Here is a 105,765-nt window from a genome sequence, read left to right as displayed (position 1 = left end):
AACAGAAAGGACACAGGCCCCCAAGCAGCATACCCACTAGGAGCTTATGGTCTAGCGGGGGAGAAAGATGAGTAAATGGTCATCAGTAATGCAGTGTGTAAGAGCTGTGTTGTTGGGGGGCTGCTCAGAGTGCTATGGGATCAGGGGAAGCTAACCTGAGACAGCAACTTCCGAGATGACGGCTGTGTAGGAGTCACCAAAGACAGGGGCACAAGAGTGAGTCAGGTATAAGCTAAGAAATAGCAGAGACTCGGAATGTTAGAACAAAACCAGAATAATTCAGAAAGGTTGGAAGATTGGGAGATCAAATGATGAGAGAGGAGGCCAGACAGGTAAGGAAACGTGTCTGCCTGGTCATGGAGAGAGAGCCTTATAAGCCATGTTTTAAATATTTTATTATCTTTCCATCACCATTTATCCTCTCTATGATTATAAGCCACTTTAAAGAGGTTCAAGTTTCTATTCCTTAGATTTCATTTCTAACACAAAACAGACACGTTCAGCTAGCACCTCAAAATTGAAAAAAAAAAGAGAGAGAGAGTCACTTGTATGAGGGTCTCTATCAGATAAATGAGAGAATCAGTTCTCTCGTCTTAGGTCAGGAAGGAAGAGAATGTGGAGTTCCCATTCTCATGCTCATGTTTTTGTCTTCCAAAGACCAATCGGTAGCTGCCTACCCATTACCTGCTCAACCCTGACCTCTCTATGCCCCGCAGATTAGAGAGAGAGGCCACAGGATAAAGTCTGAAAGCTGGGAAAATATCAGCCTCCATTCTCAAGAGAAAATTTTCCAGCATAAAGGGTGAGAATTGCCCTAACGGGTTTGGCTCAGTGGATAGAGCGTCGGCCTGAGGACTGAAAGGTCCCAGGTTCGATTCCGGTCAAGGGCATGTACCTTGGTTGCGGGCACATCCCCTGTGGGAGGTGTGCAGGAGGCAGCTGATCGATGTTTCTCTCTCATCGATGTTTCTAACTCTCTATCCCTCCTCCTTCCTCTCTGTAAAAAAAAAAAAAAAAAATCAATAAAATATATATTTTTTAAAAGGTGAGAATTACTGTTTCTGACAAGCACAAGAATAGGTAAATATCGAGAGTTTGGAAATGGCAAAGATTTTTATTTTTTTTGAATGTAAAAAAGAGTTCTTCCTGTGGAGTCTTTTCTGGATCTCAAAAAAACAAAACATGTTTCTTACATTTCAGTATACAGCACATATTAATACACTGCCATTACTTGGAAGTGACCAATTTTGGTGTAGACAAAGTGGTTACACAGCTGTAAGTTTACTAACGAATAGAATTACCACTTCTGAACATGGCCTCGTGTGCAGAAACAGCTGGACCAATAGTCGGATGTCTCTGAGATTGAATGCTAGATATGTGGTAAACCCAGCATGGTGCTAGCGGGTGAGAAAACAGATGAATTAAATATATGTTGCAGTCCATTGAAAGTCCAGGCACAGGGCTTCAGGAGTAAACACAATTCTGTGTTCTGGAAAAACTTCACACACCCCTGAACCACCCAGGCAAAACTCGCAATAAAGAAACCCTTAACGAAAAGACAAGCATATTGTAGTTTCCTGTTGCTACTATAACAAATTACCACAAACATAGTGGCTTAAAACTATGCACATTTATTATCCTACAAGAGGCTCGGTGCATGGATTTGTGCACCGGTGGGGTCCCTCAGCCTGGTCTGCACCCTCTCACAATCTGGGACCCCTCGGGGGATGTCAGATAGCCGGTTTCGGCCTGATCCCCACAGGCCCAATCAAGACAGGAGGGAGCCCAGTCCTATGCATTGAGCACCTGTCCCCTGGTGGTCAGTGCGTGTCATAGCAATTGGTCGACCAGTCGTGTGGTTGTCCGGTGGTTCAGTCACTTAGGCTTTAATATATGTAGATAGTTCTAGAGATCATAAGTCCAAAATGAGTCTCCCCAGCTAAAGTCAAGGTGTCGAGAAGACTGCATTCCTTCCAGGGGAGAATCCATTCATGGCTTTTTCCAGCTTCCAGGGGTGGGGAACAGCCAGCCCAGGGGCCATCTAAGACCTGAGAAATCATTTGGTCTGGCCCTTCCAAGGCATTAGGGATGGTTAATTAAATGTTTGACCAAATATAGCAGGCTAATTTTTAAGTGGATAATTTTGTATGGTCCTCAAATATCTTATAAATATCCAATGGCCCTTGGTAGTAAAAAGGTTCCCCAGCCCTGTGAATCTAGAGGCTATCCACATTCCTTGGCTCATACCCCACTTCCTATCACTCTGCTGTGTTATCTCATCTCCTTTTTTGACTCTTCTGCCTCCCTCTTGCCCTTGTAATTGTATTGGGCCCACCCTGATAATCCAGGATAAAGAGATAGAGAGGTCATAGAGAGGTCAGGGTTGAGCAGGTAATGGGTAGGCAGCTACCGATTGGTCTTTGGAAGACAAAAACATGAGCATGAGAATGGGAACTCCATAGTCTCTTCCTTCCTGACCTAAGACCAGAGAACTGATTCTCTCATTTATCTGATAGAGATCCTCATACAAGTGAATCTCTCTCTCTTTTTTTTTTTTTTCAAAATCCTTAAACTTAGTCCCATCTCAAAGAATCATTCTGCCATGTAAGGTAATAGTCACAGGTTCCAGGGATTATAACATGGATATCTTGCGGCGGGGGGGGGGGGGGGGGGGGTGCACATTATTCGGCCCAACAAGAAGAGAACAGGCTGAAGGCAAGGCTCTGTCTGGTTTGTTCAACACCATCCCCAGCATAGTCCCTGGCTCGTCTTCAGTACTCAGTCAACGTCTGTTGAATAACTGAGTAGATGAATAAGCAAATATAAAAGGTGGCTACTTCCTGCGATCAGTCCTCAGCAATTAGCAGTCTTCTGAAAATGAAGGATTGAATGGGTACCACGTTTCAGTTTGGGAAGATGAAGAGTTCGGGAGATGGATGGTGGTGATGGTTGTACAACAATATGACAATGAATTGTGCATTTAAAAAATGGTAAATGTTACGTATAATTTTACCACAATAAACAAATATGAAGAACTAATTGAAAGAGTCTGTAAGTCAAGAAAAAATATATACAATGGCCTTTGACCAAAACAATAACATCTAATTTAAACAGATATCCTTCTTGTAATAATTCCCTGAAAAGAAAGGTTTGGTATATCCTTGGTCCTGGGGCTGAATGTTCTTCTCATTATTTGTTTTCCTCCTAAAGCAAAAGAATTTATCATCGGTCATGTTCATTAAGCCAAACTGTGTTCATTATGCTTTTTAAGTCACACTAATATCGGAGACGATCAATCAAGCAAGTAGATTTCTTTTGGGGCCTTTGGTTGGCTTGTTTTTCTAAGTGCCTATTCTCATTTGTCTGCATCATGGTTTTAAATTCACACACACACACACTCTCTTTCTAACACACATACAAACAAATTTATACACACACATATTCACAAAGGCACACGCCTGGACACGAAGTCACTATCTACATGGGTGTCAAAACACTCTATGAGTTCATAGATGAAAACCAGCCAGATTGCTTGAACCGGCTTTCCACAGACTCAACAATCAGGTTGTAGAGTGAATTTTTCACTAATTTATCAGTTCACTTGGGAAAACTGTACGCGTAGCTTTAAAGAGACCATTCTCAGAATAGATGGTCCACTTGTATCCCAAAAGTAACAGCTAGGAACCAATTAGGGCCATTCTCTTCAATTGGGCTTATTACTGGTGCTAATCTGTGAAGAGAAGAGTCCAATTGTGAGGAAGGTTAGCAACCCTGAATAACACACCCTGAAGGTTTATTAGGCTTCTGCCAACACCTCCAGGCTGCTTTAATTGCTTCTTCAGGGCTCGTTTCACACAGAGAATGGAGTCATTTCCAGTGCTCCGGTCTTGTTCTCTCAGCATCAGGTGTGGAAGGAGTGGAAGAGCACAGAAAACCGGAGTCACTCTACTGAATCTGTCAGGGAGCTATTGTGAAGTGACTTACACAGCGCTACACAGCGAAAATCAACAGAATAGAGCCTGGAGCCCAAATCCATCTTACAGCCTACCACATTTCTGCCACACCACACACTGAGTCTTCAGCAAATATTGTGCCGATCTTCCTATACCCTGGCCCCTTTCCAAGCAGCCGTCTCTCAGTGGAGTCTAGTCCCCGCCACACACACCTAGGAAGGAAGAAAGCATTACATGGAACAAATGTTCATGCCAGCTATACTGCTAGGATTTACAGGGTGCTTGCTCTGTGGCTGGGCCTGAGTTAAATGTCTTACATGCATTATTGACGTGGAAAATCTTTTCCTTAGATAGGATCAGCAAGGCTGAGGTCCGAGAAGTCATTAGCAAAACCCGAGCCTGAATTGATGACACCAGACTGGGCTCCTGGGCTTTCTATTCCACCACATTGCCTCTGGGGCATGTCTCCACCTTCCCTACCTTGGTGAATGTCAGTAAGTGGAGTACAATATTGATTTTGTCCTGTAAACAGAGCGGGCCAGGGAGAGAGTGAAGACAGCGAAAGAACAAGGAACCCTTAGCCAAGGGAAGAAAGGACTTTGCTATAAACAAGGCTCTCTAACATGTTGCTTTCAAAGAACTTCATTATAGCAGCAAGGCCTCTATGAAATACATTTGTGTTGGAAAGCACAACAATGCATCAACATTTCTTCTGTGTTTTCTTTTTCTTAATCCTCACCCGAGGCTATTTTTCCATTGATTTTTAGAGAGAGTGGAAGAGAGGGAGAAAGACATCTCATATCGATTGGTTGTCTCCTGCACGTACCCCAACCAGGGCCCAGGCCAGGAAGGAGCCTACAACTGAGGTATGTGCCCTAGACAGTAATCGAACCCAGGACCCTTCAGTTCACAGGCCAACACTCTATCCACTGAGCCAAACCGGCTAGGGCTCTTCTGTGCTTTGTATGTCCTGGATATGTCCTTGGTAGAAACTGTTCCTTCCAGCATAAAACTAACCCTAATCCTAAGAGATATATAAGAAAAGATGGATCCAGAGTTGACAATCATAGCGTCACTCTCACTCCTTTAACCACCGTCCAAAAACATCTTAGAAAATTAGGCTAGATGTTTCTCAAGAGATTTGCTCACAAGAGGTTCATTTATGTTTTGAATGAGGCTGGAGTAAAAATCCTCCTGTGAAAACAGCCTTCCAGGCTTAATGTTATTTCCTGTTTCAAGATCTCCAGAGCAGAGTGCTGACTCAGGAGCACCCCTTTGCAGAGTCAGAGAGGGGTGTGGGGTGCAGGGAGAGAAGACTTTTTATAGAGATTCCAGTCAAGAAGCAAGAGACGATTCAAACCGGATCTTGATTTTTTTCTTTTCTTTTTCTCAGCCAGTCAAACCACCCAAGAGATTGCTGAAATCCTTCTACAGCCAAAAAACACTAAAGGTTTGAAAGGAAAGATTCTTCATTTTTAGCTTAGTAAAAAGAAATCTTTTTCCCTGAAGTTAAGCAGAGAAGCAGGCCAATGCCAGCAAACAGTGGTAAACAACGTTGAAAGAAACCAGTGGGGCAATGAGTGTGGAAGAATCTTTGTTCTCCTTTGAAAGCGACAGAAAATCCCGCAGTTGTCAGTACGTCTTGAGCCTGCAGCCCAGAACAATGGAGAAGACAGCTCATGGGTGAAATTAATACACAGAATATCCCTCGGTGGACAGTGTGTACTTTCCAGGGAAGCTGAGGCTGAGCTTGAGAAGAACCAGAGGCAAATGTGACTAAGCTGGGTCAACCACATGGATTCCGTGCTGAAGGCCTGAGCTTGTAAAATGTAAAGAGTTGAGTCCTGGCTGGTTTTGCCCAGTGGTTAGAGTTGCAACCCTTCAATCCGAGGGTTTGATTCCTGACTCCAGTCGGGGCGCATGAAGGAGGCAACCAATTGATGTGTCTCTCTCATGTCGATGTTTCTCTCCCCCGCCCCAATTCCCTCCCTTCCACTCTGTCTGAAAATCAATGGGAAAAATATCCTCAGATGAGGATTTTAAACAAGTGAAGAGTTGAAGAGAAGGGTTAAATCTTCCTGAAGAGCCTGTTTCTGTTCTCTTGATGGTTACAGCACTTGAACACCCTTCTCTCCCTCTCTTCCCCCTTCTCCCAAATTCATAAAAAATAAAATAAATACAGAGTGAGCAAGAGTCCAACTCCACCACCTACTACCGATTACCTTGAGAAATGTACTCAATCTCTCCAGACCTATTTCTCCTTCGGTGCTCAGAAGCAGTACACAGGAAGTGCCCCGCACCATGCCTGGCAGGTAGCTCCCAGTCATATGACTTGTGCACTGTGCCAGCTAGTTGAGGATATTTCTGACAAAAGAAATACTCAGGGAGACATAGCAAGAACCACAGACATAGCAAGGACCATGCCTAATTTGACTTAGTGTCACCACGCCTTGCACAGTGTCAGACCCATAAGAGGTGTTCAATAAGCTAAGTGAGCCATGAATGAACGTTATCAATAAGAGGGTAGTTACCTGGCATTAATACTCCTAAGCATGAAGCCAGCCTCAACCTCCCTTGTAAGTTTTCCTTGCCCTGTCCCTCTGGAAGCTGACCACATCTCTCCTTTATTAGCTGAAATTATATGATGTACTCAACTGGGAGACCAGAGTTCAAAGTCTGGTTCTCTAGCTAGCCGTGTGTCTTTGGACCAAGACATTGGCAACAACGTTACCATTATTCTATTAGACTATCAGAATAGTCTCCAATGAGGGAGGGGTAGAGAGCTTGTCATTATTCCCCTTGTTCAGATGAGGAAACTGAGGCCCAGAGAAGTAAAATGATTTGTCCAAATTCCCTCTTCCAAGCAGGGGCAGTCAGGTGAAGGACCTCAGCAGCCCTTCTGGCTCGAAGGGTCTCAGACTGCAACGCCTCCCTCTGACCGCTGCCAGTTTGCAAATAGGTTCCCCTTAGTACTGTCCTTTACATGCTACATCCTGCAGAGTTCCCTTCCTGGAAGCACGCGGTGCCAGGCTGCGCTGGGGATTTCTGACGGCAGAGGGGGCTGCTGAGCCAAACCAGGCTTTCTCCATATAAGGAAGAGAAGGGTGCCCGCCTGCTGAGATGCAGCTGGAGTTCCTCATTCCATCCTGAGTTCCGCGAAGACGCTTAGGTCGCAGTGATACAAAGTGCTCTGAGGACAGTACCAAATAGAATCCGGGAGGAACCTGTGCTCTGGCCCTAGCTCTGCCAGTAACAGCTTGTCACCCCAGGGAAGTCCCGTCACCGAAATGTGAAAAGTCTTATTTGGCTCAGGGTTCTCAAACCTGCAGACCATCAGAATCTCTCCGGCTGCTTGTAAAATACACAATCGGGGGCCCCATCCCAAACCTACTGAATCAGTGTCTCCGGGGGTGGGACCTGGAAATCTGTAAGTCCCAGGGCTTCCGAATGCACAGACATGTTTGGGAGCCATTGAACTAGATAAAATGGAAGGTCCTTCTTTTTCATTGCAAGATTGACAACCCACAATGTGTGGACCTCTCCGGCTTTTATTTCTGGTTTGATCATTGACTGCCTAGAGAATTGTCTTGAGGACGATTTGAAGGCAGCGCTGTAGAGTGAAAATAGAACGTAAGCCACAAATGTGAGGCCCATAAAGATTTTTACATTTTCTAAAAAAAAAAAAGATTTTTACATTTTCTAGCAGCCACTTAAAAAAAGCTAAAAGAAGCAGGTAAAATTGAATTTTAATAGCATATTTAATTTAACCCAATATATGCAAAGTATAATCATTTCAACTTGTAATCAATACCAACAAAAAATAAAAAGAGAGAGAGAGATTTTACATTTTTTTTCTTCTGTGAGGTTCCTGCTAGCCACATTTCAGATGCTCGGTGGCCACATGTGACCAGTGGTTACCCAGGTTCGGCAGAGGTGTTAAGCCAATGGGTAGGAGAAAGTGCAATCATCAGTTAGCAGTGTCCACAATGAGCAGGGCATTGGAGGGGAGGCACATGTGCTCTGTAGTTGTCATCAATGGGGAGTGGATGCCAAATGGACTAAGTTCTAGTTCTCTGGAGATCAGACAAAAGGACAAAACACAGTGGTGGAGACAGGAAATCCACACTGGTTAGTGGTTAGAAGCCCTGCAACCAAGTGGAACAAACGTTAAAATGAGTAAGAAAAAGACTTAACCAGAAGTGGGTAGGACAGGCCAAGCACCAACACTTGAGGATACATTTTGTATTCATTCTATGAAAATAATCTTCTTGACTCAGGGCCAACATAATGGGCCTATTGAAGGACTATTGATTCGTTTATAAGCGTGTGACTGAATCTCCACGGTGAGAGACAGCCAGCTGATACACAGCAAAGAAGTGGGGTAAACAGGAGGACTGAGAAGTACAGATGGGTAGTTACACAACAGTCACAGAGATGGAGAGGACAGAACAAGAAATATAGCCAATAATTTGTAATAACTACTTATGGTACCAGGTGGGTATTGGATATATCAGGGGGAACACTTGGTAAAGTATATGATTGTCTAACCCACTATGCTGTACACCTGAAACTAACACAAAATAATACTGAATATAAACTGTAATTGAAAACTTAAATTTAAAACAATCTTAAAGGAGTGGGGAAGGGGGTACCTAGGCCATGAAAATAATAACGTAAGCAGTAACAATAATAGACCATTTTTAAAAATGTATGATTTTAAAAAGCACTTTACTATCCATTTTTATTTATTCCTTATGACATATGGGACAGGCAGGTGGGATGCGAATACCCATTTTAGACTGGGGAACTGAGGTTCAGAGAGGTGTGTGTTTGCCTAAGTCTCAGAGCCAGGGAGGGAATAAGCATCGCTTCTCCACAGGAAGCACTCTGGTCCATAAGGGAATTCAACCTTGGCCTCATTATCTGCCAGCTACTTACCTGATGCAGCTATAAATATCATTAATTCACTTTTCAAAGGCCTTTCCTCTTCTAATAGATTAAGTTTCAGTTAGCTGCCTATCCACCTCCTCCTCCCTGTCTGTGTCTGCACCTCCCCTGCTGTCTCTAATCATGTGTCTCCCTGGAAGGTGTAAATGCCTTTGCCTCCGGCAAGGATGCCTTTTCCACAGCCCCACATGGAGCCGCCAGCTTGTAACAGGAGCAGCCCTTTCCTCTGCTTTCTGAGTCCAGATAACAACTCGCAAAGTCACTCAGGGAAGCAGGGACCGGTTTCAAGCAGGATGAGATGGGGCGGTGTGTAACACAGGTGAACAGTTGAAGTAGAAAGAGGGAGAACTGAAAAGAAAAAGAGGGAAAGGTAATAATAATAATAATAATAATAATAATAATAATAATAATAATAATATTGGCTTTTCTTGTCATTCAGCTCTTAGCTTGTATCACTTGCTCAGGGAGGCCCTTTCTGTCCACCTAACGTAGCCATCCCATTACTCTCTATCAGGTCATCATCCTTTAATTTCTGTACTGCATCCATCACTCTCAGATGTTTTTGTTCGTTATTACCTGTCCCTCCCCCAGGATGACTATAAGGTCTGTGAAAGCACTAAACCTATCTGTCTTATTCACTGTTCTGTGCACAGAATTACAACCACACCTGGCCCGAAATAAACAGTAGCTAAATATTAATTTAATGAATAGAAGAGGGGCTGGGTTAAGGACTTAGCCACTGTTTACAGGTTATATCATTGAATCCTCACATTGATCCAAGGAATTACTTTTTATCATCTGCATTTTATAGGTTCCTATAATCTAAGTGTGAGGTGATAAGAGTTTGTAATCTGAATACTATGAAGTCACCAGTGATTTCCAAATCTCCAGTCCAAAACCCTTTTCTCAACAAAACCTTTTCTCATTCATTCCAGCTGTGCTGCAACATTTGAGACTGTTGACCCTGCATTTCTCCTAGAAAATCTCTTTCAGGTTCCACTCATTGCAGCATTCTTTACAAAAGCCAAGATATGGAAGCAACCTAAATGTCCACTGACAGAAACATGGATAGCAGTACATATGTACAATGCAATATTCTTCGGCCATATAAAGGAATGAAATCTTACCATTTGCAACAATACGGGTGGACCTAGTGGGTGTTTTGCTAAGTGATGTGGAATCTAAAAACAAAACAAAATAAACAAAGCAGAAACAAACTCACACAGAGAACAAACCGATGGCTGCCAGAAGGGAAGGAGATTGTGAGGCTGGGTGGGAAAGATGAGGGGATAAAAAAGTACAAATTGCCAGTTATAAACATAGTCACTCAAATGTAAAGTACAGCATAGGGAAAATAGTCAATGATATGGTAATAACTATGTAGAGTGCCAGCTGGGTACTGGACTTTATGGGGGGATCACTTCATATAAGTCACATAAATGTCTAATCACTAAGTTGTAAACTAATATAATATTAAATGTCCACTGTAATTGAAAAAAATTTTTAACTTATTTTCATTATATTTTACTAAGAGAGTACAGGTAACATACATTTTCCTTTGCCCTATTTGTATTTCCAGAATTGTGATATGTATTACTTTTGAAGTATTTTTATTTTTTCTCAAATATAACTTTATATTTGCTCATTAGAACAAAGTTAAATAATAAAGACATTTAAAAGGCAAAAATCTGCCTGGCCAGAGTGGCTCAGTAAATGTACCAGTATTTTTTTAAAATAAATTCTTACAAGTAAAATTGCTTGGTCAAAGGATATACGCATTTCAAGTGTTTATAGAGGATACAAATTGTCCTCCAATGGTTGTGCCAATTGACACCCTTTTCTGTCTGGTTTCCTTATTAACACTGAACATCACTTACCAATATGATAAAGGGAAATAGTATCCTGCTTTAGTTTGCCATCTTTGCTATTTAAATGATTGGATCTTTTCCATCTTTTATACATGTGAGGGGTTTACAGTTCTTCTTTGAGTTGACTGTTTACAGATTCTTTGTCCTTTTTCTGCAGAGCTGTTTGTCTTTTTCTTGTTGATTTTAGTAGCTCTTTGTCTTTTAAGTAAATATTTGCAAATATTTTCACTCAGCCTATAGTTTACCTTTAAATTAGGTTTGTAGTGTTTGGCTTTTGCTCTATTTTGTTTTGGTTAGGGTCATGTCAACTTATTTTATAAGAAAATAGTTTTAGCCCTCGCTCGTTGCTCAGTGGTTACAGCATCAGCCCATGGACTGAAGGGTCCCAGGTTTGATTCCAGTCAAGGGCATGTACCTCAGTTGCAGGCTCCATCCCTGACTCTGGTCGGGGCACATGCGGGAGGCAACCCATTGATGTGTCTCTCTCACATCGATGTTTCTCTCACTCTGTCTCTCCCCTTCCCTTTCACTCTCTCTAAAAATCAATGGAAAAATATCCTCAAGTGAGGATTAACACACAAAAAAAGTTCAATGTGTGCTGGTGGACCTAGCAACAGTATGACTATCAGTATAATAATTCCCCACTTCTAGAGAAACCACAGATGTGTAGATCCTATTGATGGCAGGTCAGAAGCAAAGCTGTCCTAAATGACACAAAGAATTATAGCTATTCTGCTCTAAAAAACCCAACTCTCATTGCATTGGAAAATACACAGAATCCTAATTCTGAATACACAAATTCTCTTTGAATGTTTAACCAATATTCACATTGTCTCAGAACTCTGAATTTCTTAGCACCTATTCAACCAAGGGATACAAAAAACGGGGCACATACACTATTATCACCATCAATGTCCCCTTTTCACCCATGGCAGACATTACTAATTGATCACTCTTTCCTCCAGAGCCCCGATGTGGTCTAAAAAGCTATCTCTATACCACATTCCAGTGAACTGCTACCAATCAATCAGAATTTGTGTATAAGATAAAACCCGTTTTGCAGAGTGCTTCTCATTCAAACTTCCATTTCTAAAGAAAGGTATGAGGGCTCAGGGTGGGAGTGCGACTTACACAAGAACATGCAGCAAGTTAGTTGCAAAATCAGAGCTCAGAACTAGCCTCCTGCATCCCAATCCAATGTTCCTCCCACGGCACCACTGTGTCCTGCCGCCTTTCCCCACCACCAGGGAAAGCCGCTCCTGGAGCATTTGGTGAAGACCCTTTCATAGAGTGAAATATAAGATTTGAACCCAACATCTGTGTCTATAATATCTTAAGGCTTAGAGCTGGGTTCAGAAGCTGACTAGCTGGGCAACCAAGATCTATAAGGTGCACTGAAACACTATAACAAAAGTAGGAAAGTGGAGAACTTATCTCAGCAAGAGCTTCTATGGAATAGGTTGAAATATCAAATACATTGTGTGTGGCGGGAGTGGGGAACGAGGGTGCCCACAAGAAGCAGGCTCAGTACCAACAGGGGGACTCTAAACTGGTGGTCTGATTAAGCTTTGTTTGTTCTGCAGGGTTGAGCAATCGCAAATCCTTGGAGACAATAAAGGAAAGACTAAAGGCTAACAAAAGCTAGGTTCCTTCTGTCCTTCCCCCACGCATGCTCCTCCAAACTAATACTGTACAAGTGGTTGCACACTGACCTATGAACCAGGAGGTCCTGGTTGATTCCCGGTCAGGGCACATACCCAGGCTGCTGGCTCCATGCCCAGAAGGGGGCATGCAGGAGGCAGCCAATTAATGATTCTCTCTCTCATCATTGATGTTTCTAACTCTCTCTCCTTTCCTCTCTGAAGTCAATAAAAACGTATTTTAGGAAAGAATCATCGATGTAAAGGATCACCGTATTATTGTCTGCTTGGAGCACCAAATCATTGATCCTCAGGATGCAATCATGTCTCCAAGTAGCTTTGTTTATCCCCACCCAGAGCTCTACCCATCCTCCATTGTACCTTCTCTACAAAGGCTTCTGTGATTCCTACCTGCCCACAGTTAGCTGTTTCTCCTCTTGCTCATTATCTTCTGCATCTTGCTTGGGCCCTGGCAATATGCCAGCTGTTATCAGCAAGTATCTCTCTATGGAAGGACAACCTGCTTCTTCTCCACCAAGCACAACTGGTGCCTTTTCCTTATTTGCGTGCCATGCAGCGCCTGGCTGACACTATCATTGCTCAATAAATAAATAAATAAATAATCCGTTGATTAAATATCAAAAAGAAAAAGTCACCGTAACTTCTGGGATTGGCTTTCAGAGGGTCTGTGGAGATGTGGGAAGTACGGAGTTTCTTTTCTTTAAAGGCTATCTGATGGGTACTGTGCCATCTGTGGGAGGATTCCGCTTGGAGAGGCGTGATTGTGAATTGCCTACACTGTTTTTGTTTTTTGACTGACTCTCATTTTATCATAGTAGCAATTTGTTTCTATTAGCTCTCATGGCTAAGGCTAGCAACAACCTGTGGTGATGCCCACAATGTAGTTTATCTTATCCTCTAACATGAAGGCTGGAATTAGGGGAAGGAAAGAAAAGTGGGGCAGGAGTAAGAGAAGGTGGTTGATGTGGTGGATAATGTGAATTCACTGATAAAAGCAAATTTCTATCTAAAAGAGTGGTTGTTAACTAGAGGGGGATCCCGTCCCCCAACTAGGTTGCCACATTAAATATAGCACTCAGTTAAATTTACACATTCTAAAATTTATTCATCGTCTCTCTGAAATTCTAACTTAAATAGACATCCAGTATTTTTATCTGCTACATGTGGCAGTACTATACCAGGGGACATGTGGCAATGTGTGGAGGCATTTAAAAAAAAGTCTCAATTGATTTTTAGAGAGAGAGGAGGGGAGAGGGAGAGAGAGAGGAACATCAGTGTGAGAGACAAACATCGATCAGCTGCTTCCCATACACACCCCAACAGGAATTGAGCCCATAACCCAGGTATGTGCCCTGACTGGGAATCAAACTAGCAACCTTTCAGTGCACAGGACGACACTCAACAAACTGAGCCACACCGGCCAGGGCTGGAGGCATCTTTGATTGTCACAACTTGGGGGTTATGTAAAGGTAAACTGAGGCATGTTAAAAAATTTTAAGAGGTTATTTGAGCAAAAAACGATTCAAATTGGGCAGCGCCAAATAGGAAGTGTTTAGGGGCACTCCTTCCACCAGAGCTAGGGGCAAGACCTTAACAGAAAAGATGCAGAAGCAATGCAAGGAAATCATTTGATTGTCTAGAGCGCAAGCGGTTGCCTTATTTGGAAAAGCCTGATTGGTTGTTTGTACTTGGTGTCCTTTGGTTTTAATTTCTTAACCTTGAGGCACCTACAGGCTTAGGTTTTGGTTTACTTGTGTCCGTTGCTAAGGCATTGGAACCACCTTAGTCTACTGGCCCCCATCTTGAATTAATTTAACAGGGTGCTGCTGGCATCTAGTAGGTAGAGGCCAGGGTTGCTGCTAATTCTACAGGGCTCAGGACCGTCCTCCCACAGCAAAGAATGACCTGGCCCGAATGTTAACCATTCCACTGCTGAGAAGCCCTGATGTAGAAGATTAACTTTTATCTCTAAAGAATACCTAGTATGGCTAAAATCGCACAGAACCAAAATAGTGCACATGTCTATGTGTAATCCCTGTAGATTTCCCCCCAGAAAACCGGTTTGCAAAGTTTCTTTCCTTTACATCTACGTTTTTATAATGGTAATTTCTCCCTGGGGAGATATGACAAAATTCAAATCACATTTGGGGGGAAAATACTCAGAAGTATTAAGTGATTTTTTTTCTGCAATCTCACAGAGCCCCAAGGAAAATAGAATTAAAACTCACAACTGCCAAACACATTGCTTATTCCAATAAAGCCAGCCTGTCTGCATCACTCCTGCTCGGAGCTCACCAGGCTCAGAGAGGGTGAGTGCAGCCGGTTTTAGTTTTCAAGAGGAGATCAAAAGTTTTTGCAACTGATTAGCACCCAGAAAGCAACAACCTCCTTTAACCTTGAGATGCAAATAGCCAGAGACTGTCAAGAGATCTGAAGGGCTGGAGGATTTGATGGAAAATCAAATTCCCCACACTTCCAGGGCAATTAGCTTCCCACGCAAAGTCACTGGAAGGTCCTGCCCGCTCTCCACAGCAGTAAAGCTGTAATAAGACTCCGAGCTTCATAAACTTGGACTAATTGGCCTGCACCCACCCGGCAGAGTTCATTATTGTTCCCCCCATTTCACAGAACACAGAAGGTGGGTAGAAACCTTTTTACTCCACCAACTGGAGGCACGGGCCTCTTTAATATTTCCCACGTTGGATCACTATACAGAAAGTCCAGTACGAAGGTTGGGATTGCTCTGCTAATTATTCATCCTAGCAGGAAGGAAAGATCTGGAACTAAGTCAAATCTCTACGCAGGTGCCTCTTAAAATTCCCCTTGGAGGTGAGTCCTGGCCTCAAAAAGGTTTAAAACGGTTCAACGCTTTCATCTGATAGTTAAGGAAACCAGGGAGGAAGTTGCTGTCAATTACAGCAAGGACTTCGGAGCCTGAGCTGAATTGATTTTGAAAGATCTGATGGCGGAACAGCTGCCCTCGCCTGCGCGGCCAGGGCTGGAGCCAAGGCTGCCCCCTCCGGACGCGCTGTGGAGGTCGCTGTCCAACCGGGTGGCCGCCTCCATTGGGTGATTCCAATGCACCCTGTTGTCACGATGGATTTTCTGCTCACAAATGTACAGTTGGTCTGCATGTCTTTTGTAGTTGCCTGGACTCTGAGGGCAGCACAGAGACTTCCTCCAGGGCTGCGTAATGGTTGGGGAGTCTTCCTCTGGGAGGCCCTGCCTGGCTGACGAGGTATATGACAACCCCAACCCCTCCTGGGCTTTTCCCTTGATGTTTCCCTTCCTCTGGCCCCGATGCGGGCTTTGTGTTATGCAAGCTGGCAGCCTGCTTTCTCACATCAGCCGAAGGACACTGGTCTCAGAGACTTGCTCAGGGAGCGTGTGGCCAGCCGAAGATGCTGGTGGAGGAATCCTTGCTGGCAGGACAGACTCCCAGCTGAACAGCTCAGCTCTGGCTTCCTGGCCGTGTGGCTTTCCACTAATTGTTCATGGAAAGGGCAGGGCTCATAACAGGAGGCCCAGGCCCTGCAAAGGTTTCTGCCCCTTCCCCCCTTTACCTCTCTGGGGTGCTGGTAACTGTAAGTGTGGTGGTGAAGAACAGGGCTCAAGTCTGTGCCATTTTACTCGGTTTGTAACTTTACACAAGTTATTTTTTAACTGCAGTTTCCTCACCTGTAAACATGAGATAATGATACTGAGACCACAAACCATTGGCACAAGGTAAGGGCTCCATTAGTATGACCTTGTATGATAGTGGTGGGGATAGTATGGGCTTCCCCTGTCAATCAAGGTCATGGGCAGATTCAAACCTTCAGGCCCACTCTGTACCATCCACAAAAGTGAAGAAAGGAAAAAAAGAAACATCATGAAAAAAATACAAACTCCAGGTTGCCTCTTTCTCTTGTTTGCCCTCTGTTGCATTCTAAAACCTCCCTCATCCTACCCTGCATTTGCCAGAAACCTACACTACCCCACTGGCCTTTACTCAGACAGCACTCCCACACGTACCCTGGCACACATTAAAATCCTGCTGCCCATGACATCAAAACGCCCGCTGTCTCTGCCGTTCCAGTCTCCTTGGCCCTCACAGTGTACACCATGGACCAGCCCTGGGCATTAGCAGGTCACACAGCTACCTTCAAAGGTGGTCAGAGGAGTGGCAGGAAGCCAGGCTTGTCCAAGGACCTCCCGCAGAGCCTTCCTTTTATCCTCATGGCCTCAGACGTGCAGTGTGAAATTTCCAGTTAGGCAACATCGTCCCCACTTGGGCGACTACAGACAGGTTCCTTTATTACACGAGAGGTGAAGGAACACCATTTCCCTTATTAGGTGCCCAGTAAGCCTTTAGTTCACAAAGTTGATTAGATTGGTGCATTGAAAAGGGTGCCAACCGAGAGAGCTGGGCAGGCGGACGGGGAGGTTTTGATGGAATCGGAAGGAGAAAACATTTTACTGAATGAAAAGCAGGCAGTTCTTCGTAAACAAAATTATTGGGGGAAGAAGAAGGGCTTGATATCCCGAATTTAGAAGGTAAGATGCCCAAGACTGTATGTAGGGCAGGGATATATAGGAAAGTCAACTTCTCCACATCCCTTCTTGTAGCCCAAGTGCTGCCTCCCCAAACTGGAAGGCAGCAGCTGTCTGGCTGGACATGCATATTCACGCACCCACACTGCAGCAGAGAGAGCCACGTGAGTGTTTTAAATCTAAGTTTTCTGCTTCTGTCATGAGCTTGGAAACTTTTGCAACCAAATTATGGAAGGCATAACATTTGAGGGGAGAAATCATTACCTTCCTAGGCAATAGCGCAATAAACCTTCGTTTGCAAGGTCTGTTGGGTAACTGATATTTTAAAAAGGGGGGCAGGGAAGGATGATCCATGTGGGGCTTCTAACAGGCCCCTGTCAGTTAGTGTGGGAAAAGAACCTAAGGATAGGAAGAGCAATATTAAATGCAAACCAGGACAGCACAGACTTCCAAAGTACCTAAATGTATAGTCATTACTTTAGGTTACCTGAAGCACTTGAAGGATCAAATATAATTTTTATTGACTTCCATAGATGCCATTAACATTTGGCATCAAACTCACCCATACCTGCACACCTAGGAATAAAAAGAAAGAGTAGAAAGGATAGGCAGACAGATCAAGATAACAACCCTCTCCCACCAAATCTCAGTGATTTGAGAGATAAAGTTTTATTTTTCACTAGAGGCCCGGTGCACAAATTCGTACACCAGTGGGGTCCCTCGGCCTGGCATGCGGGATCGGGCCGAAACCAGCTCTGACATCTTCTGAGGAGTCCTGGGTTGCGAGACGGGGCAGGCCAGGCCCAGGGATCGAGGAGGGGTTGGGAGGTTGACCATCCAGGGAGGGACCGCAGGAAGGCTCCAGGGTGTGTCCGGCCCATCTTGCTCAGTCCCGATCAGCCAGACCCCAGCAGCAAGCTAACCTACCGGTCAGATCGTCTGCCCCCTGGTGGTCAGTGCATGTCATAGCAAGCAGTTGAGTGGCCTTAGCATATCATTAGCATATTACATTTTGAGTGGTTGAATAGCGGACCGGATAACTGGACACTTAGCACATTAGGCTTTTATTATATAGGATTCCCATCACAGTCCAATGTGGGACATAGTCACTCAGGTATCGATGTCCCTCCAGTGGATTCTCTCTTTGGTCAAGATGGGAGAAGGAGGGAGCACAAAGAAGGCTTTCCTGGGCTTAATCAGCTCAGCCCAGAAATGACTCATCTCACGTCAAGTCACAATCCATTGGTGAGAATTAGTCACGTGGCCCAGACAATGCCAGGAGCCAGAGTAACATAGTGGGTGCAAAAGAGAAAATGGATTGGTGAGCATCTAGTTTTTACCATAGCAAGTGACATTACTTTTAGCATGTAGTCAGTTACACATTTGGTTTTTCCCTTCGTTCAAATGGAAAATAATACAAAATAAATAATATTACAGGAATAAACCTGTGTTCCACATACTCTCAACTGTAAGCCTACTTTTGCCCACCTGTATATAACGCAGGTATGGCTGTGAGCTGAGCTCCAATTCACATCGTCTTTCCCTGGATAGCACTTCCTTGGCAGGTTTGCTGTCACTTGTTATTTCTTGACCATGGCAGACATAGCTAATTAATAATCATGACATTCTTCCTTATAACTCCAACCACAGCCTCACAACCCTTCCCAGTACAGAACTATAGGCAGTTAGGACCAATGGATCAGAGTCAACATACAAAACCAAACCTATTTTCATCCCTGATTTTTCCCCACTCCTTACATCTTAGAGACAAGGAAACTGAAAGTTAGGGAAGTAGAATAACTTCATGCATTCATTGACAAAGTTATATTTTTCCCCCTACTGTATTCTAGACATCATGTTAAGCTCAGACAAGTCTACTTCAAACAAGATTCTGCCTTCAGGAACTTAATGGAGAGTGGGAAGTCAGATGAGAAGGCAGGCGGTTATGATACAGTGTGACAAGTGCTAAGAAAGAGGCAGGGGCAGGATGCTATGGAAGAACATGGCATAGACAGCTAACCTAGTCTTGATAAGGGTTAGGCAAATCTTGTTGGAGGAAGAGCCATCTATGCTAGTCATGAAAAATGAATAAACTTTAGCAAAGCAGAGAGGGAGGCTGGAAGATAAGAACATTTCAGGCAGAGGAACCAGCCTGTGCAAAGACCAAAAGGTGAAAATGAGGATGACATACAGAAAACGGTAAGAAAATTAGTCTGGCTGGAGCCCACAGTGCAGAAAGACAGAACTAAGGGTGTATCAATTAGCTATTGCTGTGTAACAAACCACTCCAAAACTCAGTGGCTTACAACAATAACAGACTCATCATTGCTCATGAGTCTATGGGTCAGCTGAGCAGTTCTAGTCTCTGCTAGGCTCACTCACGTTTCGACAGTGAGCTGAGAGCTGGGAAGGTAGCTCTTGCTCGCATGTCTGGGCATTAGCTAGCTGTAGACTGGTTTAGGATGCCCTGGCTGTGACAGCTGGGCTTTCCTCCAAATAGCCTCTCATCCTCCAGCAGGCTCGCCTGGCCTTGTCCACATGGCAGTGGCAGTGTTCCAACCGAGAGAGCAGAAGCACTCCAGGCCTCAGAACTGGCACAGTACCACTTCCAGTGCATCCAGTCAGCCAGAGCAAGTCACAAGGACAGCCCAGAGTCAAGAAGTGAGGAAACAGACTCCTCCTCGTGATGGGAGAAGCTACACAATCCTTCTGCGAAGCATGTGGATACAGGAAAGAAGAATTTAGACTTTTTTTTTTTTTTTTTTAATTAACCTGCCACCAAAGGAGAGCAGTGGCAAGAAGTAAACCTACAAAGATGGAAAGGTCCAGGTTCCAAAACATAAAGTCTAGTTTTCCAAACAAGTGTTTGGAGAGGCAATGGAGAGCTAAGGAAGAGTGACACAGTCAGACATGAACTCTAAAAGATGTTGCTTTAACCCAAAAGATTTCATAAAGGCTCCGATCAGGGCACGAGAGAGAGACTGGGCAAGAGATAACTGCAGGTATTACCTACTGTGGTGAAAAAGAGGGAAGCATCTAAGGTTGCATCGCTGTTGAGTAGCAGAGCTAAGATTAAGGCCAGGTCTTCGACACCCCAATTTGATGTTGTCACCATTCCTCCCCGCCGGGGTACAGTATTTTAAGGTCAGGATTTTTCACCCCTCCCCTACTAAGTTTCAGTGTTTCCTCGGCTGCTTTCTGAATCCATCACCAGGAAACAGGGACACCAAGGCCATTCCAAGAAATAAATCTCATTGTGATATGAAGCCCTGCTTATCACAGCTAACCTTCAGTGATAGAAAGCCTTTAGAGACAAAGAATCAACGATAGACCCTAATAACTAGCAGGTCTACCTGGTGTGGCTTGGAGAATCATTAACCATTGTTAGATAAAGGAATCATGGCTATTGCTTATCCAATTACTTATGTGAGAAGCAGCTCAGTTGCAAATCAACACCTGCCATGAGCAGCATCCACCCTTTTGACTTTCAAGGTAGGACTCATATTTGAAACCAGTTTGTTTTTTCTGCCCACAGCACCTTAATCCTTTGGCAGATCTCTCCCAGCCAGCAGTCTGCAGGCCTCAGCTCTAGCGAATGACTTCTCCAGAGCTCCTCACAAGTGAATCCCATGTATGCCAAATAAATATTGCCTATATTTTGTCTGATTGTTGCAAACACTTCCTCCAAATCTGATAACATCTACCTCATTTATTTTGCAGTTCATGGTGATGAACAAAAACAACTTCTGTTTATTTATAGTGGATGCTTGCCCCTAAATTTTGTACACTGACCTTTTCTACCAAGGGGCTCAACACATTTTGTGAATGTTGCTTCATTTAATATTACACCTTTGGAGCTAAGTACAAGTCATCTGTCATTACTCCTTTTTTTTTTTTTTGGGGGGGGGGGGGTGTCCAGGGAGGTAGTCTATCTACAAATATGTCCTCCCTAATTCCACCCCTTCCTAGTATTGCACAGCCTTTTGCAGCAACTCCCAAAAAGAGGTAGCATCTGTTTCCTCACCTCGAGTCTGGTTTGGCCTCATCACTTGCTTGAACCAACAGAATTTGGCAGAAGTGACCCTAGGCAACTCAGTGGGCCTTGCAGCTTCTGGGGTGGCTCTCCTGGACCTGCTGCCATGTTAATGACTGACAGCCTGCCACACTAGCCTGCTGGATGATTAAACAAGAGTATGTGCACTGAGTCCCCAGCACACAGTAGGTGTTACAGTGGATGTTAGTTTCCTGCCTCGCTTTCTATGGTAATCAGTTTCTATCGAGGTAAGACTTGAATTAAATGGGCGATTTTTGCCCATTTCTTGTGAAGAATAGCAGAACAGTTTTCCCCCTCTTCCTCGATCAGAAATGTACTGAGAGCCTGGTGTGATGGTGGACAGTTGAAGTGTCTCAAACATGATTGTCATCTGGAGGACAGCCGCAGGGCTCTTCAGAAACCCAGTGCCCCTCACTGAGAGAAAGGGTTCGCTTTGTAATCTGTTCTCAGAGCACGCAGAGTACTTTGAGCTCCGAATACTAAGTATAGTTCAAAAATCCAACTCATTGGAGAGCGGAAAGGAAAATCACAGGTTTTACAACAAAGCCACTCTTCAGGTTCTCAGAATCACTTGAAAAGACCGATTTTACTGTCTGCCTGCCAACGCAGAGGTTTTTGTCCTACGGCTGCTAACCACGTAGGTCTTCGCGGGTCACCAGGCCTCAGAAGCAGAGAGATTGGGCTGCTGGGGCAGGAAAAACCAGTTCAGCTGGTGGAGGGCCGCGCAGCAGGTGGCAACTTGCTCCTTCCTTGGAGTCCTTTTGAAGTTTACAAGGAGAAAGAGGTGTGGCGGGTGAATGGGGGCATAGAGAGGGCGGTGTGACCTTCTCTTGCCAAGACTCTGTGTGTGACTGCAGCAGCAGCAGCAGCAGCAGCAGAGGGGACAACAGTCCAAAATCTGGATGGCCATTAATAGAAAAAGATAGGGTGCCTGCTAAAACATCCTGACCACCATCGGGAAACACGGTCAATCAGGGTCACCATCTTCCTAAGGCACCCTTCCAAGACTGAAATGTGCTCTTCTACTTCCGGAGACTGTGCCAGGATATAGGTCCTGTGGGTACTGGGGACTGAGTAGAGAAGGAAGGGAGAAGTCAGTATCCCTGCAATCCGGTGTTTTAGCTGGGGCGGTAGGGTGGGGAAGGTTATTCTTATGCCATATGAGTCAATACTTGCCAATACTTGCAATGAATTGAAGTCTGTTTGAAAATTATTTTAATGAGTAGAAACTGTGACTCAATACTCCAGATTTGGGCAGTGTCACTTGTTTTTAGGTTTCTAAACCACATAAAACCCACCTTCCAGCCCCAAGCAATGAGGTCAGTGAGAAGGTTCGCATGCATCATTTGAGTAGCTTCCTCTCTCTGCCTTGTTTTGAAGAAGGTTGTCATCACAGCAGTGGGATAAGGGAAAGAACCCAACACTCAAGGCTGTCTGCCCTTCTTTGGATATGAATGGAAAATTTACCTACTCACTCTTTAGCTCTGAGTTTACCACAATGAATACAGCAAAGCATGAGCTGAAAAACTATTAACAACAATCTTCCTGGTTCTGAACCATGGTCATTTCTCTGTCCTCCCACTTTTGGTAAATAACCTTTATTGATAGGCATAACAATGCAAAGTCGCTTACACAACTTGTTCATGCTTTCTTTGTCCCAAGATAAGCTGGTCTCTAAGACAGTGAATTCCCACGGAGTCATCACCAAATGCTTACTTTTCAATATAATTACAATATGATGCACACGAGGCAGTTATTTATGATGATCTCTTCTAACAATAATTATCATCATCATTATCCTATATTACCATTAATTGGGAGCTTATTTTGTAATAAGCACTATTTAAGAGCTGTACATGCATTACCTCATTTTATCCTCAGAACAATGCATAGAAGTAGGCATTATTGTCCCCATTTTCCAGCTGTAAAAATTAAAGCTCAGAAACATTAAATTGCACCCATCACCAGCTAATACATATAAGAACTGGAGTCAAGAACACTTTATCTGACTTGAAAGCCCTAGCTTTGAATCTCTTTCTACCATATCCTGGGTATGTCTAGCCCCTACCTACCTCACCAGACCTATGTAGTGCTATACATTACATTTCAGGTCCATCAAAGAATTTAAACACCCTGATCTTTTATAGATGAGAGAGAATCATTGATTGCTGCCTCCTACATGCCTCAACTGAGGATCGAGCCTGCAACCCGGGCATGTGCCCTGACCAGGAATAAAACCATGATCTCCTGGTTCATAGGTTGACACTCAATCACTGAGACACACCAGCCAGGCCAGAGAAGTTATTTTAATAAGTTCTTATTTAAAACATATATGTTTACATAGACATTGTGTGTGTGTGTGTGTGTGTGTGTGTATTAGAGGCCCGGTGCATGAATTCATGCATGGGTGGGGTCCGGCCAGCCTGGCCAGGGGGAGGAGACATAAGTGGTTGGCCGGCCTGCCTGATGGTCGAACTCCTGGTCAAGGGGACAATTTGCATATTAGCCTTTTATTATATAGGATATACACTGAGTGGCCAGATTATTATGTGTTCAGAGATAATATTAATCTGGCCACTCAGTGTATATTTAAAACAGAATGCTACCTACTGGGAAAAGAGGGGACAGGGTAGAGGGGATAAGGTGAGAAACCAGACATCTGAATATAATTTGATTTGTATATTTGACTTTCAACCATATAAATGTTTAAATGATTAACAAAAATAAAAACACTCCCCATGAAACAAAAAAATAACAGTGTATTGAAAGGAATTCTTTCACATGACATTAAAACATAGTACTTTGACTGTATATGCCCAGTGGAGAAAAAGAACAGCAAAAACTATCCTAAATTATTTTTATTTCTTAAAATTGTTATTTATTGATTAGAGAGAGAGAAAAAAACATTTATTTGTTGTTCCACTCATTTATTCATTCATGGGTTGCTTCTTGTATGTGCCCTGACCAGGGATTGAACCCACAACCTTGGTGTATCAGGACGGCACTCTAAAAAACTGAGCAGCTGGGCCAAGGCCATCCTAAGCTATTTTTAGTAATCATACTGTTAGTAATATTGCTATATTCTGAAACTATTACACCCAAAGCAAATAAGTATTAATGTTGTTAAGAACCAAGATTTTCAGAATAAGAGAAAAGAAATAAAAATATTAAAATCAAAGAATTAAATATGCTGTAATAACAAATTTTGAATTATTATAACAAATTTTTTTAAAAAGGCTCTCCAAGCCTGAGAAGAGGGGACAACAGTCCAAAATCTGGATGGCCATTAATAGAAAAAGATAGGGTGCCTGCTAAAACATCCTGACCACCATCAGGAAATACAGTCAATCAGGAAGTCCACTGAGAAGTCCTAGAAACAATAATAATCCCAATAGTAATAAACACGGCTCATCTTCAGATCCTGGCCTCCAAATACCATTTCCTTGGAGAAATGGATGACTCTAGGTTGAGGCTGAAAATGTAAAAGATAGCCTGGATATATTGTCATAATAAAAAGCAAGGAAGCAATTAAAGAATTCAGGTGTTGCGTCAAAAGGAGCCATAATGAGAAACCCCTCCCTGACCAAAGCTGGGATAATTTGAACATTAATAAGAATGACAACTTATTTTGAAGTTTGCATATGTTTGAAGTTTGCTGTAATTGAGTCAAACAAGTCAAATGTATTAAACTCCATGAGTTCATTACAAAGAAACAACTGCGCTGTTGTGGCTCAGCTGGTTAGAGCATCGTACTGTACACCAGAAGGTTGCAGGTTGGATTCCCGGTCAGGGCACATACTCAGTTGAATGAAGAAATTATAATAAAATTAGAACAAGGCCCTTTTTGCAAACCCCAAATGAAATAAATCTAGGCAGTGTTCATCAATGGCAGCTAATATTACCATAGAGACAACCCCACACTATGTGCCTCCTGCTGGGAATCTCCAATACCACCTGTGTTAGTTTCCTGGGGATGCCAAAACAAGCACCCAGGCTGATGGCTGAAACAACAGAATTCATTTTCTCAGAGTTCTGGAGACCTATTTATGAGATATTGAGAAATCTAAACATGGAATAATTCTGCATTTTTTTACAGTATTGAAGAATTTTGTGGTTATGCTTTTAAAGCAGTCTTGTCCTTTAGAGATGCATATTGAAATATTTACAGATGCGTGGTATGACATCAGAGATTTATTTTAAAATAATCCTGTGGGGACATAGGCAGAGAGAGTATAGATGAAACAAGGGTGGCAATGAGTTAATGATCGTATTTGGCTGATGAGTACATTGGGCTTTATTATACCACCCTCTCTACTTTTGGGATATGTTTGAAGTTTGCTGTAGTAAAAAAAAGTTATAAATATGTAAATGAATGAATGAATGGGGGGGGTTGGGGGTGTGTGCCATGCATCCCACTAGGCAAGAGCAAAACTACTGAGATGAAAATAGGGAAGACTAATGTACTAAGGGGTATAATAGGAAATCAAATTTGGCTGACAAGTAATTGTACCTACCTCCTGCAGGGCACCAGCTAGATTCCAGGACAGGCTCTAGGCAACATTATCCATCTGTATTTATAGTCACAAATTTCTACTGCTTTTCATCTTCTTAACATCCCTGGAGTAGTGGGGAAATTGAGTCATTGTACAAATAGGGAACCCAAGACTCAGAGATGCCTGACACCACAAGCTGCTAAAGACCTGAGACAAACCAGCACCTGGGACTTAGGTCTACACTTGTGTGCCCTTTCCATGAGCTCACTCTGACTCTGGAGTCAAAAGGGAAAGAAAATAAGGCCGAAACTTGAGTCAAGGAAGAGTGACCTCGATCTGGAAATAAGCCTTCAGTTTTCTTTCTTTGTTCTTTAAGGAACTTGTTTTAGGAGTTTACTTTGCTTTGTCCTCTATAATGTTCTTTATTTAAAACACACACACACACACACACACACACCACTTGAAATGGCCCTTATCCAACAGAAGTGCTTGCAGTACCATTTCTTCTGCAGGTTCATTTTTACAGTAAAGGATACCAATACTCTTCTTTATCCCCATGATGTCACAGGTTGAGGTATGACACTGACATGAAAATATGAAAGATATGGTGATGGTGCGAGAAATGTGCGTGCATTCTTTACCCTCTGCTTGAATGTCTAGGTAATCTTCCACAGTAAAATGAAACTCCTCTGTGTGATTCTCATGAACAAAGTATCTCTAATTAAAGGGCATCTGTCTTTTTCATTTGGAGCGGATGTTTGGGCCCTGTGTTTTGTTTTGTTTTTATTTTCACTACACTCTTTTTAACAATCTGGGGAAGCAGGCTCCATTTTAGAGAGATATCCATCGAGAGACAGATAAAAGTGAAAGTTTCAGCCCACAAAGCTGGAGCTGGCTGGCCTGCGATGCTATAGGTATTGCTCAAGCTACTGGAATGTCTGCTTCTCTGTCTGACCAGATTTTCGCCTCCCTCGTGACTATGAGGGAAAGAGCTGAGGTGGAGGTGGACACTAATGATTTGTCCCTCCAGAATCAACCTCTGACATTGCTCCTTCAAGCTGCTGTTCTCTGGCCATGTCCCTCTCTGCCAGGGTGGAGGGAGGAGGCTGGGGAGAGAGGACTTTATGAATCTGCCTCAGGCTCAAAGAATTCTGGGGAGAGGGGTGCAAAAGGGCCTTTGGTCTGGTCTCTCTTTCCTGAAAGGACTAAAGTTTGTCTTTAAAGTGATTTGCAAATGAATTTATGTAGAAAGATAGAAAGACAGCTGACAGGCCTGGAAGATATGGATGTCTGCCTTGCAGCTCAGGCTTGTCTCCCATCCCTGAGCTAGAGTCTGTAGTATGCAAATTGTGTGCTGTGTATTTACACCGTGAAGAGCAAACATTTATTGCTTGTGTTTTACAACAGTGTGTTGCAAAGCATCAAATTGTTATATATAAATGTTTAAAGCATACCACAATCCTTTGCAATCATATTTTGTAATTTCATTTTTTTAATATACTGGTAGCCTCAAAAAATGGAAGTGGCTCTCGCCTCTCTGGCTGTCTGAGAGGCACTGAGAAGAGGAAGAGGAGAAGGTGTGGTAATAACAGTCACAGCAACAGTAACATATACCGAGTACTTTTTAATGCTAGACACTGCCAAGTGTCCTAATTTAATTCACAATAATTAGCACATTAATTAACATATGCTAATTCACTTAATATTCACCAATGAGGTAGGTATTTTACAGGTAAGGAAATTGAGGCACAGCTGATAAGTAGCTGTGTATCAAACTTTACTCAAGGGTTGGAAGAAGCAAAAGAGAATTAGAGAATGAGAGTGTGAGGGAAATAATACAAACTATTTCACCTCTTTCGTTTCTGAGATATCAAGTTATACTACAAAGCCACTGTAATCAAATCACCCTGGTACTGGCATAAGACAGCCATATGGATTAATGAAACAGAACAGAGAACCCAGAAATCGACCCAAGGCAAAAGCATACAATGGAGAAAAGACAGTCTCTTTAATAAATGATGCTAGGGTCATTGGATAAGTTCATGCAAAAAAATGAAACTTGACCACCAACTTAACTATACACAAGAATAACTCAAAATGGATAAAAGACTTAAGTGTAAGTCATGAAACCATAAAAATCCTAGAAGAAAACGTAGGCAGCAAAATATCAGACATCTCACAGAATAGAATTTTTACTGATACACTGTATAGGTCAAGAGAAACAAAGGAAAAAATAAACAAATGGGACTACATCAAAATAAAAAGCTTTTGCACAGCAAAAAAAAAAAAACCACCATCAAAATGAAAAGGGAGCCGAAACCGGTTTGGCTCAGTGGATAGAGCGTCGGCCTGCGAACTCAAGGGTCCCAGGTTCGATTCCGGTCAAGGGCATGTACCTTGGTTGCGGGCACATCCCCAGGAGGCAGCTGATTGATGTTTCTCTCTCATTGATGTTTCTAACTCTCTATCCCTCTCTCTTCCTCTCTGTAAAAAATCAATAAAATAAAAAAAATAAAAAATGAAAAGGGAATCCACTGTATGGGAGAAGATATCTGCCAATAATACATCTGATAAGGTGTTAATTTCTAAAATATATAAAGTACTCATACAACTCAACAAAAGGAAGACAAACAATCCAATAATAAAAAAAAAATGGGCAGAAGACCTGAATGACACTTCTCCAAAGAGAACATACAAATGGCCAAGAAACATATGAAAAAATACTCAAGTCACTAATCATCAGAGAGATGCAAATTAAAATGACAATGAGGTACCACCTGACACCTGCCAGAATGGCTACCATCAATAAATCAACAACAAGTGCTGGTGTGGATGTGGATGAAAGGGAACCCGAGTGCACTGCTGGTGAGAATGCAGACTGGTGCAGCCATTATGGAAAACAGTATGGAGTTACTTCAAAAAATTAAAAATGGAACTGCCATTTGACTCAGTGAACCCACTTCTAGGAATATATCCTAAGAAGCCTGAAACACCAATCAGAAAGAATATATGCACCCCTATATTCATAGCAGCATTATTTACAACAGTTAGGATTCGGAAACAGCCCAAGTGCCCATCAGTAAATGAGTGGATAAAAACCTGTGGTGCATTTACACAATGGAATACTGTGCAGCTGTAAAAAAAATAGTGCCCTTGCCAGATTGGCTTAGTGGTTAGAGTGTTGGCCTGTGGGCTAAAGGGTTTTGGGTTCGATTCCTGGACAATGGCAGGTACCTCAGTTGTAGGTTTGATCCCCAGTCCAGTCAGGGCAAGTACGAGAGGCAACCAATTGATGTGTCTCACTCACATGGATGTATCTCTCTCTCTCTCTCTCCCCATCCCCTTCCTCCTTCCTTTTCACTCTCTCTAAGGATTGATGGAGGGAATATCGTTGGGTGAGGATTAAAAACACACACACACAAAAAAATCTATTTGAAAACTTTGTGGTGAAAGGGAAAAGCAGGTTAAAATCCCTGCTAAAAATCCCTAAAAAAAGGTTAAATCCCTCATAACCTTGATTGAAGAGCCCTGATGATGATGCCTTACAGATCCTAACCTTGTTTCTGTATCCTCATCCTATATAATAAAGCCTAGGTGGCGTCATGCCCTCACATGATGTCACCACAAGATGGCTGCCCTATGCCATCACAAGATGGCCACCCCAAGATGGCTGGCAGGGAAGGGCAGTTGTGGGCAAACAGGCCGGCAGGGGAAGGCAGTTGGGGGCAATCAGGCTGGCAGGGGAGGGCAGTTGGGGGCAACCGGGTTGGCAGGGGAGCAGTTAGGCGTCAATCAGGCCAGCAGGGGAGTGGTTAGGAGGCGGTCAGGCTGGCAGGCTGAAGCTGTTAGGGACAATCAGGCAGGCAGACGAGTGGTTAGGAGCCAGCGGTCCTGGATTGTGAGAGGGATGACAGACTGCCTGTTTAGGCCCCATCCTCCCATCCCTGTGGCAGTTGGACATCCTCCAAGGGGTCCCAGATTGGAGAGGGTGCAGGCTGGTCTGAGGGACACTCCCCCCCCCCCATGCATGAATTTCATGCACTGGGCCTCTAGTATTTTCATATGAGAATACTGCCTTCCTCTCTACTGCTCTCTGGAAAATTCCAGCCTTCTGAGGGCTGTTCTTGCTCCAGGCATACCTCTTTCCCAACCAGATCATGTGTTCACTATGGGTAAAAAAATCTCGAAGTCTGAATTAGTCTAGAAAAACTCTCAGAAATTTTTTGGGGGATGGTGGATAGTAGGGAGAGGATTTTTTGTTGTTCCAGGTGTCTGATCCTCTTTGATGTCTCTCTGACATGGTAGGTGAAAGTTAAAGATCTTTATTCTATCTCAGTCTGTCAATAACTGTTGGATCTATTTGTATCTTCCAAAGATTAACATTAACTGTCAGAGGAAGTTAGGTCTAAACCAACTCACAGGGATGTAGAGAATCATCCCTAAATACTTCATAATTTGCAAATATATCTTTCTCAACAATGGAGTTAGTACTTTGAATTACTATGGTTTATTTACTTTGTTCAGTGTCTCCCTGCTCTAAAGTTGGATTTGTTTGGGCAAACCACCATCCTCCCCATAAGTGCCTGGGGAGAATGGAAGGTGGGTGGGTGAGGGTCTGAAGGCTTAGGTCTTCTAGCTTCCAACAGTGTAAATAAGGTCGTCGGAGACAATTTTTGAAAACACACTTCCCCTACTTTCTAAGTGATCAGTAAAGGACTGTGGTTGATATTCTTTGGTCATATCTTATCCCCGCACCAAAAGTATTTATTGAGAGTCTCCTGAGGGCCCAGTTGTTATTAAACACTGTTTAACTGCTTTCTTTGAGCCAAGTACCAGGGCTTGGCCCTTACCCAGCTAAGTGATGGGAAATCTTATGTTAATGTTTTATTATGGTAAACATTGCTTGGGGCTGGCCTCGAGCAGAGGGATAGACTGGTACTATAAACAATTCAAAGGCAGTTTTTAGAATGTAAGCTCCATGAATTGCTTGTAATGCCCAGAATAACAAGTTAAGTTTTCCAAAGCACTTTTGCACTTACCACATTGTTTTAATATCACAATAACACAGAAAGGTCATTAGACTTGGCATTATTACCTACACTCAATAGACAAGGAAATTGAGAGTTTAAGTGATCGGTCAAAGTCACGCAGCTAGCTAATAAATCACAGAGTAAAGCTTTCTTTTTGACATCCTACTCCAACTCTTGCCAAAGATTCGAAGTTTGACTTCCTTATATCTGTAAAGCAGTTCAGTTGTTCCCCCTAATGTGTAGCTCTATAGTTTAATCTCGGTGACGGTTAATTTTATGTGTCAACAAGACTGGGCTAAGTGACGCCCAGATAGCTGGTAAAACACTGTTTCTGGGTGTGTCTATGAGGATGTTTCCAGAGATTATCATTTGAATTGATGAACTGGATAAAGCAGATGGCCCTCCCCAATATGGGTGGGCACCATCCAATCCATTGAGGGCCTAAATAGAACAAAATGAGCTGGGACAGCCATCTTCTGTCCTCAGATATCAGCACCCTCAGTTCTCCAGCCTTTGGACTTGGACTGGGACTTCCACCATCCCCTATGCCACTTCCCTTGGTGGGCTCAGTGTTGTGCTAAGAATACAAATTTGAGGTCCGGAATGATCTCTGAAACAAAAAGTGCTTAAATGGCAGGAGACAAAGGCTCTTCATGTAAACTGGGTGCCAGCAATAATTCTAATCATTATTAATGACATTAGGAATAACTTCTGAGAGTTATCATCAATGGAATTCAACGAGGTACCAAAACAATTAATTCACTGGGGAAAGAATAATCTTCTCAACAAATGGGCTGGGACACACAAAGAATAAAGTTGGGTCTCTATCTCACACCATATACAAAAATTAACTCAAAGTGGATCAAAGACCTGAATGTAAGAGCTGAAACTATAAAACTATTAGAAGAAAATACAGTATAGAGGTAAATCTTCGTGGCCTTGGATTAGGCCATGGGTGGGGAAACTTTTTTCTGCCAAGGACCATTTGGATATTTATAGCATCATTCACAGGCCTGCTATGTTTGTCAACTTAAAAATTAGCCTGCTATGTTTGGTCAAATATTTAATTAACTCACCCCTAAAGCCTTGGCAGGGCCAGACCAACCCCTGGATTAGGCAATAGTTTCTTAGATAAAACACCAATAGTACAAGTAACAACAAATAAATAAACTTCATCTAAATTTTTAAAAATTGTTCTTCAAAGAATACCATTATGAAACTTAAAAGACAACCCATAGAATGATAGAAAATACGTGCAAATCATATATCTGATAAAGGACTTTTATCCAGAATATATCATGAATTTTTACAACTCAACAATAAAGACATAAATAATTCAATTTAAAGGACTTGAAAAGACAATTCTTTAAAAAAACTACACACACATACACATGGCAAATAACTGTAAGCATATAAAAAGATGTTCAACATCATTATCAGGGAAATCAAAACCACAACGAGGTATCACTTCATACTTATACAGATGGCTATGATCAAGTACAAATAAAAATGTGGAGAAACTGGAAACTTGGCACGAAGGTGGAGATGTGAAATGGTGCAGCCATCTTGGAAAACACTTTGGTAGTTCCTCTCAAAGTTAACCATCGAATTACCATATGACGCATTAATCCCATTCCTAGATATATACTCAAGAGAACTGAAAACAATTGTCTACACAAAAGTATGTACACAAACTTTCATAGCAGCATTATTCAAAGTCACCAAAACATAGAAGGATTGTACATCATTCAAATGTATGTCAACTGATGCATGGTTAAACAAAATATTGTAAATCCATACAATGGAATAATACTAAGTCATAAAAGAGAAATGAATTACTGATATGTGCTACAAGAAGATAAACCTTGAAACATCATGCTTACTGTAAGAAGCCAGACACAAAAGGCCACATATTTTATGATTCCATTTATATGAAATATCCACAATAGGAAAATCCATAGAGACAGAAAGTACATTAGTGGTTGTCAGGCGATGGGAGGAGACGGGAAAAGAAAGTAACTGCGAATAAATTCAGGTTTTGTGGGAGAAGATGATAACGTCCTGGAATTGGTGGGATGTTTGCAAACCTTGTGAATATACTAACAATCATTAAATTCACACTATAAAAGAGTGAATATTATGGTATGTATTATCTCTCTTTTTTTAAAGAATAACCCCCAGCTTCTCACAGGTGCTGCATTAAGGAAAACAAATAAATCATCTACTTCAGTGCCGCTAAGCCCATCATCAGGGAGCCAAATGAGAAAAGAACAATGCTTAGAAAATCATCAGGGAGCTCAGATTGGTTGCTATGACTCTAAAGTATTCTAGTAACATTCCATGGAAGTCTCCACAGAATCTGCATTCATGCTTTATACCATGAAGAGACCCAAAGTGAAACCAGCCGTAGGACCAAACAGGTCTCGTTCTCATTAACCTCCTTCTTGCCATCTGTCAGGTGCTTCCTCTGTGGTATCAGAAAGAAAGAAAGTCAAGCTTATAACTGGTTCTCATGGAATTAAACTCAATTCAATTGAGCACCTGGGATATGCCAGGCACTTGCTAGACCCAGGGATGCAGCTGGGATCAGGGTGGACACTCCCCTCCCTAGATGAAATTTATAATCTAACATAACAAATGGATAATAAAAAATATGCTGGTTCTTCCTCCATGGCCAACCCACCCCCAATCCATGCTATGGACTTTTCTACCTGCTTTGCATTCTGGAGAGGTAGGGTTGGCCTCTGTGAACTGCATCACCCAGGCTCCCTTGTAATGGCAGGAAGTTAGGCAGCAGGAAGAGAGAGATCAGGGTATTTATTCTGCTGTTCTCTCCCTGCCTCAGCCCCACAGTTCTGGCAGTGGATTTCAAATACCACATCTCCTGTAGGCCAGACTTTCCTCCATAGCGCCAGATCTCATTGGAAATTCTTTTCTCCCACTGTCTTTTCATACTGAGGCATGTGTGGCAAATTATCTGCCAAGATGGCTACAGATGATTCATGTCAACTCTATAGTGAAGCTGGACTTGCCATGAGCCTTGCTCTGACCAGCGGGCTATAGCAATTGTGATGCTCTGTCAGTTCTGTGACAAGTCCTTAAGAGGTCCAGCAGCTTCCACTTTGGCTTTCTTGGGGTCTTTCCACCTGTGAAGTGCTCAGACTAAATTGTTAAATTATGAGAGACCACATGGAGAGAAAGAGAGAGAATCCTACCCCACCCCTTGCCATCCCAGCCACCCAAGCAGAGGCACCAGATGTGAGAGTGAACCCATTTTGCAGTCAAATGCTCTACCACTGAGCTATACCCCCAGAGAGTGAACCCATTTTGGATCTTCATCCAGCTCCTGCTGAGCTGTGACAGTCGACTCCATCAAGTACAGAGTGGAGTGGAGATAACCCATTTCTACCAAGCCCTGACCAAAGTGAAGAGTTTTGAACAAATAAATGGGAATGCTTTTCTAAGTCACTAAGTTTTGAGGTAGCTTGTTCCACAGCAATAAATAACTGAAACTGAATGGCGCCTCATCACTGCTAGTGCAGTTGCCCTATTAATATCTTTAACCCTGACCTTGCCACCATAAGTGGCCAGTTCACTTCATTCTCTTCATTTAAGCCCTTTTGAGTGCTGTTTTCTGTTTTGAGTTCTGCTTAATACAACAAGTAAATAAACAAGACAAGCGCAGATTCTTGTTGGTACCATGATGAAAATGAACAGGCTGCTATGAGAGGGAATGACAGAATAGGGAATTCTTCTTATTGGGCTGAATATTTGAAGTCAAAGGAAAACAAACAAGAGGAATAGCTCTCTCCCTGCCATGCCTGCCTTATATCTCCCAACATATTTAAAAGTGCACTTTTGAGAGGTATGAGCCATACTGATCAAGAAGAAACAGGACCGAAAGGTGGGAGAGATGTTAGAAGAGCCTGTGGTAGGAAGCATGAAAGCATAGGTTTACCTCAGAAATACTTGAAAATTAAGGAAACATAGTTTTATCAATCCAACTGGCAAAAATTACACCAATACCAAAAATAATGAGTTTGATCTATATTTATTGAACTAGAGGACTATCTGTAATATATATTAAGCAGATATTTTAAAAAGCAAGCATCATGTACAGCATAATCCTAAAGCAAAACCTACAAAAGTGCACATGTATCCTATCTAATAAAAGAGTAATATGCAAATTAACCACCACTCCGCTACACCCACAAGCTGGCAGAAGTGGTTAGGGGCAATCAGGAAGGCAGGCAGGTGAGCAGTTGGGAGCCAGCAGTCCTGGATTGTGAGAGGGCAGTCAGACATCCCTCAAGGGGCCCCAGATTAGAGAGGGTTCAGGCTGGGCTGAGGGACCCCCCCTCAACCCCCCTGTGCACAAATTTCGTGCACCAGGCCTCTAGTTTGTTTATATTTGTATGAGCATGGAGAGAGTGTGGAAAAGTACATACTGAGCTTTTAACAGGATTACCATAGTGGGGTGAAAAATAAATAAAAAAGGACTAACTTTTCTCTATTCATTTTTGAATTGTTTACTTGTAGAAATGAATATATATTACTTTTATTTTCATTTCTCCTGTTCCTATCCCCCCCCCCCCCTTCCACCTCAGGCAACAATGGTTCTAATTTATTTCACCTTAAGTTAATTTTGCCTGTTCTAGAATTTTATATAAATGGAGATAGAACTTCTGTGTCTGGCTTCTTTTGCTCACTATTATGTCTAGGGGATACAATCAGGTTGTTGCATATATTACTACTTCATTTCTTTTTATTGCTGAAACATATTTCATTCAAACAATGTACCACAATTTGACCACAACCTGTGAATAAAGATGCTATGAACATTCTTGCCTAAGAATTTTGACACAGATTTCAAATTGAATTTATGGGTCAAAGGGTAGACATGTGAAATATATGTGTACATATTTTACTTTTGTAATAAAAAACTAACAAAAACATTTCAAAGAAAAAATTTTGAAGAGAATAAATCTGTATTTAAGAAGATAATAATACTTTCTTTTTCTCCAGTCCCTCCTCTCAGTAGGTATTTGGGTCTGTCAGATCTTAGGCTTCCTAGGCCAAGCCAGCGACCCACCACTTTTCAAGGTGAATCATCAAAGATGAGGAAATTATAAAGTTATGCCTCCAAAGAGGAACTAGATTTAGATATCACCCACCAGAAGCCATAGATTCAAGTGCTAGTTCAAGAGAACTGCTAACACACAGGAAAAGTAGCTCCCACAGACAGGAACCACTTGCAAACAAAACTTACAACACTCCTTTTCGATAATAACAAGCAGTCACAGGAGTAGAAACTTAGCATTAAAGAGAAGAAGAAAAGAGTAGGTTTTGAAAGTAGTCAAATCAACATATAAAGAAAGAGAGTAGCAGAAGTAACCTCACTGCAAGGGAAGGTTTATAAATAAATTGTGAAGCAAACCTTGATAAATTCCAAATCTAAACTGAAAGTCCAAGACTCTATGAAAATCCAATCAGTATCACAAAGACCTATTCTTATGAAAAATTGGCTGGTATAAATAAAAGATTTTTATTTATTTCAGAGAGGAAGGGAGAGGGAGAGATAGAAACATCAATGATGAGAGAGAATCATTGACTGGCTGCCTCCTGTACACCCCCACATTGGGGATCAAGCCCACAACCTAGGCATGTGCCCTGACTGGGAATTGAACCGTGACCTCCTGGTTCATAGGTCGACGCTTAAACACTGAGCTATGCCAGCTGGGCTATTTTTTTATTAATCATTAATTAATTAATTTTTTAATCCTCACCCGAGGATATGTTTTTACTGATCTGATTTTGGAGGGAGAGGGAGAGAGAGAAACATTGATCAGTTGCCTCCTATATGCAATCCAACTGAGGACTGAATCCGAAACCTAGGTATGTGCCCTGACAGGGAATCAAACCCAGGACCCTTTGATGCATGGGATGACGCTCCAACCAATTGAGCCACACTGGCCAGGTGGAAATATACATACATTTTTAACTATTAAGAAAAAAAGAAATGATTAGTATGTAGAGAACAAAAAAGAAAAGAAAACAAACAAAAAGTATTGTCATTCTGTTGATGAGAAATTTTAGGGTTACCTACCATGGCCCCCACCACACTTTTTTCTTAGAATTGGCCTTGAGTCCTAACCCACAGGAGGGCAACTGTATCAGTCTTCCTTCTAGGATACAGCTGTTTGGACGAGGGATAGACTCCTGGTAAGTCAAGTCTGGGTTCTACTAGTAAGTGCCATGGGAAGCCACTGAAGTATTTATTTTAAAAATATATTTTCATTGACTTTAGAGAGAAAGGGAGAGGAAGAAATAGAAACAATCAATGATGAGAAAATTATCAATCAGTTGCCTCATGCATGCCCCCCACCGGGGATGGAGCCCACAACTTGGGCATGTGCCCTTGACCAGAATTGAACCCAGGACCCTTCAGTCCGCAGGCCGATGCTCTATCCACTGAGCCAAACCAGCCAGAGCTCACTGAAGTATTTTGTGCAAGTAGTGACATGGCCTCATTTATGATTCAGAAAGATCTTGGAAGAAGAAATTAGGAAGCATTTGCAGCACCTCGGATGAGAGATTGACAGTGAAGGAGAGAAGTAAGACCCGGCTACACCTACAATCCAGGGAGAGGAACACAGGTTTCTGAAGGAGCCTAAAATGCTAGAAGAACTGAAGGACTGGTGGGGAGCAGGGGGAGGGTTCGGGTGGGGGGTGGGGGCGGCGGCGGAGGGACAGGAAAGCTAAGAGAGCAGGGAGTTTTGAAAAGGAAGAAGTTCTCAACTGTGGCTTGAGAAGCAATGAAGAGGAGCCTGTGTGAGGAAGACCGCCTTCTGTAAGTGGAGCAGAGAAATGGGGCTCCCGGTGGAAGATGAAGCGACAAGGAAGTGACTACCGCATGTTTGGAGCTTCTTGTTGCACTTCAGATAAAACTCTAAAAGGCCATATCCTTAACTTGACATACAGTCCTTCCGTGTTGCAGGACTCCTCGTATCCGTCAGGATCCCAGCAGCAAACACTGGCACACTCAGAGTTTAGCTGAAGGGAGCAAGACGAAGGGGCAGGTTTTAGCAGTGCAGGCAGGGTGAGGAGGCTAACCACATTTGGGAACCACTTAGAGGTTACCATCGGGGTAAAGAGAGCTTGAGCTATGGAAGGAGGACCCCCTGACACCAGCAGTGGTCACAGAGGGACTCGGCTAATGCCAAACATGTTCCTGAAGCGGGGAGACAGGGGAGAGAAATATCACGACTTGTCTCTCCTCTGCCTCTGATCCCACCTCCCAACACTGACTGAGCCCACAGGAAGCTAGAGGCTATGGGAATGCAGGTAATGGAGTCCATGGAGGTCAGGAGGAGACAGAGCAAGGTTCACCTCTGATTATTCTCCCTCCAGGCTCACTGGGCCTCCTCTCAGATCCTGGAACATGCTGAGCTACATCCTATCTCAGTTCTTGGCACAAGTTGGTCTCTCTATCTGGAACGCTCTTTCCCTCTCTACCTCATTAACTCAAAATTATCTTTCCATCTTCACCTTAAATGTCACTTTCCCAGAGAGGTCCTTCCTGGCCCTTGCTCCTACTTAACCTGAACAAAACACCATTGTTATATTCTCTCACAGCATCCCGTTCTTTTCTTCCACTGCATTCATCATATTTGCAGGGATAGATTTATCAAGGTGTTATTTGTTTAAAATCCATCTCCTCCCTCAGACTGACAACTTCATGAGAACATATGTAAAACTTTCAACAATAAAGAATTCAAAAAAACTTCCTGAGAACAGGAATTGTGTCTGTTTTTCACAGTATACTATTTGACAACGGGGTAAGTGATCAAATACATATTTATTGAAAGATCTGATGCACCGGTTCTAACAGCCTCTCCCACATTGCCCATGTTCTCTGGTTATGAACAGTTTAGCAATGGAAATAGAACTTATTTAATCAGTCCTTGTTACATGTCAAGCACTGTACTAGACATTTAATGTATGTCATCTCATTCACGCCTCACAACAACCCTATGAGTCAAGGACTCTTATCAGCCTCATTTTCTCAAAAAAGGTGTAAAGGCCTGAGAGGTGAAGTAACTTAGTCAAGTCCCCACAGCTATACGGCATGAACCAAGGTCCTGATGATAACACAGCCAATGCTCTGACCTCTACCCAAGACTGCACTGGCTCCTTAAATATCTCCCTGTGGTTTCTGTCTGTCTATTTATGTCTATCTTCCATAGTAGACTGGCAAGCTTCTTGGCTAACAATAGATTTTAGTCATCTATTTCACTCCACTTCACATTGAATATTGACTCCTTCCCACCAGGAAAGCATGCCTTGTGCTGACTGACGCCCCCGCCCTCCCCTTCACCAACTCTTTAGCCACATTCATTGTATTTAGTAAAGAGCAGACTTTAATAAAGTCTGTCCATCAGACTTCTGATGCCCACTGAACCGAGCTTTCCCTCTAGAGCATAATTCTTTTAATGAACTGATAGACTTCAAAGACCAGCCGAACCTCCATGTGAACTCTGGACACCTGTGGGCTTTCCCGGGACACTTGACCTTATCCAGAAAGACCCTGCTTCAGGAACCAGCCAGCCCATGTTCTCTGACATCCACCCCATTCACTCCTGAATCTGCCTTGACAGCAGGGTCAGTTCCCACGGTCACACGCTGCCTAGTTGCTTCACTGACGGCACCTTGGCTTCCTGTGAATAGAGTTTCAGAGACCTTGACGGTAGGAGCAGCAAGTCTTCTCTGAGTTCGCCTGTGGCCACGAAACAGAAGGAGAGAGCATCCCAGGAGGCAGGGAAATGATTCCAAGAGCACTTCTGCCTCCATCTCACCTCCGGCCAGCGCCTGCACATTCTTGCAGAAGGACTGCAAATGTGTTAGCCCTTTAGAGCACCTACCAGCTTTCTGAACAGGTCCACCTGAGCCCTGCTGACAGCCCTGAAAGGAGACTGAAGTTCAGCCAAGAAGAGCCTCACTATGAGCAGAACAGAGTTAGTGAGGGCAAGCCCTTCTACCAGCTTCCCTGCTGCACAGTGCTGCAACACCACTCACCGCTTTCCTTCTTCGCTGCTTCCTTTTATTTTCTGTTACGTTTTCTCTTTTGCTCTCTCCAACCCCATTTTTGTGGAATTTGGACCTTAAAAATAAAAAGTATAATGTTACAGCAAAAAAGACCTTGGATCACCCTATCCAGAGCATGCCCAGCCCTGGCAAAATCACTGAAGAGGTTTAAAAACAAAACAAAACAGATTCCTAGCCCCCACCTTAGACCCACAGAAGTAAACAACTGCTGCTTTTGTCTACCAGGGTATGGCTTTCTTTGTAGTTTTTTCAGAGAACCCATCTTTCCCCACTCCAGGTACAGCTACCAATTCTATAACACACGCCTCCCTACTGGTGATTGGCCCGTAGGTAGGGACATGATCAAAACTGGGCCAATGAGAATCATTCTGTGTGATAGTTGACTCAGTGGATGAAAGCAAAGTATCTTTTCTCACATGGTTGCCTAATTGGAAAAATGGTACCTATTCTCCACAAGGTGGTGTTTCTATTACCTGCCAAGTAGGAGAATCCTATCAGCAATAAGGAAAAATGAGAAATAGAGAGTTCCGACATTTGCTAAGTTCCTGAGGCAAATTCTATCTCTGAACTCTCCCCATTTCCCTTTGCCAATAAACTCCCCTGCTCTGCTTAAAGTTAGTTTTTATTTCTGTCACTTATGACCAAAAGTATAAGGGATAATGCACCTATTCAATCAGGAACTCAAGGGTTAAAACAAAACCATCTGAAATTTTTAAGGGTGTCCAGGAATTTCTGATGTATGGCAGGGTTTAGGATACTCTGAAAGACTAAACCTCTCAGTTTATAAGGACAAAAGCTAAGATCCACATAAGAGAAGAAATTTGATATTAATAATGAGGTAGAGCTTAGTTAGCATTTACTATATGCAAGACCCAATGTAAAGTGAGTTATATATATTACTTCATTTGATCCTCAGCATATTGCTTTGCGTTTACCATGTTTACTATATCTATTTACTTACTATCTGTTTCCTCTATATTGTAAATTTCATCTATAAATTGTATATCCACCACCTAGTAGAGAACCTGGAACATAGTAAGAGCTTACTAAATACTTGTTGACTATTGGATAAATGTAACAGATTGATACAATTATTATTATGACTAGAAACCCGGTGCACGAATTCATGCACTAGTGGGGTCCCTCAGCCCAGCCTACACCCTCTTGCAATCTGGGACCCCTCGAGGGACTCCGCTGCGGGATAGGACCTAACCAGGCAGTCGGACATACCTCTAGCAATCTGGGACCGCTGGCTCCTAACCACTCGCCTTCCTGCCTGCCTGATCACCCCAACTGCTCTGCCTGCCTGCCTGATCGCCCCTAACCACTCTGCCTGCCTGCCTGATCACCCCTAACCACTCGCCTGCCTGCCTGATTGCCCCTAACTGCTCATATGCCTGCCTGATCGCCCCTAACCACATCTGCCTTGGCCCCTGCTGCAGCGGCTTCATCCAGAAGGACGTCTGAAATGACATCCGGTAGGTCGTTCGGCTGTCTAGTCTAATTAGCATATTATGCTTTATTATTATAGACTAGAGGCCCGATGCATGAAATTTGTGTATGGCGGGGGGTGTCCCTCAGCTCGGCCTGCACCCTCTCCAATCTGGGACCCCTTGGGGAATGTCAAACTGCCACAGGGATCAGGCCTAAACTGGCAATTGGACATCCCTCTCACAATCCGGGACTGCTGGCTCCTAACTGCTCACCTGTCTGCCTGCCTGATTGCCCCTAACCGCTTCTGCCTGATCGCCCCCAACTTCCCTCCCCTGCCAGCCCAGTTGTCCCCAACTGCCCTCCCCTGCCAACCCGATCACCACCAACTACCCTCCCCTGCAGGCCTGGTCACCCCCAACTGCCCTCCCCTGCTGGCCTGGTTGCCCCCAACTGCCCTCCTTTCTGGCCTGATCTAGCCCCCCAACTTCCCTCCCATGCTGGCCTGATAGCTCCCAACTGCCCTCCCCTGCTGGCCCGATCGCCCCCAACTTCCCTCCCTTGCAGGCCTGGTAGCTCCCAACTGCCCTCCCCTGCCGGCCCGATTGCCCTCAACTGCCCTCCCTTGCTGGCCTGATCACCCACAACTGCCCTACCCTGCCAACCATCTTGTGGCGGCCATCTTGTGGCAGCCATCTTGTGACAACGTGAGGGCGGCCATCTTATGGTGGCCATCTTGTGATGACATCACACGTGACACCACCTAGGCTTTTATTATGTAGGATTATTATTACTAGGAGGCGTAAGAGTAATAGGAGCAGCATCGCTAGCATTTACTAAGTGTTTATTTTGTGTTAGATACCATTCTAAGTTTAAGTTCTTTTTATACATTACCTTATTGAATTGTCTGAAAAGCATTTCAGGTGGGTTTCTAGTATTCCCCATTATGATGAGAAACCTGAACCCAGAGAAGTCAAATAATTTTCCCAATGTCACACAACTAGTAAGTAGCAAAATTAAAATTCAAACCCAGAATCTGCTGCAGAGTTCTAGTTCACAACCACTATGCTTTGTTGTTTTAATTAACGTATCCAGAGTGGCCAAGCTACTGAACAGCAGATGCAGAATTTGGGCCTAGGTTGGGCTGAGTCCAGGATTTGTGCTCCTTAACCACTACCTTCTACTTCCTCTTTGGGATTGATTGGCGGGCAGTTCATGGTAGTCCACATTAATGGTTCCCCTAGGGTTATGCAATATAGTATCTGCATGTATTTCATCACAATTCTCTTATTATGAGTAAAAACGAAGTGCCCTGACTTTTAGAGAATATAAACAATAATATAAATGGAGTTACTTTAAAATGGAGCCAGAGCTGCCATGCCAGAGGAACTGCCTTGCACATTTAATAACTCAAACCTTGGAATTAAAAACAGGGCAAAAATCACTTTTAGACTGGGCCTAAGCAACCTTGTTTCCCAAAGTACTATTTGCAAAGCTAACAAGAAAGCAATTATTGTGACTACTGGACTGAAAATTAAAAAACATTGTTTAGAATTAACATCACTATGTTATCTTATGTGCACCAATAGAAATGCCTTCCTTCTATTGATGTAATTGTTCCCTTTTCCCTTCTTATAAACGCCCATTGCCTTTGTCTACTAATCAGAACATTATTTGGACTTCTGCCTGAATGAATGATTCCCAGCTAGTTATTCTTTGATCTCAAATAAACACTTGCTGGCCTTTCCTTTTGAAAGTCCTTTTTATTTTTAGGTTAGCAAGAGGAGCAGTCAGGTGTAATCAAAAACAAGACTCATTGAGCCAAATACTGAAACCAAGTTACAAGTGCTTGCCTGTTGTGTCAGTTTGGGTACTGCAGGAAGCAGAAGCCAAGATGGAAGTTAGTATAAGAGATTTATTGAGGGAAACACCTATGAAGGATTAAGGGAAAAGGGAACAAGAGTAGGTGGGGAGAGCCTCAGACCACAAGGAAGTTCTGACACCTGTCAAGGGAGAGAGGGAAGGCAGGAAGCCTGGGTAGGATGAAGCTCTGAGGAAATCTGGGCCAGGTTGATGGGGAGTCCAGGACAATGCTTGCTTAATAGAGGAGTCTGGCCTTGGGCAGAAATGGTCCAGCTCCAGTACACCTTGCTTAGTCATTGCCTGGTTGTAGCCCAGTGATAACAAGGACTTGGTATAAATGCTGTGCCTGATTCCCAAGAAGTGGCTGCCAGGAGCTGTTGGCCATCCACACTCCTCACACTGATTCTCTTGAAAAGCGAGCTGGGCGGTGCTTTCCCAGGAATGCCACACCTGTGTGCTTTGAATTAAACTCCCCTGAAGGAAACACCAAGGAGCCAACCACATGAGGTCAGCAGTCAGTGTCTATAACTGCCCCTCATATCAACACAGCCCAGTACAAACCTTTCAAACCTTGCATTGGTTTGGGCTTATTAAAAGTGTCAGCTCATTGAGTTAAAGATATGTTTTCCTGAAGAGGGATGGGTGAGGCATTTTCCCATTTATTTTTCTACCATGGCCACATTTAAATTGCTATAAAGAAGTTATTGTGGAAACTGCTCCCAAACTTGCAAGATAAAAGGTAAAAATGGAATACTTTGTTGACATACAAAATTATTAATTTTGTGACCAATTTTTAACAAACTCTCACTGTCTGGTTCTTCTGAACCCATTAGGGGCTCTCTTGAATCAAAGGTGGACAGGCAAGTTTTTTGGTGTTACAGGCTAGGTAGCCCTGGACAACCGTGAGAACACCACAAGTGACAATCATGGGATAGGTCTAGGCACTTCCAAACTTGGTGTGGGAACAAGCAAAGTAGACGATGACATTGTAGTCTCTGGTTAAATCTGGTGAAGCTGATTGCAAACTGCTGTGAAGCTGCAAACAGGCCCAGGCTGGGAAGGTGGTTATTTTTATGCCCTGCCCATTCTGCTGGTGTACCCTCACCCGATTGTCTGAAGGTTAACTTGCTGAGCTCTCATTTATGCAAAGCAGTTTCCCTTATCTCCTCTTGCCACATTTTATCCTTTGAATCTTGGGCTGGATAGTCCTTTCGACAGGAAACACAAACTTCTTATTTGAAAGGCCAGTTTCTCTACCTATCTCTGTTCATCTTTACCTGCCCTTTCCACCCACCTCTCCCACTCACTTCGTCTGCCCAAGGACTCCTACTATCTTGACAAAGCTCTGAGATAGCTCTGTCCTGATTTCTGCTTTTGGTGCTTTTCTGCCTGGCGATGCTTTCAACTTGCTTCTCTCAGGCCTTAATCCCAAAGCCTTATTGAAACACTTTTCAAAGCTGCTTCCAGTAATTAAGTGGATACAACAAGAAGAGGTGACTTGACCTGAGGAACGAGAGGTCAGAAGTTTTGAGTTCCTGATTTGGGATCATTGTTACCTAGCTTTCTGACTAGCAGCATTTCACTTCTCCTTTGTGAATCAGTCTTTGTCGGTTACCTTCACCAGGAATTGTTTTATTGCAGATCTTTCTTGTATGGTCAGCTCCTTTATATCATTCAAGTTTCAGCTTAAATATAATGTCCTCAAATAGGCCTTAAGTATTTCCTAGTGTCATTTTCCTCTAACATCATTCTCTGTAGCATTATCATCTGTCTTCTTCAAGCACTTTCTATCTGCAAGTGTCTTTTTTTTAAAAAGATTTTTAGAGAGAGAAGAAGGGTGGTGGTGGTGGAGAGGGATATGAGAGGGAAACATGATCGGTTGTCTCCTGTATGCCCCCTACTGGGGATGGAGCCTGCAACCCAGGCATGTGCCCTGACCAGGAATCCAACCAGCAACCTTTCAGTACACAGGACAACACCCAACCACACTGGCCAGGACTATCTGCAATTGTCTTAATGTTTCCTTGATTATTTTGTTTCCTCCTAAGAGCTTTAAGACCTAAGAGAGCTGGGGCTTGTCTATCTTGTCCCCATCTATATTCCCCAATCCTGGCACATAGAAGGTGCTCAATAAATATGTGTAGAATGAAAAGAACTGTAAAATTTAAGCAGTTGGACCAAAAGATCTTGAAGGGTATTTACAGCTTTAAGATGAACATTGTCAAAAGTATGTAAGTGAAAAATGAAGTGACAACAACCATTGCAATAAAATACTGAATACAGTGTGTGTGTCTACTTGTGCTGCCAAGTTCTTGGGTGTGTCATAGCACTGGTTTTCTACCGTTTGCTATGGAGTGCGAAGTGAGTTTCTGAGCTCCATAAAAAAGTATCTAAGCCCTAACCGGTTTGGCTCAGTGGATCCAGCGTCAGCCTGGGAACTCCAGGGTCCCAGGTTCGATTCCTGTCAAGGGCATGTACCTTGGTTGCGGGCATATACCCAGTAGGGAGTGTGCAGGAGGCAGCTGATCGATGTTTCTAACTATCCCTCTCCCTTCCTCTCTGTAAAAAATCAATAAAATGTATTTAAAAAAAAAAAAAGTATCTAACAAATATATCAGGTATCTGTCTAAATAGTAAACCACCGTATCATAGAATTAGAGTGGAATCGTTTTTTATTACAACTTCTTCAATTTACAGGGATGGAAACTAAGGCCCAGAGAAGGAAGCATGTTTGGACACTTGGAACCAAATACAGTGCTGCTTGTCAGTGAGGAACACATTCACCACTCCCACTTCCGTATAATCATTATTAAAGCATAGCAATACTTCACGGTTGAACCAGTGGTTCTGCAACTTGAGCGTGGAGGATGTGCTAAAGCACAGATTGCTGGGTCCCACCCCCAGAGTTTCTGATTCTGTAGGGTCGGAGGGGTGCGGGAACCCGGAAAGTTTAAGATCCATTGTACCAACCTTAACACTCCCACTCTCAATTGAAAGGCTCCGCGTGGCGCGCAGAGAACTACTAATCCCGGCGTGCCCCGCGCACAGTGGGAGGAGCGTCGGGCACTTCCGCCCCACGCAGCGCCGCTGCCCCGCGTCTCGACGTGTCACCGGCAGCGCCGCGGCTGGGGCTGGAGCTGGTGCCGACTGGGGAGTTCTAGGCGGCGGCAGCGGCGCGACCGGCCTGGATCTGCCCCGGTGCGGAAGTGTCCCGGGGTCCGTGGGGAGCAGGAGAGGGCGGCGCGGCCCGGCCCGCGCGCGGCACGATGTTGAACATGTGGAAGGTGCGGGAGCTGGTGGACAAAGCGTGAGTATCGGGGGCAGTTGTGGCCAGGCCCACGCGGGGGAGGGGAAAGGTGAGGGGAGCTGGCCCTGTGCACGGCGACCCGTGTCACGCCCCCCCGCCCGACCGTCATGGCGGCGGCCCGCTCGCTCCGGGGCCCAGTCCTCGTCCCGATCGGGGAGGCTGGGAAGGGAATCTTCCTCCTGGCCCCCTCCGCCCCTGTCCAGGCCTTCTTCCCGGTTCCTACCCCCGCCCTCCCAGGCACAGACCCTTTGGTCAGGGAAGGGGGCGGGGCTGGCGGAGCGGGGTCACTGCCCCGGCGGAGGACTGCCGTGGCCGCAGGCTGTGCGCTTTGCCTCCTGGGCCGCAGGGGAGGCTTGCGGGTGGGGGACGCAGTGCACTGGCCCTGTGTCCCGCGGGGTGCGGTGCAGAGTCCTTGCGCCTGGTCGGGATAGATCCTTTACCTTGCTGGGTTGGTTTCTTTTGCTTCCTAATGAACCTGCAGTTGGAGTGGGTGATAGGTGTAACAAGTGGCCATTGTGGTCAGGCTGGAGTTAAAATCAAGAGGAGACTCATCCTTTTCTAACACCAGTGAAAGTAGATCACCACATGACTTCTTGTGATTCTTTTCCTGTTTCAACACTACAGTTTTGGAGGGCCCCTTGTTTCTTTAGGTTTAATTAACGAGTCATTAAGAGATTTCCCCTAAAAAAAGAAAACAACCCAGGTTTATATCTTGTTGATCTGCTTTAACCCTGACAGGTAAAATGACTAATACTTGGTTGATTTCCAGGAAGACTTAAATGATAACTTTAGTATCTTACTACACTAAGAAAACTTGAACACTTAGATCGATTATATCAGTTATAACAGGGCTTAAGTCAGGCCTTCTAGGCAGGAAATAAAGTTAAAGAATTTAACCAGTCTCTTCCTTTTGGGTATGCAGTAAGTGTGGTGACAGAAACAATTCATTTGTGTCACCCATCCCTCTAAAATTAGGAAGTGTAGGTGGCAAACTGTTAGGCTTTCCTGACTCCAGAAAAAATAACTCACGTTGGCTGTGATAATACATCACATAGAACTTAGAGTTTGACCAAATTTTCTATGCTACCAAGAAGGCAGTAGATCACCTAAGGAGCGTAGTTTTTAAGAGTTGGTTCAAATGCTGTAACCCCGACAAGTTAATTCACCTCAAGTGCCCCAGTGTTGTCAGGTGCAGTATGAAAATAAGGATAGATTCTTACCTCAAATGCTAGAATTAAGATCTAAGAGTTTAGATAACACAATTGTTTAGATCAGTATACTTTTGATAACTACAGCAACTGTTCTGCATTGAGAGTGAGATAAACTTCATTAAGAGATAAATAAGCCCTATGTTTGAAAAGTGATTTGCTTTAATAATTTTCATTTATCAACTATTCATTTGACCATTAAATGGCTTATTTTGCTGTTTATGTACTTGCTTTCCAAAGATAAAATACTGTTTCTTTTCCAGATCCAGGTTCATTGGTTGTTTTTTCATAATGTGGTGTAAAGACTAGGGTACTAGCTTAGACAGTTTTTAAAAGTCCAGAAGTTTCTAATAAGGAGGACAGGGGAAAAGCCCCACTAAAAAACACCTTGTTACCTTAGAGGATTAAATTTATGGTACTCAAAAATTTGAAGAGGCTGTACATTTTTCAGGAGATAGAAATCAAGACAATATTCCTGCTGCTGGTGTTCATTTCATTGTGTGTCTTTATCACCTGCCTTACTAATCCCGTCCAGTGCTTTAGGTTAAATTTGCCACGTATGCAGTTACCAAGTCATCTAATAGAAGAGCTATTGTTGAAAAATAACTTCTACCTTTGTAAGACCCAATTTAGAATGGAGACTTGAACCAAGTTATTCAAGAACTTGTAAGAATGTTGCCACCAGGGGCTTTTGAAAGCTTTTGTTGTGTGTCTGACACATGATGTTAAGATTATAACATACGGTTATTTTATTGATGAATACTGGGGATTTAATTTTCATCTTTCCCTGGCAGGAGAGAAGAAATTCTTCCCCAGAAATGTAAGCATCTTACAGAACCAATACCTGTGGCACTGTGTCCATTTAGACTGTTCACCTTAAAATGCTATTAATGGAGGTGAAATGGATCTATAGAATGGCCGCTCTAATTAGCAAGGAGATAAGGTGATCAGGAAACTTGCAAATGAGGAAACAATGAAGTGATTAAGGACTGCTCTGAGAACTCAGATTCATAGAATGAGGGCTTATCATAGAAAGGACATTGGTTTGGGGTTTGGGGCTTGGGGCACTGGGTTCAGATTCTGTCACTGGCTTTTAGATTACTTATATGTATGATTTGAGGCAGAATCACATGAATCTCCAAACCTTGTTTTCCTTATCTGAAAAATGAGGGATTGGCTTAGAGTAGGACTTTTTTCAACTTTGCTATTTGGAGACATGAATTCCACCACACGAAAAAACTGGTACTAGTATTTCATAATAGCAGATAAATTTTGGAAAGTCATTATCCTCCTGAGACAGTTTTGGCTAAAAAGACATTTTAAAAAAAGAGTGGTAATCAATAAATATTCTATGTAAATGCTCTATGCAATAAGTAAGTGCAACCTATGACTCAGGAAAACTAGGACTTTTATTTAGTGTATATCCTTACCCAATGAGGTTTACTTCAGGAAGAAAAATATGCTCTTTCAAAATGTGTTTCCTGGAGCTACTGTTTGATCCAGTATGGTGTCAGTTCTTAAGTATAATGATATATTTCAAATACTGGATTTTGAGACCTTTAAGACTTACAGAAGGTGTGGAGATATTTTCCACGATTGTGGCACCTCCTGGTGGTATTAAATAGTTCTGTTTTGCAGAACATTGTAGAACTGAGAAAAGCAGATAAAGCTATAAGTCAGCGGAGCTTGGAGTGCCAGTTTCCTCCCACTTGTACTCAAGTTGCACAAAAGGCAGCTGTGGCAGGAAAGGATAAGTGGCACCGCTCCCACCAACTAGGATTAGCTTGACCATTGCTATCCTGTGGCCTGCCTCCCTTTATTTGAGGTTATAATAAAATTGGATACTTTTATATTTTGTCATGCCATACATGATATAAATTGAAAGTTGCTGTAGTTCTGTTTTGTGTTGTTTTGTTTTTTTCCCAAATTTTGGAAACAGGGTGACATGGTATAGTGGTAGATGAAAACTGCTACTTTTTGTTCAAGCCTGGCTAATCCTTCTGTTTCATCTCAGGGGTAATATTAATTAACTAGAGGCTCGGTGCACGAATTCATGCATGGGTGGGGCCCCAGCTCATGCCCCCAGGCTCGCAGCTCCAGCTCACACCTCAGCCTCGTAGCCCCGCAGCCCAGCCTGGCACCTTGCCATGGCCTGGCACTGCCCCCTCACCTGTTCTACCATCCCGCCTGCGGGACGATCAGTTGGGGCCGGGCACCCCGCCCAGCTCCCTCAGTGCCTGGGAGCTGGGCGGCGGCCCTGCCCCCTGCCGCCACCACTGGTCACCGTCTGCAGGGCGATCAACAGTGCAATTGGGCCCCCTCTCGCACCCACCTTGGCCTGGCTCTGCCTGCTCACCTGCTCCACCATACTGCCACAGTCCAGCTCTCATCGGAGCCCATTGGGGTCAGCAGCGCCTCCACTGCCGCCCTCCATGTTCCATGCCACCGCCTGGTGGTCATAGCAAGCGGTCAAACTCCCGGTCGAACAGTTTTCATATTAGGCTTTTATTATATAGGACTAGAGGCCTGATGCACAAAATTCGTGCAAAGGGCTTGGCCCTCGCAGCTTGGTCCTTGCAGCCGTGGTGGCTTGCCTCGGCCTCGCAGCCCCAGCTTCGTCAGGAAGGTTGTCCGGCTGTCCGGTCTAATTAGCATGTTACACTTTTATTACTACAGATGGTAAATCTATTTCAACAGTGGCTCTTATTCTTATTATGATAGTGATTTCAACAGTGCTGGCAAAGGTCCTAAGGCAACTGCTACAGATAGTCCATTTTAAGTTATTCTCTTAAGCATAGTTTGCATTTTCTGCCGGTAAGTTGTTTTTTTTTTTGGTGTTATGTGCAAGTTTTCAGTTCTTAAGTGTTAAATAATGTAATAGAGCTGTAGAAACTACTGTTCTCATCAGGCTGACCCCAGAGGGAGAATCTTTTGCTTTTATAGAAAACTAGAGGCCCAGTGCATGAATTCGTGCATGGGCCGGCTGGGGGGAGGGGCCGCAGGCAGTTGGCTGGCCAGCCCCGCCCCTGATCGGGTTGGGGAGGCCAACCGGGCGGGGGGGAGGGCGGGGCCGATGGGGGAGAGTCCGCAGGCGGTTGGCCGGCTGGCCCCATCCCCGATCGGGGTCGGGGCTGGCCGGGTGGGGAAGGGTCATGGACAGTTGGCAAGCTGGCCCCATCCCCTAGACAAACTCCTGGTAGAATTTCCAGTCAAGGGGACAATTTGCATATTAGCCTTTTATTATATAGGATAGTTCATTCAATTATTTCAACAGATAGTACATTTACTATTTATTGGATTAGTACTGTATTTTGTGAACTTGCAAAGTAAAATATCTGTCTTAAAGAAACTTGCCACTACAGCCCTAACTTGTTTGCTCAATGGTTTGACAGTCGGCCCGAGGACTGAAGGGTCGAGGATTCAATTCTGGTCAAGGGCATGTATGCCCAGGTCGGGGGTCTGGGTGCATGCAGGAGGCAACCAGTTGATATGTCTCTTTCACATCAATGTTTCTCTCTTTCTCTCCCCCTCTCACTCTCTCTAAAAATCAATGGGAAAAATATCCTTCAGTGAGGATTAACAAAAGAAGCTTGACACTACAAATATGCCACACCTTGAACTTATTAATTGTTTTGCTTTTCTTTCAGTTTTCTCTCTTATTTTTCCTATCTTATCACTAAATCTCTGTTCAGTTTGCTTCTTAGAACTTGAAAGCAAAGATGATTGTCAGCTTTCTGTCTTCCCATATCAACTTTTCTTTGAACCAGTTGTAAATAATTGTTATTGCTGAAACAATAATTTAATTATCCTTCCTCTTTTCTAGTAACTGGACAGAAGTAGATAAGAATTTAATTCCAAAGGAAGATTAGTTTAATTTATCTTCTGCCAGCATTTCTTAGGGGTGATTTTCTGTAGTTTAAATTAATCTATTTAGTACTATTATGTCAAGATGCTTTTAAAAAGCACTTAACTGCCTTGTGTTTTCCTGAACCCCCTTTAGTGTTAGTTTACAAATAGTTTTTCATATGTTTACTGATAAAGCCTCTAAAAGTACTTGGCCTTCTTAAGTACTTCTTAGTAGTACTCCTAGTTTTTACAGTATAGCTTTCAGTTAAAACTTTTTCTCTGCCCTTGTCTATTTTCTTATTTCAATATTTAATTTCCTTTAAGAAGAATATAGGTAGCTTAAAAAACATTTTTTAATCTTGAAGAAATTTTGTTGTTTTATCTTTTATATTTAGATCTAGACTTCATATCCAGTTGGAATTTATATGTTTGTTAGCTTTTATTATGCAAAATTTCAAATATATCAGAAAATGGAGGGATTGTCTGTGTACACATGAATAGCTTCAACAGTTTGGGTAATTATGCTTCATCTGTACTTTTAATTAGCACCCCCACTCGATATTATTCAGAAGCAAATCCCAGACACCTATCACTTCATCTATAAATTTATCAATCTCTAAAAGGTAAGGAGCCATCTTTTTTAAAAAAATCATAACCACAATCTATGTATATAAAAGCCTAAGTCACTGAACGACTGAACAACGGTTTGACTGGTCACTGTGACTGTACTGACCACCAGGGGCCAGACGCTCAATGCAGGAGCTGCCCCCTGGTGGTCAGTGCACTCCCACAGCGGGAGCGCCGCTCAGCTGACTGACAGGTGGCAGATGCCGGAGCACAGCTGTGGCATTGTGAGCCTTTCCCGTATCTGTGGCAGCACAGGTGCAGCGGGGCCAGGATGAGCAGGAGTGGTGCAGCTCCTCGCTGGGCTTGGACCTCTCCCCAGCCGCCTGCCTCTTCGCGCACTATTACATCCCCCAAGGAGTCCCGGATTGCGAGAGGGTGCAGGCCTGGCTGAGGGACCCCACCAATGCACGAATTTGTGCACTGGGCCTCTAGTACCATTATAAAATCTTTTAAATATGATGATTACTTAATATCAAATGTTCAGTCAGTATTCATTTTTTAATTGCCTTATAATTCCTTTTGTGATGTTTCTGGCTAATGGATATATCTCTTGATTCTCTTGATCTGTAGGTTCAGCCTCTACTTTTCTTCCCTCTCGAAGTTTATTTGTTGAAGAAACATGGTTATTTGCATTGCCCTTGGTCTGCATTTTGCCAACTGGACCTCCATGGGGTTATTTAAATGTTTCTCTAACCTTGGTATTCTCTATAAATTGGTAATTGTCTCTAGTTATTTTGATCAAATTCAAGTTCCAATTTTTGGAGAACAAAACTACCTCATAGATTCAAAGTACATTTTTAGTACTTGTAATGAGTCTTATATACAAAGTTAACTCTTTTCAGCCTCAGCTGACATTACTTAACATTTGCAACAACATATTTAACTGTTTAAACTTCTTGTTTTTTACTTCATATGAGCTTTTCTTGTTTAGCCTAATCATGTGTTTGTCCATTTTTATGGTAATTTCCTAGCCATACATACTCTCCTACTATACATAGGTACCTGCAGGTGTATTTAATAGATCTGGGAAATGGTTTGTGATTCAGAGATCAGAACTGGATTGAAATTGTATCACATCCAGTAGTAGTAGGTCCACTAAGAAACAGCACTGGAACAGTATCTCTCAATGTCTTTATCTATAAAAAGGAAATATTTATTTTACAGAGTTCGTGTGAGGATTAAATGCATGTGAAACACGTGGCATACTACTACAAGAAGAACTGTGTCCTAATCCATAGATCATTATTTTCAGTGGGTACTCTTCACTTGAGTAGACATCTTAACCTACATATAGGAAAACTCATTAAATATCTCTGTTGTGTGTGCCCTGCCTGTGGTTGTGTTTACCAAATCATAAATGCTTTTATTTTAACATTGTAAAGCATATTACAGAAATTACTCCTTTGAAAGACATATTGAGGAATAAAGTCTTTGGAAAGACGTATTGCTCCATCTGTTCATTTTTGTTTAGTTTGTTTTGTATTTCCTCAAGATTTTAAAGATACTGCTAATGTAAACATCTTTAAAATGTAAAAAGATTTATTTTTTGAAGGGAAATTGAAGTTGACAATTTATCCTTAAAGAGACTGGACAATATCAAAAAAAAGAGCCCTCTAAAATATTATATCAAATTTATGATCTCTGACAATAGGTGAGCAGTATATGCAAAGAAAGCAAATTGTAGAAAGGGCTTTCCAATTATTCAACCCAATCTCTCCAACCAGCAAGAAATTCTTTTGGCTTACTAGAGCTCTTTAGCCTGAAAATTAAATACAGGTAAAAGAACATGGCATGTTGGAACCAATTTATAGCTATTTATGAGTTGTGGATAGATTTAGCTGATGAATTACTAAATATGAATGATTTTGTTACTATAGAGCAATAGATAGGCATGTTTTATACTTAAGAAAAGTCTTGTTAGCCAATTATTTTAGAATGTCTCCATTTGTATATGAATTTTGTTTAGTTTCTAAATTCTTAGAGTCTTTAATTCTAATATTTTTTTATAACTTCCAAACAAAAACATTATGTGGTAAATGTGTATGCATGCTTTTAAAATGTTTCACTCAGCCTGGCTGGTGTGGCTCAGTGGTTGAACAAAGACTGTTATTCCTTAGATTAGTTCTAATTTTAGTGGCTATTTTATCATATCTGTAAAAACTAGAATTGAGATGGATCTATGATGCAGATTAAACTTATGCTATACTCACTTTTTAATATCTTGGATATTTGATCTGCTTGTCCCTTGGATATTTAATCTGCTTGTGGAGCGAGTTTAACATAGGATGTCTCTTGACAAGAAAAACATCACACTGTCCTTTCTTTAAAAAAAAAAAAAAAAAAGGATTTACTAAAAAAAAGTAAATAACCTGTGCAAGTGGCCTTATGCAACTGTCAGCAAATAGGAAAGATGGTTTCACAATTAAACTTACATATAAAGCAATGTGAGTCTGAAGCTGCTTTAAGTACAGAGTAAGAGTGTTTTGGGTTGTTGAATAGGAATAATGTTCCCATTTTAAAAAAAAATAGACCTTGGGAGCTTAGGCTTTTAAATTTTATTAGAAATTGCATTTGAGGAACTGGTACTTGAATTGATAATGATATACAGTTGAATTTGTAATGAATGGAATTTGCAAAACAACTTTTAAAAATATATTTTTTTAATTGGTTTCAGAGAGAGGAAGGAAGGGAGAGGAAGAGAGGGATAGAAACATCAATGATGAGAGAGAATCACTGATGGGCTGCCTCCTGCACACCCGCTTCTGTGGATTGAGCCCACAAGCAGTCCTGGGCATGTTCCCTGACCAGGAATCGAACCGTGACCTCCTGGTTCATGGGTCGGCTTAACCACTGAGCCATATTAGCCAGGCGCAAAATAACTTTAAAATATTTTATGCTAAATATTAGGCTAACAGTTTTTCCAGCAAGTGGAAATTGGTGTCCTGGTTATATAGAGTAATAAATATGCTGTTACTATTATATCTAAACTAGAGGCCTGGTGCACAAAATTCGTGCACTGGGAGGGGTCCCTCAGCCCAGCCTGCGCCCTCTCGCATTCTGGGACCCCTCGGGGTATCTGCCTGCCACGGATCAGCCTAAGCCGGCAGGCAGACATCCCTCTCGCAGTCCAGGATCCCTCTCGTAGTTCGGGACCCCTCGCTCCGTACCGCTTGCCTGCTCGCTGCTCCCTAGCGCTTCCTAGAGGCAGGAGAGGCTCCTGCCACTGCTGCTATGCTCACCAGCCGTGAGCCCGGCTTCTGGCTGAACCGTGCTTCCCCTGTGGGAGTGCACTGACCACCAGGGGGGCAGCTCCTGTGTTGAACATCTGCCCTCTAGTAGTCAGTGCGCATCATAGCCGCAGGTCGTTCTGCCATTCGGTCGATTTACATATTGGGGTTTTATTATATAGGATGTAACATTTTGCTAGCTTTTATTCACTTGTCATTAAATATGGTAATATGTTACTGTGTTACATGAAAACTTTATAATAGAATAATACTAAGTTTCATTGAGGATGTTTTTGGCTTATTAGTTGACTGAAATGTTTAACTTTTATGATTTTTTTACTCATAAATACTTAGGACTGCTTGACATGTGAATATAGTTTGGGGGAGGTGGTTGTTAGTGTCCCAAAACAATTAGATTTGCATTTTTTATCCAGTAGGTCCCCGCTATCTGTGGGGTATATGTTCCAAGACCCTCAGTGGATGCCTGAAACCATGGATAGTACCCAACTTTTATATACTCTGTCCAAAATACAGTGCAAAGTACTTTTTTGCTGTACTCAGTTTTCTTTTTCTTTTGATGATACAATTCCTATGTGATGAGATGGTTGGTGTGAGCTGAATGATGTAGGTATTGTGAAGTAGGATTAGGCTACTATAAGGGTTACTTGAACACAGCAGGATAACTGAAATGGCTACTAAGTGACTAACGGATGGAAAGTGTATACACTGTGGAGATGCTGGACAAAGGAATGATTCACATTCCAGGCTGGACAGAGCCGGACAGCGCAAGATTTCATCACGCTACTCAGAACATTGTGCAGTTTAAAACTTACAAAATGTTTATTTATGGAGTTTTCCATTTAATATTTTTTGGACCCTGGTTGAACACAGGTAACTGAAAATGCAGAAAGCAAAGCTGTGAATAAGGAGGACTGCTTTATTACTAATTGTTTCTTTAACAATATCTTAAATGTAAAATAAAATGACATTAATTATAAAAATCAGGTAAGCCTAAATTTCATAATTGCTTAACTCTGATAAATGTCCTTTGCATCAAAACGTATGCATTCTGTATGTAAAAGCGTAGTGTTCACTCTGCATCTGAACTCTTCGATGCTTTAATGGAGGAATGATTGCTCTTGAGAAAACTAGTTGTTGCCTAATTTGACACTAAAATAAATGTTCTCCAAATTGTAAAATCAAGAAAATGACAGTTCAAAATGAAAACGAAATAAGCCAACCAGTCCTTTTCATGATGATTAACTTTGCTCCAAGTTATATGTATTTCTTAAACAGATTAAATTTTTTTTTTTATTCAGGTAAGAGTCATGTAACATAAAATTAATCATTTTAAAGTATTAAATTCAGTGGCATTGAGTCTATCTCACTATGCAATGAGATTTTTGAATAACTTTCTATTTGAAATTAAAGTTTTAAAAATAATAAAGAGAACACCTATATACCCTATATCTAGATTCACCAATTTTTAAGATTTTGCCATATTTGTCATTCTCTCTTTTCCTTCTCCGTTCTTTATCTGTCTACACACCCACACACACTTTTCTGATCCATTTGAAAATTGTGGTTACAAGACGCCTTTTTTTGCCTCAAACACTTATGTGCGCACTTACTAAGAACAAGGATTATTCCTTTAACATAGCACAGTATCCGATTTAGAAGATTTAAAATTGAAACAATAATTTTATCTCTGTAGTCCATATTCTGATTTTGTCACTTATTCCACTCTAGTACAGTATAGGATTTTGTCCGGGGTTATGTATTCTATTTAATTGTCATGATTATTTAGTCTCCTTTAATGAAGAGTTCCTTAATTTTTAAAAAAATCTTTCATAACATTGGTATTTTTGAGGATCAGAGGCCAGTTATTTTATAGAATATTTCTCAATTTAGGTTTAACTGATGTTTCTCAGCTTAATGTATCCTGAGCTGGAACGTTACATTAAGTAATCTTGTGTCCTTTTCTGTAGGAAAATAATGTCTATATGTCCCTTCCTCGTCATTTTAATTGTGAATACTCAGTCAAGTTATTATATGGTTCCTCTACTTTCAGTTTTTCTCATTGCAACTGATAAGCAATCTGTGGGGAGATATTCTGAGACCTCTCCTAATCAAACCCCAGAAACATCTACTGTTGTTTCTTGCTTGAGCTAATCTTCACTGTAATGGTTACAAATGGTAATTCCCCATGTCAAACAACATTTATCTAACAGGTAGTTCCTCTGTAAGGCACAGCACAGCCTTCTTATGCTTAGAAACACTGGACAGCACTTCAGCACTAGGGTTGGGGGCATATTAAACAGTGAAATCACCAAGAAAAAGCACAATGCAAAACATGGCACTAAATAGACCAGGGAAGGGACACTCATTTATAATATGAGAACAGAAAGAAGGCAGAGCATCACCTGTGGGATCCCGCCTCAGCTGGGAATGTGTATGAGGGACAACTCAAATTTTTTGCTGCTCTATACATGTTCACAGTGACCATGAAAGCATTGAATGTTAATTTGGAAGTTACAAATACATTTTAGTGAGCAAGCAAATTTGCAAATATGGAATGAAGTTTAAAAGTTTTTTAAAAGCCAGGGGAAAAAGGGTACAAAACATAAAACAGATGAGACTTAAGATAGAAAGCTAAAGATCAAAGAGATTTTTTAAAAATATCTATATATATAAAAGCCTAATATTCAAAGTGTCCCCTCAGGAGTTCGACCAACTGGGAGTTCAATCGATCGCTATGATGTGCAGGGGGTGGTGTGGAACAAAGGAAGGCCCCGGCCAGTGGCTGGCAGCCAGGGAAGGGAGGCCCTGGCCGGCAGCCAGCAGCTGCTAAGGGACCCTACCCACGAATTTTGTGCACTGGGCCTCTAGTGATAAAAATAAATGAGATGTAAAGGAAAATAAAAAGCGGAAAGCCAGCCAACAGAAAAATAAAAGATTAAAGAAAAAGCTATTAGGTAAAAAAAGAAAAAACATATAGGGGCAGGCAAAAGTAGGTTTACAGTTGTGAACACCCAAAATAGTTTATTTTTGTACTAGAGGCCCGGTGCACAAAATCCGTGCACAGGTGTGGTCCCTAGGCCTGACCAGCTATTGAAGCATGAGCATCTGGCATGGAAGGGCAGGTCCCAGCTGACCTCTGGGCCCTGGGCAGCACCTGGTCCCCCACATGTCCCCCACTGCGACTGAGTCTCCACGCAGAGATGCAGTGAGCGTGGCCAGATGCTGCGGACCGGGGCGCAGAGTGGACCTCTGGGTCGCCGAGCAGCACCGCACGGACCGGCTCCTGTGCAAACCCCACAGGAAGCCCAACCACCCCTGCGGTCCCGGCGGCTGCAACCTGGCTCATCGGGAAGAGGCCGCGCGGGTGCAGGGTGGGCTCCTCATGGGTGCCCAGCACCTGAGCGCGGGGGCTTTCCCGACACACGAGCCCTGGTGTCCCAGGGGAGGGTAGCAGGGGGCGTGAGAGTGAGCTCGGTGGACACCCAGCATTCTCACTACACCTCTGTCCCCATCATCCCCACCCCCAGGTAGCCGGTGAGAGGTGGCAGCGCATTGCTGATGCCCACCATGTTCTGCGCTGTCCCCTGGTGGTCAGCGCACATCATAGCGAGAGGTCAAACTCCCAGTTTCCCCGTCGAATGACCACCTGAGGGGACAATTTGCATATTAGGCTTTTATTATTTAGGATTGTTATTTATTAACTTTTGTATTATTTATTTGTATTTCAACTGTGGACCTACTTTTGCCCATTCCTGTACTGAATACTAAAAACCAAAATGGTGAGATGAAAGGTATAAACTACCTTTTTCGAAGTTTGAAAAACAAGGCAATTTTAAAAAATAGTATATCTATCTATCAAAATAGATTTCTGGGGACACTTACAAAATCTCCAGGGAAAAGATGTGTTGTCCCCAAAGTTTTAGAGACTCACAATGCACATTAGAATAGTAAAGTCTCTGAGAATTGTTGCAGAAATAAAGTTGCCTTTGTTTTTCTGTAACCTTTCCCAAAACTCACCATGCAATCCTTTTCTCACATGACACCTGTTAATATCTCCCAGAGTAAAGAAAATAAAAATGAAAATCTTAAAAGTTATAGAGATACATGACAGAAAATAGAAATAAATCAGCTGGAAATAGAAAACAGTTCTGGCGTGGGCTGGCATTCCTGGGGAATAGTCTTCTGTTCTGGCAGCCCTGTTCTGCTAGCCGAGGGGCAGAGACAATTGACACTACCTTCTGGCCCTCCCTCCAAAGTTGTCTTTTCAGAAAGCTTTTATCTGTGCAGACAGGGCACCGATATAACACACAGGCTGCTGATCCAGGGAGTAGAAGCTGATCCTCAGCAGAATTAAATCAGCCCAGCCATCGGATACTTCCTTAGCAAGTCCAGGGGATTTTTATACACAAGTGCTGTTTTTCTTTCCTTTTTTTTTTTTTTTTAAAAAAAAAGGAAAAATTTTTTCATTGTATAAATGTTTTTATGGTTTTTATTCCTTTTAGGCTTCGTCCATATACACATGTGTTTTTATATGGTTGATAGTGGTTAGTGTTCATACAATTTTGTGTTGTGAGAGCTCTTTTTATATGACCATGAAAGTAAAAGCATTTCCTAGTCATGGCTGCCTCTGCCTGTTCGCTTGCTGCAATGTTCCAAGCACCATTCCTGTCACATTTTGGAAGCAGCTTTTATCCTGCTTCCCTGAACCATACAGGTCTTCTCTTTGCCAAGCATACAACACTTTGTCCCCTCTCCCAATCTTATTGCCTGCCACCAAAGTGCTTCTGAAAAATAACTCCTTAGCATCATGGGACTAGCTTATGTTGGGATAGCTTCTTGTGAGCCTGTCGTCTGCTGCCCAGGTCATGATAGCAGCAGGACCTGTGCTAGAGGGGAGTGGAAGGACTTCCACATAAATCATCTTGGCTTGGACATTCAGGCATTTCCTAGTATAATGATTTGTGTTCTTGCAGATGAAACAGTACAGAAACTGGGTATCATGGCCCTTCCAAAACCTTGTTGTTCAGCTAGATACTGCCTGGAGTGAGTTAACATAGACCTTATTTTTGGCATTTTGAAAGTTCAGAATTCTGCCCCTTTGGATATTCCTAAATTGTAAATACAAAATTCATGCTAGATAATTTCCCTTCTTATTAGAATAGTTTTAGTCTTTGTTTTTGGCATAATTTGCTTTGGTATGTGCGACCCCAATGGTTGACATCAGTGAATCCAAAGAAGTTAGATACATTTTATCAGATGATCTCAGATTACCACTAAAATAGAAACTGCTACTTAATGTAAAATAAAAACCTAGCTCACAGTCTATGGTGTGCTAAGATTAAGGAATTTTAAAATACAAACTCTTTTAAGCATAAAATAGCAGTTCTGTGCTGAGGCTTGTATTAACCCTTTGCACTCGCTTGCTTTTTTCTCGATTCCTTTATTCTAATGCTAACCATGTCAAGTCACACTCGACATCTGAGTGCAAAAGGTTAATAGACTAGAGGCCCGGTGCATGAAAATTCGTGCACTGGGGGCGGGGGTCCCTCAGCCCAGCCTGCTCCCTCTCATAGTCCAAGAGCCCTCAGGGGATGTCCTACTAATGGCTTAGGCCCGCTCCCTCTGGGGAGCGGGTCTAAGCCGCAGTCTGGCCTCCCTCTGCGGGAGGCCACTGGGATGATCAGGGGAAGGCGCTGCCCCCATCACCCCGCTGCTGCTGGCCCTCGGCCCTTGCAGCTGCCAAGGTGTTTTCATCAACATAGACTCCAGTCCCTTCACCACAGAAAAATGACAACTTTCTTTAGGCATTTTCAAGATGTCTCTTTCATAGCATATGACCTCCCTCCTTCCCTCCCTCCCTGAGGATATTTTCCCATTGATTTTTAAAGAGCATGGAAGAGAGAGGGAAAGACAAAGAGAGACATCAATGTGAGAGGGACACATCAATTGGTTGCCTCCTGCATGAGCCCTGACCTGGGCCTGCGGCACAGCAGCTGCGGGGGCTGCTGATCAGGCCTTGCCTCTCGCTGGGCATCGCAGCAGCCACAGCGGCTGCTGATCAGGCCCTCCCCTGGCGCAGGTACACGGAGTCCCCTGCTGCGGCCCCAACCCCAGGCTGGGCCATGGCAGAGGCCTGCGGACTTCCGCGCACCTCAGGACCTCCGGCACAGGTGCACGGAGGCCCCCACCGCAGCCCCGCCCCCAATGCTGCAAGTCCCTGCCCACCTGCGCCTGCTGCGCGCGCAGCCTGCTGATGGGTCATTACTGTGACGGCAGCCTGGACAATTTTCATATTCCTCTATTATTAGTGTAGATGCTTTGTTCTGTCTCTTAGTGATAACTCATTGCTAGCTCTTTGGCCATTTCTTTGTCATAAAGTCATTTCTGCCTTGCTGTATATTTATGTCTTCAAAATCTTCATTTTAGTTTCAACTCTGTGGGTCAGATAGGTTGCTAGTACTGGAAAGTTCTGCAACAATGAATTAGATGTGGGTAAGTATTATGCCAGTCTAAGGGGTCATATAAAGAATATTTTCAAACTAAAAATAGTATCTACTGGCAGAAAAATAACCTTGTGTGCTAAATGCTTTACACATATAATTTCATTTCATCTCTAAATACATAGGAACTATCTTTCAGAAGAAGAAACTGAGACACAGAATGGGTGATTTGTTCAGGGATCAGAGACAATATCCAGGCCCTATTAATTTCCTCATAAATTATTGATCAGTATTAACTTGCTTTTGCATAAAATTAGCCATAAAAGATGAAGCAGATTATGAAAATACATAAATGTGCAATATTTTCCTCTGGCATGGCCTTGGATTTTAGAACTGTTCCTAGAGTCAAGGCCCATTTTAATTTCTGAAAATGGGTTATTTTACTTGGTATTGCTAACCACTTAAGTAGTAAGGAAAGGGAAGTAGTTGTACCGTTTCTTCCTCTCACAGGTCATGAACTAGTTGTGTACATCAGGATGTTTTTCTTGGCTTATTTCATTCATATCGTTTTCCTTGCACATCTGTTATATAAACTATAAAACGTATTTCCTTGAAAACTTGCCAGTTTAAATCACACTTAATAGTGATCAAGAGGTTGTTATCTTTTGGGAAACAATTAAATGACAGACTTTGAGGGGCAGAAATCCAACTACCATCCTGGTTTTAAGTATTTTTTTTGTTTTGTTTTAGATCAATTCTTACATTTTTTGAGTCATCCAAATAATTATATGTGGTTGTTAGTGTTTCCCAAAAGACTTCATGTTATTGACTATAAACATTTAGTGACATTTTATGTAAAATGAGGTATCTTAGTTACTGCTTCTATATGTTTTTATCTTTTCAGTCGTCAATTTATATATACATTCTACTATGGTACATAGCTTGCCATTTGAAACTAAATATGGGTTGTTGACTTCTTAATGATTATTCATTTTATGTAATCCTTTTTTAAAAATCTTTTTATTGATTTCAGAAAGGAAGGGAGAGAGAGAGAGAGATAGAAACATCAATAATGAGAGAGAATCATTGATTGGCTGCCTCCTGCACGCCCCCTACTAGGGATCGAGCCTGCAACCCAGGCATGTGCCCTGACTGGGAATCGAAGCATGACCTCCTGGTTCATAGGTCAGTGCTCAACCACTGAGCCACGCCTGCTGGGCTGTAATCCTTCTTGAACTTGAATTCTACATAAACCATAAAATAATGATTTTATGTGTTTTCTTGGGAAATCTATATATATCAAAGCCAAGCAACTGGAACGGTGGAATGACTGAAATGACCGATTGTTATGATGCGCACTGTGACGGCCAACTGCCCAATGGGGGCCCTGATTGCCCCCCCCCCCCAACCTCCTACGGCCCCTCTCCTGGGCCGGCTCCTCCAACCCTATTGGGGGTGGGGCCGGCCAGGCAACCTTCCACGGTCCCTCCCCTGGCTGGCCCAGCCCTGATAGGTCCCCATGGGGTGAGCCGGCCGGACCCCACCTGTGCACAAATTCGTGCACCAGGCTTCTAATAAATTCATAAGATTTATTCTGTTAGTTACATTTTAGGACAATTTTGTACTTAAGTGATGAACATATCAGTTTTTGTGACTCTCAGAAGTTTTATATGTGTCTGGTTAGTTTGGACCCGTGCAAACTGATATTGAATTAGTACTGGGAATTTTCCTAGAATGTTAGATGAACTCTTCTGTAAGCAAGGGACTGTTCTGTAAGCAAGGGACTGAGTACTTATTTCTTTAATGCACAATTTGAAATTGTGGGGATTTGTAATGTTGATTTTTAAGCTTGAAATATTTAGATAAAGATATCATTTGGAATACTGATAATCTACAATGGCTATTTTTAAAGATTAGAAGAGAAAGTATGTTATAAATAGGTTAATGTTAGTTACTGTAAAAGTTCTTAGACTAAATTATTTTATGTTACATTTCCTATGAAACGGTTCTCCTTTCTAAAATACAGTAAATTCTTGATAGATTTTTCTGTTCAAAGTTTTGACTTTTTAAAACCGATCTAGAAAATTCATAAAAGAAAATAATATATAACTTTGTTATGATCCAGATTTGACTTGCAGGTGTAGAAACAGGCCACCTAGCTAAGCTAGTCACAGGCATCTACCTCACAGCTTTGTTGTGCTCCAGTTCTGGGACTGTGGTGAGAATTGAACTTCTTTGTGAAAATCAAAGAAAGCCAACCTCCATTACTAGTAGTGAGCCTGGCAGAGCCTAAGAAAATGATGATTCACAGATAGAAAATAGAAGCTTTACATATACTTAGAGAGGAGCACCAGGTTTGGTGGTACCTTGGGTTAATGACACAGTCAAATCTATACAAAGTCAATAAAAAATTTATGAAAAGTGCTCTCCATGCAAAAGTTCTTACCTGAAGAATAAAACTTGGTGAATTTAAATATTGGTTTCCTTGTGCTGAATAAGTCTAGTTCACACAGAATACTTTAAATCTTGTTCGAATCTGGGAGATTGGAGTCTGTACAAACATTTTCATTTTCATAACTTTGAAGGTACACAAAGGTGTTTAGGTAGTCTTTCAAGAATGTTAGGGACTTATTTTTATAGTTATTTTCTACCTGCAGAGTAGTGTTGGTGTTTGCTCTCCCCCCCCCCCCCGCCCCCAAAGCCCTGAAAAATAAGTACTTTTATAGAAAAGAGTTTTATAGAATTTATCTTTCTACTTTATCTGTAACACAAGTACAGTCTAAAATTTTGAGTTAAGATTACAGGTATATGTCTGTCAACAATGTTTAGTAGAGGAAAACATCAAGAATGATTAAAATTCTGTAGTTTACTTCTCCACCCCCATGATAATACTGGATTGAATTATGACTGAAGTTGAAGCCCATCATTGGTCTGAATGGATCTAAGAATTTGGTAGTAGAATTAATGTGAGAATGGCTTTTGGCTTAGAAAAGAGTATACAATCCTTCATTTTTTTACAGCTTAAAACAATTGGTTATTTCAAAAACAGTTAACATCAGCTAGGGGTAGTTTTCTATTGTCTTATATCATTACTAGAGGCCCGGTGCACGAAATTTGTGCACGGAGGGGACCCATCAGCCCAGCCTCCCCAATCCGGGAACCCTCAGGGGATGTCTGACTGCCGGTTTAGGCCCGATCCCTGTGGGCCCTCTCACAATCCAGGACCGCTGGCTCCTAACTAACTGCTCACCTGCCTGTCTGTCTGATCACCCCTAACTGACCCCCTGATGGCCTGCTCACCCCCAACTGCCCTGCCCCCCACCAGCCTGGTCGCCCCTCACTGCCCCCCTCTGCTGCCCTGGTTGCCCCTCAGTGCTCCCCCCCCCCTCCCCCTGCCGGCCTGGTCGCCCCATGCAGCCTGCTGTTCAGTCGTTTGGTCATCCCTCACTAACCCCCTTCTGGCCTGGTTGCCCCCAACTGCCCTCCCCCCCCCACCAGCCTGGTTGCCCCTCACTGCCCCCCCTGCCGGCCTGGTCACCCCACGCAGCCTGCTGTTCGGTCGTTTGGTTGGCCTTCACTAAGCCCCCTGCTGGCCTGGTCGCCCCACGCAGCCCACTGCTCAGTCGTGTGGTCGTCCCTCAGTAACCCCCCTGCTGGCCTGGTCGCCCCACGCGCCTGTTCAGTCATCCATTCGGTTGTTTTGGTTGCGATAGTCGCCTAGGCTTTTATATATATAGATGGGAGGGAACAATTGACGTGGTGTTTTGAACATTAATACAACATCTTCTGTGGTTATAATGTCATGTAGACAGGCAGCTTAAGTTTGACTTAGGCAGTTTGTCTGTACCATGTTTTTAAAATGTTTTACGTATCTAGTCATTGTGTCTAACTTGCTCTTTGAGTATCTAGACCAGGCATCCTCAAACTACGGCCCGCGGGCCACATGCGGGTGTTTTTGCCGTTTTGTTTTTTTTACTTCAAAATAAGATATGTGCAGTGTGCATAGGAATTTGTTCATAGTTTTTTTTTTTTAAACTATAGTCCGGCCCTCCAACGGTCTGAGGGACAGTGAACTGGCCCCTGTTTGAAAAGTTTGAGGACCCCTGATCTAGACCTATTCTTGATGTTTAAAAAAGACCATGGGACTCCCCTCCTCCCTCAACAAAACCTGGCAGTAAGTAAACTGCTCTAAAGTGTTTATTTTTATTTAGTTTTGTTTTGTTTTTTGACTGATAGCTAAAGGATGAGGTATATTATTTTTGGTGTAAATTCATGTTTCAGCATTTGGAATTTCAATGTTCTCTTTTGAAAAGTGAAGAGGAAATCAGAAGGTGCATAATCCTTTATGTAAATAGGTGAAGTCATAAATAGTATGCATATGAGCTTCCCACATATAGGATATATGATTTTTAAGTAATCAGATTACTCTTTTCTGAAATCGTGTTACTGCAGGAGAATGGATAAGACAGCCTCATACTTTAGATATCTTTAATTTCAGTTTTCCCCATTTTCTTTGCCCTATTTTTTTTAAAATTTATTGTTTAAGGTATTACAAATAGTAGGACATATGTCTCTTTTTTTTTTTTTTCCCCACTGACCCCCCCCCCCCCCCCCCCCCCCCCCCCCGCCTCCCCTACACCCCGGCACTTGCTCTCGTCCCCTCCTCCTAGTGTCTTGTGTCTGCTGGTTGTGTTTACATGCATGCATACAAATCCTTCGGTTGATCTCTTGCCCTACTTTTAAGAGGAAGAGGGTACATTGGTTTCCTTCTTTTCAGTTGAATAGTTTGTATTTAATATTTACTAAAGCCAAAGAAAATATAATTTCCATGACTTAGAATGTATTTTTTTTAGGTCTTTTTAAATATTAAATCAGCATTTAGTTCTTTTAGTAGCACAGTTTGTGATGTTATCTTATATATTAATTAGTAGGCTTTTCATGTAGGTCAGCTAATATTAATAACTCTCTGATTTTAGGGCATAATGGCACAATAGAAAATGGGCTTTGGAATTAGAAAACCTAACAAAGTTTGAACATCTATTGCCACTTACCAATCATGTGATCCTGAGTGAGTTTCTTAACTTCTTTACTAAGGAGTTGTTACAAATATAATATTTTCTGCTCTCTCCTCATTTTTTTTTTAAGAGGGGGCTGAGGAAGCACTGTAGTATAACTAAGCTACTATATAATCAAATATGATAACATTTGCTTCAGTAGCATTGATTCTTCTATTGAACCACTGTTTGTGTTAAGACATTTTCCATTGTTTTGTGTTGCATTTTCAGATCAAGAAGATATCTTTTTTTTTTTTTTAATGGGTAGCAAATATCCAGCTAAGAGGGTGAATCAGCTTTTCCACCTCCCTCACACCATTTCTATACAGCCTCACATTTTCTGCTAACAATGAAAATTATGTTTGTTCAGTTTGGGAGTACTGGAGTTCTTATTGTTGACCATAAATTTGATATTCTTTACAGAACTATAATAACATGTAACTTGGTTTTAAAATATGAGTGTTGAATCTATAAAATGTTCAGCTTGCAATTAAGGATAACAAGGTGAAGACCCTTTCCTGATGAAAAATGAGTATCACAGGCCATTATCAAGCTTTTAGAGCTTATTATTCTTAAAACTATTTCCCTAATGTTTTGGCTAGAAAGATTTTTTAAAAAATAAAGTGTGTCCCCCAAAAATGCATACACACTTTAACAGCTAATAGCTCAATTTTGAAAATGAAGTGTATTTTAGTAAAAACTGCCTTTATAATTATTCAAAGTGTGTATACATTTTGGGGGGATACCCTATATAACAAATTTTCCTGGCTTGAATGATTTGTTACCTCAGAAAACTTTCTTCATTGTTCATTTTATGGATGTTTTATTATTTTTAAGTTTTTTTAAAGATTGATACTTTACAGGGAGCATAATAATTTTACCTAAATCATAAAAGTATCATCTGACTCTTTGTGGCATTGAAATTAAAAGTAACTTTTAAATAGAGGTTTTATTTTTAGGAATCATTCTTCCCTAATATATAGTTTTAAAAATCACTTTTAATTTCAGTAGTAGGTACTTAAATTATTTCCTGGAGTTTTACATACATAGAACTTGATTTGTATACATATTTTAGTACATATACATATATTTTAGTTAGTAGTTTGCTGCACTTATTAGCCTAACAAAAACAAAACATTGGAAATATAAATAATACTCAAGTGGTCTATCATGATGCTTATTTCCCTTTACATAAAGTGTAGCTACTGATACATTACTTGATTTATTTTTTAATGATATTTCATAATTTTCCTTTGATTACAATATAATGTTCATGGGGTAATTTTGGAAAATTCAGCAAAGTTGTAAGAAAAACATACTATTACTTAAAACCATTATTTTGAGTTGTCTTTGTCTTTTGCTGCCTATGTTTTCTGTTTCTCTGACCCTCTGTGTCTTAAGTGTGGATTTAAGTATGCATGCATACAATAAAATAGAAGTTTAAAGATCCAAAAGAAAATACTGCTAAATATTTTCCTGACCTTGGAGTGAATGAAGTATTTATAGTAAATTTAAAACAAGAAGAAAAAACCATATTAAAAATGTAGTCACATTTGAATCCATCTTTAAAAAATAAGTAAAATTAAAAAGGCAAGCTGGAAAAAATACTTTTTACTACATCATTCCGTTTTAATTTCCTTATTCCTTTTTTAGTAGTTAGTTCTGGATTACACTTATACTTTACTTTTCCTCTTGTGTATAGTTTTGTTTTAATAAAGCCTTTTCTTGAGTTGACAGAAAAAAATATAAATGACTATACACATGTTTCTTAACATTTTACTGATTATTCTTAATGCCGATTAGAAGCATTGAAAGTATAAGCCCATTTTAGCTTATACTTTCAACCAATTTTTGCCTCTAAAACCTGGACTCAAATTGTTGTCAAGTAAAGTAACTTGATATTTCATCATTAGTGAGTGGTGAAATAAGCAGAAAATGAGGAATAAAGAGGAAGGCTAAAGTGAACATTAATAATTTACAGATTGAGGAATCAACCCTCAACTAATTGAACTTGGTCTAAGTTCACACAGCCATGAAGCATGTTTGTAGAGCTTGAGGATGGTAAGTTTTAGCAGCTGGCATTAAAGATCCAGTGAGTGAGTGGTGCTGGGTTGTCTGGAGTTAAGTACACTCACTGGGGACTCTTAGTTTTGTCCTACCTATTTATTAGGGTTTGTGAGAAACAAAAGTAAACTGTAAAAGAACTGTGGAAGCAATTAGCAGTTTTACAAATATAAGTAATAATTTTAATTGTGGATTTTATCCTTGTAAAAAGCAATTGTTCAGTGTTGCTTAAAGGTAAAATCTTCAGGACATGATCAGCTTGTATTCTTTACTGGTAATTTATATATATATAAAAGGCTAATATGCTAAGTGTCTCTCCTACCGTCCGACCGGTTGCTATGACATACACTGACCATCAGGGGGCAGACACAACGCAGGAGCTGCCGAGCTGCAGTGACTTGGCAGCTGTGGTTCTCGGGTGACACATCCCAAAACCAGAGAGGAGGGAGCCCGATTCTTCATGGGGTCGTGTGATTACCTTCGGCCGTGGGTTGTGTTGTTGCTGGGGCACTGTTGGCCCCGTAGGGTGTGGTGCGTTCCACACCCTATACGACAGCAACTTTGCAGAGTGCCCTCTCGCACTCCGGGACCTCTCGGGGGATGTTGGAGAGCCAGTTTCTACCCAATCCCCGCAGGTCAGGCCAAGAGACACCACCTGCCGGAGGGACCCTGCTCACTCGCAGACGCTGAGGAGGGACTGCGGGAGTTTGGCTCCAGGGTGTGTTGGGCCTGTCTCACCCAGTCCCACCCCACCGGCCACCTTCTAATTAATTTCCTTTCAATGTGCACGAATCCGTGCACCAGGTCACTAGTTTCTTACAATTTTGTTTGTGGAATAGATCAAAGACCTTTGTCTGAATTTTGTTTTAAAAAATTGATGAGAGAGCCCCCTCTAGTGTCTGAAATATCCATTTTAAAACATTTGTGTCAATCATGGGAAGTTTTAGGGAATAAATTAGCTGCTTTTTCCTTTCACATCTGGACATAATTTTTTTTAACTTTTCCTTTTGGAGGGAGGGAGGGTTTTTCCTTTTTTTAAAAGGTCACCGGAATTATGGGTAGGGTGTGTATTGAGGGCAATAGAAAACTTGGGAAAGGAAAGATCAAAATGCCATTTCTACCTTTTTAGAAATAGTTATTTTTGAATGACCTGGAATAAGGCCAAACTATACAGTGTTTTTTTTTTGTTTTAGTTTACATTTGTTTCTGAATAGAGTGAGTCTTAAAAATACTTTGTTTTGAAATTCTTCATGATTAGATCTCATCTTAAGAGAATTCTTTGTAGTTTCTGAAAGTAAGTTTTAGTGGAAAATGACTTTAAAATAGAGCCTGCTTCTCTTCATGGAAGTGTTCTCATTTTGTTATTTTTTGTTATTATCGTTGCCATATCTTTCTGTGGATATACTTTATAATGATATTGTACGTCTGTTTTAATGGCAAGTTGTCATTTTACATAGTTCCCATTGTTTTTCAAACCAATGAAATAAGGATTCTTAAATTATTGGCTCTTTGCCACCTCTCCTTCTAAACACACAATATTCAAACCCACAGGCCTTCAGCTAAGAATTTTGTGAAGGGTTATGGAAACAGGACCTTTCTCATTTGACCCATGGGCTTTTGTAGCTTGAACAAGGAAAGTAGTGTTCTGAAAGCAACAGCATTTATGAAGGCTCTAGTGAAAATATTTCAAGAGTATGGACTAAGATTAACTTCTTTAATCTTGTTCTCAAACAAATTAAACAATGCAAACAAATTTCAAGTGCATTCTTGGTAATGAAATGCTTGGATGAACTATAATCCTAATTGCTATTGTTCATTCCCACAGCTGCATTTTGACACTTTTAACTGCCTAAACCACACATTCATTCTTCAGCCAGTAGGACAAACAAAAGCATTCTGAAATCAATTATTTTGTGGCATCTTAAATTGCAAATCTGTCATTGGCTGCCTTGATTTTATTTTGGTTCCATTGTTGACAAAATTAGGGAAAAAATATGATTATTCCCTTTATACATAAAATTATTGTCAATAGAATCATTAGTGGATTTTTATGTAAATTCACTCATTAATAGTATTAAATTTTCAAGGAGGCAGTGGAGATTGTGTATTTTATTTTAACCCCAGGGAAATAATTTGTATTTATTTTATCACACTAATTAATATTTTCCAAGATTTAAAAGAAAATAATAGTGTTTTGCTTTTCTTCCTTAGTAGAACAGTATTTTGAATGTAAATCTAGAAGTCGGGTTTATTCTGTGATTTGGCAAGTCATAATTATATGCATAATGGTTCCTTTAAAATTTGACCCAAAACTGTTTATAACTAGTCTATTCCTTCAAAATAAATTGAAGTGTTTTCAGTAAATCTGAAGTTTATATTTCTTTATGTTTGAGAAAGATTCGGTTGCCAATTTTAATCAAACCTTTCTTATTTTAAAAGCAAAATTGTTTGATGGCTGAAAAACTATACAGCAAAAGTTGGATCTATTTAAGTAATAAACAGAAAACCAAATTCTGATTTCTCATTATTTCTAAGACTTAATTTTAAGTGGGAGATTTGAATTACCATATTCATTGTCATCTATTGTAACAATTGTTTAGTAACAATTGGAGCTTTAGATGTCAAATTAATGGTGGTATAGTGTGTCACATTTTCAAAGTATTTTTTTACTCCTCAGCATATCTTTGAATTCTTAAGTCCATATAAGCATGTGAAATTGCTTTAAATATCAAGCAGTTTTGCCATCTAATGTTTTAAATTTAAGGTACTCTTTAAAGTTAATCATTTTTTATAAAAATATTTAATATTTTAAAATTCTAATAGGTGATTATTATCTTTAAGAATAAAAGCATAATAGCTAACATATTAAGCACTTCCTATGTGTCAGACACTGTGCTAATAATTAAGTACCATTTGATATGCTTCCCTTTGAATTAGTAATCTTAATTATCCTAATTTTGCATTTGAGTAAGCTGAGTTAGAAAGAATTAAAATAGTTTTGTCAAAGGTTATGAAGTGATTGGAATGAGATATTTCTGACTCTTAGAAGCCATGTTCTTGACCACTACTGAAGTCTAAGTGAAAGTTAAATGATTATCATACAATCTCCTGATGGAATATCCTGTAGCCATTAAAAGTGTGGGTTACAGTGACTATATAGTGAGGTTCAAAATGTATATGGTAAGTGAAAAAGATTAAGTGTTTACAGTTAAATGTTCAAAGTGGTTCTAAACATTTTTTGGAGTGTTATCTCTTATTTGTTACTGCTTTTTAAAAAATATAAATAATGTTCAGCTATTATATAATTTTGTCAATTAATTTCCAGAATTTCTGTAAGCCAGAAATTTCAGACTGCATGTAAACTAGTTCGAGTCAGGAAACTGACAACTTTAGTTTATAATAAACTCTATCATGTTCAATTTTCTTTTTAATTTGACCCAAAATCATTTTTTACTGGACATATGCCAGTTCTAATATAATCTATTATCAGTATCCGTGAAGAATAATGGAATAGTAAAATCTTCTTAAAGATAACTTAAATGTACTACATAGTGTCCTCAGGGTAGCTTGTGCATAGAAGATATTTTCTTTTCCACCTTGTAGAGGTATCTCATTAGGACACCCAGTAGTGTCATTATTAAGTTTTCATGTATTTCTCACATTTTGATGCTAATCTTTGTGCGTATGTGCGTGCATTTTTTTCCTTTGCAGCACCAATGTGGTTATGAATTATTCAGAGATCGAGTCTAAGGTTCGAGAAGCAACGAATGATGATCCTTGGGGACCTTCTGGGCAACTCATGGGAGAGATTGCCAAGTAAGTTATAATTTGACTCAGTAGTGCAGAAAGAATCCAAGTATCTTTACACAGAAATGTGAAATTTGCTTTCAGTTTTAAATCGTTTAGCTGCCAGATATAAATTTTGCATAATCATTCAAATATTAATGGAGGAAGTTTTTTTACACTGGGTCCATTTCCTTTAAAAATTAGCTCAAAAAAGTAAAGCAAGAATTTTTGTCAATGAAGTTTAAAGACTTACTGTAACTTACCATGTAAAAGTTTGACATGTGTATAAAATAACTTGAAATAAACTTATGAAAATTTAAAGACTTGTAAAATATAGCATTAGTTATTGGGGTTTATAAATGTATTAGATATACAAAATACAGGAAAAACACTTTTAAGGAAGCATATCATTAAATTTTTTTAATTAAGCTTATTAATTTTTTTTAAGGCTCTTTAGGAAAACATAACAACTTAGAACAAGCCTGCCATCTACTGTCAAAATTAACATATTGCAAGGAAAATTATTCTCTTTTCAGGGCCACATTTATGTATGAACAATTTCCAGAACTTATGAATATGCTTTGGTCACGAATGTTAAAAGACAACAAAAAAAATTGGAGAAGAGTTTATAAGGTATGGGCATTAGTCTGTTTTTATTACTTAACATGTTTAAAAAGAATGCTTGAAATTTTAAGGTGTATATTCATAAGTGACATTAAGTCCTAGAATATCCTAAAACAAGTATTTGTGTTATATTTTCTAGTTACCATAAACAACTATTCTTAAAATGTTTAAAAATAATACTAATACTACCTCTAAATGTTGACTATTTTTATTTTATAGGTTAAAATTTTTCCAACCAAAAACATTTAGGCATATCAGAAGTAATGAATCTATAATAGTATGCATATTTAGTATATGAGCAATTAAAATGAAAACTATAGTCTAATTAATATGGTTTGTCATCTCTACATAAAATTTTGCCTAATTTGTAACAGTATTATTACAGTTCTGCATCAAAAATGTTAGTTTAAAATAAAGTTAGAGAATCTGTTTTGATCTCCTAATATAATCTAGAATATTAAAACAAGATTGTCATCTCTTCTTCCTTTTCCACCATATTTTTTTGCTACTTGGAATAAGTTCTAATATGCTTTCTAAAATGGTGTGTAATATTTATATTTGAAACTTTGAAAACAACATTTCTGGCTTTCAGGATTGGAAAACAATGTTTTAGTTACATGTTTTGTATGCTGTTTGTTTCTGAAAACATTCACTGTCATTTCCTCAACTTGTACAGTAGTTGTGATAAAATAGTTAACATTTCTGTAAATTGAATTTTTTAGATTAGAGTTTAAAATAATCCTGTGCAAACTACTTTTTAGGGGGCACATCTGTAATCTTCTCAACAATATAGAAAAAATAAAAACACAAAATAATAAAAAAGTAAATCAAGAATAGTTCCTGGTGAAGGGTTTTTACCACTCAATTTTGCCAACTTAGTTAAATTTTTATAGATCTTATCTTTATGTGAGGTTTGTTCCAAGCAAAGTTAAGATCAAAATGCACAGTTCACTTCTTTTAGTGTAATTGTGCAGCATTCACCACTATTTAATACCAGAACATTTTTATCCCCTCAAAAAGAAACCTCATAAACGTTTTTTCTCTTTATTTGTTGGCAGCAAATATTTGAAACAAAAGCCACATTATTAACCCCCAAAATTAAATTTTATCTGTGGAAAATTCTGTGGGATCTTATAATTAATAAATAGTTGTTCTCTTTAAACTTATGCTCTAACAAATCACACTTCCATAATGCCCAGATGAAAAGTAAAAACTGAGCCAGCTTTCTAAAAGTTTAGTATTCATTTATATCATACATTCAAATATTTCTTAACATCCGAATTTTATTTTTCATCTTCTGACACATGGTATTCAGTAGATAGTGCTTGGTATAAGGGGAATTTCAAATTGACAATATTAAGTTTTAGACTGTATATAGTTTAATACACGTAAAGAGTTTCCACTCCCCTCATGAAGATTATTTATTGGCTAATGTTGGGATTATTTTCTTTAACCATTTACCAAAGCTCTACCAGTATTTATTTTGTTAAATTATTTGGTGCTTTTTATTTTTACAGTCATTGCTGCTCCTAGCTTACCTCATAAGGAATGGATCAGAGCGTGTTGTTACAAGTGCCAGAGAACACATTTATGATTTGCGATCCCTGGAAAATTACCACTTTGTAGGTGAGCAATAGAAAAACCTTATAAGCAAATTAAAACAGTAGTTGGAGTTGTCAGTCACCTGAACCAGCTTAGAAGCTTCTCCGCTCTAATTAGAATGTGACTGTTGCTGGTTGTGTGACGAGTGCAGAATCCAAGACGTGGGGCCCTAGAGTATTAATTAGTGAAGACAAGAACTTGCAGAAAAGACTGGCTAATAACAACAGAACCAACACAACATGAGTGTTCGGGTTTATATTAAAATATGCACTGGAGACTGGTCCCCTGTGGTGTCCATAAAGGAATAGCTTTAATCAGATGGGAAGAAAAGGTTAGAGCTCCAAAACACACACATCTGTTTGAAGCTGGGGGCTTTTTCCTCCCACCAAATAATATTTACTGTGCAAAGGCAGCAAGGCCAGAGTGTGTTTTGAATGTGAAAGAGGATACAGAATGAACCACATTTCATTTTGTAGTGTACCCCAGTTGAAAGCACTTTAAAATTCAGTTTTTCAGCTATACTAAATTCTGGTAATTAGTGTTTTCAAACTTGTATTGGGAAAACCAAGGAATTGGGGGTGGGTACTTTTCAGTCATTAATTGTGAATTTTAATGACTGAAGTGAGTGTTGCTTTTTGTTTTGTTATAATCCCATCGAAAAAGAAAATAACATTTCTGGATATAAGTCCATTTCATATGGTCATTATTAGTAATCCTCCTTAGTGGATCTTTAATTGATCTTGCATAGTGTTGTATCTGGTCCTTTATAGTTCACCTTTTCAGGCTCTTACAAACCAAAATTGCATCTCAAACCTTAGAATTTGCTGATGAGGAAATGACAAATTTTAACACATTTTGCCTCTTTTTATTAATTTTAAAATATTGAAGTTAGTTTCTTATGTTGAAATTTTCATGCCTGTTTTTTGTGTTAAAGCATTCAATACAGATTAACTGAATTCTTAAGGTTTCGTTTCTCCCTTACCATCCTCACAGATGAGCATGGCAAGGATCAAGGTATAAATATTCGCCAAAAGGTGAAAGAACTGGTTGAATTTGCCCAGGATGACGACAGGCTTCGTGAAGAGCGAAAGAAAGCAAAGAAGAACAAAGACAAATATGTTGGGGTTTCCTCAGACAGTGTTGGAGGATTCAGATACAGTGAGTATCAAAAACAGACTGGCACCTAAATATCCATTTAGCTTCTTGGGTATATTTTAAGAATCATTGAAATATGAAAGACCAAAATGTTATTTTTTTCTTTTTAGGGATACCTAGAATACTAAAATATATTTAATAGCCATTTCAGCTCCTATTACATGAATTTTAGGAATCTTCCTCTTTATTTTTTACTTTGGTGGATGCAAGAATATGATTTTAACCATTAATTGTTAATTAAATGACTGCAATAAAACTATATATCCTGCTCTCTTGGGATTATCATTCTTTAAAAAATGGATTTCTCTAAGTCACCATTTAGCACATAAAAATATGAATTTTGATCAAGAGATGATCTTCCTAATTTGAAACCAATTTAGCTGTTTGGGGCCAAAAATAGATACTAAACTTCCTATAAGTTAGTTCAGCCTCGGTCTTTTCCCTTCATTAGGCAGTGCATTAATTTGACGTAGAAAAAGGTGACTGGCAGTACCATCAATTTTCATCTAGGCCTATCATTGTATTGTTCCTAACACATTTCAGAGCAGCTAGAACATTCATCTCCTGTGTTTATTTTATTTATTATTATCATTATTATTATTATTTTTATCCTCACCCGAGGATATGTTTATTGATTTTAGAGAAAGAGGGAGGGAGGAGGAGAGGGAAAGAGAAACATCATCCTGTTGCCTCCTGTATGCACCATGACTGGGGTTTGAACCCCCAACCAGGGTATATTCCCTGACCAGGAATTGAACGCGCAACCTTTTGGTGTACGGGACAACACTCCAACCAACTGAGCTACCCAGCCAGAGCTTCCGTCTTTATTTTTAATGTAATCATATACTTTGCTTAAAATAGATCACTAGGTGCTTGAAACAGATACAGAAAATAGATCTTTCAGAGCATGTCTCTTTGGACTCGGCTCTACTGGAGCTCTGGTCACCCCTGGTCATTTTGTGGACACAGTCCTATGTATACTTAACTGCATATTGGGGCTCTCTGACTCTCCCCTCCCATATATGAATTGTTTATATTTGGATTACACTGAGAAGTCATAACTCATCATTGGAACTCTCTATTTCTTGTCTTGTGATTACCTACTAGTATAAAAGCCTATTTTCACTCCTTTGCAACTCTGCTTTCTTGCCCACAAGAAAAAATACTGTACTTAATTTGCTGTTAGAGGATGTGTCTAACAGCAGAAAAATTTCTTTATGTCTCAGCATCAAAAGGGAATTCGTGAATCGGGAAAAAATATTTATATTAAATAAATCATGTAAATATGTTTTGGAGTTTTTATTTGTTTAGGGGAATAAGAAATTTTTAAATTATTTGCCTAAGTAATTTATTTTGTTCTTTAACTTTTTCAAACTATCTATAGCAATTTAATGTGTTTTTTAGTAGAAATTGCTCTTTGCAGCTTATTTCCTCATTCTACTTGCTTATAATCCTCTTTTTTTACCAGCACAATGTAAAATTAAATTTAGAAAATTGAATAAGTTTTCATAATCAGTCACAGTGAACTAGTAAGTATAGTATTTGCAGTGGAGATAGAGTTGTACATCCTATTTGCATCACATTCTTTTATAAATTATTTTCAGAGACCTAACTAATCAACTTTAACTATTTTATATGTGTGTTGTTGTTTTTTTTCATTTTGACATCAGATAATGTTCTGCCAATATCCAGTATCTTTGGCACACATTTAGTATGACATCTACCACAATAACCAGTTTAGTTTTCATCTACTTTGATTTTTCTGGTAAAAAATTTTTTTCAGTCTGGTTTATCACATTGTCATTCAAATGTACATTATTAGAAAAACCACCATTTTAATAAAACCATCCTGGTAGCTCAGTTGGTTGGAGTGTTGTCCCGTACACCAAAAGGTTGCGCGTTCGATTCCTGGTCAGGGAATATACCCTGGTTGGGGGTTCAAATTTAATTCCATAATTAAATTTAATAAACTATTTGTTCATGTTTTGTTCAAGTTGGTCACTTTCAGATTAGTAGACATATTTTAAAATTCTCAAGCTTTTACAGAAAATTTTGACTGCAGTTTTAGCAGGCAACTCAGTAAATGGTTTTATTCAATCTCTAAAGGACATATATGCCATCAGAACTTGTTAACCAAAGTTCAAAACAAAAGCTCTCTTAGCCACATTTGAATTATTTTATTTCTCATTGCTCTTCCCCTTTTTCTCCAACCTGTCTTAATTTTCAATGTTTTCATCTCTTTAACCTCATGACTTCTCTGTACCTTCTATTCTTGCCTCTTAAGTTGAGTTTGGATATGGACAGGGAAATGGAAAAGTTCCCTTTAATGTTCATAATTCGTTTGGACCCCATGGTCAAGGACGAAAACAGATCTTGACAATTTGGTTTTTTTTTGTTCACTGCCATGATCTATTCCCTTCACTCTCAAATTCACACTCTCAAATTCCCTAGGTTTTGCCAGTCCCAGCATATGTTTGTTCTGAACTGCTTGAGCATACTTCATGATTCCAGTCTGTGTAGCTTTTGGTAGTTAGACTATATTTTTCTTGTTATTGTAATTAAAAGATGCTTTCTCATGTTGTGAAGTCCATTGAGTTATATGTCTAGTTTGATACGGAATGACATTTATGAGTCTTTTCAGCACATTGGGACATGTAGCATCCTATAGTTTGTGCTTTAGGAGACTTTGTCATTCAGTACTTTTCTAATAATTGAAAAATCCTTGAGAGACAGGAATGAAATATAATTCATTAAGTGACTTTTGTGAAAACAGAAAGATTTCCATTTCTCCTTTGCTTATATAGCCTGTGGTGATTCTTGTGTTTTCCTCTACTCCTTCCAGCAGCCTTTAAGAACTTCCTGACAGTGCTGTGCTATGCATTAAGGTCATGCAAGTTTTCATAAATAAAAGCTTTTGAATCTGCATTCCTGCCACCTAATGACTGGCAGTACATGCTGTGCTTTGCTGTAATTGTGTTGATTCAGCACTGTGGGAGCTTTCTGTTTTCCTTTGAAAACTATTTTATTATGAGGAAAAGCTTCAGAAATAAGAACTGTAGATACCTTATGAATTTAATATCCTTAGAATTGCTTCTCTTTTTAATGCTTATATAGGTGAAAGATATGATCCTGAGCCCAAATCAAAATGGGATGAGGAGTGGGATAAAAACAAAAGTGCTTTTCCATTCAGTGATAAATTAGGTGAACTGAGTGATAAAATTGGAAGCACAATTGATGACACCATCAGCAAGTTCCGGAGGAAAGATAGAGAAGACTCTCCAGAAAGATGCAGGTATTAACACTTTGTATTCTGGGTCACTTGGAGAGGGTGCTAAAGTTATGCAGCTGGTTTTTTTGTTTTGTTTTGGGTGTTATCATTATTTGAGATTCAGCTTTTTCCCCCTAATATATTTAAGTTTTAGGTACCTGGAAAAATTGTGCATAAAGTACAAAGTTGCCATATTAACACACATAAAATTTCTACTGTCATTAACATCTCATATTAATATGGTTCATTTATTAACAATTGATAACCAATATTGATATATTGTTATTAACTCTGTTGTTTGCATTAGGGTTCACTGTGTTGTACAGTTGACAAATGTATAATATCCACCATTAGAGAACCATATAGAATAGTTACCCTGCCCTAAAAATGCCCTATGCAAAAATATGGAATGATTTATGAATTTGCATGTCATCCTTGCACATGGGTCATGCTAACCTTCTCTGTATTATTCCAATACTAGTATGTTTGTTGCTGATGACTGGCTGTGCAGCTGTTTTTAAAATGCAAGGTCAAACATTATTTTAAATTAGTATTAACACACTTTGCATATTGTGTATGTCCATTTATTTCTAAAGTTATCACATTTCCTACATGTTTTTATTCAGGCTATTTATTGGAATTACTTTTTTGCCAATAAAAACTTTCAGAGGTTATTTTTCATTTGGGCATCAGATTATCCAGAGATCTAAGATATTGCTGAAGGATAACAAAGTTTATTATATTAAATTTAAAACTAGGGTTTGAAATTTGACTCCTCCTGTGACATTTCATTATGATTCTGTGCCAGTGTGTCCCAGAAAAAAAATTCCAAATGGATTTTTGGACTAAATGTTTTTGAGTATAGACCTATATTTTCACAAGCTACATTTCTAATAGTAGGGCATTTTTATTTAGATTTATATAGAGCAATACTTGGAATAGCATTAATTTTTTTTCTTCTTACCAATATAGCTATAATCTAGTTTTCCTTCTAGTTAAAAGAGCACTGTATATTGAGCACTTCACTTGCAAAGCAAGTTTTACAAAAATTTTTATCATTTGTGCCCCATAGTATTTCTGATAGGCTAAAGAGTTTTTACCTTTACTCTATAGAAGTAAAACCGGAGGTCCATTAAGGCTGTGTGGAACTTGCTTAAAATTTCAATTAGTGGTGGAAGCCTTCAAGTGACTTCTTATAACTAAGTACTATCTCTTTTTTTCCTTAAAACATATTAATAATTCAGATTTAGGGGTCATCAAAAGAGGAAATACAATTTTGAAACTAGGAATTTTTTAATATTTGTTTAGTGTTTCCATATATATTTAATCCCTGGAATTCCTGTCTTTTTCAACACTGTTTCTAGAATATCATCTTTGAAGAGCTAGAATTTATTTTCAGTGCTTTGAATATGTATATCTATTTTATAACTACATTTCTAGCTCTTGAATACTGAAATAGTTACATATGGTAATAAATACTAAACTTTGGGAAACAGTGCCTACTTCAAATATTCTATGCAATTATTCTCTCATTAATGTTCTTGTGGCCTGTGTGTTTACATTTTTATTTTGGTTTAGAAAACACAGTGGCCATATATTCTGTTGCTATTTCCTGAAGAAGCGTGGGAATTAGGTAGATAGGTTAGTTAGACATCTATGTATTCTTGTGTTACTACTTTCCTTTGCCCTTCCATTCACACATTCTCAGTTTTTCTTTCTGGGCTTTCGTCGTCTTATTCTTGTTTTTTTCTTTTTCTACCTTGATTTTTTTTTCTATGTTGACTCTAAGACAGGATCTGCTAGAGTTCCTAAATCTTTTATATAGAGTATCCAAGTTTAAGAGTGAAAATACAGTGTGTTTTATTTATCATAGTAATTAAAGGGCACACCAGGGACTTTACATCTTGGAGTATTTTTAAGGAAAAGAGTAGATTTTTGGACAAAGTTGCATGTGATCTCTCTGGCATATTACTAGAATTTCAAACTTCTTGGTTCATTATTAGATTCAGGAATTTTTGAACATAGATCAGATCTGAGGCTTCCATTTCATTGTGTGCTAGTCAGGTTTATGTTATCAACTTATAAAGAAATTACCTTGTATTGAAATAAAATTGGACCTCAGAAAGGTAAGAAATTTCTGTTTTACTTATAGGACTGATGGTGGGGATCTTTAGGTCATTTGTGCTGAGAAATTATATAGTAACTGATAAGGGCTTTTAAACACTTAATCAGAATTTATAGATTCCCTAAAATGCTTATAGATAAAAAATGCATTTAATCCCTTTGCTGTGTGTAGGAAGCCATTCTTCTCGAACCTTGATTTACACAGATTTGGAATGAAACCATTCAAATGTGTTTCTATTTAAGTAGAAATTGTGTTAGATTAGTCTGAGTTAAATTACATTAGTAATAATAGTCATAGTTTTAAAGAGAATTTTCAGTATTTTATTTCAGGGTATTTTAAAATTAATATTTATAAACCACCTACTCTAAAATTAATATAGGTAATGGAGTATACTTTAGATAATTTCTCTCTGTGTTCTATTTGCACCAAAAGAAACCACAAAAACCCCAATGCTTTATTACTGGGAAAAGGACTAGCGCTGGCATTTTTTTAATCCATGGCATATGAAAAACTCAGTTTTTATACTCATTTTGTACTTTTTCTTCTACACTGTTAAAAAATCTTTTTGTGCCTGAAAAAAACATTTCAAAACATTTTAAATATATTTGTTTTCTGTGAAGCAATGTATTTGATCTGCTGATACTATAGTAAAAAAAGAGCACAGTTGTAAAGTGTATTACCTTATATTTCTTTGCATTTATAGATTAGTGTTTAATCATTTGAATTTAAATATGATAATATTTAAAACATATCCATGGAAATTGAAATATTTTATTATATATTGCATTAGTATAGGAGATTCAATGACAGAATTATGTTATATAAATGGAACTGTAGTCCCACACAATCCATTTCAAGAAAATGGTCATCAATTGCAGATGTTGGAACTCTTAGGATCTCCTCTGTTGATTCTGATATGATAATATGTTATTTTTAATTAAGTTTTAAATCTAAAATAAATAAGTACTTGATTTATTTCAGACATTTTTTGTTTGTACACATTTATGTAAATACATTTTTATAGCAGTGTTTTAGACTTATCTAGGGAATTGGTTGGGTTCCTACTTTCCCTCCCCAACACATCCATGTCATTATTCAGATAGCTTAGATAATATTCTGTTGATCCCTGTCAAATAGTCAAAGTATGGAATTTTAGAGTTACTGTATTTGAAATTCTCTAGCTCAAATCACCAAGGACTCCACTTTAAAATAATCCCTCGTCTTATTATTTTGCTTTATTTTTAATATCTTTTAGCGACAGTGATGAGGAAAAGAAAGCAAGAAGAGGCAGATCTCCCAAAGGTGAATTCAAAGATGAAGAGGAGACTGTGACGACAAAGCATATCCATATCACACAAGCCACAGAGACCACCACAACCAGGCACAAGCGCACAGCAAATCCTTCCAAAACCATTGATCTTGGAGCGGCAGCACATTACACAGGGGACAAAACAAGTCCAGATCAGAATGCTTCAACTCATATGCCTCAGTCTTCAGTTAAGGTGGGAATGGCACGAATTGACACATTGCACAGTTTTATTCTTATAAATTACTTTTAGAATTACTGCATTAGTAGGCTTAGGCATTTCCAGGCAATGATATTAATTATAGATCATTTGGCATGTATTACTCAGAGTCATTCATTAATAATAAGAAATCTCTTGGGGGAAAGAAATCTGTCTAATTCCTGAATGAATGTCTGCACTTTCTATGAAAGTAGAAATGACACTCTTGGTTCACTTGGTAAAGGTTGTGAATCAGAATATAGTACATCTGTTTCCATCTAGTTACACCTCTGGTTACCAAGTACAACGAGATTCACTAAGGAAAACATGGGAATATTTGGAAGTTGTAAGAAAGGGCAAAAGAGGACCAAGTAGATATATAGGGGAAATGGTCTCATTTAATACAGAGATGGCTCCTTTAAATGGGAAGCTTATTTACTTGGTGGTCACTATGGATCCATAGTAGCACTGACTCTTGTACCTTCCTCATTTGTTTTTCATTCACTACAGAAATGGAAGTCCACCTACTAGATAACTGGCCACAGCTAGTCCTTTATTTTTATTTTTACTTTTACTTTTATTTTTTTGGGGGGGCCTTCTGGTAAAAACCGGAAGACCTGCTGGACAAATTAAAAAAAGAGCTGTAAGCACTCACAGCTAGTCTCTTAGACAGAAATCTGCCAAAGAGGGAGATTTATCTCAAAAAAGCTGAATTGTTGTTTTGTCACTCTCCCCCTACTAGTGTTTGCTCATCTTGTATCTTTGCATCAGAAATAGCTAAAAGCTAAGGGAAACATTTTTCTAATGCATCCTGCAAATAGTAGATGACTAAAAATAAAGCTAGTCCTAGTCAAGAACAAGTACTATGTATGCCCTAGCCGGTTTGGCTTAGTGGATGGAGCTTTGGTCTGCAGACCAAAGAGTCCCAGGTTCTGTTATGGTCAGGGGCACATACCTTGGTTGCAGGCTCCGCTCCAGGCCTGGGTCCTGGTCAGGGCTTATGCAGTAGACAACCAATCGATGTATTTCTCTCACATCAATGTTTCTCTCTGTCTTTCCTCTCTTTTTCACTCTCCCTAGAAGTCAATGGAAAAATATCCTCAGGTGAGGATTAAAAAAACAAAAAGAACAAGTACTATGTCAACGTTTGCCAAATATCTTCTAGTATATAATTTCACTCATACTTGCTCTTTTCAAGTTTTGATGAAAACCTCAAAATTACAACTCAACTTTAGTTGTAGTTAAAGAGGGGAAATGGCTGTTATTTCTTTCTGGTCTTAGATTTCCCCTGTTGTGGATATAGTTATTTTACTGATGATGATGGTACAGGATCTAGTAAATAGTTAAAACCCAAATACATGATGGTTATTATGTGAAGAATTCATTTAAGGTTGCATGAAGAAAATTATCCCAACTGCATAGTTTTTAAACAATAAATCGAGATTTTTATATTTTATAGGATTTTAAATATCAATTTGTAGTACAGTCTGAATATGTCACTCTGCCATAAATATTTTATATTTTGTTTTTACTACAAAAAAAAGTTTAGAAGGTCAAAGTTCTTAAAAAGTTTCTCAACTATTGTAGATCTCTTTCAATCTCAAAGCCTTTTTGAACCATGATACAATATTTTATTCTTCAAAGCTCAAGTTAACAAGCCTAGGAACTCACGTTGTTTCCGTATTGTCTAGCAATTCTGTTCTCATGTAGCGTATATGTATTGAATGTATAGAATATGCTTCATAGTGCTTCGCACTATGGGGAAGAGAAAAATCATATTACAACTCCAGCCTCAATATTTAGTTTGGGAACTAAATATGAAATAATTAAATGTCAAGGTATATCAAACAAAATAGAATTGTACTGATTTACATAGTATGCAAACAATAAGTGTTGCTAAAGTTCACAGAATCATAAAATTTTAGAGCTTGATAGGATGTTGGCCTCTATTCCAGTGGATCTCAGACATTCTTAAGCATTGAAATTATCAAGGGAGCTTTGTAAGACTGTACAGGCCAAGATTCCAACCTGGGCAGTTATGACTCAATATAGAGATGAGGCTGGACATAGGTACTTCTTAATGCTTCTCATGATTCTGATATGTAGCATTAAAATTTGAGTAGAAAGTATATGTTCCAGAGTGAAATATAATAAGAAAAAATGAGTTAGGGAAAAGAGGAATGTGGATGTTATAGAAACTATCTCTCCATAAGGATTTTAGAGTCACACATGTTTTTTCAAGAAAACTAAATCTACCCCTATTAAGATAATTACAGGTATTTGTGTCTAAGTTGGAAATTAGAGTACAGCAGATTTAGAAAAAATAATAGAAATTAGTTTTGTAAGCTTATTAATTGTCTGTGTATTTTCAGACTTCAATGCCTGGTAGCAAGTCATCCGGTGACCTTGTTGATCTGTTTGATGGCCCCAGCCAATCAACAGGTAAGCTTCCACAGTGGCTTTTTATTTTTTAGAAACCTTGGTTTAAGAGTAGTTTTTTAAAATGTCAAATAAAAGGTGGAATAAAAAATAAATATTTTTGTTGTAGATTTATTTTTAATATGAAATTAGTGAGCCTTGAGCATTATTTGGGGGGAATTGTCTAGTTGCCTGAAATAAGGAAGAAGGGTGCTTAAATATTTGATCAATAATTTAGTAATCTCCTTAATTTCTTTACCACTGATTATTTGGGGTCCTTTGCTTTCTTCATAAGCAAAATGTACTGCTCTGCTTGTGTTACTATCTTTTGCTGAATCTTCTGGCTCTCAGTGTCAGCCATGCCTAGAGTTCATTCATTTATTCAACAGGTATTTGTTGAACCAGACACAGGTCTGGGTGCTAGAGGAATATAATGCTTAGGAAAACAGAGTTCTTGCCTTCTTAGGAAGATCAAGTGGTGGAAATGCAGTAATTGTTAATCAAGAGTCACAAGTAGTTACTTAGTTACAACATGCTTAAAGAAAATTGAGATTTTAGGTTGCGTTCAGTGATTATAGAGTTCTAATAAACTTAATAAACTCCTGTGCAACAAGTCAAACAGCTTAAGAAATAAAATTTCTCTTTAAAGACAATTTTCCCCAACCTGTTTAAATTTCATTTCACATTAAATTGTAGATGACAAGATGGTATATAAATAATGTGCAAAAATAAGTTGATTGTTCCTAGTTGTATGTAATGATTTTCTAAAACTGGATTAAAATTTACATTAATGTCTAAGTGGAAGTCTGATGGAAATCACTTCATTAATAGTGTAGTACATACAATTAATATAAAGGCTCCTGTTATTTTTTTCTTCTCCTTGCCTACTATCATAAAATTCTTGGACTGGAAGTGAACTCATAGTGTATCTGGTTCAACCTAGTTTCTGAAATTCTTTAATTCCCATTCCCTTTTTTCTGTAACTATAAAATGTTTCTAAGATTATCCTTTAAACTCTATTGAACTGTCATGCGCAAGGTTACAAACAATTGCATAATTTTTTTTTTTAACAATTTATGTGCTTTTTGTATGTTTAAGATTTTAACGGTAGTATTAACTGGCAGCTGGCATGAAGCCCTATAATAAAGACATATTGTCATAGAATATCAACTATTTTGGACTTCATGGCATGAAATATTAAAGAACCCCTTTCATGAATTTGTGTAAAGTTTTAATGGAGCAATCAGAGAATAACTAGGAAGATCAGATGAGTGGATGTAACTTTTTCCCTCCGTGATTGCTTTGAACAGAGAGAATTATTAAATACCAACATGCTTGCTTTGCTTGACAAGAAAACTTTGTGTGGTTTTTCTTCTCCAGTGCAAATAGTAGATTGATTAATTAAATGGAAATAGCAATTAATATTAATGTAGTAATAGAGACAAATGAAACCTGGAAGGTTTATCTTAATATTCTCTTTTAAAAAAACAATTGCATGTGGGAAGTCATCTCCTATTTGAAACAGTATGTTTAACCAGTTTGTGCAGACTTCCCCAATCAGTACATAAATTTTGTTACCCAAAATATCTATTTTAGTAATATATTTGAATTGAATTCAGCAGTGAAAAATTGGACATTAAATCTTTAGCACCTACATACACATGAGGAAGTCTAAGAATCTACCATGTTAGCATTGCTATTTGGTATGCCATTGGGTGTCATTTACCAGATGTGCCTATGCTTATAATGGTACCATCATGCACATAAAATGGACACAAACTATAAACCTAAGCAGATATGGCATCTGTATTGCTTACCAGATAAATATCTCCTCTGAGAAAATGTTTAGATTTTCTCTTTTTATATGTTATATCCTTATTGTTAACAACTTCAAAAATATGTGTGTGGTAAAATCATTGTAGGATATTTACCAGGTTTAAAAATATACATGTGAAATCCATTCATCAAGATTTACTTGAGCCCGGCCAGTGTGGCTCAGTGGTTAGGTGTCAACCTATGAACCAGGAGGTCACGGTTCGATTCTCGGTCAGGGCACATGCCCGGGTTTTGGGCTCAGTCCCCAGTAGGGGGCATGCAGGGGGCGTCCGATCAGTGATTTTCTCTCATCATTAATGTTTCTATATCTCTCTCCCTCTCCTTTCCTCTCTGAAATCAATAAAAATGTTTTTAAAATTAAAAAAAAACACAACACTTACTTGAGACTATCTTTATAAATGTCCCACTGTGGTGATGTTCTTTCAAAATCCGTATTCAATTAATATTTTGGTGGTTTTTATATATAGGACATTTCTAAGTAAACATTTTAAAATGAATAATATTTTAAAGTTTTTAGAAAATAAGCCAATTAGAAATAGAATGCCCAAAACCATTCCATTTCATTTTTTAAGTATATCTCACTTGAAAAGTTCATGTTGTCTCCTTTGTCCCTTAGTAATTAAGGAATTTAGGTCATCGTTAACATACTATTAAATAAGTTATTTCTAGTACAATAAATAATGTTGAAGAGAAAATACACCATAGTTGGTAGACATTACATGACTTGCATATGTTTTTATTTCTTTTTTTTAAGTTAACTTTTTTTTTAAAGATTAAAGTATATCAAGTCCAAAATATTCATTACATTTACATTTGAACTTATTACCTGTATCTACTAATTTCTAAAGTTAGTTGAGGATATTTACATAAATATGAACCACGTTGTTACATCCTTAATACATCAATTTATATATTAGAATTTCCTGGAAGTTGTCTCTAGTTTAAGCCAAATTTACAAAAATAAAAAATTTAAATATATTATCTTTTCACTATAAAAGTAATGCTAGAAATTTGCTGGAAAACAAGTGATTCACCGTAAAGTTAACTATTAATTTTAGTGAATACTCTTTTTTAAATACATTTTTTGTATATTCAGTCAATATATCTTAGCATTTATTGTGTGGCAAATCTTTTGTCCATTTTTCAATTGGGGTGTTTATTCTTAAATGGTTTTTTAAAGAATTTCTTACATTAATTTGTCATATTTACATTTTTTTGTCATTTAAAAAAATTTTGTGTTAGAATTCTTTATGCAGAAGTTTGTTTTTCTAATGCAATCTACATTAAATTTTTTTGTTAAAGGAAATTTCATTTGTAGTTCAGCTATATTTTTCCTGTTCTCACAGTAATGCTTTGGAAAATACATGTTCCCAGCTGGTGACTGTAAATAACCTCCTTGCTACTCTGAAAAGGCAGATGGAAATGGTTCATTTATAATGACAGCTCTCATGTGGGAATCTTGAAGGATAGCTCTTGGTATGAAATTTAACAGTCTTCCACATGCAGCATTTTTTGATAGACTCTTTTATTTAAATTCCCTTAGATAGAAGTTATCTGGGGAAATGCTTAAGTATAGAAAATTTCTGTTGAATTTAAGGCATTGGTATAAATAACATCATGCATATAGGTATGTATGGTCCCTTCTAGGAGAAAGACTTTTCCTAAATGAAATAGAGATCTTTAAATTTTAAGGTAGTTTTCAGAGTTGAAGATCAGATTGTGTAAAAACACAAGTAGAACCATAATCTCTGGTACTTTAGAAGATAAAAGATAATCTTTTCAAGGAAGGGTGGCTTCTGTCTATAAAATAGTTAAGTGTGCATGTTTCCATTCTTTTTTTAAAATTTTTTATTTAATGATTTTAAGAGAGAGAAAGAAAGGAAGGGAGGGAGAAAGGAAAAAACATCAATTTGTTGTTCCACATATGTATACATTCATTGGTTGGTTTTTGTATGTGCCCTGACCAGGGAGGGATTGAACCCACAACCTTGCCGTGTTGGGACAACTCTGTAATCAGTTTAGCTACACAGCCAGGCCATTCTTTACTCCCATTGTTCTTAATTAGTCATGTTGAAATCAAATTCCTTTATAGTATGGATGGAGAGGAGTAATATTTGCTAGAGTTATGCTATAAACATAGTATAGTTTCAGTTTAGGTGTTAGAAGGTAGAACAGTAGAATAACCAAGGTAGATAATTATCTAAAATATTACATTCAGGATATGACAAAAATAAATACCTTACCCAATTTGAAGTTGTAATCTACAGTACTCAGTGCTTTTATCTGCAACATGAATTTTCTTTGTAGCCCAGACTGAATAGGATTTGAAGATTCCTCACTTGTTTGGCATAATAAATTACATATTGATGCTTATTCACTGCTTAGATGAAGCAAAATAATCCCCAATTTTCAAATCCCTTAACATAATAGTAAATGATTAACTATCCTTTTGTTACCTAACAGTAAGTATACTTTGATCAATATTTTGAACATGAAGGAACATTACAGAAGACAACTTATGAATATTAAGCAGCAACTGTTTGCAACATTCATTTCCCTGCTATTTTTTTTATTAATATATGTGCCTGTTTAGTTTAAAAATATAGGTCATTGATCTTTTGTGCCCCTTGTCACATTTTATAATGACATATATACCTATAAAGAGAAAAACAAGTCACTGTGATACTATCCTTTGGACAAAGCAAAAGTAGATGTATGAGCTGTAGAGTTGATAGGAGTAGAGAACCTTGGCCTTGGTGGGATGGGAGTTAGTTCATGCTGAGTGAGGATATATGTGAATATATGCATCTGTAATGTGGTGAAAGAATGAAGAATTAGTTATGCCTGCTGATAGCTGACTTCAATAAATGTGCATTAAAAAGAAATAATAAACACACATGTATCCGAAATTGATTTGTTCCTTTTATTACTGCTGGCCATTTATTAAGAAGGGGAGATGGTTCTAGTTTAATTAACCCAGTTGAGTGTAGCAGATGGGGCAGAATGTCTTGCAGCGATAAGACAATTCAGAAATGGCACCAGATGTTGGAAGCTGTCCCTGGTGGTGTTTGAGTGCAGCCCAGATGTTCCAGTCCCACCTGGCTAGTTTCTAAGCACTGCAGGCTAAGCAGCTGTGATGTAACCTGTATAATGTTCACATAACACTAAAAGCACCATAATTGAACTACTCTAAACTTCTAAGTTTGTGACTCTTAAGAGGTGAAATCTTTAAGGACAAACAAAAATAAGGACAACTATTTAAGGTTTTAGATCCTTTGGCTATTGCTATTTAAGTGATAATTGGAGAGAAATGGGATATTAAAATTTAATTTAATGTTACTGTTCAAATTGTAGATAAAAGTAAATATTCTTACCCAAGTAGTGTTTACAAGTATGTAGTGTCTGATTGTATGAGAATGTGATGTTATGCACAGAGATTGATTTGGATCTCACCCCTTTAAAAACACCAGTTTAGAAGTAGCAAAAAGCGGTTACTTTTTCTTGTAATAAAAATGCAAATATTTGCTTGCTCATGGACTAAACAAAGTTTTGTCCCTAACTTTTATTTTTTAAAATTTCAAACCTACATAAAATTTGCCATATTTTCTTTCTCTCCTTAGTTCTTTTGTTGTTGTTTTATTGTGTACCATGCAAGGGAAAATTGCAAACATCATGACATTTTGCCCCTAAAATATTTCAGCACATATCTTGTTACAACAAGGGAATTCTCCTTTTTAATCACAATATAATTATCATACTTGGGAAATTTAACATTAAAACAGTATTAGTGTCTAATAATATACAGACCATATTCAATTTCCCTGGTGTCTCAATAATGTCATTTCAGGATAGCACTTTTTTAAAAATGCAGAGTCCAATCAAGGATCATGTATTTCATTTACTTGTCGTATCTCTTTAGGCTCGTTTAATTTAGCACAGTCCCAGTCCTTTTTGTCTTTTATGATGTTGACATTTTCTGAAGTCTTAAGAGTTGTTTTACAGAATGTCCTCAATTTGTATTTATCTTATTCATTCCTCATCATTAGATTCAGATGTAATATTTTTACCAGGAATTTTCTACGTGCGTGATGATCGCCTTTTCAGTTCCTTACAGTAATGAGCCCATGAATACCATTTTGTCTGATTATTAAGTTTGATCACATCAGTTGTTATCCATCCAACTTCTCCACTGTAAAAGTAGCTTCACCCTGTGGTATTTACTAAATAATCTGTGGGGTGGTATTTCAAGATTATGTGACTATCATATTTCCCAGCAACATTTTACCCAGGTTTTAGCATTCATTGAAGATTCTTATAAATACCACAGTTGGCTGGATAAACCGCATGCCCACATTATGTTCATGAAATATAAGCGAGTAGGGTCAATTATCCTACTAGACACGGAACTGAGGAATGTAAGAGTCTGTGGTAGCGTAAAGAGAACATGGTAACATGAAAACCTAGATCAACAAACTAGTTTTTATGGTGGGCCTGGGCCCTCTAATAGTGGGTATGTTTTAAGTGTGGTGCTAAAATGGCTTCCTGAAATTACTATAAATTGTTCTGTGGTTCTAACAGTTTAACTTTTTCCTCATACTAAATTTCTAGGAGGATCAGCTGATTTATTTGGCGGATTTGCTGACTTTGGCTCAGCTGCTGCGTCAGGCAATTTCCCTTCCCAAGGTATGATCCGATTTGATTGGCCAGAAATCTAGGGTCTGTGAAAAGGTTATCAAAACAAAACAACTTCCTCCCTCCCACATCAGCTTCTTTTTGGCATTTCTTTCCCTGTTATATTTCTAATTTCTAGTGAATTTATTCAAAGATATATTATTGGGCCAATGTCTTAATTGTGCCAAAGGAATTAGTTTGCTTACAAACCATTCAGGTACACCTAAATAAAATTGTTCTTATTCATAAATAACTCCTTTTTAGATTTTTTATTTTGGGGGGAGGGGGCGGGTAGGAAGTGTTAATAAGAATAAATCTCATTTTAGCAGCAAGGGTTTTGTGGTTTATGTTTAGCTTATGATGTTCATGAATGAAGGGACCTTAGGTTTGGGCAGACTATCTTATTAAAATTCATTTCTTTATAATCTGGATATCTTAAGAGCAAAGAGCATTTCTATGAAAGATCATTGAACTTCATTTTGACAAATCCTTAAATAGTGAGCAATTGGATGTCAGGAAAATTTCCTTATTCCATGTTAGGTCAAAAGTAAAAAAATGCCCTAGACTTCCTGTGGTGATCATTTCATAATACATACAAATATTGAATCATTATGTTGTATACTTAAAACAAATATAATGATATATAAGCATGAGTTGCAATTTTAGAAAGTTGGAGGCTCATAGGCTTTTCCAAAGTTAAATGGTTACCACAGTATATGGCAGAGGTAGAAAGATAAAAATATTAATTAAAAAAGGGAAAAAAGGCCTTAATTAAAAGGGGAAAAAGGCCTTAATCCTTGATGTTTAAGCCTATATTCTTCTAGGGCATTGGCTTTTTTGCTTTTCTTTTTATTTTTTTGCCTTTTTAAAAAAATGAAATATAATTGACATAAAAATTTTAGCTATAATAATCTTAACCCTTAGGTGAGGCAGGGAGGAAAGATGTAATTTAACTGAATTAGTCTTATTACTCATTTCTAGTAGAGTAATTTAGTATTATTTTTTTATAATAAGTGGGTTAAAATTTGTATTTAGTAATATCTGGTTTAGGTTTGTAAGGATTTAGGAAGAAAGAGCCATAAGTTTTAATGTGGTTTGGGGTTATTTTGACAGCCTACCTGTATAAATTTCAAGTATTTCCCAGAAAGCAGAATTATGGAGTAATTAAACTGCTTCTTTTAGAAGTGTGGGTATGCCTTCTAAGGGTTCATATCTTGCTTTAGGCAAATCAAAGTGGAAGATAAACATTGCCCTAATTTTATAGACTGCCTGTGTAATTCTCAAGTTCTTATGTATATAAAGTTGCCTACTATGCAAATAATTCAAATATATTACTGTTACTAAGTGATACATCTCTTCATCTGTATGAATGTGATGAATATAACTTGATCACCATTACGCAAGGGGCTGAAATGGTTGCAACAATGATTAATCATTTCTGAACAATATATGCCCTGCTAGAAATATCTTCCTCCCATGATTAATCATCTCAGATAAAGTTTTCAGATGGGGCAACATATTTTGCCCCAGTTTCCATTCTATTTCTGTTTTATATATCAAGCAAATAGAAAATCAGCATAAAGTATACTTTATCCAAGTCTTAAGTTAGTTTTAATTGTTTAATATATAGAATTAGTAGTAAAACCTTAGTTCAGTCTCTTTTGTAAAGAACATCACAGACATGTTTTAGTAAAATCCTGATATAATGAATATTAGCCCAGTTCTTGTATTGAATTTTTGGTAGAGCTTAGGGTTTCTAAGTGAATTACTTTCTCTTTTGAGGTGCTTACATTTTAATATGGTAATCCTATATAATAAAAGTATAATATGCAAATAGACCAAACGGTAGAACAACCAATCAAAGCATAATATGCTAATGATATGCTAAGGCTGCTCAACCGCTAGCTATGATGTGCACTGACCACCAGGGGGCATGTGCGGAACATGGTGGGATGGGGGATGGTGGAGCAGGTGAGGGGGGGCGCCGGTGGCTGTTGTCAGGGCAAACCTCTAGAAAATTCTTTGCTCCCGTGTGCCACAGTTCCGCCTGGCGCTCGCACCTGCTGCCAGGGCCGGCCCCGATCGCCCCTCAGGGCTTCTCCACCTCCCCCTGCTCCTGAGGGGCCATTGGGGCAGCAGCCCCCACTCGCACCTGCTGCCGGTGCCGGCTCTAATTGCTCCATGCCGTCAGCGGGTGCGAGCGTGGCTGGCGCCATCAGCGCGTGGGAATGGCGGCAGCGGGAGCAGGGCTGCTGGCAGACAGGGGACCAGGGGCCAGTGGGAGGGGCCGGGCAGGGGCACAGAGAAGAGGCTAGGGACCCTACTCATGCATGAATTTCGTGCACTGGGCCTCTAGTACAGAATGTAATATTAAAGACTGAATGTTGTTCTCTTGATATTTAGCATAATAAGACACAGTATTGCAGTGATTGGATTACCTTTTCACCTAAACAATGTATTTCCAAGTTGTAAGTGAACATGGAGTACAAAGAGATGATGTTAATTAACTTAGAAATACAAACTATTTGCTTTCAGATGACAGTTTATATGTTGTTCTTTTTTTAAATTTGTTGTTCCATTTATTGATGCATTCATTGGTTGATTCTGGGTTTTGTTCTGTTTTTAGCTCTTTCTTCACTTTGCTTTTTCAACTTCCATGAATTCATATTTGTCCCTTTCTTAAAGAAAGGTTTATTTACTTAGACTTTTGTGTAACCCGGTTGAAAACTTTTTAAAGTATCGCTTGTCTTTATATTCATTGTGTTCAAAATAGTTAATATTATGTATGAAGAATTTATAAAGCTTGACTTACACTCTCATATAGCATACCTGAAGGAAAGTGTGTGATGTCTTGGCTCTCCCTGTCTTTTCACAATCAATTTAAATATAACAAACCTTTTATTTAATCTTCACAACTTATGGTTGTGTTTGTTTGTTTAAGCGAGGCATAGAGAGGTTTAAGTAGCTTGCTCAGGGTTTCACAGCTAGTAAGATACAAAATCCATATTTTTAAACACCAGTCTTTTAACTTACCAATTTTTATATTATTGAATGCATTAAATCTTAAACTTGTAGTTATACTTTGAACTGTAGTGACCGTTATCTTTCTTTTTTAAAATATTAGCATGAGTTCCCCTCTGAAGACTATAACTCACATTTTATTTAAATAAATAGATTGAACAGTTCTATTTGAAGCAAGCAGTGTACTGAGGTGATACACACACACACACACACACACACACACACACACACACACACACACTAGAGGCCCGGTGCACGAAATTCATGCACGGGGGTGGGGAAGGGTTCCCTCAGCCCAGCCTGCACCCTCTCCAATCCAGGACCCCTTGGAGGACATCCCTCTCACAATCCTGGACCGCTGGCTCCTAATAACTCACCTGCCTGCCTGCCTGGTCACCCCTTACTGCCCCCCCTGCCGGCCTGGTTGTAGGCAGCCATCTTGTGAGGGTGTGAGGGTCAATTTGCATATTACCTCTTTATTATATAGGATATTATGGCTACCTAGAGACTATGTATTATCAATGGAGCATAGCTAAATGGGTGAGAACTTCTTACATAAATTTACTAACCCTACTCTTAATTTTATTTTTTTCTCTCCATGCTTTTCTGCTTTTGTTTCATAAATTTAGTCTCATGAATTTGGGTTTTATTTACATGAGATGGAATAAATTGTAATTAGATTTTTCTTTGAACTTTTCTAAATAATGAATGAATGAATGAATGAAATGAGTATCTCTTTGCATAAAGATTCTGGATCTCCCAGCAAAAAGTTTAACCAGTTTACAGGTTTTTCTTGCTTTTTGGGATCTCAGGCTAGTTCATATTTGTTTAGCTGAAACCATATTTGATATTGCAAACTAAGGTTGAAGGGAAGTTCAATCTATTAGAGGCCCGGTGCACAGATACATGCTCCGGTGGGGTCCCTTGGTCTGGTCTGCGCCCTCTCGCAATCCAGGACCCCTCGGGGGATGTCGGACTGCCGTTTTCAGCCCAATCCCCGCAGGCCAGGCCAAGGGACCCGAGGGACCCCACCAGTGAACGAATCTGTACACCGGGCTAGTTTTGGCCCGATCCCCACAGACCAGGCCAAGGAACCCCATCAGTGCACAAATCCATGCACCGGGCCTCTACTATGCATTTAAGATCTTTGGTTAATCTCTTCCCACCCTTCCCTCTGAGATTCATCAGTCTGTTCCATGTTTCCATATCTGTGCATTGAACGTCTGCCCCCTGGTGGTCAGTGCACATCATAGCTAACAGTCGAACAGTCGTTTAGGCTTTTACAGTAGGTCCTCAGGTTATGTCAGAGATCTGTTCCTAAGGTGCGATGTAACGCAATTTTCGCCATAAGTTCGGAACCCACCTACATAAGCACCTACGTCACTCACATGGAGCACATGCACAGCAGTAATGAAGTGAAACAGTAAAAAAAATTTAAAAGAAAGATAATTCCTGACTTTTACTTGTGGTAAATAAATAATAAAAAACATAAAGCACATATGTACATATGTCGAAATTACGGAACTTTTTTTTTTATAAATAAATGGGAGATTGCGGCGTAACCACGAAACGATGTACATCGAGTCTGACGTAACCCGAAGACTGCCTGTATATATATAGATGTGTCACCTGCTAAGAGATGGATTTTACTTCATAGGAGTTTTCTTTTTTTCTTTGTTACCTTGTTAACACTCGTGGAATATTCATGAGAAAAAAATAATGTCCAGATGGAAGTGGTACCTGCAGATGTTAATTTGGATGGGCACAGATCATCTCTAATTTGTTTCAGTTTGTAGATTGTTATATTTGTACTGTGCGCTTCAGAAAGTTTCTTACCCTTATCGTTCTCTCTTTCTCAGTAACTACAAGTGGGAATGGAGAGTTTGGAGATTGGAGTGCCTTCAACCAAGCCCCGTCAGGCCCTGTTGCTTCCAGTGGTGAGCTCTTTGGCAGTGCCTCACAGCCAGCTGTAGAACTTGTCAGTGGCTCACAACCAGCTTTAGGTCCATCTCCAGCTGCCTCAAATTCTTCAGACCTATTTGATCTTATGGGCTCATCCCAGGGAACCATGACATCTTCTCAGAGTATGAATTTCTCTATGATGAGCACTAATACTGTAGGGCTGGGTTTGCCCATGTCAAGATCACAGGTGAGTTGTCTGCCTCCCTTGGAAATTGTGATTCATAATCTTTGAGATGCTCTAACTAATTTAATAGTAGATTAGCATAAAACAAAAATGAGCAAGTAATGTATAGATAGCTTTTGCACATTGCATTTATCTTACACACACTTTTCCCTGGTATAATCATTTGAGTTCTGGAGGGCAAGCCTTCTTAATCATCTGTAGTCCATGCAAAGCCAAGCATGGTGCCTTGCACAATGATGGCACTTGCTGAAAATTTATTGAATTAATTTTAAAAATTGTATTTATTGTTTTGAAAAATAGTTTTTAAGGAGAAGGAATAGATAACTAGCATACCTCGTAGATATTGCAGGCTTGGTTCCACATCACCACAATAAAGCGAATATCACAATAAAGCAAGTCACATGAATTTTTGGTTTTCCAGTGCACTTAAAATTTATGTTCGTGCTATATTGTAGTTCGTGCTATATTAAGTGTGTAATACCTTAATATCTAAATATATATATATATTTAGATATTAAGGTATTAATATATATATATGTATATGTGTGTGTGTGTGTGTGTGTGTGTGTATACCTTAATTTTAAAACACTTTATTGCTAAAAAATGTTAACCATTGCCTGAGCCTTCATTCAACAAGTCATAATCTTTTTGTTGACAGAAGGTATCTGCAAAGGGCAATAAAAATAGGTATACCTGTATTGGCTTCACCCATGGCCAACATTCACTCAGTAAAATCTCTGGTCGTGTTCTTCAAGTGTCACTTACTGGTTGCAAACAATCATTGCTGATAAAGATAATCATTCCCTAAAAGAATCAGTGTTGTTTCATGTTCTGGGCCTGCTCTACATTATATAATGTTTATATAGGCTCTTCTTTCAACTCTCATTTTCATTAAGGAAAATTAAAATTGGGAGCTTTTTAATTCATTAACCTAATACTAACTTAGAATTTGGGCAAGTGTAGGTTGGAATATATATGTTTTAAGTTGTACCAAGAACTTACTATTTTTGATTGAACCTATTCAGAATATTTGTGTATGATGTTAATCTTTTGTTGTTGTTGTTGTTAATGCTCACCCAAGGATATTTTTTCTGTTGGTTTTTAAAGAGAGTGGAAGGGATGGGGAGAGGTAGAGAGAGAAACATCAAAGTGAGAGGGACACATAGATAGATAGGTTGCCTTCTGCACGTACCTCCTGGGGATTGAACCTGCAACCCAGGTATTTGCCCTTGACTAGGAATCTAACCTGTGACCTGTAGGTCCGAGGGCCAACGCTCTTAACCACTGAGTAACACTGGCCAGGGCTAATTACTCATTTTAATGTGTGGATTCTCCTCTTTTGGGTGTTAGGATGAAGGAAGAGAAGAAAGAAGCAGAAGGTGACTACTCTTTATAACAGAAATTAGATCTAACATTAAGAAAATTGACATGAAAGCCACACTAATACCATTAAATTGAACTATGCACCACTGAACAAGCCCAAGCCACTTTATTTTCGAGTTTCTTTTTTATAAGCATAAAGCCAATCTTCTTATTTGCAACTTTAGTTGCAGCTGTCTTTCCATTGGTACATTTTAAATTATGCTTCCTATTGCTATTCCTTTCCCTTTTTCCTGTTCTTTTCACAGTTATCCTTAGTAACTACCAGACACCTTTGCTTCTCTCTCCTGAACTTCTTTCTCCTGAATTGGTCCACAAATATCAAGCTCCACTAGTGTTGCTCACTTTAGTCAATGGACATGGATATGGAGCAGGGAAATAGCAGTCAGGATATATGAAATATAATTTGGGGTTTGATTGTTTTGCTTTTTATAACATGAGAAATCATATCTTGAATTCCATTTTGTAAGAATAAATATTCTTCTTGTACTAGTATATTTCCTTAAAGCTATACTAACCTGGGATGATGGCTTTTAGACTTTGGGTAATGGGAAGATAATTATTAGTGTAAATATGTTGTTTGTTTCTGCCCCAAATATGATTTGGACTTCTAACTTTTGGGGAAGTTAGTGATTCAGGGTATTGAAGACTTAGTATAGAACATTTGTGGTTCTTTTTAGTTTCAAGAGTTAATTACAAAGTTTTGTATATATTTGGAGTTACTGTGATCAAATTGCCATCTGTTAATCTTTATAGAGTGGATGCTTAATTTTTAGAGCATTTTTCTATTTTCCAGCCTTTGCAAAATGTTAGCACAGTGCTGCAGAAGCCTAATCCTCTCTATAATCAGAATACAGATATGGTCCAGAAGTCAGTCAGCAAAACCCTGCCCTCTACTTGGTCTGACCCCAGTGTAAACATCAGCCTAGACAACTTGCTACCTGGTATGCAGCCTTCCAAACCCCAGCAGCCATCGCTCAATACAATGATTCAACAACAGAGTAAGTTGCCCCAAGACTTGCCATTTCTTTGTGTACATGTAATCTTTTGCCCTGATGCCAGGATTGCTTCAAGCCATGCATAAAAGTACATAACACAAACTATGTGTGCACTTGAGATTATTTTCAAATAATACTGGTTATCCCTCCTGACACATTGAATTACTTTGTATTCTACTCTTGACATGATAAAACTTATTGTATTGTGGTGAGTGTTGTGGGCCTTATCACTAAAATAAAAATAGTTGTGGTAGAAAATTTTTCAGTATAGGCAAATATGACAAGGATACAAAAATCATCTGCACTCCATAATCCATGGATAATCAACAGTAATTCATACTTTTTTCCATCTTTTCTGACTATGCAGAGGTGGGCAAAAGTAGGTTTAGAGTATGTATGGAAAAAACATGAAGGTTGTGATTATAATGATACAAGAATAAACTGTGTTTTGCATACTCATAACTGTAAACCTACTTTTGACCACCCCTGTATTTTTAATACTTGAGATCATTCTGTCTATATTTGCAGTTCTCATTCAACATAATTAACATTTTTTCTATTTTGAATATTATGAAAAAAAAATTTTAGATCTTTATAGTTATCCATCATATCAGTGTACAGTTCCTCTATTGTTGGTTATTTCTATTATTTCCAGCTTTTTGCTATTAAAAGAACTCCATAATTTTGTTTGGATAATTATTTGTGCTTATGATTTTTTTTTTCTTCCTTAATATTCTAAAAATAGAGTGAGTCACAGGATTTAAACTTTCTTAAGGCTTTGATACACAGTAGCTCCTGACAACTTGTTTGGTTGGATTCCACAATAGATTTTGTGGAAATGCTTTTAAAATGCCTTCTGTTTTCCTCCAGGCCACACTTACTGTTTCCATATCTTTGGGATACCAAAGCTAACAGCCACTGAATATTTCTCTAGAGTAAACAATGCAAGTTAATTGACTTCTCTTGTAAAATCACTAAAAGAATTTTATTGGGGCTTACAGATAATAATGGTCAGGAAGATTGCATTATTTTTCTGCTCTATGAATCTGAGAATTCAGTGTGGTAAAGTTCTTTTGTCTCTTTTCTTCTGGTAGATATGCAGCAACCTATGAATGTGATGACCCAAAGTTTTGGAGCAGTGAACCTCAGTTCTCCATCAAACATGCTTCCTGTCCGGCCCCAAACTAGCCCTTTGATGGGGGGACCCATGCCTATGAGCATGCCCAATGTGATGACTGGCACCATGGGAATGGCCCCTCTTGGAAATACTCCGATGATTAGCCCAAGCATGATGGGCATGAACATGAACATGGGGATGTCAACTGCTGGGATGGGCCTGACGGGCACAGTGGGAATGGGCATGCCCAACTTAGCTATGACTTCTGGAACTGTGCAACCCAAGCAAGATGCCTTTGCAAATTTCGCCAACTTTAGCAAATAAGAGATTGTAAAGGAGCAGATTGAATGAAGGATTTTTAGTGGTGCAGATAGGTGATGTTGGGATGGAAAATGCTAATCAACTCCCCTCTTATCAGTTAATTAAAGTAAACCTATGTAAAGAACCAAAAAGGATGTTTTATAATAGTGAAATATCTAGTATTTCAAATTGCCAGGCAAGGGCAGTTCAGATGAGGCAGTCAAACCATTTCCCCAGTGAGAACTGACCAATGGGGTAGTGAGACCATTGAAAAAAAGCCTTTATAAATTGAAGAGCCCATTTTAACATCGTAATTTGCGGGAGGACTGCAATAGGGCTGAATAAATATGTTTGAATCTCTAATTTTATACTTTTCTTTTCCTGAGGAACTTGATTTTTCTGTCCCTGAATCACCTTATCATAATTGGATCTGTTCCTTTTACTACCACTCTTGAGCCCATATATTAAATCATTAAAGTTGGATGATCAGTTTTTTATAAAAAAATATATTTTTATCCAAAAAAGGCATACATATGTGATTATGGCTAAATCAAAGGTAACTGGAATGTATATACTTTTGCTAATGTTCCAGCAACACTGCTAGTATACTATCCAAATTTTTATTGTAACAAAACCTCTTTAAGTAATTGGTGATAGCTATGGGAATTTTTCCATATCTTCTGCTATAATTATCCTGTGCAGAACTAGGAAAAATATTTTTTTCAGGACTGCTCTATTGTTTCCTTTAAAAGAAAAGAAAGAGAAAAAAAAAACACACCTCCAGTATTTTTGTTTGTTTTAGCAGTCATTATTTACAATTTGCAGTGGTTAACTTGGCAAGGCTTCCTTCCGTGTTTGTCCCTGTAGCCACCATTTAACAGTAACAGTCAAAAGAGAAAAAATATTTATTTTTATTTTTTTGGTCTCTTTTTAAAAAATTGGAAAGATAAAAATCCACTAAGTTGGAAAGATAAAAAATCCACCTTAAGTTAAATATAATTGTTAGAACTCAGCAATGTTGACTTTTAGGTTTTATACAGTATTTGTTTTGTTTTGGTTTCAAGTGTGTATAATAAGGCATTAGCAATATGTTCCAATAGAGAGAGGTTAAATATATATAATTAAAGGAGACCTGTAGCAGTCAAAGATTTTATTGATTTAATGGCAAATAAAGGAAATTAATTAAAATGTTTTTGTTTTCCTGCTGTAATTCTGCATTAAGCTCACATGAGAAATCATGATTCCAGAGTTTGGAATGCAAAATTGTTTCACCCTCAAACTTGGGAATATTTTTAAAAATAAATACTATAATATAGGTATCAAATTATTACCTCCCACTTTGTGTTGAAATTTTTTTTATTGATAAAACTTTGTTTCCATTGTATTCATAATGTTCTGTTATACATAACATTAAAATGTTCATTAAAATCAATGTTGAACTGCTTTTTCTTTCATTCTGTTAGACATTTGAGACTGGGGGAAATAATTATAATTTGGACAAAGTAATTTTTATAAATAATTTAAAATTATTTAATGACTTCTCTATTTTTCTTATCAGACTGTACTGTTAGGAATTTAAAATGAAGCAGCAAAGATACCCTGACCCGCTCCATTCTTGCTAATGTTCCATCTACAACATTTCTAATTAAGCAGAAATTCATGTACTTCTGCTAAGTGGTAATGAAAAGTGATTCATTTGCTGAATAAGAGATGAGAGAGAGTGTAATTAGGTGACTGTGGTTTTTAATCTTTCAACAATTTAGTGTGTTTAAATTAGTTTCAAAGAATAGGAGCTTTCAAGTGTTGTTACTTCAGAGCATTCAAGCCCGGCTCTGGTGGCAGTATGGAGAGTATCTTCACTGATATTTAAAACTCATAATCTTAAATGAATTTTCTATAAAATTGAGAGTTATAGCATCACCTTTATATGGTTCTTGGAGGAAATAAATACTTTGTTTCTAAACTTTTGTGTTTAAAATTCTTTTCCTAATAAAATTAAGATTTATTTCTGAAGCATTTTCTGTACTATGCCTTCTTCCTATGTTGTGTCTGTGGACAGAAGTAAGCTCCCATCTCAAGTTATTATTGCACCTCAACATAGAGTTTGATATTTTACCAGTATGTTTTGTTTTAGAGCCCACGAAAGAGAAAACATAAGACTTGCCCCTCTGAAGGTCCATCTAATTTAATGATTCATCTCTGAAGGGGTTACTAAGTGATACTTCAAAGAAAAGTTCTAATATTCCCAAATCATTTGGGTTTGGCAAAAAAATACTTTTCTTTAATAATCTCCTATTGATCTCCCTTTTGCCCATCCTATACCCCTTTTCCTTTTCAGCAGCTTCTCTGTTGTATCTATTTTTCATTCTGCCTAATATTTTATAGGGTGGAGGATGAAATAGTTCTAGCAATTTACATATAAGGAATTCCCAATGCCACTCCAGATTCATTTTTCTCTGATGTAATCTTTAGGTATTTTAAAAGTTTCTTTTATTGTTTACCATAAACTGCCTGAAGGATACCCATAATACTATTGGTTTGGGGGTAGTCACTAATAAGTTGAGACCTATAATTATATTTGGAGGGAAGGGTTAATAATTTTTTCTCAAATATATATGAAACTGTCATGATAAATAGGTTCTGAAGTAAACTGGCTTTGTGTTTCAGTTCTGGGAGACTGCACTGCACTGTGGAAAGAGTTGGGACTTGGAAGCAGTCTAATCCCCTTTCAACCACTCACTGTCTGGGTGACACCTGATCAACTTAACTTCTTTGGGAACTAATGCATTTTTTTTTCTATGAATCTGGGTGTTGTATAATTAATTTAAATGAGTGAAATCTACCAGCACTGACATACGTATGCTTTAAATGTTTCTCTGCCTATTTTTATTTATTTATTTATTTTTATTTTTCTAAATATATTTTTATTGATTTTAGAGAGGAAGGGAGAAGGAGATATTGAAACAATGATGAGAATCATTGATTGGCTACCTCCTGCACAACCCCTCCTGGGAATTGGGCCCGCACCCCAGGCATGTGCCCTTGGCCAGCATCAAACCCGAGACCCTTTAGTCCCCAGGCCAACGATCTATCCACTGAGCCAAACTGGCCAAGGCTGCCTCCCATTTTTTAATCTAAACGCACTTCCATATCAAAAACTTTCTATGTGCCAGTCACTGAACTAAAAACGTCATGTGCATGTCATTTAATCTACACAGCAAACCCCAAATTCATATTCCTGTTTTATTGCTAAAAGCAGTGTTTAATGAAGAAAGCCTAAGAGACTGTTCTGCTAAATTGATTTCTAATTGAGGATTTTCCTACATGCCTGAATTTGATTCCACTTTTTTTTTTTTTAACAGAAAAGGAAACTGTAAATGAGCTGTCTTGTGAATGTATTGACTCACTTTTACTTATCACATTGGTGCAGATGTGAGGGAGAGAACTATGAAAGTGAGCTCCTAATGTGAAATTTGCCACCCAAATAACCCTCAGAATGGTCTCAATTTTTAGAAGCAGTAGTGAGCTAATATTTCTAGTGACTTTATTAACCAAGATCTTGCTATTCTTATACCCAGATAAGCAATCAGATATAAAGACTGGGGGGGAAAATCTATCCAAGAAAGGATTTCTGGCTTACTTTTAACTCATTATGATCTTAATTCTGTGTCTTCCTTCTTTAATACTGGCAGCATCAGTCGCATCTTTACTCTGTGCTGCTTATGAGGAGTTTGGGGGAATTATCCTGAAACCAATTCAGATGTTTAGCTTTCCAGGGATTCTGGAGGGATTTGGAAGTCCTGATGGGCAAATGGATTTCATTTGTGACTCTTTAAAATAATTGTCATTATTTTTAATGAGTCCTGGACTATGAAACCCTACCTTTTTCCCATTTGATTTTTCTTAAACATACATCTTGCAGCTGTGTTCTTTAAAGGCTCCAAGCACACTCTTCATTTTATAATGAGACTAGGGGCCCATTTCTAAGACTTGTGCACGGGGGGTGGGTCCTTCAGCCCGACCTGCACCCTCTCCAATCTGGGAGCCCTCTCCAATCCGGGAATTTCTGTCTTTTCAATCATATGAGCGAATTGTCTGAGACCCCAACCCAGTTTTGTTTGTTGCTCACAGAATAGAGGCTTTTTTTTTTTTTCTTCGCTTCATTAGTGGAGATTTCCTGCACCTATAATTTATATACCAAGTTTTAGGATATCTTCCCTTTCATTTTTCCTAGACACTCTGATTTTACTTACGTCTCTCACCTTTTGCTTTCCCTCCATCCCCCACCTGCAACAGTAACTTGCTCCAGGCTCACTTTGCTCTAGTGTCTAGGAGATCCATCTGCCACCAGAACTACGATTCCCAGCATTCCTGGTGCTCCCTGCACTCTTGGTTTTGCCCTTCCTGCTCTGTCTCCATCCCATGGCCTCCAGCTCTGTCAAGTCCTCCAAGTGGCCAGCTCTCCCTCTCTGCTTTCTGTCTGACGGCTTGGGAGCCTCTGCTCTCCGCCTGGCGCCTGTGTATGCAAATTAACCCACCATCTTTGTTGGGGTAATTTGCATACTCACTCCTAATTGGCTGGTGAGCATAGCGGAGGTACGGTCGATTTACATGTTTCTCTTTTATTATATAGGATAAGGAGGCTCAGAACCATCTTTACATCCTTAAAAATTATCCAGGACCCCAAAGAGCTTTTGTTTATATGGGTCATATCTATCGATATGGGTTATATCAGTTGATATTCAAAATAACGGAGAAACTTTAAAAATATTAATTGATTTTACAGTAACAATCCCTTTCCTAGCAAATTACAATAAAAGATTACATTTTCCAGAATAAAAAATTGTGAGAAGAGGAGCATTATTTTTACATTTTTGAAAGTCTCTTTATTACCTGGCTTAAAATACAGCTGGCCCTAGCCAGTTTGCTCAGTGAATAGAGTATCGGCCTACAGACCAAAGGGTCTCAGGTTCAATTCTGGTCAAGGGCATGTACCTCTGTTGCATGCTCCTCCCTGGCCCAGGCCCTGGTCAGGGCACGTGCAAGAGGCAACCAATTGATGTGTTTCTCTCACATGGGTG

General features: G+C 39.5%; 1 protein-coding gene and 2 non-coding genes across 6 annotated transcripts; 1 reads left to right on the top strand and 2 right to left on the bottom strand.

Annotated features, from left to right (window-relative positions):
• The first annotated feature begins 46,021 nt into the window (after positions 1–46,021).
• CLINT1 (clathrin interactor 1) lies at positions 46,022–102,116 on the top strand. Of its 4 annotated transcripts, none has more exons than XM_008147671.3 (12): positions 46,022–46,245; positions 72,444–72,548; positions 73,055–73,151; positions 74,660–74,768; positions 75,738–75,902; positions 79,014–79,191; positions 82,548–82,794; positions 85,170–85,239; positions 91,660–91,734; positions 96,603–96,892; positions 99,120–99,270; positions 100,362–102,116. In XM_008147671.3, the coding sequence occupies exons 1-12, from the start codon at positions 46,205–46,207 to the stop codon at positions 100,706–100,708; spliced, it is 1,875 nt and encodes a 624-aa protein (XP_008145893.2). In that variant the 5' UTR covers positions 46,022–46,204; the 3' UTR covers positions 100,709–102,116. The 4 variants fall into 4 exon arrangements, with proteins under 4 accessions (XP_008145893.2, XP_008145892.2, XP_028010483.2 ...); XM_008147670.3 differs by having other exon boundaries at positions 99,066–99,270; XM_054718104.1 differs by lacking the exon at positions 46,022–46,245 and adding an exon at positions 65,679–65,788 and having other exon boundaries at positions 99,066–99,270.
• Positions 79,566–79,669, bottom strand: LOC114233778 (U6 spliceosomal RNA). The gene has a single exon (XR_003619931.1). It is a non-coding gene; the product is annotated as a U6 spliceosomal RNA (small nuclear RNA).
• On the bottom strand, positions 83,387–83,450 carry LOC114233783 (U7 small nuclear RNA). Its single transcript, XR_003619934.1, has one exon. It is a non-coding gene; the product is annotated as a U7 small nuclear RNA (small nuclear RNA).
• Positions 102,117–105,765: the final 3,649 nt, after the last annotated feature.

The sequence above is a fragment of the Eptesicus fuscus genome, chromosome 6 (assembly GCF_027574615.1).
Source record: "Eptesicus fuscus isolate TK198812 chromosome 6, DD_ASM_mEF_20220401, whole genome shotgun sequence".
NCBI classification, from domain to species: domain Eukaryota; kingdom Metazoa; phylum Chordata; class Mammalia; order Chiroptera; family Vespertilionidae; genus Eptesicus; species Eptesicus fuscus.
The sequence above is the reverse complement of the archived record's forward strand: the minus strand, read 5'-3'. Positions and strand labels throughout refer to the sequence as shown.

Bases quoted from the DNA above. Each gene is read 5' to 3' on its own strand.
- CLINT1 (XM_008147670.3), top strand. From the start codon at position 46,205: ATGTTGAACATGTGGAAGGTGCGGGAGCTGGTGGACAAAGC. The intron at 79,192-82,547 runs GTATTAACACTT...AATATCTTTTAG, and splicing joins GACTCTCCAGAAAGATGCAG to CGACAGTGATGAGGAAAAGA. The intron at 82,795-85,169 runs GTGGGAATGGCA...GTGTATTTTCAG, and splicing joins TGCCTCAGTCTTCAGTTAAG to ACTTCAATGCCTGGTAGCAA.